The following is a 144,179-nucleotide window of genomic DNA, read 5'->3' as shown; positions in this document are numbered from 1 at the left end:
TAATATATGGGAGGAGGAAAAACTAAGAACTTCATTTACGCTAATGGATTTATCCTCATGACACATCCTGTGATACTGGAGAGTATCCGTTCATTTTACACATGGGGAACTGAGGCACAGAGAGATTAAGTAACTCACCGATGGTCACACAGGTAGTCTGTAGCAAAGTTGGGCAGTGAACCCAGACCTCTTGAGTCCCAGGCCACCACCTTAATTACAAGATCTTGTGTCACCGTGCCTTAGTGAGTCACAACTGAGAATACCAAATTCAGGAGAAACTGCTGAGAAATAGGGCAGACATACCCCAAAACTGGTGGTTATTCTCCCACAAGATATACCAGACCAGCAACAAAAGTAAACTTCTGTTATACCACATTGGCTAACAAGAAATCAGAAAAGCAGTCTCGTTAGGTATTCCAGTCCTTGTATCATCACCAAAAACACTAGACTTAATTACAAGTGGTTATTTAAAACCAATTTCATCAACCAAAGGGTTATTCTGATCCCCAAAAGACCAGCCACATACCCAGGTCAATATACAACTAAAATCTTACACAATCACTCTGTTGCCAATCCTTTAGTATCTAATATCTAAAGGTTTATTTATAAATAGAAAGAAAGAAAGAAAGAAAGAAAGAAAGAAAGAAAGAAAGAAAGAAAGAAAGAAAGGTGAGAGTTAAAATTGGTTAAAGGAAACAAATTTATATAATAATTGAAAGGTTCTTGGATCAGGCTTCTGGCAGTGATGGAATAAACTGCTGGCTTGTTACGTCTCTGCTTGCTCCCAAATCATTGGGAGTTCCTCAGTCCCTTGGTTAGAATGCTTCCATTAGCATAAATTCATAATCCAGAGCAGGAAAGAGGCAACATGGAGATACTTCCAGGGCCTTTTATAGCTTCTGCTATATGGAAGGGAAACTCATTGTTTCAAACAAAGCCCTCCACACAGCTTGTGGAAAAATACAGGTAACAAGATGGATTTGAGAGTTATGTGGGCAAGTCACATGTCCATGCCTGCTTCATTTAATCATAGCAGAGACCATTACTCATATTCTAGTTAGAACGTTCACATGAAAGTCCATCAGGTGTGAATGGGCATCTTCCATAGTCCATTGTGAGTTAAGTGTTCCTTGATGGGCCATTCAACTTGAATAGTCCCTCCAGGATCTGCTGGCTAAACACCTTGTGGATGTTATCACAGGAGCAAACATTTGAAATACAGTTAGATAGTTAATATTTATAACTTCAAATACAAAAATGATACAGGCATACAAATAGGATAATCATATTCAGCAAATCCGAACCTTTTCATAAACACCTCTCTTGACATACTTTGTACAAGATTTGTTGCAATTATATAACGGTGGTAGCAATGAAGTTCTACATGGTCATATTTTAATCTGATAACGTCACACCTTGTCAACCCACTTCAGTTTCTGGACAGCCGCTCAGTCTAACTATGGAGGAGGGTTAACATGGCACAAAAGGGTTCTATGCAAAAGATAAGAAAGCTTGGGGCATCTTCTTTGGCCCTAACCCCAGCCCACCACTTCTTGCTCCCTCACAAAGCACAAAACACTAGCTCCAATGATATGGGTCAGTGAATAGTTCAGGGAAGTGTCACCTCACAGAGCAGTGTGGAGGACAACCTCCTTTCCCTGCTCCATAGTTATCTCTGCTCAAATATTAGCCCTGGAAAATGGGGATTCCCATCAGATTCTTAAATCCTAACACCATGATAGTCAGAACACTGGAAGGGAAGAACTACAGTATAGGTAATCCAGGTGTATCAATGTATTATATGCTTGTATTCTGTAGAAAAGCCAATGTTCCAATGGAAAAAAAAAAGAGCACAAAACTCCACCAACACCATTTCCCCTCCCCATTGCTGTAGGAGTTATTAGTAACAATAGAATTGGGGAGTACAGCCCTGATCTATGCATTTTGTCTCAGATTCTCTGCAATGCCAGAGTTCTCATATAGTGAAGCAGAGAGGGACAATCAGGTAGCTGGTTATGGCAATCTGTCTGGTTCCATGCTGCTTTTGGCTTCCATACTCGGATAGGATAGATTAGCCTAGATACTGCTCTAAAGTTGGCAAAGGTCCCCAAGTGCCTGGAGACTGGATAGCATAGGAGTTAGCTATCCTGGCTTTATGCCTGCTGAAGACTCTCCCACAGCAAAGGAATCCCCAGCAATGAGATGATCAAGGACAGAAAAAACTCTCGTATGATGAAAGATGGAAAAGACAATGATTGTTTAGCTTAGAAAAGAGACAAATAAAAGGAGACATGATACAAGATGTAAAATAGTGAATGGTTTAGAGAAGGTAGATCAGGAACTTTTGCTTCCCCCATGCTTTAACAAAAGAAGAAATGATATTCAGTTAAATGCAATGGTAGAAAATTCCAAACTGATCAAAGGATATCTCTTTTTATGCAATGAACTCACTTCCACAGCACATATTTGAGGGAAAGAATTTAGCAAGATTCAAAACAATAGCAGATATTTATATGGAAATCAAGAGTATCCAGAGTTGGCATAATTAATAACAGCAATTTTGACAGGGATATTAAACAGTAAGCTTCTGGTCTTAAACTAATATCTTTCATTTAGAAATAAGGATGAGACCTAATGTGGGTGTCAGCTTATCCTACATCTATCTACTGCAGATTTCTTACTCCTTCCACTGAAGCATCTAGTACTGGCCTTGTCAGAGCAGGCAACTGGATTAGATGGACCTTATGTCTGATCCAGTACGACTATTCATACATTACTAGCAAAGGAGATATGGCCAGTTTCTAAATTCATTTTTGTCACCAGAGTGGCACATAAGGAACAGACAGGGGAAGAGCCTTTCCCAATATATACTACAGTCTGCTATGAATTTGTGTAGACAACTCCTCACTGAAGTCAATGAGAAGAACTACATCAGCAACCAACCAACCAACCAAATAAATAAATAAAAATCAGGAGATAGTCCTTTATATGTGATGGAGACTGTTGTTGTCAAGTGAAATAATTGTGCAAGTGTAAGCAGCCCTCAGATTTTGCTGTTCTGGAGCTATACAAAAATGTACACTAACTCAACCATTTTCGGGTTTTACGGTACCAAGTTATTACATTTCTCACTATTCACAATGGATTAGCAGGACGGACATCTCTGATCCATGTTTAGCTGTGGTGGCATTTCCCTGAAAACCCCCAAATATGGCTTGGATAAAAAAGAAATATATAACTTTTTTCATATGTGGTCCAAACTTTACTCAGGCCAGCATTCCCACTGAAATCAGCCCACTCATGTGACCGGACTTTATTCAAGCAAGTATTCTCAGGAACAGCACTATAATTAGATGTGTTTTTAGTGGTTATTTTACTTTGCTGCTTATTCTAGTCATAAAATTATTTAGTGGGCTTCCCACAGAGGCGGCTCTAGGCACCAGCAAAGCAAGCACGTGCTTGGGGCAGCCCATTTGCAGGGGCGGCAGTCTCCAGCATGGGAGCTGAGAACCAACAGGAGGCCCTGGGAGCTGTAGTTCCTTGGTTAGCTCCCTGCCTATAGAGCCAGCCCTGGAGCAGGGAAAGAACTACATTTCCCAGCATTCCCTTGGCAGCTACCAACAGGAAAGAGGGGGAGGGAGTGAGGAAGCTGAGACCTCATGCTGCAGCCTGCTGTGAATGGAGAGCTGCACTGTGAAGGGTAGGGATACCATATTTTAACATTCAAAAAATAGGACACTCCACAGGGAGGGAGGGTAGCCCCACCCTGCCACCATTCACGCCCTCCGACTGCCCCCCACAGAAACCCCAATCCATCCAACCCCCCCCTGCACCCTGTTCCCTGATCACCCCCTCCCGGGACCCCTGCCCCAACTGCCTCCCAGGACCCCACCCCCTATCTAAGCCTCCCTTCTCCTTGTCCCCTGATTGCCCCCTCCTGGGACCCCACCCCCCTATCTAAGCCTCCCTTCTGCTTGTCCCCAACTGCCCCCTCCTGAGACCCCCCCCCCCGGACTCCACCCCCTACCTGTCCCCTGACAAACCCCTGGGACTCCCATGCCTATCCAACTGCTGCCTGTCCCCGACTGCCCCCCAGAACCCCTGACACATCCAACCCCCCCTTCTCCCTGTTCCTGACTGCCCCCACAGAACTCTCTACCCCTTCTCCAACCCCCCACTTACCCTTACCGTGCCACTCAGACCAGCGTGTCTGGCTTCGCGCAGTGCCCCAGGGCTGGGGCAGTAGGAGGTGTGTGTGTGGGGCAATGGGGGGATAGGGGAGAGCCCAGAGCTGGGGCGGCAGGGGGGTGCAGGTGGGGGGTGAGAACCCAAGGCTGGGGCAGCAGGGGGTGCGGGTCAGGGGGGAGAACCCAGGGCTGGGAAGCAGGGGGGTGCGGCAAGGAGTCCAGGGCTGGGACGGGGGGCAGCCAAAATTTTTTTTGCTTGGGGCGGCAAAAAACCTAGAGCCGGCCCTGGCTTCCTATTGTTTATAAAAGAATCCTGAAATTGTTCATTTATCATGAAAGTGTTTAAATAAAGAGCGGATAAAGTTATAAGATTTTCCTACAGAAAATTCTAGATCCAGCCATTTTACTGTTTCTTTTATAATAGCATCTGCTTACTGTAAGAGGTGACTGTGAGACACTTCTGGGTATTCTGCTTCTTTTTTCCTCCTTGTATTACAGAAAGTCCACTTGACTCATTCAAATAATTTTGTTAGATAATTTTCTTTGCATAGCTGAAAGGTTTGTTGTACAAGAGGATGTAGAGCCAACCACAAATGAGAAAGCTGATTCTAATGCATGAAAGAGATGAATCCAAACCCAAAACACTTGGAACATTATTTTTTTCGGGATGAAGGATTATGCAAGATGCTGCAATCTTGGGACTGAAGCTATGTGTAGAATGCTGTCTGTGTCAGAAAGATATATGGATCTCACTCATCTATTTACACCATGATTCAATACAATTGCATGTGTACCATGACAACCTTAGCACTGATAAACTGCTCCTTCTGAGATGGAATTCAGGTTTTGAAAGGATATATCGATTTCTGGTGCTTAAAATATAAATATGTATTTGCATAAATTTGTTCCTTTTTGTGGTTATTTCTCTTTTTCACATATTTTATTTTCTTTATTCTTTTGTGAGTGTGTGTGTTTCATATTTCTTGTAAAGAGAAACACAGGCGTGAAACATCAACCTTCCTGTTGGTGAATTTGATGTGAAGCATTAGTTTGTGGAAATACAGGGAAATATGTCAAGAGAGGAAGATTTTTTTATTTTAATTGACTATGGGGAAATCTTGTAGTTCTTACTATGGAAAAGATCCCAATGTATTGTTAAATAGAAGTTTTTCCTGAGTGAGGGCTGCAGAGTTTGGCCTCCGGCAATCAAAATTTACATAGTTCTTTTACGTATAATGGTCACCCTTAATGGGCTAGATTCACACAGGAACTTAGGTGCGATGACATTAAACATCTCTGCGCCTGACTTATAGGAGCCGAGAAAATCACTTGGATTCATAAAGCCGGAGTTCAGTGCCTAGGTGTCCGTTCAATGAATGGGGAGACATAGGTGCCATAGAATGGATTTCACAAAACCCAGCATGTTAGGCTGCTCCTCAGCTAAGCTAGCCAATGGGAGATGTCAAATCTAGGGATGTGTGCTAAGACCCGCCAATACTCAAAAATAGGAGCCTAAGTCTGGGAGGAAAGGAAGTGCCTCTCTCTGATTGGGATTCTTATCTGCAAACCCTCTCTTGCCTCTGTTTGTCAGAGGATGGAGATGGATGGCAGAAGAGAGATCACTTGATCATTGCCTTTTAGGTTCACTCCCTCTGGGGCACCTGGCATTGGCCACTGTCATTAGACAGGATACTGGGCTAGATGGACCTTTGGTCTGACCTGGTCTGACCTGACGGCCGTTCTTATGTTCTCATGTATTAGGTGCCTATGCTATTTTAACAAGAAGTTTTGGGGGAAAGAGAAAAGAGGTTATCAGAATATCCTATAGCTGAGGGGTTAAAATACTCCTTGGGGATTGGGAGCCTGCTGGTTTAAAGCCCACCTCCACCAGAAGGGAAGAAAGGATTTGAACAAGGACCTGCTACCTCCCCACTGAGTGCCCTTGCCACTCAGCTATGGGATATTCTGCTATGGGGTACTCTCTTTGGATAATCAATTTTTAAAAGTCACTGGAGAAGGTGTCTCCTACCTCACAGTTGAGTGCTCTAACCACCAGGATACAGAATCATTTTCATGTTTGCCTGGCCCAATAATTCTTTCATTATTTATACACAGTAGATCAAAGTAGGTCTCAATGCACTTTACAAAGAAGGAAAGCATCATTATTCCCATTTTACAGATGGGGAAACTGAAGCACAGAGATGCAGTGACTTCCCAAGGTCACTCAATAAACAGTGGCTGAGCTAGGAATAGTCCCAGGTCTCCTGAGTCCCAGTCCAAGTTCTCTATTCACTATTTTTTACAATAAATTACTGATCTCAACTTTTGCCCCCAAACTGAACCAACCATTTTTGAAGTTCAAAAAACCTTTTGAAGTTATATTAAAAATATTTACAACCCTCCCTCCACAAGGGGAAGGGAAAAGAGTTTGAAGCATACAATTCATCCATAACTGCTGACTGTAAATTCTGCCAAACAAATCCCCTGGCTTGAGGAAACCTGGGGTTCAGAGGGCATGGTATACACAGAAAAAAAACCACATGGCAATAAATGTCAGAGTCTGGTTCAACTGACTCAGGCTGGTGATTCAGGGCTAAGAATAGCTATGTAGGCATTTCTGCTAGGGCTGCAGCCCAGGCTCTAAGACCCTCACCCATTACTGGGTTTCAGACCCCAAGTTCCAACCTGAGTGGGAATGCCTACACTGCTGTTTTTAGCCCCATAAAAACAGCTGTTCCTTGCCCCTGTGAGCCCAAGCCAGTTGACCTGGGCGCTGAGACTTGCTGCTACAGACTTTTTTTTTTTTTTTGCTGTGTAGACATACTCAGAGAGTCCTTTACCTTCAGTCTGAGCTACCTCTCTCCTGCTGTGGGAGAACTCTTAATCCACTGAAGTCAATCATTTAAAAATAATACAGAATCACTTACTTGAATATTTAATTTGACTAAAATATTCCCTTTTCTGTATCTTTTCCTGGATAATGGTATGATTTTGCCAGTCTCATTTTTCTCCAATGATTTTTAGCTTCTTTATCCTCTACTTGCCTAACATGGATAAATCAGGAAACAACTGGCATAAATAAAAGCTCCTATTTCCACATGTTTTCTTTCATGTCCTGGAAATCCCACTGATGCCAATGAAACATGTCCCTTTAGTACTTGCAGAACACAACATCTTGTTTCCCCCTCCTAACAGACATCAGTGAATTAGTATTCCTAGCACTTGGGGAATGTTTCTGCTTGGAATCGTACCTCAGAATACCTGTCTTGTTGTTTAGAGATCACCATACCCACTTATCAGCAATGTGAGTTCCAAATTCAGTGCTAGTGTTCTTTTAAAGAATTTATTTTTAAATAGAAAGAATAATGGATTTCAGTTTCTTCCCATGATTCAAAATTGACTTCCAATGAAATTGGCCAGCTTGTTAAAAAATCATCTATTACTTTTATTTTTCTATTATAGGAGATATAGAAATCCCAAAGAGAATCAGGGGTCCATCATACTAGGTGGGGAACAAACTCTTAAAAAGACACATTCCCTATTCCAGAGGGCTCACAGATAACATTAATGGCCTGGAATACCCCATTTTGAGTGAGGATATATACGGTATTCTAAGACCAACAGTGTTAGATGTTCAGAAATATCTAACATCTAATATCTGGGTCTGGCTGCTGAATGAATTTTGGAGTGGATTACTTGTTTGAACAAGTAGCCCTAATCACCAACAAGTAGGGATGGACTAATACTGCAGTATTTTAAAACATTTGGTTTTTTTAGTTAAAATTATGAAATATGCCTTGAAGGGATTCCTAACTCTTTACAATAATTTGTGTGAGCATTTGAGATAATTTACTTTAGTAATTGTTATTGCTACTTTTTAATTACTTGGGATGTGAGAAAATACAGTAATGATGAAGGCCATACTGAGAGAGAGATTTGCATAAGTGGTTTTTTTTTTCATGTTTAAAACTTTCAGCCATCTAATCAGGAAGCAGAAATTATATCATGTAGCTTAGGTGATCTATCACACAACACGAACAACAAATAATGAAAATAAATTGTTGAAGACTTAGTCCAAATGAATAGGTCAGAAACAATCCAGAGGCTTATAAATATTTGCATAGACCCCTCAAACAACTTTTAATAATGAATAAATCTGAAAAATTCTATGTCTGTTCATGAATAATTCTCAAACAGAGAAAAAAAGAGACTAAATCTGAATAAATTATTCATTAAAAATATGCCTAGTTAACATCCCCGCTGTTCTCTTGCTACAGTAGTGAGATGCACCTTGGAGGTCTTCCATTCAAGTACTTTATTGTGATAATGAGTTTGGAAATTGGTTATTGACAGCAATTATACTGTATGTTATGATTTGGAGAATACTATTCACACATATCATTATTAAATTCAGATTTTTAAATAAAAATGGTCAGCTTTCCTTTTTCTTAAAGCATAGCACTGTCCACAGAACCAGAAATAAGCAGGGCAGTGTAGGACCCTTAAACGTACTCAAAATATAATTCCCCATGGAATCAAGTGAAACATTGGTTGCTTTATTTTATCACTCTTGTGGAGGACCAAAGTTAATAGAAGAAGAATATTACTCCTAAGGAATTCTGCACTACTGTGTGGATGCAGAATTCATGTCCCCTGCAAATTTATCTGCTTCCCTGCAGAAAAATGTCTTCCGATGGGGAAGCAAAGGGAAGCTGGAAGGGTAGTCATGCACCTCTCCCCAGCAGTTTCAGATGCCTGGAGCAGCCGTCCGAGAGGTAAATCAGCATGGAGGGAGCTGATAATGTCCCAGACTCAGCTGCTAGTTTCTGCTGGACTGGGGGTGGGGGAGGACAGGACTTCCTCTTTCCCTGCAATGAGGAGATAGGGCCGTGTCAGACCCCTGAACAAACCACCCAGATTGACCACCACACAGAACCCACACCTGGAACCCCACACACTAAGCCCCTCCACATGTATATCCTGCCAGGCTGAGCCTGCCTGCTCCACACCTGGATCAGGAGATAGGGTTGGACATGTGAGACTCTGTCCCTCTTTTTTGCTAACTTGGTGCACTTGGCACAGAGGGGCAGGGCCCCAGAGTGTTTCTGGAGCAAGCACAGCCCTTGCACTATGTCAGAATCGGGTGCAGTCTCACTACCAAGTCCATGTCCTGGGGAGAGGGGACTGCAAGGTGATCTCCCACCTCTATGCAGCCAGTGGCCTGTACTCCCCACTGCTATGCTGGAGCCTCCACATTTATTTATTGACAAATAAAATATACAGAATACTGCAAAATTTTAAACTATTGTGTGCAGAATTTTTTTTTGGCATAGAATTTTTAATTTTTGGCACAGAATTCCCTCAGGAGTAGAGTACAGTTCATGTATGTATATTGGGCCAGATGTATTGCATGGATAGTAAAAATTGTAAGATACATGGAACAGGGTCTGTCTTGTCTATATTAAGTAGTACAGGAGGCACTGATAGTTGAGTGGGGTTCCAAGGCAATAAAAATAAGACAATTTTTCATCTGGGTCAATTCTCCCAATTCCTAATGTTTAATATTTATTTTTTTCTTTAATGGAAATTTGCTAGAATCATTGGCTTCTTTTGAGAGAATCTGGTGAGTAACCCTGTTGCCAGTGACTGAGTACACACTGGCAGAGATTGATAAGTAAGAGAAAGAAAAAAAGATTGAGGGGGAAAAAGAGAAACATCAATAAAAGGGAGACATGAATAAATAAGTGTTTGCGGGACACACAAGAGCAATCATAGAATCATATAACTGGAAGGGACCCAAAAGGTCATCTAGTCCAGTCCCTTGCACTTATGGCAGGATTAAATATTATCTAGACCAATGGCTCTCAACCTTTCCTGGCTATTGTACCACTTTCAGGAGTCTGATTTGTCTTGTGTACCCCTAAGTTTCACCTCACTTAAAAACTACTTGATTACAAAATCAGACTTACTGAAAAATGCCTTACTTTCTCTTTTTACCATATAACTATAAAATAAATGAATTGGAATATAAATTTATACTTACATTTCAGTGTATAGTATATAGAACAGTATAAACAAGTAATTTTATGAAATTGTAGTTTGTACTGACTTCGCTAGTGCATTTTATGTAGCCTGTTGTAAAACTAGGCAAATATCTAGATGAGTTGATGTATCCCCTGGAAGAGCTCTCTGTACCCCCATGGGTACGTGTACCCCTGATTGAGAACCACTGATCTAGACCATCGCTGACAGGTGTTCATCTAATCTGCTCTTAAAAATCTCCAGTGATGGAGATTCCACAACTTCCCTAGGCAATTTATTTCCATACTTAACTACCCTGACAGTTAAGAAGTATTTCCTAATGTCCAACATAAACCGTCCTTGTTGCAATTTAAACCCATTGCTTCTTGTCTGATCCTCAGAGGTTAACAAGAACAATTTTTTCCCCTCCTTGTAACAACCTTCTATGTACTTAAAAGCTCTTATCATGTTTCCTCTGAGTCTTATCTTCTCCAGACTAAGCAAACCTAATTTTTTCAATCTTCCCTTATAGGCCCTTGTTTCTAGACCTTTCATCATTTTTTGTTGCTCTTTTTTGGATTTTTTCCAGTTTGCCCACATCTTTCCTGAAATGTGGCGCCCAGAATTGGACACAATACTTCAGTTGAGACCTATTCATCATGGAGTAGAGCAGAAAAATTGCTTCTTATGTCTTGCTTACAACACTCCAGCTAATAAATTCCAGAATGATGGGGTTTTTTGTAACAGTGTTTCACTGTTGACTCATATTTAGCTTGTGGTCCATTATGATCCCCAGATTCCTTTCTGCAGTACTCCTTCCTAGGCAGTCACTTCCCGTTTTGTATGCATGCAACTGATTATTCCTTCCTAAGTGGAGTACTTTGCATTTGTCCTTATTAAATTTCATTCTATTTACTTCAGACCATTTCTCTAGTTTGTCCAGATTGTTTTCAATTTTAATCCTATCTTCCAAAGCACTTGCAACCCCTCCCAGCTTGGTATTGCCCACAAACGTTTTAAGTGTACTCTCTATGCCATTATCTAAATCATTGATGAAGATATTGAACAGAACTGGACCCAGAACTGATCGACTTGATATGCCCTTCCAGCTTGATTGTGAACCACTGATTATTACTCTCTGGGAATGGTTTTCCAACCATTATGCACCCACCTTATAGTAGCACCATTTAGTTTGTATTTCCTTAGTTTGTTTATGAGAAGGTCATGTGAGACAGTATCAAAAGCCTTGCTAAAGTCAAGATATATCATATCTATAGCTTCCCCCCAATCCACAAGGCTTGTTACTCTGTCAAAGATTGGTTTCACACAATTTGTTCTTGACAATTCCATGCTGACTATTACTTATCACCTTATTATCTTCTATGTGTTTGCAATTGATTGCTTAATTATTTGCTCCATTATCTTTCCGAGTACTGAAGTTAAGCTGACAGGCCTGTAATTTCCCAGGTTGTTCTTATTCCCCTTTTTAGACATTGGCACTATGTTTGCTCTTTTCCAGTCCTCTGGAATCTCTCCTGTCTTCCACGACTTTTCAAAAATAGTCGCTAATGGCTCAGATATCTCCTCAGTCAGCTCCTTGAATTCATCAGGCCTTGGTGATTTAAACATCTAACTTGTCTAAGTAATTTTTAACTTGTTCTTTCCCTATTTTAGCCTCTGATCCTATCTCATTTTCACCGGCATTCACTATGTTAAGCATCCAGTCACTATTAAGCTTTGTGGTGAAAACCGAAACAAAAAAGTCATTTAGCACTTCTGCCATTTCTACATTTTCTGTTATTGTCTGCCCCCCCTCAGTCCCCTCACTTGAATAGATCAATGAGAAGGTCAGGTAGAGAAGTACTTGCTGAAGAAAGGAACGAGAAATATCACATGAATCAAAGTATGTGGGGAAAAAAGAAGCAAGTTGACTATTTTGCTAACAAGAATCACCTCCTCTTCCTCCTTCTCCAGTGCCTGAAAAGAAGACAATCCATAGAACACACTGGGTCATATCATGGTCACCTGATTCATCTGAATAGTGAATCCTCACTATTACATGAGTGAAGTGAATAAAATGTGGTCTTTTATATCCCTTTCCAAATGAACCATAAGGCTGGTTTTCCTGCTGCCTTCTTAAAGAGAATCTGCAACATATACTTTTTCCTTCCAAGCTGGCTTAATTTGACAGCATTTATTTTGGAGTGTCTGTTAACCTGATGCTTTTGTCAATGAGAGTTTTTACGATGTAACACAATTCACCGCTGTCTGTCATGCAACTTAAATAAAATAGAAAATACTTACTGAGCTGGTAAAGATCAAAGTTTATATTTCTGAGTAATACTGAAAAAAGAATAAAGGGCATGGTGTGAAGGAGGCTTGAAACACCACTGCCAGGGGAGTTGTACCACTCCTGAATGCAAGGTCTGTATTTCCAAATTCTATACCAGTGTCTTCCACCTCACTTATCAGAATCATTCAAGCACTGTCGTCTTTTTCTACATGCTTGTTCTGATTCTTGCAGACAGTAGCAATTTGTAACAGATGTCAAGGCTAGCTTTTTCCTATAAAACTATAAAGTATTAGTGTTTTGACGCTATATACGAAAAAGAAAAAAAACCTTTTGGCTTAATTAACATCATCAACCCACACAATTCAAGGTTAATGTAGATATTGCATAAAACACATTAGCTTGAATTAATTAGGCTGGAAAGGGGCTGTCACAAACTTAACATTATTTCAATGTTTTTGGGGATTAAAAAAGAAACATAAGAACATAAGAATGGCCATACTGGGTCAGACCAAAGGTCCATCTAGCCCAGTATCCTGTCTTCCGACAATGGCCAATGCCAGGTGCCCCAGAGGGAATGAACAGAACAGGTAATCATCAAGAGATCCATCCCCTGTCACCCATTCCCAGCTTCAGGCAAACAGAGACTAGGGACACCATCCCTACCCATCCTGGATTATACCCGTTGATGGACCTATCCTCCATGGATTTATCTAGTTCTTTTTTGAACCCTGTTATAGTCTTGGCCTTCACAACATCCTCTGACAAAGAATTCCACAGACTGACTGTGCATTGTGTGAAAAAATACTTCCTTTTTGTTTGTTTTAAACCTGCTGCCTATTAATTTCATTTGGTGATCCCTAGTTCCTGTGTTATGAGAAGCAGTAAATAAGACTTCCTTATTTACTTTCTCCACACCAATCATGATTTTATAGACCTCTGTCATATCCCCCCTTAGTCATCTCTTTTCCAAGCTGAAAAGTCTTATTAATCTCTCCTTGTACAGAAGCCATTCCATACCCCTAATCATTTTTGTTGCCCTTTAGTACTGGGCAAACTGGTTGGGGTGACCACATCTGTATACATTATTCAAGTTGAGGGCGTACCGTGGATTTATATAGAGGCAATATGATATGTTCTGCCTTATTATCCATCCATTTCTTAATGATTCCCAACATTCTGTTCGCTTTTTTGACTGCCGTTGCACATTGAGTGGATGTTTTCAGAGAACTATCCACAATGACTCCAAGATCTCTTTCTTGAGTGGTAACAGCTAATTTAGACCCCATCATTTTCTATGTATAGTTGGGATGATGTTTTCCAATGTGCATTACTTTGCATTTATCAACACTGAATTCCATCTGCCATTTTGTTGCCCAGTCACCCAATTTTGAGAGATCCTTTTGTAGCTCTTCGCAGTCTGCCTGGAACTTAACTGTCTTGAGTAGTTTTGTATCATCTTCAATTTTTGCCACCTCACTGTTTACCTCTTTTTCCACATCATTATCAATATGTTGAATAGGACTGTTCCCAGTACAGACCCATAGGGGACACCACTATTTACCTCACTCTATTCTGAAAACTGACCATTTATTCCTACCCTTTGTTTCCTATCTTTTAACAAGTTACCAATCCATGAGAGGACCTAACCTCTTATCTCATGACACCTTACTTTACTTAAGAGCCTTTGGTAAGGGACCTTGTCCAAGGCTTTCTGAAAATCTAAGTACACTATATCCACTGGATTCCCCCTTGTCCACATGCTTGTAGACCCCTCAAAGAATTCGTGAGGCATGATTTCTCTTTACAAAAACCATGTTGACTCTTCCCCTACAAATTATGTTCATCTATGTGTCTGACAATTTTGTTCTTGACTATAGTTTCAACCAGTTTGCCCGGTACTGAAGTCAGGCTTACTGACCTGTAATTGCCAATGTCACCTCTGGAGCCTTTTTTAAAAATTGGTGTCACATTAGCTATCTTCCAGTGATCTGATACAGAAGCTGATTTAAATGATAGGTTACAGATGACAGTTAGTAGTTGTGCAATTTCACATTTGAGTTCCTTCAGAACTCTTGGGTGAATACCATCTGGTCCTGGTGACTTATCAATTTGTTCCAAAACATCCTCTAATGACACTTCAATCTGGGACAGTTCCTCAGATGTGTCACCTAAAAAGAACGGCTCAGGTTTTGGAATCTCCCTCATCCTCAACCATGAAGACCGATGCAAAGAATTCATTTAGTTTCTCTGCAATGGCCTTATCATCCTTGCATGCTCCTTTAGCATCTCGATCGTCCAGTGGCTCCACGGACCATTTAGCAGGCTTCCTCCTTCTGATGTACTTAATTTTTTTTTGCTATTACTTTTTGAGTCTCTGGCTAGCTGTTCTTCAAATTCTTTTTTGGCCTTCCTAATTATATTTTTACACTTCATTTGCCCCAGTTTATGCTCCTTTCTATTTTCTTCATTAGGATTTAACTTTCACTTTTTAAAGGATGCCTGTTTGCCTCTCACTGCTTTTTATACTTTGTTGTTTAGCCATGGTGGCACTTTTTTGGTTCTCTTACTATGCTTTATAATTTGGGGTATACATTTAAGTTGAGCCTCTACTATGGTGTCTTTAAAAGGTTTCCAGGCAGCTTGCAGGGATTTCACTTTTTGTGCTGTACCTTTTAATTTCTTTTTCACTAACCTCCTCATTTTTGTATATTTCCTGTTCCTGAAATCAAATGCTACAGTGTTGAGCTGCTGTGGGGTTTTCCCTGCCACAGGGATGTTAAATTTAATTATATTATGGTCACTATTACTAAGGAGGCCACCTATATTCACCTCTTGGACCAGATCCTGTGCTCCACTTAGGCCTAAATCAAGAATTGCCTCTCCTTTTGTGGGTTCCAGGACTAGCTGCTCCAAGAAGCAGTCATTTAAGGTGTCAAAAAACTTTATCTCCGCATCCCATCACAAGGTGATCTGTATCCATCAATATGAGATAGTTAAAATCTCCCATTATTATTATTATTGAGTGTTTTTTGTTTCAACAGCCTCTCTAATATCCCTGAGTATTTCACAGTCACTATTACCATCCTGGTCAGGTGGTGAGTAATATATCCCTACTGCTATATTCTTATTATTAGAGTATGGAATTACTATCCATAGAGATTCTATGGTACGGTTTGGTTTATTTAAGATTTTTGCTTCATTTGATTCTATGCTTTCTTTCACATATAGTGCCACTCTCCCACCAGCACGACCTATTCTGTCTCTCCGATATATTTTTTATCCTGGTATTACTGTGTCCCATTGATTAGCCTCATTCCACCAAGTTTCTGTTATGCCTATTTTACCAATATCCTCATCTAATACAGGGCACTCTAGTTCACCAATCTTATTATTTAGATTTCTAGCATTGGTATATAAGCACTTTAAAAACTTGTCACTTTTTAGCTGTCTGCCATTTCATGAAAAGGTCAGGGAAAGTGTGGGACCCTTAATGAATGGGGGAGGCAACCTAGTGACAGATGATGTGGAAAAAGCCGAAGTACTCAATGATTTTTTTGCCTCGGTTTTCATAGACAAGGTCAGCTCCTACGCTGTTGTCCTTGGCAACACGGTATGGGGAGGAGGTGAGCAGCCCTCAGTGGTGAAAGAAGAGGTTAAGAACTGTTTAGTAAATCTGGACATGCACAAGTCCATGGGTCCAGATCCAATGCATCCGAGGGTGCTGAGGGAATTGGCTGATGTGAGTGCAGAGCCATTGACCATTATCTTTGAAAACTCATGGCGATTGGAGGAGGTCCCAGACGGTTGAAAAAAGGCAAATAGAGTGCCTATCTTTAAAAAAGGGAAGAAGAACCTGGGGAACTACAGACCGGTCAGCCTCACCTCAATCCCTGGAATAATCATGGAGCAGGTCCTCAAGGAAACCATTTTAAAGCACTTGGAGGAGAGGAAGGTGATCAGGAACAGTCAACATGGATTCACCAAGTGCAAGTCATGCCTGACCCACCTTATTTCCTTCTATGATGAGACAACTGGCTCTGTGGATATGAGGAAAGGGGTGGACATGATATACCTTGACTTTAGCAAAGCTTTTGATATGGTCTCCCGCAGTATTCTTGCCAGCAAGTTAAAAAAGTATGGATTGGATGAATGGACTATAAAGTGCATAGAAAGCAGGCTAGATTGTCGGGCTTAACGGGTATTGATCAATGGCTCGATGTTTAGTTGACAGCCGGTATCAAGTAGAGTACCCCTGCGGTTGGTCCTGGGGCTGGTTTTGTTCAATGATCTGGATGCTGGGATGGATTGTACCCTCAGCAAGTTCGCAGATGACACTAACCTGGGGGAAGAGGTTTCAAGTTGCAGTCGGGGAGGTCTAGGTTGGATATTAGGAAACACTATTTCACTAGGAGGGTGGTGAAGCACTGGAATGGGTTACCTAGGGAGGTGGTGGAATCTCCAGCCTTAGAGGTTTTTAAGGCCCAGCTTGACAAAGCCCTGGTTGGGATGATTTAGTTGGTGTTGGTCCTGCTTTGAGCAGGGAGTTGGACTAGATGACCTCCTGAGGTCTCTTCCAACCCTAATCTTCTATGATTTTATGAAGAAGTTGAATGGAACATTTTTTTATTTGACTATTTCTCATCAGCTCCTACTTGTATTTTATCATCTTCCATCCTCTTCTCTTTACTAGGACATAGAGAATCTCCATTAAAAGATCTTCCTCTAAGGGATGTCTCTGTTCGAATCACATGCTCCTCCGCATCTGTCAGCTTTCCCCCAGAGTTAAAACTTAAAGTAGATTCTTCACCCAGCAAATCATTTGTTCTCAGTGTATTTTAGATTAATGTGATATGTGTGAAAATATAGACCAATTTTGAAAAATATTTAGGGTTTGATTGAAAGCCCATAGAACGTGCTGAAAAGATTCCTATCAACGTCAATCAGTTTTGCATCAGGCCCTTAAGATTAGTCCAGTGTGTGCACATGTGGGTCCCTAATCAGTCGTGCTTTATACATCTCTGCCCTAGGGATGAGTGAACCAGTTCAGTAAAAACAAAAACCATCCAGTGCCTAAAGCCAGTCACTAAATCTTTTTGATGTTTTATAATAGTGCCCCTTCCTACTTCTCTCACAATGAATCACAGGACTCAAAATATCATACCAACAAAACCTATTGAATCACAGAAGCGAAACCTATGACAAATATATATAATGAACATCAGTCACCTGGATATATCTGAAAATTCAGGTTAAATGACCAATTTAAAGTAGCCATTGCCTAGCATGATGACCAATATTGTCTCTTTGTTTCCTTGCACTTCCTCTTTGGTCTAGTACCCATCTGTTGCCTCTTGACATATACTTAGATTGTAACCTCCGTGGGGCATGGACCGTCTTTTTGCTCTGTGCCAACATAGTGAGTCACACAATATGTTCCTGGGCCAGGCCTGAGGCTCCTATGTGCTACAGTAATACAAATTAACAACAAAAACAAAGTAACATTCTTTTGACCATTTTCAAAACAATTTTGGAAAGTTATTCCAGTAATAATATTGGTAACAATTTCTGTAATATATTAGAGAATATGTTGCAAAAATGGAAAAGTTGGTAGTACTGACAGTTTTTTGTTAAAAGTTATGGTTTTGAGGGGGGAGGAATTCTTGACTTTTTTGAACAACTCTAGCTATAATTTTCTTGTCACTGCACTAACTCAGCCACTAGAGAAACTTAAATGGAGTACAATAGTAAATCTACTTTTCTGCAATGGCATTTTGACATCACCATCAGTTTCAACAACAGCATTTTACAGAGGCATTGGTAAAGGTTATTCACTACTAGTCATAGCCATTAACAAGAGAACAGCTGGTAGTCTTCTGTTGGGTCAATTGTACAGTCATGGGGCCTGATTCTGATTTGAAACAAGTTTCACAGCAGTATAATTAAATGTTGAGTCAAGCTGAAGATATTGAAAAACATGCATATCTCCATGCAGGTGTGTTTGCATATGTCACACTCAGTCAAGCCCAAAAGCTGGGACTCAAGAAGGTAGAGAGATTAGTATATACCAGTGGAAAACTGAATTCCTAGCCCTGATGGTTCATAGGATAGCCACATTGAATGAGGTCAGTGATTCCTCTGGACTAACAAAAATAGCCCATTTACCAGACAGGCCTGGATATTTTCAGTGTTCCAATCACCCTAGGTCAGTTTGCCCATGGCACCACCATTATAGCTGTTCAGTGTATAAAGGACTTCAACTTCCACTGCTATCTATCCAATACTTTCCAAAGGAACTTAAAAAAAAGATACACAATAAAAGAAGAAATAGAGTTGCAGCTCTCTCTTCCCTCCCTGCAGAAGCTATTCCTGCCTTTTACAGGATGAAGTAGTGCCCACAGCCCCTCCTCATGACTTGCACCAATGTATTGGGGCCATTGGATCTGCATTCATATAGTTCCCATGGACCCACCCTAATCTGCCACTAGCTTTTGTGGGGACATCAGAGATCTTTGATTGCAGCCCCTTTGACACAGACCTGATGAGAGGGTTTAGTGGTGCAGATGGCTTTGTGCTGGCCTTGTGCACCACAGGTGGATTTCACCCTAAAGTAAACTGGAGATAAATTAAAAATTAGAGCAAGAATAGATTAAGTGTTCTTTAGCTTAGCTGGGCAAAACCATCAGCAGCACAATGCATTTTTCAGTAAATTAATCAGAGGATCTGAAATTGTTAGAATCTCTCAAGAGTTTTATTATGGAAGAGAGTTTCAAATAATTCAACCATTATTTTTTTTCACATGGACTGTACTCATTTTGCTAAATCCTGGACGATCACTTTCACTTTGACAAAGGCGTTACTAATTGTAATATCAAGAACCTGGTCTTCTTTGATGATCACTCAGCTCGGTATACTCTTCTCTCACTCTTTTCAACTTTTCATTTTTTAACATTTCTCCCAGGTATTATTAACTTGTTTACCCTGGACTTATTTCCTTTTCAGAGCTCAAACATTACTGGAAAAATTGCTTGGTTTGAAAAAATAAAAAACAAAACAAAACACAGCTTCAGACCTTTTTAGCAGATTTATAGTACAGTCCTCAGGAATAGAAATTAGGAATAAAATTGGTATAGTCATTTATTTTACACACATTAAGAGCCTTTTGTCATGTATGTGTTATTTTACACATCTTTCACTAATGGCTGAAACTTCAGCTCTTGCAATGCAGTAGGTTTATGTATCAACTCCAACAGATTTTTTCCTGAGGTTTCAAATTTATTCAGATTTCAAGGAGCTGACGACTGTTGGCATTTATCTTTGACCCATCATTGGACATGACCTTTTTATTTGGTATCTCTTTTTTCATTTGCTGCTAAGATACTGTTCTCCTCTTACAGTCATTTCTGAAATGAAACTGAACATTCCAATTTCTATTATTAATAAAAGAGAAACCAGACACTGTTCATCTCCTACAAATGAGAGAAATTCACCCTTCTGGAGAGAGACAGCAGAAGGGCTACACACCATTTAAATTCCACTTCACTGCCTCCCCTGCCCCCAGGAGTTAATTTTGCTCCATGTGTCGTAAGGCAAAACAGTTATCATAAATATTCTGTGTTGAAAAATAACATTATCTTATTTAACAAGAAAGACTTAAAGAGGTTAATAAACACAAAGATGTTATCATATTTTAATCATGTAAATATTTAATACAGAGAGAATAAAAAAGGCAACTGCCTGGTCTTAGAAAGGGGCTACAGCCTGATCTTACAAGGATGCATGTGCTTACCTGTACACATTTGAGTAATCTCATTGATTTCAATAGAACTATTCACATGAAATGAATTTAAGCACATGCATAAATCTTTGCAGGATCAGAGCATAGGATTCCAATGAGGTGTTCTGTTATTATCAGAGCTGACTTGTAGTCCAAAGAAATTGTGGAATCTAGAGATGGTTAGAAAAACTTCAACTGAACAATTTTCTGCTGAAGAACGTTGTTCCACTGAAATCAAACCACTTTGCAAAATCATGTTGATTTCATCAAAAGTTTGTTTTGGAGACAAAAAATGGAGAAAATGTTCTGAAAATGTTGACATGTCCCATCATGAGATTTTTGGAACAAAATGGCTATTTTTTTCTTTAGAACCAACTTTGTGTTCTTAATTATATTAAATTTTATATTGAATGATATACTATAAAATAAAAAGTCAAAATCAAAATGAACATGTTGATCAATCTGAAACAAAACATTTTTTTGGAATATTCTTTAGTGGAGAATTTTGAAAATGATAGGTTCCATTGCTATTTGGAATTAAAAGGAATCCTCAATGAAACAGAATTTTCTTTTTTTGCAATGCTCTATTGGAACCATAAAGTTCTAATTATCTCTCATACAAGTGTATAATTTATAAAACATGCAGATTTAAAGTTGCAGGGCTCTGCCTTTGTTTAATAATACATTGATTGTTACACGTTACAAACTTGTCATCAACAGCAACTAGAATATAATTGTTTCTAGATCATATGCTATATCAGAGTACATGCATGCTGCTCTATAAAAATCTAATCTCACATGTAAACAAGTGGCACACTTTAGTGAACTGATAGTCAGCTGTTAGCTTTTTGCTTAGGATCAAGATATATTGGACAACATTTTCATACATGGAGGTTTAAAGTGGGGCACCTAAATTTAAATGTACCTACCTCAATTAGAGCTGGCCAAAAGTTTTTGAATGGAGATTTTTTTTAATATGGTCCTTATTTATTTATTCATTTTTGAAACAGTGTTTTTCTGCTTTTTTGCCATTGTTTAAAATTTTCCAACATTCATTTCTTTCGGTGATTTTTGGCTGAGATGTTGAATTTCATATCTGCTGTGTCCCACTCCAATATCCTACCCACAAAACCATCCTTCCTCTCAGCTGGTCTACTCACAAGTCTCATTTGGATTTTTCACAAGTGTGTCTGCATGCTCTTTGGATGGTGGATCAAATGCATGCAGTTCCTTAATTCACATTACCCAGATATTATAAACAACCATATTTAGTGTTAAATAAAAACAAAGTGCACATTTCTCAGAGTGGCTTATAAAACGTACCCTAAAATATTGAAAAAAAACACCCTATGGATGCATATGGAGCGCAGTTCTTTGACATCTCTAAGGGTATGTCTACACTATAATCAGAGGTGTGCAGCACATATAGACGTACCCGAGCTAACTATGATCTAGCTAGCTCAGGTACTAATAGCATTTAAGCCATGGCAACACATGTATATAGTAGGTACCCAGGTTCCCTGGCAGGCTTGTATGCAGGTGGATAGTCTGTGCTGCTGCTGCAGATTAAAGCTGTCTTGGATATGTCTATGGGTGCTGGAATCACACCTCCATTTGCAGTGTAGACATACCCTAAGTCTACACTAAGCTTACAGGCTTACAGGAGCAATAGCAACTATTACAGAAAGCTGGCTACATGTCTCTGCCAAATGAAGCCTTGCTTCCACGTACATAGATTGATCAATACAGCCTGTAAAGTTATTTCTACTTACTTATTGGAAATGCTACTTGCCAATACCACTTGCGATCTCAGGGCTGAACTATTTTCACTGCACACTGTCCACACTGCACTGTCCATTGCGGCCTCTTCAAGCATGGAATCGATGCAAATGTAAACCTGTTTGTTTTCAGGTAAGCTTCTTTAGCAATGTTTTAGTGCTGGCATCGCTCCCTACACAGCTATACCTTTCCTTTAAACCTGACACTCTTTATTCATTTTGTAGATTTTATTGTAAGGCTCAGGGGATCCCTCAATTTTTGATAGCTGGGGGATGAAAATATCTTCTTCAGCTTCTCTGTATTTTCCACTCTTAATGTGTGGGGTATGCTCTGTATCCAAGCAAACTGATAGGGGCAGAACTAGATCGATCCCTTTTCAGCTTGGGGATAAGACCTATCTATTTGTCTCTGCTTCTAGTTAGTTTGTTTTGCTTTTCTTCAAAGCAACAGAGCAGCTCCAAACCTCCCATAATGCAGAGCATGCAGTAGCTACACCAAACTGTCTCAGTAACACTGGCAATTCATTTAGATACATTTCTAAATTGGCTTTGTTTCAGGATTTTACTGGTAATTAGATGGTATTTTCTATCTTCTCTGAGGCACTTCAACAGAACTTCCTGTCTAGTCACACAGAATCTCCAAGTGGTTGACAGGAGAGTGAATAAAAAGATAACAGGCCTACATAACATCTCTGGGAGTATCCACCTTGCACAACCTTCTACAGCCACATTTTGATAGGACATCTATTTTTTCAAGAAGTCAGACAGCTTTTCTTCAGTTCTAGATGCTCCCTCCAATATTGAACCAGGGAGATCTCTGGTCCAACTGGCATTTAGGTCAAGTGCCCATTAAGTCAGAAGGTTTCTGTACTCTGGTCTTCCTCATAGTCAGCAGTTACACTGTGTCCCTGATGAATTTCAAGCCTGAACACTTCACAAGGCCTGTGAACACTAGATATCTTAGCATTCCACTCCCAGTTCCTTTAGCCCGAGGAAGAGCAACCAAAATAATATAAAGAGGATATGAAAAACTTTGGATGCGTAGACAACAATTAAAAACATTTCCCTTTGAGAACAAGCCCTATTTTATTATCTTCAATATTTGGAACAATCAGAGAAGTTACATGCAGATGAGGCAGAGAGACAAAAGAGGCTACAGAAGACCAGAACTGGTAGGAGTTCCTTCAGACATTGATTCAGCTGCTTTTCATGTCCAGATGCTTACATGAAGCTTAGTAACACTTTTCTTTTCTGGCTGCTTTTTATCAGGCTTATGGGAGATGGAGAGCATAGAATACCCAGAGCGGATTCAATACACTTTCTCTCCAAAATGTGCCTCTGGCTCTGTTCTATTAGAGCAGATACTTCAGTTTACCAGCCTACCTCAGATTCCCCATGCTGCTGTTCTGTACTCTAGCTTTGAAACTAGTGGGGACACTGGCAATTCATCTTTGACTTTTCCTAAAAAAGTATTAGGTATTTCTTTATTTTCACTGTAGAGAAGGAGAAGGTTTCCTCCCCCGCACAATATCTGCAAGGTCAAAAGATAGAGATTCTCATGTCTACCAACCTGGATAATTTGCATATTTTATTCAGAAATATTGAGGGTCATATTAAGATTCTTGAAGAGACTGACATAGTGATAAGTGTAGTGTAAATGCCTATACAGATAGATGGATGGAACCATGGACATTTTTTTTTTAGTATTTGATATTCAGCATCACAAATTAATTTTACTTCAGGCACTTGCTCATACCTGAGTTAAATGCAATTGACACTATGGTGAAGGAACAAATCTTAAAAAAATTAATAAAAAATCACCGCGTACAATATATAAGAATCCTGCAATTTTCTACTTAGCCTAGTTTTCGGTCCTTGGGTGACATTTAATAGGTTTCTGGCTAATATACAAGGTTCTATAGGTGAACACTTCTTAAGGATTTATTTGCTCCAGGGAAGCAAGGGTGAAGACACTAGAATATGTAATTCCCCTTAAAACTCCTAATGTCAGCATTGTGATGGGCTTTTCCCTTTCGCACTGGATTCTTCCAACTAGAGAATATTTCCATCATTTAGAGTACTGCACTTTATTAGTAATTTCAGTGTTCCCAAATGACTAGAACTGATTTTGAAACTATTTTTGAGAATCAGACCAACGTTTTAGAGGCTCAAAGAATTTTATTTTTGTTGATGTGCCTCATCAAATACACCAGACAACATTTTCACTTTACAAACATGTAATCTTACATCTATAGTGAGAATTTAGTAAAAGTTTGATCCCAAACCCATTGAAGTCACTAGAAAGACTCCCACTGAATTCAGTGGGTTTTTGATCAAGCCCTAACTATAGAACATATTTCAGAGTATCTTCTGCATGGCTTTATAGCTCAGATCAACTTTCTGCTTTTACCAGATGGAAAGCTGATTGGACATGACTGTAATTGTAATTTACTTCCACTAAAGCTGATTTGGTTTCAGAACAACATAAATCAAACCATGGACACTATTTGACTTCAAAATACATGCATTTTCTTCTTGGAATAACTACCAAGAGAATGTTAGTATTGTTGTTACTGCCATTTTTCAGATATCTATTTCATGTTCCTGGGTAATTTTTTCATTCACAGACGGATTGAGACCACTCAGGACAGGTGGGTATTGGAAAATGCCCAGAAAGGCTACAAAGTTATAACTCAATTCCTTAATACAGTCCCCAAAATTAAAATTAATGCAGACGGCTCAGGCCTATGATGGCAGCCATCTGCTAACTGTTGAACATGAGATTCAAAGAAGAAATACCTTAGAAAGACAGATTCTATTAAGTTTTACTTAAAATTCCCTTTGGTTCCGAAAGAGCTGTTGGTTCTGGATCTCAAACTCTACAAAACTATAACTAAAAATCTCCCAGTGGCACTTCCTATCTTCCAGAAATCCCAAGGAAGTCTTGAGCGGTCTGCCCCTTTAAGGGTTGGGAGGCTAGAGAGCAGCCATACCTGTTCTGGAAAGGAGCCCAGCAGGTAGTGCTGGGAATCATCTCACCCAGCTGGACAGAGTCAAGTGACTGGGTCTGATGATTCCCAGTTAGAGGAAATAAACCAGGGTCACAGCTTCATGAGGGAGCCTGGGACCAGGATAAGGATGGGAGTACACTTTCCTGTGGCTGCAGCAGAACACTGCAAGAGGGCAAGCAGGTTCTGCAGGCCCTGTTAGACTGGAGAAGGTTTGGACCATTAAATTGCTGGAGGATAGAAGGCCCCACAGTCTCAGTTGGGAACAGGACTATTCCTTTATGTTGATGTTCCATGTGTGTGTGTGCACGTGCAGTAGTACACTGAAGAATAAATACGTCCCTGAGGTAAGAGCTAAAAACTGAACTGGGTGTGGCTAATCGTATTTCCCAGTGTGGTGATAGAGTCCACCAGCTTACAAAGTCTGATTTCACATTCTCAGAAGTAAGTCCTGTCTTTCAAGACATGCAACATTTTCTCTTTTAATATCTCCAACAGTCTACACCAAATTTCTGTAATCCTAATCGAAGCTCTGAGGAAGAGAGACATATATGTCTACTACTCCTTTGATATGATCGAGTCTTAACCCACCAGGTCAGTCAGACCAGAGTACTGTACAGTTTCTTCACGATGACTGATTTGTAATTCCAAAAACCTTCCAAGATAGTAGTACAGTTAGGAATCATCAACATTTTAGGAATCATAATCCACACCTAAGGTTATGGCTTGTTTATTAAGCAAGACAGGTGAGAGAACATTTTAGCAACTATGTAGAAGATGTCAGGAAAACACAAAATATCTGTAAAACTCTTACCTCAGTTATAAGTAGGTTTGGCAGAATTCGATTTTTATTTTGTTATAATATTGGTGGATATTATCAATGTTTTTGAGCATTTTTTAATTTTTATCAGTTTACATTTTCACAGTAGTGGAAATCTTGGGCGGGGGGGGGGGGTCAGACAATTATATAATGACAATATATATTGAGATTCAAACAGTTAAAGCTTTATAACCATTAAAACACAAATTGTAATCATCACATGTTAAAATATAAAATGTAAATATATTTAAATCAAATATTTAATACATTCTCAAACAGCGTTTTTCTTACTCTCCCTATCTGTACATTTAAATTACTACCAATGAAAATATTTTTGTTGGTTTGTGTGTGTATGGCAAAATCAATTTTTACTGATAAAAACCGAATCCTTCTGAGGCTAATTATAGGGCCTGCTAATCTTCTGCTTAAAGCTACTCTCTTGGACAAAACTTCAATGGAAGCCACCATAAATATTCATCTTTCACCTGTTCTCTCTTAGTTTCAAAGAAATAGTCCTACACTCAATAATAGTATCAATTTATTGGTGGAACTGCAAATTCAGATATATTATGGACTAACTAATATCAGAAATTCAAAGGACAGTGAGGCCAGATTTTAAAGGTAGTTTAGTTCCTAAACATGCAGATAGGTTCCCAGTGGGATTTTCAAAAACATCTAAGCACCTAACACCCAGTGGGCATTAGGGCACTAGGGTGTTAGGCACGTAGGCACTTTGGAAATTCCTGTAAGGTTCCTAGCTGTAGGCACTTAAACACCTTTAAAAAATTGGGTCTTAGTGCTGAATGAAGCAATGCCTAAACACCAGAAAAAATATAGGCCAGTGATATCTAGGGATGTTTGCAAGCCTCTTTGACTGGTGAGCCCACACGTCATCTCTAATTATACAAGGACAATTTATTTGTTTATACAGTACACCTATCAAAATTCTCTAGGTGCAAATATGAGAAAATAGCTTATTTGAAAACATACATCACAGAAAGTGACACTAAAAGCACTCCCAACCCATTAAAGGTCAACAGATTCAGTTGATGGTTCAAGGGGGAAGTGAATTCCAGAGTCAAAAACCAGATAGTCAACCCATCTCCCTCTTGGCTGTTTTGAGCTGCTCCAGCATTGCAAATCAACTGGAAGGCTATCATAACCTACTACCTATGGGTTCCCTTAATGTAAGTTTTCAAGGAAGTGGTGCTGAGCCCTGAGTGAAGGAATGATTAGGCAGGTTCTGACCCCTCTAACATGCCCATTGTGACAAGGCAGCTCTTTCTTGTTTTGCTCTCTACTATTTTTTCTACAATTTAGACTTTCTAGCAATAAGTAGTCTTTAAGGAAACCACTGCAGAGTCTGGGATAAATGATTGACTTGGCATGAAGGGGACTGATGGATTTTTTTGTAGTTTATCTCTGCAGTGCCATCTCTATCTCCCTCACATCCATCTGTGATCTAAGGACATGTACAATGAGATTTTGCTTCTGGATCTTCTTGGACTTCTTTTGTTTCATCGGTGACATAATCACTACCAGCAAAATATCCAGTGCCAAAAGAAAACAACAACAACAACAGTAAATACTGTTGGGATGGTGCTGCATTATTATCAATTACTGTGGCTGCTATGAATGAATATGGTGAACATGAGTTTGGTATGGCTTGATATGTCTGAATTTGGTAGAGGATTCTGGGAGTAGGGTTCTCTTAGCATTAGACAATTGGTATAGAAATTTACTGAGAGCGATTAGCGGCTCTAACTGAGTCTATATTTCAATATAGAACTTTGGAATATACCAGCCGATGGCCAGCTCACCAAGTAAAGAAAATGCAAAAACACGATCAGTGAGCTTGGCACAAGCTGACCCAGGTCAAAATGAGCCTTTTGGATGGCATCATGCTAAGAGCTCAAGTGGATGATTGACGAGAGGGTGTGACAAGTCCTCTGCCCGTCCCTCTTCCTGGGGCCCACTAGCTGCTCCAATAAAGCTCAGAGAGGCTTCTAGTTATGCAGCACCCGTGGCTTTATTTACACAATGTTCACCCACCACCAGTGTTATGCTATATATAGAGCTTGCAGGCCTGATAATCTCCTCTCCTAAACAGAGTCTGTCCTCAGCCTGGAGACGGACCTTCCCCTGGCCATTCCCCCTTCTTCTTGCTGCCAGCCAGCCTTTATAGCCCTTGAATCCTCAGGCCCGCAGGGCAGCCAATCCTAAAGGCCAAGCATCAGGCTTCTCCCCATCCCCAATCTATTTCCCCTGATTGGGGCTGGCTGAGCAGGGGCTAATTAGGTGCCTTTGCACCAGCACTCTGATGCAGAGGGTAAAATTTGACTGATTTTTGGTCTGTTTTGCAGTTCCTTCTGAAATATTAATTAGAAAAAACAGTAATGAAACGCCCACAGGGACATGTGACACCTTATTTCTGGGACATATGACTCCTTTGAGAACAAGAGGCCCGCCACTTCCCATTGGTTGGGAATGGCGAAATGTGGCCACTGGGAGCTGCGGGGGGCCATGCCTGTGGACGGTCAATGTCAGCACAATGTCTTGCAGCCCGCAATCAAATTACCCTGATGGGCTGCAGTTTGCCCACCACTGGTGTAAGGCCAACATAGTTACTGAGGGTTTATGCTTGGGGAATTGAGGCTTATTAGGGAGATGTATTATATAACTTTTTACTGCTTGTGTGATTCTTTCTCAAATAAAATGCAGTGCATTGAGCAAATTGAATCAGAATTTTCACTGGTACCAGTAACAATCTGCCCAGCCGTGGGCCATTAAAGATCTGTTTCAACATTGGTAGCAAAGGATGGTTGCCATGCTAGTGAAAAGAGTTGGTTGTTTCTGAACTGGTATCCAAGCTGACATATTGTTTTGAGACATTGTACGGTGCCGGGGAACTGGGAATTTAATGATCTTTGGAACCAGAATATTGAGAGAAAGGGGTTATATCAGTGTTATCTTCAAAGATGTTCCACAAGCGCAAGCAAGGTGAGTTTACCTTGGAGGATAAAGGGGACTCCCCGAAGCATCCAGGTATAGTTGATAAGTGTTTATTAAGATAGGCATGTGAAAGTTTGGGGTCTGATCCATGGCTGGGAGATGCTGTCCCTACACCGTACAAGGAGGGATGTTTGAATGAGATGTTGCTAAAATACCAGACATGTTATACTCCGACTCCCAAGAAGGAGAAAATGATGAATGCTGCTGTTTGGATTATTTATCAAGATGTGAATAAATTTGAAGAAGAGTGCAAGACTTGGGAACATGAAAGGGAGAATTTAAATTGAGGCTTGGAAAAAGTAAAATTTCAGAATGAAGGTTTGAGATGGGATTTGCAAACAGCTTTGACACAGAATCTGACTAATGCCCTGCAAATAACAGCACTGCAGGAATTTGGAAAGTGACATCAATACACAGATGCAAGAAGGGCAGAAATACAAGCAAGAAGCCGAATGGTATAGAGGTGCTGTGTCAGTCTTAACTGAATAGGTAATGAAACTGACTGGGAAAGAGAACCATAAGAAATGTGCTCAAGAGGTTAATAAGCTGGAATCTACTTTAATGACTAGAAAAAACTATTTGCAGTATGGCTTTTGATCATAGCCCCTGGGATGATAAGGATTGGGAGGACACTGTGAAAATCTGGCAAAAGGAAAGAGTGCAAGAGAATGGGGAAGGACAAATAAAGCCAAGTAACCCCCCCGCTCCCGCCACCTCCATATGAGGATGGAGAAAAAGAAAAAGGATGGCAAGAGGGTGTGTGTCTGTCATTGCATTCTGATAAAATATATGGGGGTGAAGAAGGCGGCAAGCCTACATATCATAATATTGATATACATATGAAGTGTTCACAAATAATCAAAAGACAGAAGTTCAAAACTAAATTTAATGAGGATGGTACAGTGACAAAGGATGAAAGTGGGGACCTTATGTTTGAACTCCTGGATGAGGAGGATGAGCTTGTAGGATATGAGAAGGAAATAGAGAGTCAGCCAGCAGTGGTAGTTCAAATGCATAAGCCTCTGGGATATGTACTGGAGTAGACATCTCACCTCTAAGTGAGAATGATAAACAGGCACTGGCTAAGTAATTGGGTCCTCTTACTCAGAAAACATGTTTGTCTTGGTTGTTGAGATACACAGTTAGGAAACATCTAGATCTTGGAGATTTAAGAGCATTGCTAGTAACGTGTGCTGGCCCCACAGAAGGAATGGCGTTGTTGGCAAAAATTGAAGCAGAATCAAGCAAAGATGACAACGATGGTGCTATATGGAAGACAGACCAATATTTTCTGGTTCCCCTGAATTAAGAAGGGCAGTCTTGTTAATGCATCATGACAAAGGGGAATTGGTTATGGCTTTTTGTACTAGATTGTTGTTGGCATGCTCTCTAGCTGAAATCGAGGAAAATCTGGTGTCACAGATTTGATTTATGATGATTTAAGGGAACCTATCAAGGTGTTTATAGGATCTCTAATGGATTTGGATCAGGCTTGATTGATCAAAACAGCCCGGGAGGCAGAAAGAATAATGAATGGAAAAAGTAGTTCCTCTTGGAAAGCAGTTGGTGAGGTTTCCTACAGTAATCAAGCAGGCTACAATGGTCCCAAACATGCTGGAATGGGGCACGGTAGTTTCAATGAAATAGGTCAAGGCCAAGGATGGTATGGTAGGAGATGTGGAGTGTCTAGTATGGGATCATTGTGAGCACAGGTATGGGCATAACTTTAGGAAAGGGAGGCAGATATGGCCCGTTAGGATAAGAAACCTCTGGAGACTTTGTTAGTTGCTTTAGGTGTTAAATAAATAAGAGATATTCACTCAGGATTGTTCTGGGGGGAAGTGTGTATAGAAGCCCAGGGAATCTTGGGAGAACAATGGAAAGATATTTTGGAACAAAGTCAGGGAGGTAGTTGCCCAGAAACACTTAATTGGGCATTGAGTTATTCCTATATTAATTAATCATTCCAAGATACCCGGAAGGAGCAAGTGCATACATGTACCCTTGTCCTTTCTGGTATAGCTAGTGGAGAGGTACAAGAAGTGTATACGGTAATATATGCAAGCGCCTGGGGAAATAAAACAGGGTAGTATGAAATAGTGCCAGAAGGAAATGGATTGTGGTGGATACCCGGAGAAGGATGGAAACAGATAATAGGAGCCCAATGGGTATGAAGTACCTTAATTAAAAAAGGAAATTGAAATTTGAAATGAAAAGACGGTAACCTTACTATGAGTTTAAAATGAAAAAAGGGTTAGTGGGGATCGTATAAGATAAATCAAAATATATGTTGGCATCTGAAAAAGAAGGGTAATGTAACAATAAATAAGCAAACCTGGCTCATGAACCAAGGAATGTGGAGTACCCATAAAAAGATAATTAATTTCTAGTATAAGCAATACCAATGGCACCTCTAAATAACTAAAACTTTTATAACTCATCCTATCACATATCTCCAAATTTGGGAAAAAAAATAGAATGTAATAATACAGAGTGGGATATGGAAATACAAACAAACCAAGGAACATTGAATCAAATAAAACTATCAACCAGTCTTGTAATAAAGGTAAAGGCAAAACTATAAAATTGTTAAAAAAGCTGTAGAGAATATAAAATCTCAAATGTATTATATTGTGTGTCAAGTAACAGAATGGAATAAAATTGAATGGGCAATGTTATTTTGAATTTGTAGAACAGCAGTGGTACTTCTTCTGTGCTTCTGTTTTGGATATCAAATATGTAAGATATATAAAAAAGGAAAGGTTTGCAAAAAATTAAGATTAAATTGTCAAATTATGCTTTTTAAAAATCGTAAAATGATGCTCGAGTTTCAAAAAAGGAGATATATAATCCAATAATTGGCATATTAAGTAATTGGTGTAATTGGCATGACTGGTGCAATATCACAATTATCTTTAGGAATTAGATATCGAATGGGGAACTGTTGGGATGGTGCTGAATTATTATCAATTATTGTGACTGTTATGAATGAATGTGGTGAACATGAGTTTGGTATGGCTTGATATGTCTGAATTTGCTAGAGGATTCTGGGAGCAGGGTTTTCTTAGCATCAGACAGCTGGTATAGAAATTTACTGAGAGTGATTAGCGGCTCTATCTGTGTCTGTTTAAATACAGAACTTTGAAATATACCAGTCGATGGCCAGCTCACTAATTAAAGAAAATGCAAAAACACGATCAGTGAGCTTGGCACAAGCTGACCTGGGTCAAAATGAGCCTTTTGGATGGCATCATGCTATGAGCTCAAGTGAATGATTGATGAGAGGGTAAATGTTGATTGATCTTTGGTCTTTGTTTTGCAGTCCCTTCTGAAATATTAATTAGAAAAACCAGTAATGAAACGCCCACAGGACATATTTCTGGGACATGTGACTCCTTTGAGAATAAGAGGTACAAATGCTAAGCAGAGTAAAATAGTTAGTTAGTTTCCCAATTAACAGCTGAAGAGGTCTGTGACACTGTCAGACAGAGGGTCTCAGGGTAGCCAAGACCCTGCTACGAGGGACTTTTGTAGGACCTTTGAAGCAGAGGGCCTCGGGGTAACCAAGACCCTGCTTCAGGGGACATTTGACAAGACCAAGTACTTAAGAGGGAAAGAGAAGAAAAGAAGTCTCCATCTAGGACTCATAGCTGCTTTGTTTGCAAATCAGGATACTGTGTAAGGCCAACATAGTTACCAAGGGTTTCTGCTTGGGGAAAGGAGGCTTATTAGGGAAATGTATATAACCTTTTGCTGCTTCTGTGATTCTTTCTCATTTAAACTGCTGTGCATTGAATACATTGAATCCGAATTTTCACTGGTACTGATAACACTCTGCCCAGCTGTGGGCCATTAAAGATCCATTTCAACAAACACGGCTTTAGACCAGCAGGTAAGGAACATGTCCCAAAATGTTTGGATGAAACCATTAGACTGCCTACACCCCCATATTCATCCTTATAATATGATTGTGTGGTATCTAATGAAAAGTTTGTCATGTTGGGTGTATTCGGAAGGCTCATGATGTACTGAGCATTGTTGTTATGGTAATGTTATAGTAAAGTTATAGGTTGTAATTTCATGTATATAGTTATGAGGCTGAAAATGTATCCTCATGGCTTAAAGCAAGCCCAGACAAAAACTCTCCAGAAGAAGAGGGGAAGTTCACACCTCATCAGGACATGTATGGGACAAACCCAGCTGAGCCTCACAGGAACAAAGGACACTGGCTTAGGCAACAACAAAGGATCTGTTGGACTCTCGAGTGAGTCACTCCCCTTCTTTTGGTCAGTTTGGGACTGCGATGAGGTAATGCTCAACTGACTCTGAAGGGGGGGACAAAGCCAAGAGGGAAGAAAGGACATGATAAAAGGGAGAGACATTTGTCATGCTCTTCCTCTCTCTTCCACATCCATCTACAGACATCACCACCAAGTGACTGAAAGCGCTGATCAAAGGAGAGATCCTGACTGAAGGGCAACCAGCCAGCCTGTGGTGAGAAGCATCTAAATTTGTAAGGGCACTGAAAGTGTTAAGATCAGCTTAGAATGTGTTTTTTTTTTATTTCAAATTTGACCAAATCTGACTTGTTATACTTTGACTTATAATCGCTTACAATCTATCTTTGTAGTTATTAAATCTGTTTGTTTATTCTACCTGAAGCAGTGCATTTGGTCTGAAGCGTGTCAGAGACTCCCCTTGGAATAACAAGCCTGGTACATATCAATTTCTTTGTTAAATTAATGAACTCATATAAGCTTGCAGCGTCCATCGGGCATAACTGGACACTGCAAGATGGAGGTTCCTAGGTTGTGTCTGGGACCAGAAATATTAGCTAGTGTCATTCGGTTGCACAATCCAAGGAGCAGATTACATGCCAGAGGCTGTACATGAACCGCCCAGTAGTGGGGGTTCTCACAGCAGAGCAGGGTAAGGCTGGCTCCCAGAGTCAAGGATTGGAATGACCTAGCAGATCACCAGTCCGGATAACACCAGAGGGGAACATCACACATATGTGCTACATAGGTTTTGAATCCTCCTCCTTGTAGCTTTTATGGTTTCCCAGTGTGCCTACTTCAGTGCAATGTATTTTGCTAACAATCACAGAAAAAATATAATCCACAATAGTTCAAGATAGGAGAAAAATCTTATTTGATAGTTGATAATTCACTACTAAGATGATGGGTACTCTGTAAACACAAGAGAGAAACCAAGTGGTCAGTCAATATCCTGCCATGCAGGACAGTTTCCCTCAGTACATGCCACTCCTGGGCTAGCAGGGAATCTGCAAAAGAATAAGCAGGCATCAGTGTAAGCCTCAAGGACATGCAAATTGGAGGTTTAAGTATTTTATTCCAAATTTGTACCAACCCTGCAAAAATGGTCCCCCTTTCTGAGTGGAAACTTAATTCTGAAATTCTAAATTATGTTTTCACAGAGGCAAATTTCCTCCAAAATGTAAAAATATCAACACATTATGAGGCAAAAACTGTGATATTGTGACAATTCAGTAAAAAAGGAATAATTTTATACAGTAAACATGCCTTATGATATTTCCAAAAATATATCAATTTTTTTGTACATTTTTAGGGCCAGATCCTTAGTTCCTTTAGTGGAGTTACACTGATTTACATCAGCGAAGCATCAGGCCTAGAAAACAGACAAGATAACTAAACTTATGGACCTAATCCTTCACCCTTTAAAATAAATGGAGTTTTGCCATTGACTTTAAACAGAGACTGAAATGAATCCCATACTTGTTCATCGTGCACTAGTGTGGAAGTTAATATAAGAATCTTGGGTCTAATTCTCCAGTACCCTACTTCAGCAGTCCTGGCTTAGATGGTTCCAAGAGGATACTCCTGTATCTCAATTCCTTCTGAGGTCCCAGTGAAAAGAGAAAACAAAGTACCAGTGATCCCTGGTTTCTGGAATGGTCCTTTTGGACTATTGACCATCAGTGGAAATACACAAAGAGTGAGTCTGACCCATGGTTTTACTGGAGAGGGTCCCATACATTTTGCCATTCACCATTTAAATGTATTTGGATCAACACACTTTAAACACATGCTAAGGTTGATGTAAGGCTCCACCTTGAACCCTGATCTGCATCTTTAGAAAAATCTATCAAGAGATTGGGAATTTAAAGAACTTATGATGAACCCTGAGACAAGTGGCACAGGATATATGGTGAATAATTACAATGACTAAGCAAGAGAAAATGGTACAAAGACAGCAAGGAAGAGGAACAAAGGAGATATGGTAGGGAAGGGGAAGGAAATGAGAGAGAATCAGAATGAAGGAGGAAAGAAGAAAATACATACAGAGGGAGAGGGAATTATAGAAACATATGACAGAATGAGAAGACATGAGTGAAAGAAAGAAGAGAATGGTAAAAAGAAAATGAGTCAGATGGAGAAAAACTGAAGGAAAAAAAGGAAATAAGGCAAGTGGGAAGAGATTACAAAGAATGAGGAATAAACCACTGGCTAGAGGAAGTAGAGAGAATAAAAACAGAGGTGAGATGAGAAGTCACTAGGGTGAATGCAGGTAGGTGTGGGGGAAATAAACAAGAGAGGATGATTGTGTTTTCTGGCACCAAGACAGTGTGCTGGTTACAGATGTTGGAGGTATTCACTTTTGAAACTTATGCACCAAGATGGAGGACAATGGGAATAATATATAGGATTAGCCTGTTTCTTGCATGTAACCTGCCCTTGCTGGATTTGTTGAAACTCCAGGATAGTGGTTAATTACAACTGCAGATTTTTTTAGGATGGCTCCTGAAGACAGCTTTCTCCGGTGGGGTCCTAAGCATTCCAGCCTTGCCAGGAATAGCTAGTGGTTCAATGGGACTACTTACCTGCACTTGTTTGGTTTCTGTGAATAAAGTTGTGGCCCTTATTTGTGTTTGTGGTGTGTTCAGCAACTGGTGTGTTTATATTTTTCGAAGTGCTCTGATACTATAATATAATTCAGACATAGAAAATCAGTACAAACTTCTTGCTAGAACTGTTTTAAATCTCTCTCCCCCTCCCACCCCCTTTTGTTCAGACCTTCTGGGCAAGGAAGGCAGGTACTTCTTGTAGATATTATTTGAAGCTTCATGTGGCCCAGTAATGAAAAAGGATACAGTTTAATACCCTTCTTCATTACTCCCCTCTACCTCAAAAATTAGATCAGTCTTCCTGAATATATTTTCAGAAATCTATTTCAAATGATTTATAAATGNAATTAGATCAGTCTTCCTGAATATATTTTCAGAAATCTATTTCAAATGATTTATAAATGTCACTGTAATAGAAAAAAAATCTTCCCTGGATTTTAAAGTGTAACCATATTTTATAATGTGAAGCATTCCTTTCCTTGGAAGGCAAAGCAAACACTAATTTATTGCCTATTCGTAAAGTATTTTGTTGTTTTACTTTCTGAGTTTTCCTTGAATTTTGCTCAAGATGCTGAGGAATTAAAATAGCACAAATCTTTGAAACTTACATGGAATGGCTGGGAATGATATCTGGATTTATATGTTTTTGGACAGTGGTTGTTTTCACAAATCATCTTCAGGTTTCTTCAGAAAGAGACAAACATTCCTCTCTCTTGGACAACAGGAATGGCCCAGCACCAGCATGATATTACCGCTCTTAAATTAAGCCTTGTAGTTTGTGAGGCTGCTTGGAACCACTTGCTCAGAGAAGGGAGGTCCATAACCACTATGGGGATGCTATGTGAAACAGCCATTTGATGAAAAAAAAATTGAAGATGTTTTGAATGCAGATAAAAGGAGTTGCATTCTTTAATGAGCTTTCTTAATAAGTAAATACTGAACAGCTTGAATGCACTAAGAAAGATTTCACATATATTAGCACAATCTTCTTTATTTTCTGCAATAGAGCTACAAAAAAGGGTGAAAAGAAAACAAAAACACTCCTCCTTTTTTAACATTTTTAAATGTGGTTTTAATGAAACATTAGGAAATGGAATCTTTCAGAAATCAAATACATCAAAGAATTCTAATAATTTGCAGTATATAATCCTGTGGTCCATTCTGAGCTTCTGAGGAGTTATTAGCAAGATAGAAAATGAATTTACTATAAAAATCCATGTGCTCAAAGGAATAATTTCTGTTGGCTGGAAGGTAAGTGGGGTTTTATGTTGATAGCCATAAAGCCACACTTTTCATTTATTTTTTAAATGTAAGTGATTATTGCTGTGATTCTGCAAAAATCCCATTGAAGTCAGTGGGACTCTACTCATGGATTTCAAATTAAACACATACTAAAGTACATTGGTGAATAGGGGCCTGTGAGGCTAATTAAAAGTGCTGGGAGATCGAGGGGCAGATCATCAGCTAGTGCAGTGGTTCTCAAACTTTTGTACTGGTGAACCCTTTCAAACAGCAAGCCTCTGAATGCAACCCCCCATATAAATTAAAAATACTTTTTTATATATTTAACACCATTATAAATGCTGGAGGCAAAGCAGGGTTTGGGGTGGAGGCTGACAGCTCGCAACTCCCCCATGTAATAACCTTGTGACCCCCTGAGGGGTCCCGACCCCTAGTTTGAGAACCCCTGAGCTAATGTAAATTGTCATAGCTCCATAGTGGATGGATTTTTACAGAAAATTCATTTCCAATCTAGCTAAAAACTCTCTGAAACCCTCCATGGATCATAGGACTATACAATTAAAATTGTTAGAAGCCTTTGATATATTTTATTTCTGACTGATTCCATTTCCTAATGTTTCATTGAAACCACATTTACAAATGCAAAAAAAAAAAGTTGGATTCATTGTTTTCTTTCTTGTGGATGTCTCACAAAAAATAAAGATTGCACACATATTAGCAGACAATGCACTCAAGCTGTTCTATATTTGCCCCATCTGTCTTCAGAACAGGTACTGTCTGGGAATGCCAACGCGGGCTTCACTAAACTGCACCTAATTAAAGGTACTAAATATCATCTCTATACACAGATCTCTAAATATACATCTCTGCCCATGCAGTTTTCACTATGCTACTCTGCTGTCATGGTTCAGCTTTGAGCTGGAAGCACCATAGCTAATGGTGAGCGGATGGGTCAAGATTTCATGCTTTTTTGCTCTGGGTCTCTGGCCATGTCTTCACTAGGAATATTTTGCTACAAATTGCATTGTTTTGCTATTTAAACAGCCATGGCTCCTTCATAGATTCATAGATCCAAAGCCAGAAGGGACCATCATGATCATACAGGAGGTCAGACTAGATAAAACAGACCACAGAACTTCCCTAAAATAATTCCTTGAGCATCTTTTTTAGAAAAACATCCAATCTCAATTTAAAAATTGTCCTCCAGGGAGAATCCACCAGTGGTTATTCCAGTGGTTAATTACTCTCACCATTACAAATTTACACCAGTCTGAATTTGTCTAGCTTCAACTTCTAGACATTGGATAGTGTTATGCCTTTTTTGCTAGATTGAAGAGCCCATTATTAAATATTTGTTCCTTATGTAGATGCTTACAGATAGAAATCAAGTCACTCCTTAACCTTACAAAGAGAACTTTGTAAAGCTAAATAGATTGAGCTCCTTGGGTCTATCACTATAAGGCAGGTTTTCTAATCCCTTATTCATTCTCTTGGCTCTTCTCTGAACCCTTTGCAATGTATCAACATCCCTCTTGAATTGTGGGCACCACAACTAGACACAATATTCCTGCAGCGGTCACACCAGTGCCAAATACAGAGGTAAAATAACCTCTCTACTCCTACTCGAGATTCCCCTGTTTATGCATCTCAGGATCACATTAGCTCACATTTTGGACATGGCATCACACTGGGAGCTCATGTTCAGCTGATTATCCACCACAACCCCCAACTCTTTTTCAGAGTCACCTCTTCCTAGGATAGCGTTACCCAGCCTGTAAGTATGGCTAACATTCTTTATTCATTCCACACAGATTAAGTTAGATAGCTCGAGCATGCACATGACCTGATTCTGCAAGTGCTACACAAGCCAAAATCCTATGGAAACCAAGGAGAGTTTTAATTGATTAAAGACTGCAGGGTTAGACCAATCATTATGTAATGTTTCGCCCTCTGTCCCTATCTTCTGCTAGTCAATAGTAAGATACTAACTCACAGTGACTGCAGAGTAGCTCCTATGCATACATTATGAAATAATCAAGTCTTTAGTTACTGAACTAAACTGTAATACTGTACAAAGCTGATATCTATCTTAACAAGAACCTTCATCTTCCAGATAGCTAAGATATCTTCCAGAAATCATCCAGTGGATGATATCCATGTGGCAGTGATGGCTCTTATTCATATTTTCACTTATATTTTTCAGTCTTTTCTTGTGCTGTGTTCTGTCATATGTAGCAATTTACTTAGCAGTGCTTGAAAAGAAAAGATTTACTATTTTCAAAAAGTGTAAATAAAGAAAAATATTCAAATCAGTTATATTCAACGTGAAACTCTCAAGGCACTCTTCTTACTGCTATCTTCTGACAGTAATTGTTGCAGGTAAAAATGGTAATTTAAATAAACTCACAAAGGTATGGACATGTTTACACACACAGAGACACACACACACAAACTTGTATACACACTGAGGGCAAGTATCAGAGGGGTAGCTGTGTTAGTCTGGTTCTGTAAAAGCAGCAAAGAGTCCTGTGGCACCTTATAGACTAACAGACGTATTGGAGCATGAGCTTTCGTGTGTGAATACTCACTTTGTCGGATGCACGTTACTGAGGGCAATGACCATGATAAAACAAGATTTCTAAGCAGGGGTGAAAGTAACTTAAAGGACTTACTGGTACGCCAGTGTCCTGAGTGGGGTGTGGCCTCAACTAGAAGAGATGTGGCCTCAACCAGAAGAAGAGGGGCCTTTCCAGATTGAAAGGCCCTGGGGCTCCGGCTGTGGCTGGGAGCCCCAGGGCCTTTAAATCGCCCCAGAGCTACCACCTGCAGAGGCGGCTGGGAGCCCCGGGGCTTAGGGACGAATTAAAGGGCCCAGAGCTCCAGCTGCAGCGGAGCTCTGGGCCCTTTAAATCACCGTGGGAGCCCTGCTGCCACTACCCCGGGCGGCAGGGCTCAGGCTAGGGCTGGGGTCGCAGTGGCAGGGCGCCGGAGGTGATTTAAAGGGCCCGGGGATCTGGCCGCTGCGGGAAGCCCTGGGCCCTTTAAATTGCCTCCAGAGCCCTGTCGCCACTGGGGTAGCGACGGTAGGGCTCCGGCAGCGATTTAAAGGGCCAGAGGCTCCGGCTGCTCCTTTAAAGGGCCCAGGGTTCCCTGCAGGGGCCGGAGCTCCAGCAGTGATTTAAAGGGCCCAGAGGTCCCTGCAGCAGCTGGAGCCCTGGGCCCTTTAAATCACCGGAGAAGCCGGTCCAGTCTGGCACGGCGTACCGGCTCTTGCCGACTTACTTTCACCTCTGTTTCTAAGTAATATAGTTCAGATTGTGTGACCTTTATGTACCTCCTTTGATATGCATACTAGCTGTTATTTTACAATAAAGATGCCACACAATTTATATCGTAAATAGTTTTTTTGTGGTACTTCTCAGTTAAATGATAAATTGTTCTTTAGCTGTTCAAGGCTGAGAACCAAAGCCCCAGATAAAGGTGAATATGAGGACAATATAGGAAAAATACTTTTGCAATCTTCAGACAGCCAGTATCAACAGATCATCAGCACCCTTTGGATCACTCAGGTGAGAGAGAGATTCAGAGGACTTTCAGATATAAATATATATAACATACAGGGCCGGCTCCAGGCACCAGCCCACCAAGCTTGTGCTTGGGGCGGCACCTGGAGGGGGGTGGTGCGGTGCAGCGGCGGGGAGAGCGGAGCCACAGTGGGCTCGCCGCCCTCCCCCGGTGCTCCGGCCGCCGGGGAGAGCGGAGCCGCGGCGGGCTCGCCGCCCTCCCCCCAGCGCTCTGGCCGCTGGGGAGAGCGGAGCCCCGGCCGGGCTCTCCGCCCTCCTCCCGGGGCTCCAGCCGCCAGCAGAGCCTCGGCGGGCTCACCGCCCTCCACCCTGCTCTCCGGCCGGTTGGGGAGAGAGGCCGCGGCCGGGCTCAGTGCCCTCCCCTGCTGCGCTGGGGGGGAGGGGGGTGGCGGGAGGCTTTTTTGCCTGGGGCGGCAAAAAAGCCAGAGCTGGCCCTGATAACATATATAGTTTTCCCATTTAGAAAATAGCAACAGAGAAGAACAGAGAAAAAACTGCACAAAATAAAAGAGATTTTGGCTGATTTACAGTGAAATCTCACCTCAGAGTGTCATATGACAGGGTGGCTGCAAATTAGGCTGCAATATTTATGCACATTGATTCCAGAACTCAAAAGGCTTTTTTTTTTTTAAACCTTGTCACCATCTCTATTTGTCATTCTGTATTTCTTCATGTCTGCCATGTTTTTATTCTTATTGCCAATCTGTTCTAAGGGAAAGTCTATTGTTAATGTATGCTGGTAACTTTAAATCTACAAAGCTCTAAATATAAAAGGCCAGGCACTCAACTTCCTTCACGGTTAGCATGGTGCAGGATGCGACTGCAATCTGGAGGTGGAAAAGGCAAGGATCACTGTGATCCAAAGTCCACAGCTGAGAGAATCGGTCACAATCGGTCACAATCGGTCACACAGGGATGCAGACGCTTCTTTGGCTAGGTCTATACTACCCGCCTGAATCGGCGGGTAGAAATCGACCTCTCGGGGATCGATTTATTGCGTCCCGTCGGGACGCAACAATCGATCCCCAAATCGGTGCTCTTACTCCACCAGCGGAGGTGGTAGTAAGCGCCGCCGACAGAAAGCCGCAGAAGTCGATTTTGCTGCCGTCCTCACAATGGGGTAAGTCGGCTGCGATACGTCGAATTCAGCTACGCTATTCACGTAGCTGAATTTGCGTATCTTAAATCGACTCCTCCCTGTAGTGTAGATGTACCCTGAGAGAAGTCAGGCATCAAGTAGCATACTGTCCATGAAGGGTGAAATCTAGGCCCCATTGAAATCTACAGTAAAGCTCCCATTGACTTCAATGGTGACTGGATTTCACCCACAGGCTGCAAACATCATTGAAAAGAGTGGGTGACCATATGCCCTCGCATAGGGCAGGGTACTTCTCCATCAAATTCCAAGTTAGCATCATCTGTTCATTTCATGAATATGGCTAATGTCAGCACTTTGGTGCACACTGTGATTCATGCTCCCATAGTCCAAACTGTGGGACACTGTAGAGAAACGCTGTGTTATTTAGATCACTAGTGAACATATGAAATAAGGAGGGACCTAATACCAATTATTCTATTAGAAACTTCTCTGCAACTTAAAACTCAGAGCTTATCATTATTTTTTATGACCTTTCAACCATTTTTCAGTCTACGTGGCAGTATTTTTATCCAAATCAGTTTGAATTAATTTTTGGGAGTAGGATTTCACAACTAAAATCTAAATAGATTAGTTCTGCTGAGTTATCTGCATCCACCAATCTTGTAATTCATTCAAAAGAAGCAATCAAATTTGTCTCAGAATATTTATTTTGTTTAGACCTATGCTGTTCTTCATTTTTTTGCCATTGCTGTAATCAGTTGATATTGTTCAGATACATTTTATATACAGCCACTTACAAATATTTTCATGGGTTTGAATTATACGTAACAACAGAAAGGTCATAGCTCATCATCTTGGGTAATTGAGAGACAAACTACTAAATGACTATAACTTATGTTTAATAATAATTACATTACTTTGTTCTGGCAATTTGTTTTTTTTAAATGTATTTTATGTAGTCTATTTCTTGCCATTTTATTACAATACTTTTAATTTTCAGCACTAACAGTTATGTTGATTCATCAAGGAAAAATATTTATCAATGAAGTAATTACAGTAGATACTGTGAGTATTATTATTTTCATGGGACCTAGGACTGAAGTTCTCATGCACATCTCCCACTGTAGTCACTGATTTCAATGAAACTTTACATGGGTGTACTAGTGAATCCTGATGCAAAATTAAGACACTTACCTATAATATATTGGAGGTAAGCTGAACCAAGTACTCTGTAACTTGCTTTTAACCAAGACATGAAATAACACAGGAATAAGATTTAATTTACGTCATTTTTCTGTTCCCAGTATTATGGTAAAAAATATTACTAGATTTTTGCATTGAGTCAAACAGACAATTTAAAAATTGCAAAGGTTGTTCTTCCACTCAGAACTTGGGAAATGCAAATCCAAGAATGATCCTTGGAACTCTGTGTAGTTGAGACATGGCCTCACAAGCATGATTAACACATGGGGAGGCCCCAGTTCTTGAAAGGTAGAATTTGGGAGGGAAACGCTAAAAAGACAGAATGTCTGGACCAGCTAAGATAACAGGGAGGACACGCAGGGTCCTACTACAAAAAAAGATAACTATGAATAAGATAATGTAGGAATGTAGAGAAGTGGTAAAGAGGAGAAGGTTGAACATGGACAATGCATAGACAGAGCATTCTGCACAGTGATTAGTTCTTGCAAAATAACCAAGATAAGTCAAAAATCTGTGATGCAATGTATAGCAAATGAGATATGTAAAGTATATAAAGGGAGAATGTAACTTCTGTGTAACTTTGGAGCTGTGATGTACCCTGCATCCACTGATTCCCCACCCCGGCATTTGAGCCTGATCAACTCAGCGTAGCGTTGCTGTATGCCAAATAAAGATACCTGAGTGACAAAGGCTGGAGTCAAACTGAGTTTTTAGGAAGTAGAGTGGAAAAAGTTCTCGGAGGGAATCCCAACATTTGGCTCTTTTTTATTTCTGGTAGAATCCAGTTGTGAATTGCAACACACTGACAAACAAGACCAGGGACCTTATATAACATGCACTATAAATACAACAAATATCAATGTGGAGATTGTTTGCAAAACTTCACTAGTCACATGAGCATGAACTTCAATTTAATATTTCATAATACAAATGGACAAGATGAAGACCACTGCAGACGGGCAGGTTTTCACTTATGAAGACACAGTGCAATGCATTAAGTGGGCCTTGTTTTCTCCATATTTAAAGTTCTATGTAATTTTTGCAGGATTATTACCGTTAGTTATGGACAAATTTCAAAAGATTTGGAGACTTGTGACCCAATTCAGTGAAACACTTAACTTAAAGCATGTGATTAAATCTAATTGAAAATATCAAACTCATGCTTAAGTACTTTGCTGAACTGGGGCTTTAGTTTGCTCTGGATCAGTCTCCAAAAATTTCCAAGGTTACCTGAAACTCATCCAAAGCTTGAAACATTTTGATATCTTTTGGCCATATCATGTGAATCTCTCTCATAACAACTCTTCTGCTCACCATCTCCATCTTCTTTGAAGGTGAGCTTGTTTTGGACCTCTCCATCCTGCAGTGATAGGAGATATCTTAATGGTGTGGGAGGCTGTGAGGTTTGTGGCCTTATCTGATCATATTTACAAGACAGAATGTTGAGTGGATTTAGCTATTTTACTCAGTACAGTTTGTCAGGATGTAATCCATTCACTATTTAATAGTATTACAACTGTTCAGAGATTCATAGATTTTAAGGCCAGAAGGGATCATTCTGATTTAGTCTGACCTCCTGCAAAATGCAGGCCAGAAAACCTCATCCCCTAATTTCTGCAAGTCCATAACATCTGCTTCAGTGATAACGTATCCTTTCCACAGGCATCCAGTCTTGATTGAAAAAATTCATATTCTGACAAATTTAAAATAATTAAAAAGAAACAGAAATAAAAACAGCAGGAACAATAAGATCAACTCATTTTTTCCTGTCGATTTCTTTCTTATTTTTATTGTACCTCCCATCTCTCTCCTCCTCCTAGGCAACAAGATGACACAAATGTTGACAGGACTGGTATCTCTTCTGGTCCATTGATATCTGCCCTTTCTTCAGTAACAATGCCTGGCAGTTCTCCATGACTGTAAAGCTCTTTCATACATAAGAGTATTTGCTTATATACAGCTTGTGGGCACAAGGATGTAAACTGATCCTGCCCTGAGTGTTCTACTGGGAAAGGGTTGCTGAAAATTCCAGCCAGGGCTGCTTGGAACTTTGTAAACTCAGCAAAATTAATTTTAATTAAGCAACAGAGATGCCTTTTCCCTAATGTTGCATAGCAGTCATGTTCCTTTCATCACAATAGGACTCTAAGTCATCTCCCAATAAGTAACAGATGGCAATGATGATATCCAGGAACCTCTGCTTACATTTCCAGTGCTATAGAAGTTTCCCAGACCCCATCCAGTATGCAAGAATTAAACTCTGTAGCAATGGGCCCCAACAGAGAGAATGACAAAAAGACTTGACAGGAAGAAGAAGAGAAGAACTAATTCAAACCTCATTTTTGAGATGGAGGTTGCTATTTTCTCTATATATATAGTACCATCACCCTAGTGTCTGAGCATTTAAGATCTCTGTAGCCTTCTCTCCCCTAATCCCAAATTGCACGTATTTCTTTTTGTTATGAGTTCTTCTGGTACAGTAGTAGGAAAGCTAGGCCAGAGAAGTGGGGTTTGCATTTTGCTTTTAGGGTAAAATTCACCCCTGTGTAGAGTAATAAAGATGTATGCATTGCTAAAGTTCCACATAAGACATCAGAATAGGGCTTAAAAAGTGAATTGGAATTGTGCTAGTCCTCTGCGCTAGGGTGAATTTCACCCTGAGGGCAATGAGGTTTCTGGTCTTTCTGATACACTTCCAGAAGTGAGTTCCACATTGCCTTCAGGGTGCAATTCACTCCAGTGGGCCAGTTGCCAATAAAGTTCTATCTCCTACACTCTCTCCTTAGGTTATTTTGAGCTGAACTGATTTCCTCATTTGAATGACAAATTTCAAATTTTTCTGTGACAGAAAAATCTAATCAGAGATTACTTAGGATCTGACTTGGATTAAAAATTTTGCTAATGAATTGCTGCTAGTGAATTAATAGCTAATGTAGATTGGACCATATTCACTACTCTAGTTTTATGATAACATAACAATAGAGTGAAACTGGAATAATGCTGTGATGAATCAAGCCCTATGTTCATTAACACATTTTACCTTTTTCACACAGATGATGCAGGATTTCCATGTTCTTGCCAAAGAAACAGAAATGTAATGAAACTAGGAACCTGAGATAGAAGAAAAGTTTGATAAAGAGAACCATGCATGATAATAGACTTCAAGTATGTATAAGGTTATTAAAAAGAGGAAGGGTGATATATTGTTTTCCTAACCATTGAAGACAGGACAAGAAGTAACTGGCTTAAATTGCAGCAAGGGAGATTTAGGTTAGACATTAGGGAAAATTTCCTGACTGTAAGGGTAGCTAAACACTGGAACAAATTATGTAGGGAGGTTGGGGAATCTCTGTCATTGGAGCTTTTTAAGAACAGGTTAGACAAACACCTATCAGCGATGGTCCACAGAACAATTAGTCATGCCTCGGTGCAGAGGACTGGACTAGGTGACTTATCAAGGTCTCTTTCCAGTCCTATATTTCTGTCATTTTTATGAGAGACTATGAAATACAATGAACTACACAAGACAATGAAGAGAAAAATCAAAGAAGACATCAGAAAAAATAACGTCATGAGTAAAGATAGTTTTAAGGTAACAAGGTATTGGAAAATTCAGCTAGTGATGGGGCAATAGGAAATATTCTCTCTCAAAGCCAATGGTGGAAAATTATAGAAAAAGGTAGAAACCTGGAGCAATCAGAAGAATTTTATCAGCAGCTTGGTGAAGGGAACACTAGCATGACAAGTATCATATCCTCCTTCATTTCATATGGTGACGTTTCTGCTAAGATAGTGAAAGATACACTCACTATAACAGTATTTCAGCAGTGATAACAAGCAGACTTTCATTTATTTCTCTCTACAATAGACTACCTCGGTGTGATAATAAATGAACTTTTGGAGCAGATGAACAAATATACACTATTGTAGCCTAGACTATATATGTCTATGAAAAAAAGTCTGTGGGAAAGGATTCAGCAGACAGCAAACTCCTCATCTGCAGAGAATCTTTGGTGTATAAGGCCCTGTACACTGACATGAAAAATATGCGGTTGTCCTTGTACATATGCATGGAGCTTGCATGGCAGAAAGGCAGTCCAAAGTCACCAGTAAAAGTCCTCTTCAGATATCGCTCTGAACAGTCAGTTAAAATCAGCATGAGGGAATATCAGTGTATCTGAAGGGAACACTCGGAAAGATTGGAATTTCTTATGAGACAATCCTGTACATTGGGGAGGATGGGAATCTTAGCTTGAATGATGAGCAGAGGGAGAACATTTTTAATTTTAAATAAAATGGAGGTTGGGGAGGTGGGACTCTTGGAACATATAAAAAGAGGGTTTTTTTGTTTGTTTGTTTGTTTGTTTGTTTGTTTGTTTGTTTGTTTTTACACTACTAAATGTATTATGTAGATATGCTCAATAACATATAATGTGCCCTTAGCTGTTGCAGAAAGTACATGAAGAAAGAAAAAGGGAGCTAGTAAAAGTACATGAGGAGTAGGTCATAGTGGGACCTGGTCATAGTGCTAGGACAGGAAGGCTGTTGAATGTTCACTGGATTGAAGAAGCAAGAGTCAAGAAGACTGAAAAGGAGACAGTCCAGTGGAGAAAGAACCATGGTTCAACTAGTGTCATGGAAATGGAGACATGGTGAAAGGGGTGTATTTTAGAAATGGTTTAGAGGGAAATATGACAAGATTTGACAAGAGCCTGGGTATTTTGAGATACACAAAGGATGAAGTCAGACGATATCCCGAGATTGCAAGCTCCCTGCCTGGTGGAATTGTCAATGGCACTGAAGAAGTTTGGGAAAAGGGAGGGCTTGAGAGAGAGTGAAGTATAACTTCTTATTCTATGTTTAGTTTATGAATGTGATAGGACATCCCTATCCAAAACAGGAAATGATGAGAACTTGCGCAGAGGGGAAAAGGTTATAGAATCATTAAACAATGACTGCACTGAGGAAGAATACCCAAGCTATGCTTGAGTTCATTCAGGAATATGAAAGACTTCTCTACAAGAGTCTGGAATCACTCAATCACTCAAGCTTGGAGGAGGTGCAAGTACTTTGGAGGACAGGATTAGAATTCAAAATGATCTTGATGAATTTGAGAATTTGTCTAAATTCACCAAGATGAAATTCATTAAAGATAAGTAGAAAGTATTTGGCTTAGGAAGGAAAAATTAAATGTGCAAATACAAAATGGGGAATAACTGGCAAGGTGGTAGTACTGCTGAAAAGGAACTGGGGTGTATTGTGAATCACAAATTAAATATGAGTCTACAATGTGATGGTGATTATGAAAAAGGCTAATATTCTGGGTTGTATTAACTGGTCTAATGTATGTGAGACATAGGAGGTAATTGTCCCACTCTACTCAGCACTGGTGAGCCCTCAGCTGGAGTACTGTGTACAATTCTGGGTGCCACATTTTAGGAAAGATGTGGACAAATGGGAGAGAGTCCAGAGGAGAGCTACAAAAATGATAAAATGTTTAGAAAACATGACCTATCAGGAAAGGTTAAAAAAGCTGGGCAAGTTGAGTCTGGAGAAAATAAGACTGGGGGTGGAGGGGTTGATAATCTTCAAATATGTTAAGGGGGTGGTGATCAATTGTTCTTCATGACCACTGAAGATAGGACAAGAAGTAACAGGCTTAATCTGCAGTAAGGGAGATACAGGTATTAGGAAAAACTTTGTAACTATAAGAATAGGTAAACTCTGGAATTAGCTTCCAAGAGAGCTTATAGAATTCCCACCATTGGAGGTTCTTAAGAAGAGGTTGGACAAATACCAGTCAGGGATGGTCTAGGTTTACTTGGTCCTGCCTCAGCACAGGGTCTTGGACTTGATTACTTCTTGAGGTCCCTTCCATCCCCACATATCAATGATTCTATGAATCCCTTAATGGCATATGATTAGAAATTTGTCCTAGCACCTTTTCACTGAGAAGTTTTAGCAATTCTACCATTGCTAGTCTAGCCGCAGTGCTAACAATAATAGAAGTGTTAAGTTAATGGAGGTTCATTAATGAGTTTGTCTTCTAGACTTGCTCTAAGTAGGTTTCGGATACTGCAAAAACAAAACAAAAACAAAAACACCCATCACAATGAGTCTCAGAGCCTCGGTCAACTGACTTGGGCTTGTGGGGCTCGACCTATGGGACTAAAATTAGAAATATAGACATTCCCACTCAGGCTGGAGCCCAGGTTCTGAGACCCATCCCGTCACCAAGTTTCAGAGTACCTTTGTTAGTACTGGTGCTAGAGCACCAGTGAGATGATTTCTGAGAATCCTGAGTGTAGACACAATCAAACAGAATTTGGCAACTCCGGTTTGTAACTAACCTGAGAAGTGAGAGCACAAAATGCCATTTTTTTCTTGATGACAAACAAAATAAATTGGATAAATCAATAAAATATGTAATAAACACCAGTGAGATATCAAGAGACACAAATGATGGTGAGTATGTGGTTACTAGGAGGAATAGTGAAAGTGAAATAGATGTATATAAAATGCCCAGGTGGGGAAATTACATAATCAATTACAAACCAAGCAGCATGAATGGAGAGCCCTGCAGAGAAGTGGAATCTGGATAATAAGAATTCCAATTTTTTCCTCAGCAGTGATCTGACAGAATCTGACAATGATAAAGATGATAATGGAACAAATTTAGATAAATTGATACATTTGATAATGGTGGTTGATCTTCTAAATTTACTGTGAGACAAGACCTATGAATTTTTAGAAGCTTTTTATTGTTGCTACCATCCTGCATGCGTTTCTGATTTGTTGCACCCCTGTGGAACACATGAATATTTTCTGGTTAATTTAAAAATCTGTCAATACAGAACAGTTTTCATTTGTTCTAAAAATATGACTTAGCTCTAACAATAATTAGAGCACATTAAATTGTATCACACCCAAATCAAAGTAATATTTTATTGCAAAACTCCCTAAGTAATAAATGAAACAAAATTGCATCTTTTGTAAGATATTTCAATGTAGGTTTGTGTAGGAAATGATTACGGATCCTTAGGTATTTTACTGCATCTGAAGACTGATTACTTTGGCAAAAGTTTAAAATCTTTAAAACACTTTCCTAAAGTCTGCAGTAGTAATATAAATAGACTTGGGAATCTCTGATCCTTTTAGAAAACTCAATTCAGGATACACCACAAGTGGGTCTGTATTTGGTCATGCCCTCTAGCTTTTAGTTTGAGGCCCATGAAATTATGCAAAAAAATTTATTGCTGCCTACAGAAATTACATACAGATCTAATAAATGTCTTAAATTTAAAATTTAGCAGTTCAAAAAGAAAAAAGGTCTAGTGTCTGAGATTAATTTTCCCATTTGATCTGTGGAAAGTATTTCACATAAAAAGCAGAACTGATGGAATTTCACTTCTTGGGTTTGAACCAATTTGAAGAAAAAAAACACAAGGAAAAACATCACTTTTACCCACAATAAGCAAGTTGTTTATTTCTTCAGCAAAATTACTTTGTGCTTTGTGCCATTTAAACAAGCAAAATGTGAAGATGAAGGTTAAAGAACACATTGTACTTGTTGAGACACATTTTCATGAGCGTCCCTTTACTCACGTAACCAGCACAATATTTGGAGTTGCCAGGATGTTCCCTGTGAAAGAAGGGAACTTGTATAGATCCCTTGGAATTTGAGAAAAGAAAAGCTATAGAAATATAGACACAATCTATTTAGTCATAGAATCACAAAGTTTAAGGCCATTTGGGACCACTAGGTCAACTAGTCTGACATCACAGGCCTCCAACACCCAGATGCTAATCCCAACAGCTGAAATGAGACCGAAGTATTATAACCCACACAAAAATCCACAATTAGGAGGCTTCCACCACTGCAACAATCACAATGCAAAAAAGGAAAGCATACACTCATGTACACCAGCATGACCAAAACTTTCAGTTTGTTCTCAGTACACAGGCATCAGCACTGCTGTTAAATATCTGCTAGCTGAAATAAACATTCTGGGTATTCTACTGAAGCACATAAAGAAACATACATCATGTTGGATTCTTCATCACTGGCAATTTTAAAATCAAGATTGGATTTAAAAAAAAAAGATATATTGTAGTTCAGATGAATTAATTCAGGGAAGTTCTATGACGTGTTATGCAGGAGGTCAGACTAGATGACCGCAGTGGTCCCTTCTGGCTTTATATCTATTAATCTAGCAATCTCATTATGGTACTCATACTAGATGCTGGAATTCTGAAGATTTAAGAGGTTTGTGTATGCATTTCATATGCTGAGCTCTCCTCTAGTTTTCCTTTTGTGTGTGGGGGGGTTGTTTTTTTTTTCCTGATTTTATGTATTTGGGAAGTTGAATGAAGAAAGAATAGGGATTGAGGAGGATATACTGGCAAAGCAGTCGTGGGGGAGAGAGATGGAAGGAATTAACCTGGAGTTTCCACTATCTGTTGGAAGAAAGCCCAACAGAGGTGTTCAGGTCACTTATATAGCAAAGCATTTAAGCAGATATTTAAAGTTAAATATCTGCTTAAGTGCTTTGCTGAAATAGGGCTTGGAAGCTGAAAGTTTACCAGAGTGGGGAGGTAGTAGCTGTGAAAAGCTGCTGAATCTTTAGCCAGGATTGCTCTGGAAGGGAATATTGCCACAGAAGCTGGGGACCACTTATCGGAAAATCCTATAGCATGTAATAGGATGAAACAATAAGGGTCTACCAAAATATAATAGGCTTCTATGAAAATCTCTCTAGAAACTAAAGAGGTTTTAATACAGTTGCATAATTGTATCTCAACCAAAAATATTGGCCCAGTGAGCTAGCTATAGTTTTTCTCACTATATTGCATTTATGTATTTGGCAAGAAAATACTTTTTATGTTTTATTGAACGAAGGAATGTTTGTGAATTGATAGTAAAAATAGTAAAACACTTTTTAGTGCAGGGCTCTTGCCTGATTAGAGGTGATAGAATATAACTATATGGATGCTCTGAAACCCCTGTGAAACCATGTGTGTGTGTGTGTGTGTGTGTGTGTGTGTGTAGTAGTCAGTGGATCTACACAATCTTAGATCCAATGGCCACACTCTGCCACAGTCACATCCCAAATCCTCCTCTGTGCACCTCTGAATCACTAAGTGGGATGGGATCCCTTATACGGGGTATTTGCAAGGCCTCCCCTCCACACACAAAAATATACAGTGGAATTTCACCATGACCAAGACTTTCTGTTAGAGGTGACTACCGAATCTTCGCTCTTCCACATGTCATGTACTCATTCGAGCAAAAGTACGATTTAACAACACTACATCAAATGGGAACAACTAATACAGAGGAAGTGCACCATCAGGTCACTGTTCAGATAGAACTAGGAGTTATTGTAGCTCTTGATAATCACATTTGTCATGACATGCTAGCCTACTGGTTCACCTTCACCATGTTACCATTAAGTATTTGAAAACTGCTGTGCATGCTTAGAGCTGTCCTCTGGAAGAGCTGTAGAATCAGCACAGATTGTTTAGGACCTTGGTAGAGTGCCTGTGGGACCTGCCTGGGCTGAGTAATGAATCTAAAGTTGCTTTTAGAGTTTCATCTGACTTAGTCAGTGTGACAATGATTAAAAGAAATTGGGCCAGAATATTTCCTTGCAACACCCCACTAGTCACTTTGAATTATCCAGATTGAAATCCATCAAAGAGCACAGTGCTTTTAGAGGTATTATAGAGGACTTTGATAACCTTATCTACCTTTGGAGAAATTCCATCTTAGTGGAGGAGGAAAACATAATTTCCCTGTTAAATATGTCAGATGCTTTCTTGGAGTCAACTAAAGTCACAAAGGCACAGGCATTGTTCATATAAAACATCCATAAATTAACAAAGGACATAGGTTTGACTAATGTTTTAAGATGCATGAATAATGCTTTGCAATTATTAAGCAAATGCTAATGTATGACCTTATGAGCTCCCTTTGTAAAATTGAGCAGCGCTGTAGACAAATAATGCCTACAGGTATTTATACGAGGCTGTTATTACTCTCTTTTGGCAGATGGTTATTTAATTAAACACAGATTAGAAGAATAAGAATTACATGGATGATGGTCTGGCACTTTTGAATAATGAAATAATGAATACATTTCCATATGCCTTCCCAAAGACCTAATGCTATGCCAATAATTTATTATTACTACGATATCACTAGTATTAGGGCCAGATTTTCAGAACTAATATATTTTGGACTTCGTATTTTAAGGGGGTGGGGAGAATGAGTACTGATACAATATGAAGCTTGGCTCTTGAAATGAGATCCATGCAGGCACATCCTTACGGCTGTGCCCGGGTGCAGTCACGTGGACCTTATTGCAGGAGCACAGCTGAAATCAGTGATGCCCAACCTAAGGCCAGCAGGCCATACACGGGCCACCAGAGCATTTCCTAAGGCTGACAGCTGATTCTTTAGCATTTTGACATCATGTTTACATCATTTTAGTTTACACAGTATGTAAATAGACAATACTGTACATAGAATCAAACTATCTAAGTACATATGAAACAACCTGAACTTAAAATATAAATCAATACAGGTGACTTTAAATATTATTAAACTATGTAGAATCTGTTTGGACCACACAAGGTTGTGCTTAGGTTTATGTGGCCCTCCTGTGTAATAAGGTTGGACACCGTGGCACTCTGTACCTCAGAGTCGCACCCGGGAACCCCCATATTTACCACTGTTATATAATTATGATATAGTTTGTACAAAATATGCCTAAAACTGTAGATGGAGTGGAGATTAAGGATAATCTAGGCATAGCACAATATCTAAATGAATATTTTGCATTGGTATTTAATGAGGCTAATGAAGGGCTGAGGAATAGTGGAAGCAAGACGGATGGGAATAAAGGAGTGGGGGATGACATTACCGTATCCGAAGTAGAAGCCAAACTCGAACAGCTTAACGGGACTAAATCAGGCGGACCGAATGATCTTCATCCAAGAATATTAAAGGAACTGGCGTGAGAAATTGCAAGCCTGTTAGCGATAATTTTTAATGAATCTGTAAACTTGGGGGTGGTACCGTTTGACTGGAGAATAGCTAATGTGGTTCCTATTTTCAAGAAGGGGAAAAAAAGTGACCCGGGTAACTACAGGCCTGTTAGTTTAACATCTGTAATATGCAAGGTCTTGGAAAAAAAATTGAAGGAGAAAGTAGTTAAGGACCTTGAGGACAATGCCAATTGGGACAGATTACAACACGGTTTTATGAAAGGTAGATCGTGCCAAACCAATCTGATCTCCTTCTTTGAGAAAGTAACAGATTTTTTAGATAAAGGAAATGCGGTGGATCTAATATACCTCGATTTCAGTAAAGCGTTTGATACGGTACCATTTACAAGACAAACTTTGCCTCTCTACAAAGGAAAAAGGACACTAAACTATCTAAACTGCTACATGCCACAAGCAGCCACAACAGTAGTTCCCTTAACCCACCCAGCAATATTGTTAATCTTTCCAGCTATACTCTTAGCCCAGCAGAAGAGTCTGTCCTATCTCGGGGCCTCTCCTTTTGTCCCTCCAGACCCATGAATATGATACAGTTCTGCGGTGACCTAGAATCCTACTTTCGACGTCTCAGACTCAAAGAATATTTCCAACATACCTCTGAACAGCATACTAACCCACAGAATCCTCCCTACCAGCACTACAAAAAAAAGGATTCTGCATGGACTCCTCCGGACGGTCGAAACAACAGACTGGATTTCTACATAGATTCCTTCCGTCGACGTGCAAAGGCTGAAATTGTGGAAAAGCAACATCACTTGCCACATAACCTCAGCCATGCAGAACACAACGCCATCTACAGCCTCAGAAACAACCCTGACATCATAATCAAAAAGGCTGACAAAGGAGGTGATGTCGTCATCATGAATAAATTGGAATATGACCAGGAGGCTGCTAGACAGCTCTCTAACACCACATTCTACAGGCCATTATCCTCTGATCCCACTGAGGATTACCTAAAGAAACTACACCATCTGCTAAAAAAACTCCCTGACAAAGCACAGGAACAAATCCGTACAGACACATGCCTAGAACCCCGACCAGGGGTATTCTATTTGCTACCCAAGATCCATAAACCTGGATATCCTGGACGCCCCATCATCTCAGGCATTGGCACCCTAACATCAGGCTTGTCTGGTTATGTAGACTCTCTCCTCAGACCCTATGCTACCAGCACTCCCAGCTATCTTCGAGACACCACTGACTTCCTGAGGAAACTACAATCCATCGGTGATCTTCCAGAAAACACCATCCTGGCCACTATGGACGTAGAAGCCCTCTACACCAATATTTCACACAAAGATGGACTACAAGCTATCAGGAACAGTATCCCTGATAATGTCACAGCTAACCTGGTGGCTGAACTTTGTGATTTTGTCCTCACGCACAACTATTTCACATTTGGGGACAATATATACCTTCAAGTCAGCGGCACTGCTATGGGTACCCGCATGGCCCCACAATATGCCAACATTTTTATGGCTGACTTAGAACAACGCATCCTTAGCTCTCGTCCCCTAATGCCCCTACTCTATTTGCGCTACATTGATGACATCTTCATCATCTGGACCCATGGAAAAGAAGCCCTTGAGGAATTTCACCATGATTTCAATAATTTCCATCCCACCATCAACCTCAGCCTAGATCAATCCACACAAGCGGTCCATTTCCTAGACACTACTGTGCTAATAAGCGATGGTCACATCAATACCACCCTATACCGGAAACCTACTGACCGCTACACTTACCTACATGCCTCCAGCTTCCATCCAGGACACACCACACGATCCATTGTCTACAGCCAAGCTCTAAGATATAACCGCATTTGCTCCAATCCCTCGGATAGAGACAAGCACCTACAAGATCTCTATCAAGCATTCTTAAAACTACAATACCCACCTGCTGAAGTGAAAAAACAGATTGACAGAGCCAGACGAGTACCCAGAAGTCACCTCCTACAAGACAGGCCCAACAAAGAAAATAACAGAACACCACTAGCTGTCACCTTCAGCCCCCAACTAAAACCTCTCCAGCGCATCATCAGAGATCTACAACCTATCCTGAAAGATGATCCTTTACTCTCACAGATCTTGGGAGACAGACCTGTCCTCGCTTACAGACAACCCCCCAACCTAAAGCAAATACTCACCAGCAACCACACATCACTGAACAAAACCACTAACCCAGGAACCTATCCTTGTAACAAACCCCGATGCCAACTCTGTCCACATATCTATTCAAGTGACATCATCATAGGACCTAATCACATCAGCCATACCATCAGGGGCTCGTTCACCTGCACATCTACCAATGTGATATATGCCATCATGTGCCAGCAATGCCCCTCTGCCATGTACATTGGCCAAACCGGACAGTCTCTACGCAAAAGAATTAATGGACACAAATCTGACATCAGGAATCAAAATACTCAAAAACCAGTGGGAGAACACTTTAACCTGTCTGGTCATTCAGTGACAGACCTGCGGGTGGCTATATTACAACAGAAAAACTTCAAAAACAGACTCCAAAGAGAGACTGCTGAGCTAGAATTGATATGCAAACTAGACACAATCAACTCCGGTTTGAATAAGGACTGGGAATGGCTGAGCCATTACAAACATTGACTCTATCTCCCCTTGTAAGTACTCTCACACTTATTATCAAACTGTCTGTACTGGGCTAGCTTGATTATCACTTCAAAAGTTTTTTTTTTCTCTTAATTAATTGGCCTCTCAGAGTTGGTAAGACAACTCCCACCTGTTTATGCTCTCTGTATGTGTGTATATATATCTCCTCAATATATGTTCCATTCTATATGCATCCGAAGAAGTGGGCTGTAGTCCACGAAAGCTTATGCTCTAATAAATTTGTTAGTCTCTAAGGTGCCACAAGTACTCCTGTTCTTCTTTTTGCGGATACAGACTAACACGGTTGTTACTCTGGTACCACATGAGGAATTATTGGTTAAATTGGAAAAGATGGGGATCGATATGAAAATCCAGAGGTGGATAAAGAACTGGTTAAAGGGGAGACTGCAGCTGGTAGTACTGAAAGGTGAACTGTCAGGTTGGAGGGAGGTTACCAGTGGAGTTCCTCAAGGTTCGGTTTTGGGTCCGATTTTAATTAGTCTATTCATTACTGACCTCGGAACCAAATGTAGGAGTGGGCTGATAACGTTTGCGGATGACACAAAGTTGGGAGGTATTGCCAATTCGGAGAAGGAACGGGATATCCTGCAGGGAGATTTGGATGACCATGTAAACTGGAGTAATAGTAATAGGATGAAATTTAATAGTGAGAAGTGTAAGGTTATGCATTTAGGGATGACTAAAAAGAATTTTAGTTATAAGCTGGGGACGCATCAGTTGGAAGTAACGGAAGAGAAGAAGGACCTCGGAGTCCCGGTTGATCGCAGGATGACCATGAGTCAGCAATGTGACGTGGCCGTGAAAAAAGCTAATGCGGTCTTGGGATGCATTAGGCGAGGTATTTCTAGTAGGGATAAGGAGGTGCTGGTTCCGTTATACAAGGCACTGGTGAGACCTCATTTGGAGTACTGTGTGCAGTTCTGGTCTCCCATGTTCAAAAAGGATGAAATCAAACTGGAACAGGTACAAAGAAGGGCCACTACGATGGTCCGAGGAATGGAAAATCTGTCGTATGAAAGGAGACTCGAGGAGCTCGGTTTGTTTACCTTAACCAAAAGAAGGCTGAGGGGGATATGATTGCTCTCTTTTAATATATCAGAGGGATAAATACCAGGGAGGGAGAGGAATTATTTCAGCTCAGTACTAATGTGGACACGAGAACAAATGGATATAAACTGGCGGTCGGGAAGTTTAGGCTTGAAATTAGACGAAGGTTTCTAACCATCAGAGGGGTGAAGTTTTGGAACAACCTTCCGAGGGAAACAGTGGGGGCAAAAGACCTCTCTGGCTTTAAGATTAAGCTTGATAAGTTTATGGAGGGGATGGTTTGATGGGATAAAGTGATTTTAGTCAATAGGTCAATAACGTGCCATCGCTGGTAATTAGTAACAATGGTCAATGATGGGATATTAAAAGTACTACAGAGAACTTTTTCCAGAGGGTCTGGCTAGAGAATCTTGCCCGCATGCTCGGGGTTCAGCTGATTGCCATATTTGGGGTCGGGAAGGAATTTTCCTCCAGGGTAGATTGGCAGAGGCCCTGGAGGTTTTTCGCCTTCCTCCGCAGCATGGGGCAGGGGTCGCTTGCTGGAGGATTCTCAGCGATTTGAGGTCTTTAAATCATGATTTGGGGACTTCAACAGCTGAGTCAAGGGAGAGAATTCTTTCAGGAGTGGGTGGGTCAGCTTTTGTGGCCCGCATCATGCGGGAGGTCAGACTAGATGGTAATAATGGTCTCTTCTGACCTTAGAGTCTATGAGTCTATGAGTCTATATCTCCTTTGAGAATTTTCGGTTTCTAAAACAAAGCACTCATTAACTGATATTAGATGGATGAGTTACCGAGCATTTATCAAAAGAAGGAAGCAACTCAAAACTTCCCACAGGCATACACAACTATTAATATAAATAAAAATATCAAGTGTGAATTTAACAGGATTACAGTACGTTATGGTTCTAATGAATGCCTGTGACTGATATAAAATGATCAGAAAGGTCTGGCCATTAATTGTATTATAATATTTTATAATACTGCCAGAAGAAAAAACATTTTCTGAAACCTTTTATTATTGTAATAGTGTTAGTATAAATCAGGAGCACATGCAAACATCATATGGTAATAAAATACATTACTATTATTTAAGAGCCCAACTTTTAAAGGAGCTCTTAATAAAAGTTGAATGTATTGTTTTATCGCTCTCTCCATAAATGCAAGGTCTAACACTGCTGTGTTCTCACTTAATTTCATCTGCTTGTCATTGCTTTGCTTATATTATCTGTTATTTTAGTCAGCTCCACACAGAAAACATCTTCAAAAAAGCACAAAATGAAAAAAGGAACATGCATAAAAAGAAACAACACCCAATGTGACTGTTCCATATGTTCTGGTATTGTTGAATTTAATGCTGAACTACAACCTTTACCATGGGGATAACACTTTTTTATGGTGCATATGCTGGTACAGTTAAACTAGGGTGACCAGACAGCAAGTTTGAATAATCGGAACAGGGGGTGGGGGGTGATAGGTGCCTATATAAGACAAAGCCCCACATATTAGGACTGTCCCAATAAAATCGGGACATCTGGTCACCATAAATTAAACACTTAGGGAGACTTCTCTTAAGATACATACACCCATAACTCTCTGTGACTTGAAAGGGGATTATATTTATATCTAGTGAAGAGAACTTGCACTACGGATTCACACCATGGTTCTGGTTTTGTGAATGATTACAGGGAACTTCTCACAACTCATTCTCCTTCAAATTCATCCTTAAAACTCTCCTTTGCTGTGAGGTCTATAAAAAACTTGATCATTGCCTATCATTCTGGCCAATATTGTCTAATTGTTTCTTTGTACTCCCCTATCAATCTGTCTGTATCCATCTGTTGTCTATTGTCTTATACTTAGATTATAAACTCTTTGGGCAGGGACTGTCTTTTTGTTCTCTATTTGTACAGCGCCTAGCACAATGGGGTCCTGGTCTCTGGCTGGGGCTCCTAAGCACTATGATAATGTAAATAAATAATAACAATAATGTATGGACCCAACCCTGCTCCTGTTGGAGAGCTTAGTCATTCAGTGGGAACAAGATCAGGACTTAATATCCAAAAGAGATTAGTCATTTTCGGCACCAAATTTGAGACATCTTATTGAAGACCTAAAGTTCTGAGGGTGGGTCCTCAGCACTTTCTGAAAAATCAGGACCCATTAAGGCATCTCAAGCTGGGAAATGTAAAACGGAGACATCCAAAGTCACAAGCCCCTTTTAAAAATTTTGGTCCAAGTTCTACTTGATGTACACACTATGCGACCACACAGGGTAAAATTGTGCTTCGATGTACATCAATTATTGAGTTACTCTAGATTTACACCATTGTGAGCCCATAATCTGTCCCTATGTGTTTATACTGAATAACATATTTAGTCTTGTAGATGACTGACCTACAACCCAAACAAAGAAGACGTAAAACACTCACCTGCTTACATTTCTGCTCCTTTTCATCTTTCATACAATCAAGAAATAAATAGATATACTGATCATAAAATAGTGCTGACATTTTAAAAGTTTTGGAGGACATATTCACCTTTGGTGTATCACTGAAATTCCTAAGGCCACATTCTTTGCTGGTGTAACATCATGGAAGTTAATGTTCCTACACCCATAAGGAATTTGGCCCAGTGTGACCACATTCACCAGTTAATTTGCCTAAGGTGATCTGAGACAAGCCAATTAAGTTCACAACTATTCATTTGGTCACGGTAGCAATCCAAACCCACAATCACAGAAAAGAAGGATGGGCTTATGGTTAAAGCACTAGACTGAGACTCTGGAGTTTTATTGTTGGTTTTGTTACAGACTAACAGTGTGACCTAACATAGAGAAGCCTCAATCTCTCTTAGGGCTTCTAGACATTCCTGGAATATAAATAAATAAATAAATAGATAGATAGATAGTCTTCCTTTTCCTCTCTGACATACACCTCTACCCAGATATAACACTGTCCTCAGGAGCCCAAAAATCTTACCACGTTATAGGTGAAATCGTGTTATATCAAACTTGCTTTGATCCACCGGAGTGTGCAGCCCTGCCCCCCCCAGAGCACTGCTTTACTGCATTATATCTGAATTTGTGTTATATCGGGTCGCGTTATATCGCGGTAGAGGTGTATTTCCATCTCTTTCTTTATGTTGCAGCAGTGATGTATGTTGGAACAGTAGTTCAAATGGCCAGTGATGTAACAATTCCATTTTAGTTTCTGTGACATCCTAAGTAATAAACCTTGTTGCCAGATAATAAACAATGAACCAAACAACTAATACACATTTTTGTGCATAATTCATGGACAGGTTTTGCTCACAGAGTGCAAGTATTTTGGAAATGAGTAGGAAGCAGTTTCAGTCTCTATTTTAAAACACATTAAGCATTCCTTTGAATAATTTTACAGGCTATGTATTGAAGTTCAAAAGCTGAAACTAAAAATAATGAGATTCTGGGTCTGGGTTCTCAAACTCCAAGAGATTTTACATTAAATAATTCCCAGGAACAGATTTTTAGCAACTCTGTAAGTAGGTGTTGTACATTATTCATAAGAAGTCTTTAATGCTGTTTAAGAACCTCAATTCAATTTATAAACGCAGTTTATAAACCTATATTGTTTTATCCTCAGCAGGCAGAGAAAAAAAATGATGTGAAGGAGCTGATCTAACACCACTGAAGTGAAAGACACCCATGGACTTGAGGGCATTGGATTAGCCATACTGTTTTTTCCTACAATGAGGCTTATTTTCCACGGACTTGGACCTGGTGTAGCAACCAAAGCTCTCACTAACTTTAGTGTCTAAAGTTTTAGTGACCCAGAAATTGATGCAATGAAAATCAGTGGCTACTTTCGAAAATGTTGGCTTTAGCACTTAGCCACAGTACTCCTCAACTTGTTGATAAACAATGTGAATTTTAGTCATCTGCAGATCAAACCTGACAGATCTTCACACACACATCCATTGAGCCACAAAAATCAGTTCAGGGTCCTATAAAAACTTGCAGCCAATATATTCCTGAATAACAAATAAAACTGAGTCCTAAGTTTCCTAAACACTGAACACCTTCACATCCAAAATAATTTAACTGGCAGCAGTACTTCAGAGTGGCCCATCCAACAAGAACCAGTGCCGACATTTTCAAACTTTCAACCCTACACAGCTAATAGGAGCTGCAGGTTCTCAGCACCACTGAAAATTAAACCATATGGTTAGGTATTTAGGTGGACACCATAGGACAGGGATCGGCAACCTTCAGCATGCAGCCCATCAGGGTCATCCGCTGGTGGGCTGTGAGACATTTTGTTTACATTGACCATCCACAGGCATGGCTGCCCACAGCTCCCAGTGGCCGCGGTTCACTGATCCCGGCCAATGGCAACTGTGGGAAGCGGCGGCCGGCACGTCCCTGCAGCCTGCACCACTTCCCGCAAGCTTCCATTGGCCAGGAATGGCGAACTGCTGCCACTGGGAGCTGTGGGGGGCCATGCCTGAGGACGGTCAACATAAACAAAATGTCTCGCGGCCCATCAGCAGATTACCTTGATGGGCCACATGCCGAAGGTTGCCGACCCCTGCCATAGACACTCAACTTTGAAAATTTTGATTTTGATATATTTCCTGTTGATACTATTAGATCCCTACAAAACCTAGATGTATCAGTATTTGTATTTTTGTAATGCTCAAAGATCCAATCCAAATTAGAGCCAAATTTGTGCTAAGCGCTACACAAACACTCATATACACATGCTGCCTTGGCCAGAGAGCCTGCAATCTAATTTAGCAGTGGGTGGGAGCTAGTCAAAAGGTGAGGGAGAAAGATAGAGCTTGAGGTCAGATGTGGTTTCCCAAAAGCTGTGTCGGAAGGAAGCTCTGAGATTTAAATTTCATAGGATAAAATCCTAACTGCTGAAGTCAATGGAGTTTTGTCACTGAGTTCAATGGGACCAGGACTTCATCTACAGATGTTAAGGAGAGAAAGGACAATAACAGTCATCTAGTCTGAACACGTGTACAATACAGGCCACGGAATTTCACTCTGTAATCGATGCACTGTGCTCTATAACTTGTGGTTTGAAACATGCTAAAAGCATTTTCTTGTTCCTGCAATGGAGTAAATTGCACTTTTTCTCACAGGAAATTAAAGGCCATCTCAATAGTAAAAGTACATGGTAAGAGAGGAAGGAACAGGATAGAATAGAATAGTGATTTTGAAAATGTTCCTGTAGACCTAGTGCTAAATTCTGCCATTAGCCAATGAAGATAAAAAGGCATAATGGAGGACAGAATTTGGTCCCCTATTTTTCACTCTGCTGGTATACTATTTTTCCTCCCATACAACTGCTTCTGGAGCTCATTGGACTTCAGGCTGTAGTTTCAGAAACAAACATCGGAAATTCTCCTTCTGCCAGTATTTAAAGGTTTTCTTGGCATTTCCTGGGCATGAATCCCATTCCTTCTGTACCACATGTTCTTTCATTCACTAACTCAATTCTCCTTAACAGCAAGCACTGGGATGGAAAGCATAAACAAATTGTATCTATACAGGCTCCTGCTCCTGCTAAACGTAAGTAGTCTAAAAACCAAACAAAAAAAAATCACAGTGCATTTGATTTATGCTGCAGACTATTTTAGTATTCTTCAGGTCTCCAAAGAAGTGTACTTTCTGACAAATATATTTGTTTTGCCACAATTAAAACTAGACTATGCAAATAATTTAAAATAATAATATGAACTCTTTTTACTTGCTGTATATTTCTGAGGGCAATATCTGTTTTACAAATTTGTACCTTAAAATTTTAAATATTGTAATTTTTGCCTTTTCTCTTTTTTCCAAATTATCTATTATTTATTTGCACTTTAGTAGCATCCAGAGGCCCTACTCATGGATCAAGGTTCCATTGTTCTAGACACTATATAGACATTGAGTAAATAAACAGTCTTATTCATCATTATACATAGTAGCTTTCCCTATGTTAAAAAACAGCATTTATTTGGGATTAAACTAATATTGATATGCACTTATAATTAGGTGTTATCCTGCAGCCTTTGTATCCCAAACTTCCATTAACTCCACTGGGAGCTTTGAATGTGCAAAGAATGTAAGATCAAGCACTCTGTTCTATGTAGCAGCAACTCAAATCTGCATTGGGAGAAAAACTCACAGTGGGTCACATAGGCCCTCTGAGATCCATTTGAGGGTCCCCTCCTACATAGATTTCACCTTGCCCATGCAGTAGTGAGTCTCTGCCTGAGACTCTCATTACACCCTAGTTATATGCATGGGAGGAGCCAGAAGTCGTGCCATGGAGAAGCATATGCTCCCACCATCCCTGTCACTGTGGTGAATCCGCAGAAAAGTAAATGCAGCTTGAGCCATGTGGCCCTGCAGCCAACATGGAGGCACAGGCCCTCCAATGGGACTCACATATACACAGACCTTAGACCCCGGTTGCTTCTGAAGGCCTGTGAGTTTTCTGTGGGGGGACAATCTGTCCTTACAATTCCTTGCTGGAAAATAATGTAGCTATTTCCTTTTCTTTTGGAGCATTTTCAATAAAGTGCAGCAAACAATTTTTCAAAGAAAGAAACATGCATTAGTGCTACTCTATAAAATAATTGTACATTTACTAATTTGGCAGAATTCTTTGAAATGAGTCTTTTCACAGATTAGCCTTTCCCTGTAGTTTCACAGTACAGAGACACTGAAATGCCTCTGATCATATAAACCCATTTAGTTTCAGATACTTTTTTCTTAAAACACAATGGAAAGTGTTAGAATAAGTGTCTCTCTTATTAAATATGTTGCAGAGGCTGAATATCTTGATTTGATCTTGAAAGGTTAAATCATTCCCCTTAGAGTATTCTAATTTTCCTATAAATTACATTACTGTGGGCATTAACCCTATCTTCATAGATCTTGGAGACCCCATTACCTGAATTAGTTGATAATCTAGTAGTGTCTCAAAGTAGCCTAAGGAACAAATGTCAGTGTTACTTGAGGTAAGTGTTGGCTGAATTTCAATGTTAACAGAGAATCACAAATGACAGCGTCATTAGGGATAAGGTATATCAACGTATCTTTGCTAAGGTTAATGAGTACAAAAGTCTGTGTCATATAATGCTGAGCTGCTGCTTTTAAGATTTGTTATAAATGAATGAATATCCTTTACTGCGGTGGATGCTTCATCAGGGTGGCATGGCTGAAGCAAATGAATTCCAGATTTTCTGGCATTATGATTAGTAAAAACCTCAACAAATATTTGCTGATGAATAATAATAAAAAAAATTGTAGGATATATTGCTGCATGATAAGGCACATGCATTCTTGAACTTTAAATATAACTATTATTTGTTTTGAGGTATTGCTTACAAGTCATAAACAGTGCTTTAAGCCTCATTATACTAGCCACTGAACAGTCACTGTCTCAAAGAGTTTACAGTTTTAACCCATATTCAAGATTCAACAGAATAGAGGTGGAAGAAATCTGCATTTGGAAAGAAAATTGCAAAAGTATTATTTATATAAACAGTTCTGTGAGGCTGAAAGAGAAACCGAACACCCTGTACTCTGACATGTTTACTAATCCCAATTGCTAAACCAAAGGAAATGTATCACAGCCATTCAGTCAGACTGTGATGGGTTATTAACCCCTTTCTCTACAAAACCGTGTGCAGTGCACAGTGGGAAGCCCAAGGTCATTGCAATCTTTTGGAGATCTGAAAGGAGGCAACTGGTGAGTAGAGCTAAGGTTAAGCACTAGCTATAGTCCTCCACATAGTGTAAAGTAATTCTAGTTCTTTCAGGCACCCAAATCTTTACTCTCAAGGGTCTGAGATATAAAAAAGTCAAATAGTAGTTGGCTTGTCTGAAGAGTCAAGGTCTTAAGTGTGATTCCCCAGCCTGCAAAGCTATCTATTTTGAACAGTGTATCATTCTAGTATCTAAATATAATGGGTTAGGAGGATGCTGAGGCAACATTATGTACCATTCTGTGAACTCCCCTCCTTCCTGCACCTCAGCATAATGCTTTGCTGAAGCACAGACTACAGTTCTGTCTTTGCAGGACTTTTTGGAAAGCATTACATTTACAGAGTGTGAATGTCAGGGCTATTGTATGTAAACACCCTGATAAGTAGGTGTCAATAGTTCCAAGTCAACTTTAAAGACAGGGTAACATTTAGTAAGCAACAATTGATGCAAAGACAATATTCAGAGTGGTAGCCGTGTTAGTCTGTATCGGCAAAAACAACGAGGAGTACTTGTGGCACCTTAGAGACTAACAAATATATTTGGGATAAGCTTTCGTGGGCTAAAACCCACTTCATCAGATGCATGGAGTGGAAAATACAGTAGATGGATATAAATACACAGCACATGAAAAGATGGAAGTTGCCTTACTAAATGAGGGGTCAGTGCTAACAAGCCAATTCAATTAAGGTGGAAGTGGCCTATTCTCAACAGTTGACAAGAAGGAGTGAATTCCAAGGGAGGGAAAAATCACTTTTGTAGTGCTAATGAGACCAATGCAATCAAAGTGGCCCATTTTAAACAGTTGACAAGAAGGTATGAATATCAGCAGAGGGAAATTACTTTTTGTAGTGACCCATCCACTCCCAGTCTTTATTCAGGCCTAATTTGATGGTGTCCAGTTTGCAAATTAATTCCAGTTCTGCTGTTTCTCGTTGGGGTCTGTTCTTGAAGTTACCATCTCTGTCCACATATTTATTCAAGGGACACCATCATAGGACCTAACCACATCAGCCACGCTATCAGAGGCTTGTTCACCTGCATATCTACCAATGTGCTATATACCAGCATGTGCCAGCAATGCCCCTCTGCCATGTACATTGGCCAAACTGGACAGTCTCTATGAAAAGAATAAATGGACACAAATCAGACATTAAGAATTATAACATTCAAAAACCAGTAGGAGAAAACTTCAATCTCCCTGGACACTCAATAACCAACTTAAAAGTGGCAATTCTTCAACAAATTCTTCATTTCACTTAGGGCCACATTTTGCTCTTGGATTTGCATAAACAGAACGTGTTCTCTTAGGGCCTAATCCAAATCCCATTAAAATCAGTGATGTCTTTATATGGACTTTCAAGATAGTTGAATTGTGCCCATAAGAAGTGATGCAGAATTAAGACATACTTGAGTTTTTGTTGGAGAATCCCATTAACTTCCCTGCCCCTACCAAGAAAATTTAAAATCTTGTCTATACCAGAAAGTTTTACTGCTTTAATTATACCAGTAAATTAAAGTGGCAACCCTTCTGCTCCCAAATAGTGTGGACGCAATTATATCAGTATCAAACTGCTTATAGCTATATGGCTTATTTTGGTTTGGGAAGCAAAATAGACTATAGCTGTTCTAACAACCCCTCCTAGTGTAGATGCAGCTTCAACCAGCATGCTCATGCTTCTTCTAGCATAGCTTACATCAATTACCTAAGAGATATAAGCTATATTTGCAAAAGCACTTTTATTTTAGTAGGAGTACATCTATACTAGGGCTTATACTAACATTGCTATGTCACAGGGGGGAAATGACACCCCTAACCACTATAGCTATGGCACTATAAGTTTCAGGTGTAGACAAGGCCAGAGCCATAGGGTATATGGTATCTTTATAGGAGTATAGCTTCATTCACAGTAGAGCTTATAGCAGTATAACTCCACTGGTTTAAAAATAAAAAAGACAATCCCCTACCTGACAGTTGTACTGGTCTAACTTTTCTAGCAAACATATTTTGGGAAGTTAGTTCTAAACAGCTACTCAGAATATTTTATCGGTTGAAAAATTAGGGACAGACTAGTAGCTGACCTCTTTTATCTGTATTATTTAAATTTGCTAGAACAGCTAGTTAAATTAATACAGCTAGATTCACACAGCTGAGTGAAGCCATCTTCTCACTACAAAGCAAAGGATTTGCTGAAGTGTTTAAGTCAATGGAAAGCAAAAGCTGCCTCCTCATACTCACATCACCTATCTGATTGTTGTGGAAGATTATATACATTTTTCTTTTTGATTTAGAAGTCAGAGGGTGGTTGAATGATCACTGCAAGAATTCTGTAAAGCATTTCAAATATTCTGCAGCACCAATATTTAACCCATGGTTCTTGAGCCATATACAGGTCTTCATAGCCCTGCATTTGAGGCAGGTATAACGTGAAGATTTGATATCACTGCAGTGATTGCCACAGGAACACCTGGCAATTAAAATAAACAGACACACCTCACAGACACACCTGGGCAGTAATAACACTGATAGAACCAGACCTTTTGGAACTGGTGCCACAGCTCTGTTTCACTTCTCCAATTGCAAGCATGTTGTAAAAAACTGCTTTTCTGGATGTATTAGGTAATGCTTTATTTTAAAAAAGTTAAATTTTGTTTTTTTACTCCACAGCTTTGCTGAATGGGCCTGCAAAACATTTTCACCTTCCCTTCCCTAAAGCATATGACCCCTCTGTCCTAACTGTGATAATAGAAATATACAGTAACAACGTTTACTGAAAAAAGCAACAGAGAGTCCTGTGGCACCTTTAAGACTTACAGATGTAGTGGAGCACAAGCTTTCGTGGGTGAATACCCACTTTGTCAGACACATGCATCTGACGAAGTGGGTATTCACCCACGAAAGCTTATGCTCCAATACATCTGTTAGTCTTAAAGGTGCCACAGGATTCTCTGTTGCTTTTTATAGATCCAGACTAACACGGCTACCCCTCTGAACCTTTACTGACTATTTTATAATGGCATAATGGCAGACCCCTCATGACATAATCATCCAGCACCGCAGGAATAGAAGTCTTCACTTGCTTATCCCATGCTCAGTGAAGAGTTGCTAACATTTAGAGGGGGAAAATAAAAGGTAATTTCTATAAATTAGTTGTGGCCAGGAAGGAAGATTGATAGTTCCCAATCCATTTGGGGATAATGGGATTCTGCCTCCTGCTGCAGCAGTTCATAGTGGCTATAAATACCTGCATTGTAGGAATTTTCCTGCAGCTGTAGAGCAGCTGAAGTTGTCCTCTGAAGCCAACAAACTACAGAATATGGGTTATGTCATGAGTGGCAGTAGTTCTGGACAAGCCATTATCAACAGGTGGTAAGTAAGGAGTCACTGTAAGTTACGCTACCCAAGTTACACTGGGTGATTGTTTTTTTCTTGCAGAGCAACCTAGAATCATAATGGTTCAAAAGTAGCTGAAAGCCATTTTTGCCCTTTTTGAGCTATGCCTTCCACCTTTTTGAGTCTCCTGATGAATTTTAGCACCTTTAGTATTTTATAAACATTAACTATGTGATCATCACAATCCACTTGTAAGGCATTGAGTACTGGTCACATTTTACAGATGGGCACACAGAAGCAAAGATATTTAAAGGTGATGTACAAAGGATTTTACAACAATAGTTTGTGCCTTCTTTGTTCCTGGTATCGAAAGAATGCCTAACCCTTCTGTTTATTTTTAATAGAAATATGGATTTGTGTGTCTTTTTTTTATTTTTACCTTTGGAATATAAGGAGTGATAAGTGGTCTCCTCTGGCTTTCCTGGAGGTCTCAGAGCAATGTATTCAGACAGGGTAAGGAGAGCCTGACTCTTTAATAAGGGCAACCATTCTCATAAATGGTAATTAATGTGGTTGTGACCAGGGTCCTAGTGGGGAGCTAGCTATCGCCACTCAATCAGGGTGAACTGCAAAGAATGGGGCAGACAATCCCCGTAAAGCTGGTGTATAGTCCAATAATTAGATTTACCAAGTCATCATAAAACAGCTTCTTTATTACCTTACTGGTTACTCAGGAGTCCAAACAACACAGTTCCCTTAAAGTGATTCAGCCTCAGGCATCCAGGCAGGTACCCACGTCAAATATGATGAAAAATTCTGTAAATCTTATCTCATCATATAAAAGAAAAGGCTCTACCAATCCCAAAGGACCGGACACATTACCTCCCAGGTTAATGAATGTTTTAGATCTTACCCAATACAAACTACAGCCAATTCTTTTTAACTAAACTAAAACCTATTAAAAAACAAAAGAAAGAGTATGGTTAAAAGATCAATATACACATGGACATGTGTTCAATTCATTGAGGTGCAGATTCATAGCAGAGATGATGAGCTTTGAAGTTGCAAAGAGTTCTTTCAGAAATAGTTCACAGTTTATAGTCCGATGTCCAAATATATTCAGATCATACAGCATAACTGGGACCTCAGTCTTGCGACTCAAACTTCCCCTGATGAAGCCTAAGCAGATCTGAGATCACAGAATCAGGACCCAAAGATCTTTTATACAATTTCATGTCTTTTGACAAGTTGGAGTTCTTCAGGGAACAAAAGGCAATTAGGATGACTTTGAAGGAGGTCCATTACCAGTACTTAGCTATATGAATTAACATAAGGCCGTTTTCTTGTTCCTCCGCCATTCACAGTACATTTCAAAGAAAGATGAATATCAATATATCCCATGATTACAATTCATTTAAATTCTAGGATGTTCTTTTGATCTCTGAACTATCAGAATATAGCATAGAAAGGGACTGTTGATTACATCTCCCCACATGTCTTTTGAGGGTTATTTATTTTGCAGAATGTTTAACCCTTTCTAGCTATGCGTCACAGTGGTTAGAACAAATTTTTATGCTGTTTGACCAAAAATACCTTCTCTCACAATTGCTCAAATTTTGCTCAAACTCCAGTGATGTTATTGCTCAAACTCCAGTGATGTTACAATTTCACTAGTTTTAAAGTCACCGAGTCTTCCAGGCTAGGTAAGACCTGGATTTCTAGTGTAAATATCAAGCAGAAATAATACCCAACATACACTTCGGTGCTGCTACTTAAGCAGCAAAATGGCAAAATATCCTTTTTGATATTTAAGTGATTTTATGAAAGCCACAGAAGTAGTGTTAGGCTTGGAATCATTATTTATGTTGTGCCTAGGAGCCTAGACATGGGCCAGGACTCTATTGATCTAGGTGCTGTATGCATACAGAACCAGAAGCCAATCCCTGCCCCAAAGAGTTAGAAGTATTTATTCTCCCTGGTAGCATTCAAGATATGCTATGTGCTTTACAAAGAGAAATAAAAGTCAAAGAGTTAGGCAAAAGAGTTTGCAATATAAAGCAATGGCTCTTGAGCTGTTAAACGTTGAATTACATCTCTATTCTATATTCACTTGAATACAGAAGTTATTTCAGTGGTGTTGCTTATAAGCCATTTGATAACCATATTTCTTCTAGAAACAACAAAGGTGAATTGTTTTGTTTCACAGATGCTTCTTTGCTTCCCATTTAGGATTGTTTTGTTTATCTCTATTCTACCATACGCTTTGACAATATGAGCCTCTGAAGCTTTTATCATAATGCTAGTTAGTAATTGAAAGACTGGCAATTCTTAATTTTATTACTGTGCTTTTCTTGGTTACTTCTTAAATAGGCTATGATACTTGGCTTATGATCTCCTCCTGGGCACCATTTTTTAGTTCTGAGGACACAGTGCAGTACTTGGAAACATGCAGAGCCTCACAGTTCGTCATGTAGTCATTTTTATTTATTGTAACTTGGGTTGGACCAGCATCTGCCATCTCTTATGCAATTTTACAGTGTAATGAATAGACTTTATCTAATGAATTTTCTCACCACAGTGTTGAAGAATCACAGACGAATTAGCCACACATTAAACCTATTTTTCTTACCTTATATCTACTCACAGCTATGTGTCTCTCCATAGACTGCATGAGAAATAATTTCACAATTTTTACCTTTAAAAATACCTTTACCATTGTCAAGCACTCTGCAGCTCCTGACCATCTCTTCTCTTACTGCAATTGATGTTTTACCTGGTCAATCAGAGTAATGTTGAAATAGTAGTAGTAGGTGAGAAAGAGGAAAGGAACAACAGAATATTCATGGAGAGCCTCATCCAAAGGTCACTGAAGTTACAGAGGGTATGTCTACACTGCAATTAAACCCCTCTGGCTGTCCCATGTCAACTGACATGGCATTTGGGCTAAGGGGCTGTAAAGTTACTGTGTAGATGTTCAGGCTCAGGTTGGAGCCCAAGGTGGGAAGGGTTCCAGAGCCTGAACTCCAGCCTGAGCTATACACTGCTATTTTATAGTCCTGTGGCCTGAGCTCCACAAACCTGAGTCAGTGTTTAATTGCAGTGTAGACATACCCTCAGAGCCTTTACATTTAATTCAGAGAGCTTTGGATCAGGTCACGAACCAGATATTATTGTAGACAGCACACAGGCCATCAACTAGTGATAGTTGCATTACAGGACATGTCTAGACCATGATTGTAATTTGAGCTGACGACCTCAAAGCTTGCTTTAATCTAGCTAACTCAGGTCTTGGAACAGGGAAGTTGCAGCAGAACCTGCCTGAAACCCTGGGTAATTGTGCATGGGCAAGTCCACACTGAAGCGTGCACTGTTGTTGCTTCAATACTCTGGACCCAAACTATCTAGATTAAAGCTACCTCAGGTATGTTAGCAATGACACCCCCTGAGTGAGTGGCAGAGTTAAAGGCCAGAAGGGACCACTATATCCTCTAGTCTGACCTCCAGTATGTCACAGGCCACCAACAGCACCTGCACACAACACAAACAAGCCAGCAATACAACTGAATTCAAACTTGTCCAGCTCTCCTAGAACTAATTCAGTTATTTGCCCCTACAACTCCTTTTGGGAGACTCTTCCAGAACCTCAGCCCACTGAACATTAGAAACCGTCTTCTAATTTCCAGCCTGAATGTATTCATGACCAGTTTATGCCCATTTGTTCTTGCATCAACATTATTCTTACTTAAATAGGTCTACACCCTCAGTATTTACCCCCAATGTATAAATAGAGAGTGATCATGTCCCCTCTCAGCCTTCTTATTAGATGGAAGAAGCAGAACTCTTTAAGTATCCTCTCCTAAGATAGGCCATCTATCCCCCGATCATCCTAGTAGCTCTTCTCTGCACCTGTTCCAGTGTAAATTTACCTTTCTTGAATATGGGTGACTAGAATTGCAAAGAGTATTCCATGGGAGGTCTTACCAGTGCAATGTACAATGGCATGAATACTTCTCTAGCTCTACAGGAAATGCTTAACTAATACATCCTAGGATCACCTGTGCCTTTTTCACAGGCATATTCCATTAGTGGCTCAGTCATCTTGTGATTAACCCACACCTCCTCTCCTCCTCCTCTGTCACTTCCAACTGATGAGCCCCCAGCTTGTAGAAGAAGTTATGGGACCCTAAGTGCATGACATGGCACTGTGTACTAATGGATTTCATCCTATTTCGCTCACCTTGGGTGGATCCACGTGAGTGGCAACCTGTCCCTGCTGCTCCTACATGGAGGTGCGGTTAGGAGGCTCTGTGCGCAACCCCTGCCCACAGGTGCCACCCCTGCGGCTCCCATTGGCCATGGTTCATGGCTAATGGGAACTGTGGAGCCAGCGCTCAGGGCGGGAGCAGCGTGCAGAGCCACCTAGCCACACCTCTGCATAGCAGCAGCAGGTACATGTCTCCGAGGTGAGCGCCGCCCAGATCTGGCACCCCGCACTCCCTCCCATGCCCCAACCTCCTGCCCCGAGTCCTCTTCTGCACCCAAACTCCCTCCCAAAGCACACACCCTGCACCCACTCCCACATCCTAACCCCCAGCATCCTCCCACATCCAAACTCCCTTCCTCTTAGTTAACCAGAACTTTTTACTTATTGCCCGCCTCCCCATTTCCCCCAACATGCCAGATACCAAAGGTTTTACTCTATTTGCTATCTAAAATGAAATGCAGGTTCATAAGTATGTCAAAAAGAAAAACTTCCTTTTGGATAAAGTTATAGCTTCTTCAGAAGTGCGGCCTCTCTCTTGAAGATTCAAACATCCTTATTGGCACTTGATTGACATTTTGGACATCTTCATAAAACAACAATATACTATTGAAAATTCATGTTTAAACTTTTAAACTGAGCTCGCTTTATATCTTCTCTTGAATTTATTTTTGATACACCAAGTACAAAAATATGAAAATCAAGAATTATGAAGGAGTGTGGTTTTGTGGCTACAGTGGATGGGGAACCAGTACAGCTCTGCCACTGACTTATTGTGCAGACTGGGCTAAATTATTTAGGCACAGGTTTTCAAGTTAGCCTCTAGTTTTGGTTGCCCAACTTTACACAGCTTGACACTGCTTTTCAGAGGTACTGAGTACCTCCATCTTCTCCCATTCTCTTACTTGTCTGGACCATTTCTGAGAATACTTAAAACCATACTATCACTACTCAGGGAAGTTTTTAACTGCAGATATTTCTTAGCTAGCAAATAGAATCACAAATCTTCATGAAGTTATATAGGAGACAAACATATGAGCCAAACCTTAAAAAAAACGGGATAAATCATACAGGACTGGACACCAAAAAGATACTAATTCAGAATACTAAAAAAAACAGAGGCTTGTAAATAGGTGTGACAATGCGGTTCTGGCGGAACCCAACTGAGAGTGCCAACTCAGGACAAATTGCTCAAATAGGGCAGTTACAGCCCAAGGCTGGGGTTTTATTCCACCTCTAAGGCAAACCAAACCAGCCAGACTAAAAGGACTTCGGTCTCACCCCACTGGCTAACCGCAAGTCTCACAAGCAATCTCCTTAGACACTCCAGTTTCCCAGTATTACCACCAGTGCCACTCGTTATGGGGACAAATAGTTATGAAAACCAATACCCCAGTAAAAGAAAAAGGTTCTCCCAATCCCAAAGGACCAAGCCCCAGACCCAGGTCAATATACAAATCAGATCTTATCCACAAATCACGCTGTTGCCAATCCTTCAGAATCGAAAATCTAAAGGTTTATTCATAAAAGGAAAAAGATAGAGATGAGAGTTAGAATTGGTTAAATGGAATCAATTACATACAGTAATGGCAAAGTTCTTGGTTCAGGCTTGCAGCAGCGATGGAATAAACTGCAGGTTCAAATCAAGTCTCTGGAATACATCCTCTGCTGGGATGGGTCCTCAGTCCTTTGTTCAAAGCTTCAGCTTGTAGCAAAGTTCCTCCAGAGGTATGAAGCAGGATTGAAGACAAGATGGAGATGAGGCATTAGCCTTATATAGTCTTTTCCAGGTGTAAGAACACCTCTTTGTTCTTACTGTGGAAAATTACAGCAAAATGGAGTCTGGAGTCACATGGGCAAGTTCCTGCATACTTTGCTGAGTCTCAAGGCATATTTGCCTTCTCTCAATGGGTCCATTGTATAGCTGATGGTCCTTAATGGGCCATCAAGCAGGCTAGGCAGAGCTAACACCAGTTTGTCTGGGATGTCACCCAGCAGCATAGCATAAGTTTGAAATACAGACAGTATAGAGCCAATATTTATAACTTCAACTACAAAATTGATACACACATATAGACAGCATAATCATAACCAGTAAACCATAACCTTGTCTTAGACACCCCATTTGACCCCCTTTATACAAGATTTGCATGCCACTACAGGACCTTGGTTGCAACAATGATCTATATGGTCCCAGATTATATCAATAACGTCACAATAGGGACCTATGAGCTTCTTGAATATAGCATAGGAAGGAACATGTATTACAAGCAGATATTTCTGCTTCAAGAAAGAAAATTTTGAATAAGTGAAGAAATCTAGGAGTATCTCCTTTGTCTTAGCCCCAATTTTACACAACTTGTCTTCAGGAACTTTCCTAAATAAAGACTGAGTAAAAGCCGATGAAGGAAATTAGGAGCTGGTACCAAGTGAGCACATCCCAGGGGGAGAAACTATGGAAATCAACCAGTATTGGTAGTGACAGGAGGTTCGTGAAAGAGAAGGTAAAGGGGTAACTTGATCACAGTCTAGAAATAGCTAAACAGGGAACTGAAGTTTGATAGAGGCTTCTTCAATCTAGCAGACAATTGTATTACAAATTCCAATGACAAGAGATTAAAGCTCAACAAATTCATACTAAAAATAAGGTGCAAAATTTTTTTAGTAGTGAGTGTAATTAGCCATTAGAAGAATTAGCCAATGGTTGTGGTGGATTATCCATCACAGGCAATTTTAAAATCAAGAAATTAAAAAAAAAATCTGCTCTAGTTCAAAGAGGAGATAGTTCAGGGAAGTCCTGTGGCCTGTGTTAGAGGTCAGACTAGATGAGCGCTGTACTACTTTCTGGCTTTATGATCTATTTCATAATTATACTCTGACATTTAAAGATACCTGAATTGCTAGTCGGAAAAACAGTAGTAACTGAAGCTTTGCAAATATAGCAGGAAAGTGTTCACACAAGTATCCCTGTGAATAAAAACCACAGATTCACCTTGCTGGTATTTGGTTACCTTTTTATTCATTTCTTGTCAAGTATTCAGGTAAGCATAAGAATGTTTAGAGAAAGGAAAAGTATCTTTCTTTCTAGCACCAATATTACAAGAAGTGATCCTCTGGCCATGTTTAAACCCTCTCTTAATTATTCTTGCACATATTAAGTATCACTAAACTTCCAGTGGTTAAAACAATCATGAACAATAAAACAGCATTTTTTTAAGAAACAGATCTTCCCAGATAAGTTTGATTGCTTTTTATTTTTCAGACTTACACAATGAGTGGGTAAAGAGAGAGAGATTTGCTGCTTTCTGAAATCATACAAAAAATAATTCAGGTTGCCCTAGACAGAAGAATTGTCACAGATTGAAAACAGAAAAAGGTAGTAAGTAGTAAAATGTAGTGTGGCAGGGATAGATGGCCAGTGGGGTACCACAGCAGTGTCCTGTTTTGGGGTATCTTCATTAGTGACTTAGAGGAAGCAGCACATCACTGAAATCACTAGCTATACAAAATTGAAAGAAGTTGCAAAACAAAACAATGAAACAAAGGGACCTAGATGGATTAGAAACATTAGCAGTAAATAGTAACTAAATGAGATACAGCTTTATTAGATAGTTAACTCTTCAGGACAGGACTGTGTTTTTCTGTGTCTTTGTGCAATGTCCAACACAATGAGTCCACAATCATGACTGAGTCTATAAGTTACAACTATAATGGAAATAAAAAAATAAGAATGGTCCACTTAGAAAAATGCAGGGTAGTAAATCAGAAATAACACAAAGAGAGTTACTCTGGGCTAGGTTGCGAGTTGACCTGTTTGTCTGTGTAGGAGAGTAGGAAGGAGTAAGAGTGCCCCTCTACTCGGGCAACATGGATCTTTAGTACATAATACATGCTGGTCAGGATCCCCAACAAGTGCAGTGAGGGCCAAGGGTCAGTGGAAGAACAAACCTGAGTCTGGGAGTAGCAGCGGAACTGACAGTCAGATTCCAGGCCATGGCCAATACCATGGTCAGAGAGTCTGAGTCAGGCAGCAAAGTCCAAATCAAGCCATGGTCAAAGCCAGGAATTCAGGAACGATCATAGCGGCTACAGGAAATCCACACTGTTGCCTACTCACTTCCTGGAACACCACTTGGGTATATATAGGGCAGAGAGCCAATCAGGAGTCATGAGACTGCTATCTGTCAAACCCTTGAGGCAGAGCATCCCATGGTCTGTGTCCATAGCCAGTCATGGAAGTGGAGCCCAAGCTAGTTATAGCTGCTGCTGGGTGGCGTCCTGGAGCTGCCAGCTGCCTAGGAGCTCTCCAAGCCTCAGTTCTAGACCAATGGGGCCTTACAATGTCTGCCTGCTGCATTCCCAAAGGGAAGGGGTGGCACTTTGGCTCCCTATCCCCAACTTGCTGTGTAGCACAGTAATTAGTAACTTACTATACTTGGGGAGCAAAGGGGAAATTAGGGGAGGAACTGTAACTGAGAGTGTCACAATACTGCCTGGGTTGATGCAGCTTTCCTGATGCCTTGCTTAGCACTGTGCCTATAATCATAGTTTAGCCACTGTGACCAAATGCACCCCTTCATTCAGACCCTACAAACTATTGTAATAACCCTTGTCAAAAATATGTCTTGGAAGGTATTGTGAAAACTAAAAACTCATTGGTCAATATTATCATGATGAAATGTAGCAACAGTATGTGTAAAATTATGAAATCGTGCCTGTCTGATGTTAAAGGGACTTATTCAAACTCACATAGCTCCAATTAGGGAGAACTGGTCAAGCAGGCCTGTCTTAAACAAAGGGATGTGCATTTACCTCAAACTGCATATAAGCTGTAAATTGAGTTCTCAGTCAGCGAGATGGTGAAGAAAAATGACAAAGAAAATCTGCATTTAAGCTGCCTTCTTCCACCAGACTCCATGTTTCCTTGCTCTCAGCCAGAAATACCTTTAACTAGGGGGTCACACTCAGGAAAATCCTTTTCAAAGGGTGACTGAACTACAAAACTGAGGGGCAAAAATGCTGCCAGTTCTCTCTCCCTACCCATCTCTCTCTTTGCACCTAAGAAGAAAAGAGAAACAACTGTTGGACTCTGGGAGCAGATCCTGGCCTTACAGTTTGGTCAGTAATGTACTGAAAACATGTAGTCAGAATTTCATCTTGAGCCGAGTCTAGTTTTTTAAGTTTAGTACTAGGAAATATTTTATCTTTATTTTTCTTGTAACCATTTCTGACTTTAATGAAATAATACCCGTACTCACTTAAAACCTATTTCCTTGTATTTAATTGAACTTGTTTTATTCTTTAATCAAAACTAACCCAGTGTTGTGAACTGTGTGTGTAACCCCATTTAAGGTGGCAATCTGCTGTATCTTGATCCCCACAGACAATGGACCTAACATATCTGGACTATCCAGGTGATAGCCAGACAGTGCAGAACACACATTTTTGGGAAAAAATATGGGACAGGGAGTATGATGGGGTAACCCTGTATGTAGTAATCAAGGCTGATGGAAGCCAGAGCATGGCTGGAGTTTGCTGACTTCTAGGTTAAGAGTTGCTGTGGCTGTCCAAAGACATTCTGGGTGTGACCTGCATACTGGCAGGCTGATTAGGAGCAGACCAAATTGGAAGCTATAACAGCAAAGCATTGTAAGGTGTGCAAGGTTGTAAGGCAGGAGTGACATCAACCCTCACTTGTCTGGATTGCACCCGCTTCTTTTGTAAATAGTGTCCCGAAAGTTGCCTGTCCCTGACCACCTGTGTTACAGTAAAATTTGTTCACATGATTTTACCTCCTTCTTTTTAAACCACTAGTATATTTCTATATACCATATCTCTATATCTTTATCTATGCAATGCCTTTCTCAAGAACCAGTGCAGCAGAAAGTTATTTGCAGCCTTCAAGTGAAGGAGATCAAAGGCAGCCTTAGCTCTTGGACTTTGCTTTTAGTGGTAACAAAGAAGCTTAGTCTGCAGTTACAAGATTAATTGAAATAATGTCTGATACAACAATAAGAATGTGCGTGGGTTCAGTTGTCACTGACCTATGTTAAAATGACCCTTTTCCCCCTTAAAGTTTGTGAGCAGTTAATATACAGTGACTTAATTAAAATAAAAGAGGAAAAAGTAGATTAATTTGGTGGGGCCATTAAGTGAATGACATTAGACTCTTGTCTCATTTGATTAGCCCATAACAATATTACTAAGGAGACATCGTACACATGGCCCAGTTAGCAGGACTCTCATGCTGTTGGTATTCTTATTAATGATAATCACACTAATATTATCCAGAGTATCTTATTTACACCAAAATTTACGATCAAATCTATGTAGGCTTGGTTCTAAATGAGCATCTCCCAGCACTGGTTGGTAGAGGTAAAATAGGGTTCTGTTAGTCTTGTTAAAATTACACACAACAAACTTCTTAAAAGATTAGGAAATGCCAGAATTAAGGCTCCCTGTGCAACTTTAATTTGCCCCCTTCTGTGACTTCATTGTGAGAGAGTCTTGTCCAGCATCACATAGAAAGTCAGTGACAGAGCCAAGAATAAAACGCAGCTCACCTGGTTTCCAGTTCAGTGTCTTAACCATAAGAGATCAACCTTGACTGTAGAAGCTTCTGCCTCATTCACTGTCTATCCTGTGCACTGAATGAAGCAGAAGATAAGTAGAAAAAATAGTGATTATATAATATATTTTATCATAATACAGACACATAAGTATCAGATTAAAGTTGCACATGCTTGTGCAGAGCAGATGGAAGGTCAGTGGATCTGGGAGCATGCTCAGCATAATGATATATTCAGAAATGTTAGGATCAAGTCTTTTTACATGGAACATGTGCACATGGTGATATTCAGAAGCTTCTTATTTGGTCATATCTAAGTAGATTTTCATGGCAACACAACCCCAGCTTATTCTCTCCCAAAATTTCCAATACCTTGTCCAAATCATTGCTGTGCTCCAGCACCATTTAAAACCCCCACAACAATTAGACATTTGTTAAAAAGTCAACAAAACTACTTACATTATTTTCCCCTAACCTCATTCTTGAAAATGGCTGATCCATTTATGCTGAAACTTAAACATAAAAGTCAACCTGGGACAAAGACAAAGCATGGAAAAATTCAACCCAAAAACTTATAAAGCAACTGTAAACAATGGCTTAATATGGAAAATGTTAAGCAAACTTAATTATAACTGCAGCTGGTAGTGATATGTATAATGTAACATTTGGTCACATTTTCAAAGTTATTTACTATATAGACCAGTGGTTCTCAAACTTTTTTTTTCATGGACCACTTGAAAATTGCTGAGGCTCTTGGCAGACCACTTAATGATCTTTCCAAATGTTGTTTGTACCATTAGCTAACTATTGTTAAGCGCTTTGGATAAAAGGGCTATATAAAAAAACTTTAATAATTAAGGTTTTTTGTTCTACAAATAAAAGCACACAACTCATATTTTAATATCAGTATTCTTACCTTTCTAATGTGATGGATGTGCCCTCTCTTCCCCACCGCAGCAGCCCCCGAGCTGGGGCTGGGAAGGAGGGCCATCTCTCCCCGGCAGCCACAGCCCTGGAGCTGAGGAGAGCCACCTCTTTCTCTGGCCGCTACAGCCCTGCACATCCCAAATTCCTCTCACCCCCTCTTCTCACCCCACTTCCCCCTACCTCCTATTCCTCCCAAGGCCACCACTTCACCTTACATGTGCATCTTCTCCAGGGTCTAGGCACCTAATTAGTGAAGCCACGCCTGTGCGACTCCACTAATTAGGGGGTGGCCCTTCATTCTCTTGTGTGTGGCCACCCAGGCGTGCACCTTAGAGGGAACTATCTGAGGACCACCTGAATGGAGCTCGCAGACCACTGGTAATCCACGGATCACAGTTTGAGAACCTCTGCTATAGACTAATGTATTGTTTAAACTATAGTTTAACAATGATTTGGGTTTAGTTATCTCAGTCTGCTTAAGAGTTTCAGTAACTTAAATGTAAATGAACTGGAGAGCATTTTCTGTACACTTGGATGGTGGAAGCAACATTGGAAAACTAGGGAGAGAGCTAGAAAAAAAACCCAGAGCTGTTTGGCAGACATTCAGAACCATAATACGAATGTTCCCTCATTTGCAGGATTCTCAGAAATGAATGTTCGGGAATTATGGAATTAAAGGATTCTAGACAGAGACAGATGGCTTCAGCTGTAAAGATATTTGCTGAAATTCTTAAGCAGAGCACTGGAACAACGGGAATTGCATTGTGTCCTGAGTTTAATTCAGACTATTTAGAACAGGTCCTTTTCTAAGTCTCAGTGAAATGAAATTATAAGCATGATAGGAAGAAGCCTGCTATCACTATATTCTAAACTTGAAGAATTTGTTAAATCTATACAAAAATTGGTGTACAACAAGTATAGCCCACTCTCCTGAAATATGTTAGTCTTTATGAAGATGGCATCTGAATTACTTAAGATATAAATGTTTCCAGTGTTTTCATCTTCAGAAACATTTGCCAGTCTGAAGCACAGCTCTGGTCTAGGTCTTTAACAAAACTGAATAACAATGGCACCAGAATCAATCCTTAAGGAATCAAAGTATTGAATTCTCCATACTGTGACCCATGCCACTTACAATGACCTTTTACTTATGCTTATTTACACAATTTTCTATTCAGTTTATATACCTGCATTCGACAGATCATTTTGAATGTTCTTAGCCATCTGCTCTCAATACACAAAGACAACTTCATGAAAACAAACCCCTATAAACCTCTTGTGTCTTAATGGATTTCTTGAATCTTCCAGCCTTTCAGCTGAAATCATCTTAATTGCTTCCTCTGGAAAGCCCTCCTTTGTTACTGAAATAGCAACATTGATTCTAAAAGAATATGTTCCATGTTTCATGCTCCTTTACTTGATCAGATTAGAAGAGTGACAGTATAATCTAATCTGCATGCCTCTGGTCAGATCCACTTTTAATTTCATGATGGCTATAATATGTGGTAGGAACATGACTGGTTTAATCCTGCCATCTTTGACTTCAGTGGGAGTAGGATTGTCCCCACTGTGTACAGTGTATATTAACAGTATGAGGTGTCTATTGGTAGCATTTCTTGTGGGAGTGCAGTCACATGTGCAGTTTGCTGCATCCTGCTTTCTTGATAGTCATCTGAGGATAATGTATCCTTATCCCTTTGATGGCTGCTAGTTTGAAGTAGCTGATAGAGAACATTGTCAGTGGTTGGGAATCTTGAAGAATATCCTAGATGGGGAGGAAAGCCGTAGAGGCCAATGTGAAATCTTTGTCAGATGGCCATATAGTTAGAACCTTGCTTATGCTGAAGTTAGTGGCTTGAGTGAAAATTGAGTAAGGACCTCCGGATATGACCCACATAAAAGAAGGGTTGATACAGCAGTAAGAGCAGCCATGACTTGGATTGTAAAGATTATTGGCAGTTGGAAAGCTCAACTGCCTCCACAGATGGAAACTGTGGTTTTCTTTGGTTATAGGTTGCTTAATGCTAGAACAATAGTGGACTATTGTGTTCAAGTCAACCATTCACGAAGAAGCTTTTTTTGAATTTATTATTGAAACCTGGCTAAATGCTGCAACATGGCCAATACCCACATTCCTCTCAGATGGAGGCTTCACAGTCCAGGCCATTGTAACAGGCAGTCTGGACTACTATAATATGCACCTCATCAGGCTTTCCTTTAAATGTATGCAAAAGCCACACTAACTACAGAGTAAATCTGCTCACTTCCTTCTTAGGATAGGAACAAGGAGCTGGGTATTGTCCCACCTCCAAGTCTGTAGTATACTGTATGCTATGTCTTTAAAATGACATATATAAGAACATTGGGGTGTTGCCCAGTGGCAGAAGCCCTGGCGTAGGGAGACACAAAGGAAGCACTTGAATGCAACTGGACAACAGTGCACATGTTTGTTTCTGACCATAAAGATTTGTAATTTAAAATTATTTAGTGTTTAAATATGTTAGCCACTTTAACTTCTTTAGTATTCTCTGAGCTCTGGTGACTGCAGTACATGCACAGATAGCAGCCCACAACTATCTTGTAACATGACTAACCCGATGATAAGCACACTGTAACGGTGGTAGCTTTAATTCTGTTAGCTCTGTGTTACATCTTTACATTTAAGAAGTGTGCCTGCCCATCTGCTACAGGGCAGAGCTGTAAGGGGATCCAAGGAGGGGGATCTTACAGACTGAGCAATATGCTCAGTTTTCTATAGTCATCACCTCCCATCCCTTCTTGTTTTCCTTTAATCTAACAAAATATTTCAGCGTAAAATCATGTTTCAGAAAATACAATATACACCAAATTCTAGGTGACAAAAAATGTTCACCTGTCCTATTTTAATGTAAAGCTAGCAAAAGCAGAACCAATTTTTCAATTCTTATGGTCCATGTTTTCTGATTATTCAGTATTTCTGAATGTGTGAGGCACTTCACAGGAGATAAGAAAACTCCTTCCCTGCCAGGAACACTTTACTGTCTAAATATAAGGCAAGATGCAGCAACCTGATAGGGAAAAAGGAGAACAAGCAAGACTGATATAGGCTTATCCAGTTATGGACTATTCAATGTCCATTGCTGTCAATGGAAGGCCTCTTGTTGGTTTCACTAGATATTGGATTGGGTCTTTACTTAGGTATGCTGCGTGGGTATCTTGAAATTACAGTGCAATGATCTATATGTTTCCATATACTCTTTTAGAATGGATGGAAATGGGATGCGAGAAGGAAGGAAGAAGGGGGTATGAGAAGGGAAAGAAGCAAGAGTTTTACACACACACACACACCACCCTAGAGAGAGAGAGAGAGAGAAAAAAAAAAGACTATAATAATTTTCATTCCTCCAGTGTCAGTAACCTGAAATGAGATAACTGGATATGTGACAGAAATCAGCAATTTTAATAGAGAACTTCTGAAAAAGGTCTGCCCTTACGGAATATATTAAATATCTAACATTTTAACACCAGCACCATTGAATCATCTCAGAAATGGCTTCAGATTCACTATCTCCTTAGTAACAGCCTGAACCATTCCCGAATTGTGAGACCAAAAATATAACCTTTAGCAGAGCACCTCTGTTGACCTAAATTAACAATCCCATTCCTATTTACAAAAGCTGAAGGTCAAAAAAAGTCTTGAGTAGTTTATTTTTTTGGTCATACTTCTTCCTCTCTCCTGCACTTTAATAATGTCTTGTCACTGGAGCTGCGTGAAACTTTCAAAACAAAATCCAAGCCACAGGAATTGGGTAAGTTTAGACTGTGCAGCATGTGTTTATTCTGTTCAGAACAGGTTGAGATATCCATCTGCTTAAAGAGACTTTGAGCTCAAGCAGTAATATGCCATTTTACTTTGTACATGAAATCAAATTCACGTTTGCCTTAAAAACAGATCTATATACATTTCAGCATTTGAGGTGGCTCATTTAATAAGGAATCATTTAAATGAGGTTGTAATTTTATACCCAATTTTCCAAGATCACCCACTATAAAAATATCACAAAAATCAAGCAAGAACACAGTGTGAGGACACATATATAACTAAATCAATTCCATTTGCTTATTCAATATTAAGTAGGTGAAAACAAACACAGGTAAACAGGCAATATATTATAAACACTCAATATCTACTTTTGCTATTAAAAAGCCTAATTCACAGTTTGTATGGCCATCTATCTGATTTATAAACCATGGCACTGTGACAATTTGGAGAAATCTGTCTATATGATTCTATTTGAGATTGAGTTCTCTGTATACATCTTTACCAGGCTGCAAACTCCATTTTGAATGTGCTGCACTTTTGTCTCTATTGTCTACTTGGCTCCATGTTAGGCCTTGTCTCCACTGCAGGGAAATTCGATCTAAACTACACAATTTGAGTTACGTGAATAGCATAACTCAAATCGACATAGCTTAGATCTACTTACCGTGGGGGTCCACACTATGCGATGTCGACAGGAGACGCTCTCCCATCGACTCCCCTACGCTTCTTGATCCGGTGGAGTACAGGACTCAACGGGAGAGCAATCTGCGGTCGATCCACTAGACCACTAAATTGATCGCCGCTCATTGATCCCCCGGTAAGTGTAGACAAACCCTTAGACTGGAATTCCAAAGGTGGCAGCAAAGGACTAACAAAAGTGCTTGAACATGGATTTGTCATCACTCTACACGAAAGGCTATCCCCTGTCTAGAGGAACTAGTTTAGCCAGAGAAAGGTAACCTATCAAGGAAGTCGCCAGGTAGGACTCTTTGGTCCCCTGTTGAGGCTGGAAGGTAATAAAAGGGAAGAAGCTGCTTTACTTTCTCTTTCTTTGTCCATTTTTCACCAGTTTAAGATGATGGAAGCTGCTGAAGGAGCTAAACAGTGGGAGACTGTGGCTACATGAACAAAGATTGTCCTCCAGGGACTCCCAAAGGAAGGATGAGCTGGAAAGGGGGTAATGCATGTAGGGTGTGTTATTTTGTATGGATCTGTGCATTTCTTGCACGATTAAGTAAAGAGCAACAGTGGAAAGTATCTGTAACCCTCATTTGGAGTTTGCCAGTTCCTGGAACTCTGGACTGAGCCGATGGAGTGGAGGGGTCCTACCCTATGGATTACAACAGTAATGGCTACCAATACCTAGCAGAGTGCTCAGCTTTCTTGAAGTCAGGGGTGGAACAGAATGGACTAGAAAACCCTGGTAAGGCCAGTAGCAAGACTTTTGCAAGGGATAACATGGACAGGCAGTTTGCTGGGCCAGTGATGAACCAGGGCTGCTCGGCCCCTCAGTGGGAGGGAACAGCCTGACTGAGACACAAAGAGATTAGTTTTCATTTCAGTTTTGAGCTTTGAATTTGGGAGCAGACAGAGAATCAGAACAGCTCAGGGACTTTCCTCTGATTAACTCCCTCTCCCCACAAAGAGAGTCTTTGAACTGCTGTGGGATCTAGTGCATGGTTCCAGCCTAGCAGAGACTGGCCCCTGGAGATCCAACCTGATGCCAGCTGATACCTTCACAGGAGATGCTGTAAGAGGGCCCCTTTTTCTTTAAGCTGGCTGATGTTCACGGCACTGCAACACTCATCTCCGAACTCATCCTCAGTGTAGCACCTGCCTGGGAAGCTGCCAGAGACAGAGTTGGGGCCTGCGAAGAGTTGAGTTTTAGGAGGTGGGGGATTAGTTCATGTATTGATATTTTAGTACTTATTAGTTAACCTTAACCCTATCCTTCCCTGGATCCTATTTTACTGCTCCCCTTTTGTTATATTGTTATTTTGGGGTGTGTCATTTCTTTGCTGGGGTTTGTGTTGATGTACTTCATTGTTTCTTGTGTATTGGATTTGATGCTTCCTGCCAGCAGTGGTAGCCTTATTCATTTTCCGAACGGACAGCACCCCTGGTGTCTCAGGCACAGTGACAAATCATCTTGGGTGAAGATACCAGGCATCACAAAAAGGAACCCAGGAACCAACCCAGGTGAGGAGAGGGAGGAAGCTACTCCAAGTAGTAAACACCAGGAAGGAGGTTTGAGCCACACTTTGGGGGAGGGACTACATGTCTATCTGTGTTATATTCTACATCTACCATGTGTCCCCTGAACAAGTTAACCTGTAACCCAGAAGGCCCACAGTGGGATTCTGGGAGCAGGAGTGTTTAAATTACTGGGGTATCTTGGGGCTCAGCGCTGGGGATTAAAGCAGAATGGTTGAAGCACACTGAAAGGGATAGCACACTGAAAGTCAGAGCCAAAGAAAGTTTCCAGAGACCAAAGGAGGACACAGTTTTGTCACATGCTGAGGCCCAGGGAGGCTTAAAACACCCAATTCTCCAAAGTCTGTATCTTCTTCACAGTAATTTGGTGTGTCGCCAACAGGAGCAGACCAAATTAGATCTATGAGACACAGTAGGCATTATTGTTCCTTTAAATTACAGCCCAGAATTTGTTACAATGCATAGGCAGTTTTGCTCTCTCTTGCTATATTTTGTGTTTTACTTAAAGCCCCAGATCCCAGAGTATTGTGAATACATAAAGATATCAACTTTCATTTAAAAAGAGTTTTAAGTCTTTTTGGTTTTGGGGAAAAAACTTGAAAATATGATTAGAGTGTACTCTTAAGGCTCAGAAACCAGAAGACAAAGAACCCTTACATTGTGGGGCTGTTTTAATCTCATGATTTATAACCCAATCTCATGATTACTTTAGAATGCTTGAGGTGGGAATCCCAACATAGGAAGAACATGGCCATTGCACCACTCTTATAGGTTTCAGTAAAAGTTCTTCCCTACATCTAACCATCCCTGCATGGCACAACCTCCTCCCCCCCATCATCCCCTTTTGCAGAGTCTGGTGTTGCTATGGTTGCTAACATAAAGCCATACTTGCTATTGAGGAAGGACAAGGACTGCAATTGCTTCTGCCTTAGAATCCTTGCTCCCTTCCTCAACTCTTGAACACAAATCTGGCATTAAGCATTTATTCTAGTATACTCGCCTCATTAATGAGACACAAGCTGTATCAATCTGACCTTCTTAACTTGTTGATGTGCTACACACATCTTCTGAATGATCTGTATCCAAATAATCGTGGTTTAATGACAGTACTTTTGCCATCTTTATTTTTGTATTTTTATAGGGTAAAATTCACCCTCGTGCAGAGAGCTATACAAGGTCTATCCTCCCACGTAAGTCCTTCTTAAACCCTATCTAGAGACCTTAAATGGTATTTGAGGGGCATGTGGATGACTTTCAACCACACTGGCATGCATGTTATATGGGTGATCTGGTGATACTCCTGGGGCAGATCTTAAGAGGGTGTGAATTCTCATCAGTAGGTGTATGACTGTTACACCAACTGAGGATCTCATCTGACTTTTTGTCTCTTGGTTATGTTTCAAGTCTCATTCATGCAAACTGTGTGTCAAAGGTTATGTCCCAAAGTCATCCCCTTGTTGTGACGGCAGGTGCCTCCATGACATCATGCACAGAATCATAAAATTGTAGGACTGGAAGAGACCTCGACAAGTCATCTAGTCCAGTCCCCTTTACTCAAGGCAGGAGAAAGTATTATCTAGAGCATCTCTGATGGGTGTTTGTCTAACCTGCTCTTAAAAATCTTCATGGAGATTCCACAATGTCCCTAGGCAATTTATTCCAGTTCTTAACCTCCCTGATGGTTAGGAAGTTTTTCCTAATGTCCAACCTAAACCACCCTTGCTGCAATTTAAGCCCATTGCTTCTTATCCTATCTTCAGAAGTTAAGGAGAACAATTTTTCTCCCTATTCTTTGTAACAAACTTTTATGTACTTGAAAATGGTTATCATGCCCTCTCTCAGTCTTCTCTTTTCCAGACTAAAAAACCCAATTTTTCCAATCTTCCCTCATAGGTCCTGTTTTCTAGACCTTTAATCATTTTTGTTGCTCTCCTCTGGAGTCTCTCCAGTTTGTCCACATCTTTCCTGAAAAGTGGCGCCCAGAACTGGACACAATGCTCCAGTTGAGGAGTAACAAGTGCAGAGTAGAGCGAAGAAATTACTTCTTGTGTCTTGCTTACAACGCTCCTGCTTATACATCCCAGAATGATATTTGCTTTTTTTGCAACAGTGTTACACTGTTGACTCATATTTAGATTGTGATCCATTATGATGCCCAAAATCCCTTTCCATGGTACTTCTTCCTAGGCAGTCATTTCCCATTTTGTATGTGAGCAACTGATTGTCCCTTCCTAGGTGCATTTTTCCTCATTGAATTTCATCCTATTTATTTCAGACCATTTCTCCAGTTTGTCCAGATCATTTTGAATTTTTATCCTGTCCTCCAAAGCACTTGCAACCCCTCTCAGCTTGGTATTGTCTGCAAACTTTATAAATGTACCCTCTATGCTATTATCTAAATCACTGATGAAGATATTGAACAGAACTGGACCCGGAACTGATCCCAGTGGGACCCCACTTGATATGCCCATCCAGCTTGACTGTGAACCACTGATAACTAATCTCTGAGAATGGTTTTCCAACCAATTATGCACCCATCTTATAGTGGTTCCTTCTAGGGTTGTATTTCCCTAGTTTGTTTATGAGAAGGTCATGTGAGACAGTATCAAAAGCCTTACTAAAGTCAAGATACACCACATCTACCACTTCCCCCATCCACAAGGATTGTTACCCTTTCAAATAAAGCTATTAGGTTGGTTTGACACGATTTGTTATTGCCAAATCCCTGTTGACTGTTACTTAACACTTTATTATCTTCTAGATGTCTGCAAATTGATTTCTTACTTATTTGCTCCATTATCTTTCTGGGCACTGAAGTTAAGATGACTGTAATGTGGTCTCTAATTCCCTGGGTTGTCCTTATTTCTCTTTTTATAGAGTGGCACTATATTTGCTCTTTTCCAGTCCTCTAGAATCTCACCAAACTTCCACGACTTTTTGAAGATAATCACTAACGGCTGAGATATCTCCTCAGTCAGCATCATTCCCTGAGCAATAGCAGTTCTGCAGTGTGCAATATAGCCCTTCAGCTGTACCTCTTAGCAAGTCTTCCCTCTTCTGTGGGGATGGGTGGTGGGGGGTTTAAAAACGGTCCAAACAAAAAAGGAAAATAGTTCCACAGTCCACAAGGGCCCAGGCCCCCTACTTTTCAGGCTCTACAGGAGCCTTAGCTTGCACCTTCTTCTGTGGTTAAAGGCCAAGAGTTAGTCCTAGAGATTTCAACAAAAGAAACAAACCAACTCAACTTCTTCTTTCAGAGGGCTTGGTCTGCCAATACTCTTACTCCTTCTCAGCAAGTAACACTTGTTTCAACTGGATACATCAAATAGGCTGGGTTCCTTTCTTTTAAGGGGCTGCCACCCTCCAGCTCCAACAAGCCACATAGGTGTATTGGATTGAGGCTGACTTTGACCACCCTTTCTTGACAGGGGTCATCTGACCCACCATACTGTATTTATGACAGAAAATACTTCATCATTAGTGGAATATTTTTACAGTTCATTTTGTTATGGTGTAAGTACATATTTTCTTTTTAGTTGTCTTCTTTTGATGACTGAAACTGTTTTGGATTGCACAGCATCGTCTAGAGGACTATTTATGACAAAGGAAGAGTGATTTAATAAATGAAAGGACCCTGAATTTGCTCATTTTTTGTGAACTCTGCAGCTAGATTTTTTTTTAATTACGTCCTTTTTAAGTAATCCCCCTTAACATTTTACTGAAGCAGGTCCTGATCTAGGACATTTTGTTTTTTGTTTACATTTTGTGTGCATTCAATGATCAACCAAAACATATTTAGATAGATGAGATTTGATAAACCCAATAATCTTGTTTCTCTGCACTTCACAGCTGCTGGTGCCAATATTCTTAAATAATTCATACTGTCACAAACAAACTCAGCATGGTAAAAACAAACAACCAGAACAAAAAAGCTTATGGTCAAGTAATACCTTTGACTCAAATGATAATAAATTGTTATCTAGAGTAATGGTTACTTAAAATGTATAATTAAACCAGAAATGAATGTCAGTATTAAATTAAAATATTCATTTAAAGATATTTTGAGCGAATATAGGAAAGTTGGGGGCATGTTCTCTGCCTGGTACAGACCCTTTGCACCATAAAGCAGTCACAAAAGGTGGGATCCATGAAGGGACTTAAGCATTGCAATGTTGAGCATCACAGTGGCTAGAAAATCACAGGAACAACACTACAATCCATAAATCTGAGCCGGGCACCTAGGCTTCTCTATAATGAATGGGGAGAGATAGGTGCCTTAGAGTCTGATCCACATGCTGTACAGAGAGCCACTTAAGGTAGCCAATAGGAGATGTTGATGACTGAGGTATGTCCTAAGCCCTGCCCCTCTCTGTGTCCAGGCTGCAGGGAGATGCCTGCTTGTGATCCACAAACTGGGTGAAAATTGGCATTTGGCTGCCTAAGTCACATGTGGGGCCTGAAGAAAAAAGGCAAGGAAGAAGTGCCTCTCTTATAACCTGTAACCTAGTGGATGGGGACTCACCCTGGATGTGGAAGACCTCTAGTTCAAGTCCCGCTTCCTCCTGAGGATTTAAACAGGCATTTGCAACCTCAGAGGTGAATGCCCTAATTACTAGGCTATAGAGCAGTTACGTTGACCGTCCGCAGGCACAGCCCCCCACAGCTCCCAGTGGCTGCGGTTCACTGTTCCCAGCCTATAAAAAGCTTGACAACAGCTAGACTGCTGGTGTGCTGAGACTACAGCCTCTCATACTGACTGATATCATCTCATTGTTTCCTTATAATCCCCCATTTGGACTGTCTGTATCTGTCTGTTGTCTCTTGTCTTATACTTAGGTTGCAAGCTCGATGAGGCAGGGTTTGTCTCTTTTGCTCTGTGTTTGTACAGCACCTAGCACAACGGGGTCCTAGTCTATGACTGGGCTTCTAGGCACTATAATAAAATAATAACAGTGATCAATAACAACAACACATTAACTGTGTAGCAGATCCTGGAATTAACTACAATGCCTTAATGCTGGTTGCCTTAACTACACGATCAGTTTTCATCCTAAATCCCATTTCACAGGTTAGGAAAAGAAGCAGAGAGGTCTAGGCCATAGAAGGAATAAGTGTCAGGGTTGGGATTACACCTCCAGACTTCTGAATTCCTAGTTTTGTATTGAAAGCACTTGAATCCCACCTTTCTCCAGTCTCTTCATAACATTCAAAATGCCTTTGCTAAGAAAACATATTTATGTCATCTTATCCTAACTCAACCATCTGTAGAAAAAAAGAAACTCGAAGTAGGGCAAACACTGGCCCAGCATGGCTGTAATATGAGGAAGAGGAGGTGGGTGCCAGGATCCTTTGTGTCCGTATACAGTGGCAAGCCACACCATGACTGGGAATAGGAGCTTCTACTCCACACTGTTGGTGGGGCAAGCATGCCCTAAAGGGGAGTTGGAGGGACACTAGACATAGAGCTTGCAGGGGAAGTTAGAGTACCCACTTGGCTTCAGATTTTCTGAGGTGTGAAGTACCTTGACTTCATTTGAAGTCAATGGAGACCACACATGCTCAGCAGTTCTAACAATCAGCATCTTAGAGGGAGCAGTTAGCAGCCTCGAGAATCAAATCCACCGAGGGGTCCTGCTGCAACCCAGCACTCTGCATGCAGCTCAATGAAGGCATATTCTAGTCCTAATTAAGAAAACCTCTGAATTTAACCAGGATCACACTGATCTACTGGCAATTTGTTCTGTGACCCCAAGGTGCCAGTTTCAGGCAATACAAAGAGTAGATAGTAGCTGACCATTTAAACTCTGACCTTCATAATAGCTGTTGCCCAGTTAATATCTGTGTTGGTAGTAATCAGGGCTGGCTTCAGGGTTTTGGCCGCCCCAAGCAGCCAAAAAAAAAAAAAAAAGCTGCGATCGCAATCTGCGGTGGCAATTCGGCGGGAGGTCCTTCGCTCCAAGCGGAAGCGAGGGACTGTCTGCCGAATTGCCGCCGAATAGCTGGACGTGCCACCCCTCTCCGGAGTGGCCACCCCAAGCACCTGCTTGCCAAGCTGGTGCCTGGAGCCGGCCCTGGTAGTAATGAAGGCTTTATGCAATTATTAATTCATGACGCAAAGGCATTGACTCTTTCAAAGGACCATCTTTGTCCTATGGTAGCTACATTAGCCCAGTTATAGCATCCCATCCACCAATGTGTTATCCCAGCCCTGACTTCAATGAAAGTTCAAACAGTTTTTATTTCTGTTGAAGGAAATGTGTCTGTTCGCACATTCTGGAAGCATTATTTATCTATAAAACCACACGACAGCAAATAAGAACAATGGCAAAAAGATTCCCCTCTAAAACTCTTTCACTGCCAATATCTGTGGCTAGGTCCACTGGATATTTTGGCGCCGTTCCCAGAATCTGTTCTGAAAGCAACTTCAGCTCGGCAGGATGTTTGGCCAGTCACAAGAACAGAAAAAGAATGAATCCTGAAAATGAATGAACGAAAGGAATAGAATGGGGAAAGTCACTCTTTGTAAGGCAAATTGCAAAAACTATGGAACAAGACTGGCCCAAAGCAGAAAGGATGCTGGTTGCTCTGTGTGTATGGGTGTAGTAGCAGACAAAGTCCTCCTGTACATAAGGGAAGTCAAGGAGGAAGTCTGAGGTAGAATATCTCCCTGGTGCTTCCTTTTGGACAACGTGGCTCTGCAGTGCCCCAGTCCAGGTGCCGAAGAGATACAGTTTGGCCCCTTATAAAGCCATATGTATAGACCATCAAGCAGCAAGAATTGGCAACGCTGGCTCAGGGTTTTGGTTTTCCTTGGCAGTTCAGCTTTAGAGTGAGTTTGTGGAGAGAAAAAATACTAAATATGTAACCATCTTACTATACAGAACTGCTTCGGACAGTTTTTGTAATACCTGCTAACCTTGCAACAACAACAACAAAAAGGCTTTATTATTTTTTACTCCTGTTAGAGTCCAGAGCAGACAAAACTATGAAGTGTTGGGTTTAGATGTCAAGCAATCATACTCCACTGGAATTTATTAATCAAAGATTAATAATCAAAGCAGCACAAAACAGACAGGAAGGTTATACACACCAAACCAGTCTGGGGAGCAGTGTTGGACAGTTCCAACTAGCTCCCAGAACTACACCCTTTTGTATAATTTTGCATGTTTACAAAATACAGACAAAGAAAAGACCTACGGACCTGTTGAACTCTTTTCATGGTATCTGGTTTACATAACGGATAAGCTAAAGACAACTGTTAGATAATTCATTATTTTATCAATCACAAAAGATATCTGTAACCAAGTCCGTATGACAGAAAACATGTTAGAGTAGTTCCTGATAAGCTAAAAACATCTCTGGATAGATCAATATTTAAATCAATTACAGAACACAGCTGCCTCTCATCAATCACAAGTAGTCCCTTTATGGCCACGTAGATGCATTTCCTAAGAGTCAATGGGTCAGAATAAAAAACACACACGATCCATCATTGGTAACATAGTAAGATTCAGCTAAAATTTAGCTTATTGGTAACACATTAGGGTTAGCTAAGGTTCAACTTAAAGAATTAATAACATAATGTGACTTTGGGTCACCTATAAAGAATCAATAGGTTATTGTAGTTTGGTTCATTTATTAACAGGAGAAATGAGCTGGATGCTCATGCATCACTAACATAAATGTTAACTACAGGATCAAATAGACCTTTAAGCTCCCATGTCGAAAGTGGCAGGATCCCAGGGAAAGCATTAGTTGGTATTCTCTCCGCTTCTGGGTGGACAGGGGGGAGCATCATTTGTAGGGGGCACAGCTTCCCTGATCTCCAGTCCTGCCTGTGGTTTGGTACAGAAGGCAAATCTGCAGGGCTGATAGTAAGAAGAAACATTTAAAATAATAGTTCTGATATAGAAATCAACGAGAACCAAAAGCATGAAATCCTCTTTTGTCATTATTGCAAACTTACAAAGCCCCTTTCAAAAGACAATTCAAGGACACTTGATTGGTCACATTGGTGACTCCTAAAGGGACTGGATATAAGGTGCAGCTATATGCACACATTAAAGTGACAGAAGAGAGTAGTGTGGAAAGAACAGCAGCCTTTTAGAGTAGGATGAGAATCATATCTTTGCCCCTATGTAGTGCAAGTGTTTTGCTTTATATAAAATATTAGAAGCATCTATACTTTCAGATGAGTATCTGGATTGCTGCACCTCTGAACTTTGTGGCTTCTCCATTACTAAATTGCTTGTGCAAATACAGACACTTGATTATGAAAATATAAATGGTAAAGGCTCTGACAGATTCTTCATTACACTATGTTCAGTCACATACACCCGTGCAAAGTGGGTATAAATGGCTGCCAGATCAGAATGGGATCACTTGAAACTCAGTTTGCCCATGCAAACTGCAAAGAGCTACAAAAGGATCTCACAAAACTGGGTGACTGGGCAACAAAATGGCAGATGAAATTCAATGTTGATAAATGCGAAGTAATGCACATTAGAAAACATCATCCCAACTATACATATAAAATGATGGGATCTGAATTAGCTGTTACCACTTAAGAAAGAGATCTTGGAGTCATTGGGGATAGTTCTCTAAAAACATCCACTCAATGTGCAGCGGCAGTCAAAAAAAGCTAGCAATGTTGGGAATCATTAAGAGAGGGATGGATAATAAGACGGAAAATATTATATTGCCTCTATATAAATCCATGGTACTCCTACATCTTGAATACTGTGTGCAGATGTAGTCGCCCTGTCTCAAAAAAGATATGTTGGAATTGGAAAAGGTTCAGAAAAAGGAAACAAAAATGATTAGGGGGATGGAGTGGCTTCCGTATGAGGAGAGATTAATAAGACTCACACTTTTCATCTTGGAAAAGAGACAACTAAGGGGGGATTATGATAGAGGTCTATAAAATCATGACTGATGTGGAGAAAGTAAGTAAGGAAGTGTTATTTACTCCTTGTCATAATACAAGAACTAGGGGTCACCAAATGAAACTCACAGGCAGCAGGTTTAAAACAAACAAACTGAAGTATTTCTTCACACAATGCACAGTCAACCTCTTGAACTCTTTGCCAGAGGATGTTGTGAAGGCCAAGACTATAACAGGGTTCAAAAATGAACTAGATAAGTTCATGGAAGATAGATCCATCAATGGCTATTGGCCAGGATGGGCAGGGATGGTGTTCCTAGCCTCTGATTGCCAGAAGCTGGGAATGGGCAACAGGGGGCAGATCACTTGGTGATTACCTGTTCCTTTCATTCCCTCTGGGGCACCTGGCACTGGCCACTGTCAGAAGACAGGATACTGGGCTAGATGGACTTTTGGTCTGACCCAGTATGGCCATTCTTATGTTCTTATATAAAGAACTACGCAACAGGCACAACAGCAAAAAGGCACAATCTGTCTGTGTGTAAAACATAAATGAACTTTTATTTGAGTACATTAAAAAAAAAGCAATGTATATTTTGACCCTTGGCTGCAGTGAAGTCATTAATAATGAAAACCCTTAAAAAAGCCCACTACTTAGCTTGTGCTAACAAAATGCAAACAGTTGTTATCCGAAGTGGTAGTAAGAGGAAAATAAACTATATGTTTCTCTGATCCCTGCTGTTTTATGATTTTTATAGCTTCACTAGTGCATAAACATTTCAGTGAATTGCTTTAATTGTGTGACTAGTAATCAATGAGCAGTCCCTATTGATAAAACATCCTCATTGCATTCTAGTCAGTATTTAACAACAAAAAAGACATTGCCAGTAATGACTGCACAGTCACAAGTCTCTTTGTTTTAAAATGGTTTGCCTTGAATACAAACAACCTTTTAGTTTCACTCTCTAGTTAAAATTAAAAAAAAATCTCTGCTCCCTCCAACACATTTTTTCTGCTTTGTAGTCCTAATAATGCTCCTCATCTATATAGCACCTTTTATCTTAAGATCTCAAAGTGTTCCAAGAACTTTTCTCCAGTTTATACAAGGCCCCTAATGAAGTAGGTAAGTACAAGGGTTCTCTGCAGCTAGAGAGCTCATGGGAGTTCATTCACCTTTAGAGACTATGCAGCTACAGAAGCTGTCCTGTGATCTAAGAGTACGTCCTACTCAGAGCTACAGCGTAACAACCCCGGTGGAAGAGTCTGTGATTCCTTGCCACATGGTAACAATCGAGGCAAGCATCCTCTGTCTATCCCAAACTCCTAATGATGGACAGCTTTTTCCCAGCTATCTGGTAAGTAGTTAGGGAAGGGTTTATAGAGGGCTATGTAGACCAAATAACTAAAGATCATTGACAAAAGGACCTAAAGAGGTCCTGACAATATCTTACATACCTTTTCACTCAAGCTACCTTAGACCTATTTACACCCACTTGCCAATATGAAAGACAGCCTAAGTTGATAGAAAAAGGTGTAAAATGTTAGATGAAGGTGTGGATGGACCTCTTTAATGTACATATTCTTGCAACCTCCGCTTCACTGCTTTTTTAGCTACTCTCTTCTTGCTCTGGGGGTTACCAGTTTAGGCCTTGAACCTGCAAACACATAAGTAAAGTTAAGCATGTGCACAAGGGTTTGCAAGATTGGGCTCTTAAGCTCAGTGACATTACAGAAAGAGACTAAAAGGTGATAGTTTGGGAAAATTATAAATATGTAAACAGGGAGTTAGAATAAAATATAAAGGTTTCTGCAACTAATGTTTTAAATAGCTTTATTCTTAAAGAAACTAAGATTGCTAAAACAACAAGGAGTCTGGTGGCACCTTAAAGACTAACAGATTTATTTGGGCATAAGCTTTCATGGGTAAAAACCTCACTTCTTCAGATGCATAGAGTGAAAGTTACAGATGCAGGCATTATATACTGACACATGGAGAGCAGGGAGTTACTTTGCAAGTGGAGAACCAGTGTTGACAGGGCCAATTCAATCAGGGTGGATGTAGTCCACTCCCAATAATAGATGAGGAGGTGTCAATTCCAGGAGAGGAAAAGCTGCTTCTGTAATGAGCCAGCCACTCCCAGTCCCTATTCAATCCCAGATTAATGGTGTTAAATTTGCAAATGAATTTTAGTTCTGCTGTTTCTCTTTGAAGTCTGTTTCTGAAGTTTTTTTGTTCAATGATAGTGACTTTTAAATCTGTAATAGAATGACCAGGGAGATTGAAGTGTTCACTTACTGGCTTATGTATGTTACCATTCCTGATGTCCGATTTGTGTCCATTTATTCTTTTGCGGAGGGACTGTCCGGTTTGGCCAAAGTACATGGCAGAGGGGGCAATGCTGGCACATGATTGCATATATAACATTAGTGGATGTGCAGGTGAATGAGCCCTTGATGGTGTGGCTGATGTGGTTGGGTCCTCTCATGGCATCACCAGAGTAGATATGGGGACAGAGTACCCGCATGGCCTCACAGTATGCCAACATTTTTATGGCTGACTTAGAACAATGCTTCCTCAGCTCTCGTCCCCTAGTGCCCCTCCTCTACTTGCGCTACATTGATGACATCTTCATCATATGGACCCACGGAAAGGAGGCCCTTGAAGAATTCCACCTGGACTTCAACAATTTCCACCCCACCATCAACATCAGTCTGGACCAGTCCACACAAGAGATCCACTTCCTGGACACTACAGTACAAATAAGTGATGGTCACATAAACACCACTCTATACCGGAAACCTACTGACTGCTATACGTACCTACATGCCTCCAGCGTCCATCCAAGACACATCACACGATCCATTGTCTACAGCCAAGCCCTAAGATACAACCGAACTTGCTCCAACCCCTCAGACAGAGACAAACACCTACAAGATCTTTATCAAGCATTCTTAAAACTACAATACCCACTTGGGGAAGTGAGGAAACAGATTGACAGAGCAAGACGGATACCCAGAAATCACCTACTACAGGACAGGCCCAACAAGGACAATAACAGAACACCACTGGCCATCACATACAGCCCCCAGCTAAAACCTCTCCAGCGCATTATCCATGATCTACAACCTATCCTGGAAAATGATCCCTCACTCTCACAGACCTTAGGAGGCAGGCCAGTCCTCGTTTACAGACAACCCCCCAACCTGAAGCAAATACTCATCAGCAACTACACACCACAGAGACACTAATCCAGGAAACAATCCTTGTAACAAACCCTGTTGCCTACTCTGTCCCCATATCTACTCTAGTCACACCAGTGTTTCACAGTTTGTTCTGTTTCATTAGTTCCTATGCACTATGTTGAACTTCAGAAGGGAGCCTAAGTGAAATTCCTAGTGAGTATATAGCAGTGCAGGCAGCCCTAGAAGAAAGGTACAGAGAGTTTGATGGGTTCCCTGCATGTAATCTGACATATATGAGAGAATAGCCTGAATCCTCAACTAACATTAGCTCTTATGCTCAGCTCTTAGGAAATTGGACGAATAGGTTATATATAATTTTGAACTCCATAAGCACTTTTCCGATACTCCAGTACCATATTCAATCACAATGCAATTGGAAACGATTATTCTGGCTGTACAGACTGAAGACTCAGAGTGCCATGTGTCAAGAGCCAGTGAACAAAACTAAAAGCAGCAGCTAACAACAGCCCCTTGTGTTTCTGTTCCTGGATGCACTCCAAAGGCCATGCTGGGGAGGGCATCAGCAATGTAACATTCAATATTCTTAAAAACAGACTTGCCTCCAGACTCTGAGGAAAGTTTAACATTTAACTTCCTTGAAATTTAGAGCCATTCACTAGCTTTAAAATCTTCCATTGCTGCCTTTTAAATCAGGGGTTCTCAACCTTTTTCTTTCTGAGGCCACCCTCCCACCATGCTATAAAAACTCCATGGCCCACCTGTACCACAACTGGTTTGCTGCATATCAAAGCCAGGGGTGGCGTTAGGGCGTAGCAAACAGGGCAATTGCCTGGGGACTCATGCCACACGGGGCCCCGCAAAGCTAATTTGCTCCAGCTTCAGCTTCAGCTCCGGGTGAGAGGGCTCACAGCCCCAGGCTTCAGCACCTCATGGTGTAGCTTTGGCTTACTGTCTTGGGCCCCAGTGAGTCTAACGCTGGCCCTGCTTGAAAGACCCCCTTAAAACTGTTCATGCCCTCCCCACAGGGGGCCCCAGACCCCTGGTTGAGAACTGCTGTTTTAAATTATCAGAATTTTGTTCTTCACATAGCCACTGTACTGCAATGAAATCATCATACTGACATGTTGACAATTCACATATTTCCAAGCACTAGACTATGATGTCATAAACAGTGTTATGATGACTTCATTGAAGGAATGAAGGATAAGCTCAGTGGTGAAGGAGAGAGGCTCTTATTCAAACCAAAGTGTCAACAATACTAGTAAGAGAAAAATAGAATGTTTCTGGCAAAGTTAATTGCTTTCAGTATAAATATCTTCTCTTTTTCTCTCTTTTCGTCCTTTCATATAATAATAAACAGAAGATAGTTCAGCCTCACCTTCCTCCACATGCAGTTACTTCCTCCCCATTTGATATTATTTCATTGATACTGAGTCACCTTGATAATAAATCTGTTATATTTGTTCCAATAATTTATTTGGTCACAGAACCATCAGGATGTAACACTCCCTGCATAAAATCCAGGACCAATCAGTAAACCTATTCCTTTTCCTCTATTTTTCTGATATAAAAGGTCCACCGCTTCTGTGAAGACAGAGAATCACAAAGGCTCTTTCCCTCACAACCCTTATACCAATTTGTTAATACTCAAAAATATAGTGTAGATGTTTTAACTTCACAAAAGGTGAATTGGGGGTAATTGAATAAACAAGGCAGGGAAGCTAGATTTCTAAGTATTTCTGTCTTCTGTCTTTGTTTTCTAGTTTTTTTCTTTGACAGGTCAGTTTTTTCATAACTACTGCTTCTCAAATCTTATGATATCATGTCAGACGTATTTTCCCCACCTTCTAGTTATTTGCTATTAGTATTGTGGTTGCCACCAAATTATGGATTATCACAATATAACACTAACTATATTCAACTCTATTTAATGCCAGTCTAAGTAAATTCACTGAGGCCCTGAACCAAAAGTCAATAGTAATCTGTCAATTGACTTCAATGGACTTTGAATGAGCCCCGATAGGATCTGTGAGTAGCATGCAGTTTGTCATCTGTTTAATTGATTCTCTAATTTTAAGCCAATATCCTTGAACATCTGGGCTTTTCCACAAAATAGAGCTACCTTTCTCCCACATGCATTCCAGCAGGTATCAGTAGGGGTACTAATATTCTAAGGATTTTTAGAATAGAATAACAACGAACAGAATTCGCTGTGCCCTATAATAACTTTTTCTGTCATTTCTCAAGATCTATCTCTTTTTGTATCTTTCTCTTAATTTTTTTCCCCATAAACGTACACTTGCATGCAGCTTCTGCTGTTTCTAAAACTGTATTTATATTTGAAATCATCTTATTTGATATGTGTTCACCATAACTGCATGTTCAAGTTTTGTGGGTTTTCTTTTTAGCACTCTGAATTAGCTAGTGGCTAATGTACAAATACTAAATGCTGCTGAAATGGTAGGTGAGGATTCACAGATTTATTTTTAATCTCTATAGATTTAAAAGCTATGACTCTTTATAAAGACCTATATTCTGCCATATTTTCAACTCACCTAATTTTGATTTCAAAATCCCCAATATGTACATAATAGATGTTTATTTTAGATCAGAGTCCTTTGGCTCATTCAATTTAAATAAATCTGATCTGGGATTCTTTGTGAATAATCAATTTTAATTTTAAAATGATATAACATGTACCCCAGTCATTTTATCTCAATGGCCTTATGGCTTTTACACTCTGATGTCATATGCAGTTCATTTTTCTGTTATGTATTTCTTATAACTTTTTATCTGAGATTAATATTGGCAGTGTGAAAAAGAAATCATGATCCCAGGAGAATATTTGGTGTGATGATAGCTAATGGGCCCAAGAAGGACATCATGTATTTTTTCCCAGATTTCTAAGTCTTTCTTTAAAATCTGATTTTATTAATAGCGTCATCTTAAAGCCATATAGTAGTTCTGGATTATTTGGTATTGTACCCCATAATTGTCAATGGAAGTTGTGGTTACTTAGCACCTCTCGAGGTCAAGCCCTTAGAAGCTCATTCCTACTTTTGTATTTCAGCAGCCACATCAGACTGGTTGCGAGAACTGACTGATTCCCCTGAGAGTGTAAATGCTGCCCTTTTCCAGGTCACACAGGAGTTGCTTGTGAATGACTGAGATCCTTCATTGTGTGGGAGAAGTACCATCACAGAACAAAATCTCTTGGACAGCCTCCCTCTGTGCCAACAATTGAAATAGCAGTCTGGTCCAGGGAAAAGCACTTTTGTTTGAATTGAGGTCTTAATGAAAAATTACAATTAAGAGGATAGGTGAGGTATTAGTTTGTAGAGAGTATTTAAAATATTTCCCAGGTGTATCTCTGTCTAGCTTAACCCCATTAGCATGCCAACAACTTGGATATGTAACAATACATCCGAGCTGTTGATTTCAAAATGGGGTGAAGATGGATGAGAAATAATCCCAAGAAATGTTTAATTTTTTGTCTTTGTTATACAGAGTGTCTGAATAAGAGTCAAAATGGGATTCATTTCTATCTCCTAGCTTCAAAGCCTCTTAATGTCTTTTGGATTGAATCCCAGAATGGCTCTACCTTATAGCACTTAAAAACATGCTGTAAGACACCATCTCTCAACTGAATTTCTATCTTACTGTACAGCTCAGGTTAAAACTGTCAGCCTTTCCTGTAAAGTTTCCTTTGAGTTAGTTGAATCTACATTTAATATATACAACTGAAATCCATCTAGCTTCATGCCATACACTGAATATTCTATCAATGTTTACAACAAGGACTTTGAAAAACTGCACATATCCCTTTTATAGTGTCTAGCTGATGACTACAACTCCACTAAGTGATGTGCCAACAAACATGGGTAGCTGTTGAAGCTTTCACAAAGTGAATATAAAACCTGTCACTCAGATTGCCATACAACATCAACAGCTTTTGAATGAAAGTTGAGAACTTAGAGACCATTTCTTTTGTCTGCAAGAAACTTGAGACAAGAGCAGTCCATGTTACTCATGAAGATTTTGTAAGGGCAGCCAGCCAGTGGGTTAAGAACCCAATGGATTATATTGAGCTAAAAAAAAAATTTGATCAAGTCTTATATGTGTACTCCTCTGCTACTAGGGAATGATACATACTGATGGTCCTGTGACCAAATAAAAAACAATAAATCATTCTATGAACCAATTTGTTGCATTACTGGAATGTTAAGATCACTGTTTGTAACTTATATAAGAAGGCTTCTGTGGGTAAAAGAGGTGGGGTGGGGCAACAAGACACCATCACTTTTTTAGAGGTATGGGGCAGAAGGTGTGTTGCTTAGTGACCAGTGATTATGGCCTGATTACATTCAGCATTGTCAGAGGACAATCCTAACTAGTACTATATATATTTAATGCTTTGAAAGGGCCAATGTGTCAAAGATGAGGAAAATTATGAGCAAAATTAATTCAGAAGAAATAGACAAAGAAAAATGTGAATGAAAATTGGGAGTTCTTTAAGAAAAAGTATGTTAACTGGCCAAAAACCTGAGTCCACAATCAAGAAAGAAGAAAAGTTTGGCTAAAAGCCGATCCTGGTTCAGTGGCAAAGTGAAGACAGCAACTAAATATTTTTTTAAATCAATATATAATAAATGGAAAAAGGGGGAAATAGATAGTGCTCAATATAAATTACAGGGTATGAAGTACAGAAAATTGATAAGGGATGCTGAAGACATCTGAGAACTTCCATGGCTGGGAGGACTAAGGACAGTAAGGATGAGTTTTTTTTAAAAAGTATATTATGAACAAAAGAAATATTGGTAATGGTCTAGGCCTAGTACTAGATGGAGATGGTAAAAGTGTTAATAATGATGCAGAAAAAAACAGAATTGTTCAGTAAATATTTCTGTTCTGTTTGGAAAGAAACAGGATGATGTACTTGTATCATATGAGGATGATAAAGTACTTTCCAGTCCCTTATTAACTAAGGAGGATGCCAAAGAACTAAGGATAAAAAATTTAAAATCAGTACACCCTTATATCTTGTACCCAAGAATCCTAAAAGAGTTGTCTGAAAAGATCTCTGGCCCACTGATTTTCATTTTTAATAAATCTTGCAATACTGGGGAAATTCCAGAAGACTGAAAGAGTGCTAATGTGCCAATATTAAAAAAAGGCATGCAGAATGACCCAGGTAAGAATAGGTCCATTAGCCTGACATCAATTCAAGGCAAAATAATAAAAAAGCTAATAGAGGATAAGTAATTAAATGATAGGAATATAACCAATGCCAGTCAACATGATTTTATGGAAAATAGGTCTTGTTAAACAAACTCTCTTTTCATTATTTGATGAGATTACCAATTTGATTGATAAAAGTAATTGTATAGATGTAATATACTTAGATTTTTATAAGGCACTTGACTTAGTACCACGTGACATTTTGATTAAAAAATAACACTATGCAATATCAAAATAGCATGTGCTAAATGGATTAAAAGCCAGCTAACTGACAGATCTTTAAAAGTATTTGTCATTTGGTCATCATAGAATGTGTGGGTGTGAGGGTGGGGGGTGCCTTAAGGGGTTCCAAAGGAATCAGTACTAGGCCCAATGTTATTCAACATGTTCATCAATGATTTAGAAGTAGATATAGAATCACTGCTGATAACAGTTGTGGCTGACAATGTGATGCTGGCAGACAAGGTGCCAGCTCATGCCAAGGCCCTGAGCCTCACTGAACATAGACAAATGCATAGCTGGAAACCAGTCTAGTTCACCTGTGAGTTACCATTGTTAAAATAGATGTTAAGTTGATAAGAATGTGTTTATAGCATCTAGACCTTGTGACTAACTTGCAGGATGCTGCATGTATTAGTCTCACTTATCTGTACCCCATGTTACAGAACGACAGCAAGTGTTTGCATTGTCAACTCTGTAATTGTGTAACTCACCAAACAGGAAAGAAGCATTAATTAGTGAAAAGTACTGAGCCTGCAGATAAAAGGGTCCGTTAAAACCAAATGAGCCATTGTGTAACATCAAAAGGATAAATGCTTTGTTGATTGCCCTCCCCACTCACATAAACAGGAGACAGCACCAATACTTCTTTTATCACTTTGAACTCTGGGGAAGGGGATAAAAATCCCCGAGACAAGGAGAAACATGGTTCTTTTTGCTACTTAGACTCTTAAGGGTCAAGAATCATTAAGCATAAGCAAAGGACCCCCACTATTTTACCTAGGTTAGCTCTAAAGGACTCATAGAGATTGCTTATTATAGAAGTTTCTATTATCTTCGGAACCCAAGATGGTATCTCCTTTGTGTGTGTATGCTACCTGTTTTAACCTTATAAATAACTCTTATTTCTTTTTCCAAGTATAAATGTTTAGTTAGTTCATTACAGGATTGGCTACAGGTGTTGTCTTTGGCTTGAGATCTGAGTACAATTGACCTGGGGTAAGTGACTGGACCTTTAGGACTGGGAATAACCTGAATATTGTGATTTTTGGTGTAAAGCAATCATCAATTTTTTTTTTAAAGTAGGTTTCTAGTTCTCATGATTGCAGATAAAAGTTTAAAAACATGATCTGAATGTATCCTGAAGGCAACAAATGGAATGCACAAATATATTTTTTTAATTTCATGGTTTTTAAGCCTGTCTCATAATTTTCATAGATTTATTTATAGGCTACATCTGCATTTGGAGCTTGGATTTTAATTCCGAGCTTGCATAGTTCTGTGCTAGTTCTGCTCGAGCTAATGCACTAAAAATGTCAGTGTAGCTGGGGTTGCACAGATGGCAGTTTGGACTAGACACTCCTAATACATCCCCACCCAGACCTCCTGGATATGTATGTACTTGGGCAGCTAGCCCGAGCAGCTATCCTGGCTACAGTGCTAGCATGGGACTGTCTATGCGAGCTGGGAATCACACCCCACAGCTCGAAGTGCAGATGTAGCCACAGCTTTGATTTAGGAGGCCTCAGGAACGATTTTTGAACACTGCATCAGATAAGCAAAATGCCTCTAGTAGCTCTGTGGGACTACAACTATCAAATCATCCTTGGAGATGGTAGAGCATGGGGTCAATTCAACTGACTAGAGAAGGTAGGAAGAGCAAGACTCTGTCAGCTCTCTGCTAGGGAATCTAGCATCAGCACTGGCTGCCCTTTTCTAATAGCATTTTCACTTTCAAAGCTTTAATAGCCCATCCCACACTACCTGTCAGCACTCAGACACTGCTGAGATGTTGCTCCCACCTCCAAACAGCTCATGATGCAAGGCATCACTGCCCACTCGTAACATTTTCAAACAAGCACCTTTGTGCTTTCTCCCATGCTGCCCCATGTCCTTGGGAGGAGCTCCCCGTAAACATCTGCAGAGCCACCGCATTATACTCCTTCAAATCCCTCCTTAAAACTCTTCTTTGCCATGAAAACTCTTCTTTGCCTATAAAAAACTTGACAATTAGGCTGCTGATGCACTGAGAACTAACATATGTTGTTTCTCCTATACTATAAGCTCTTTGAGGCAGCGGCCATATTACTACATGTTTGTCTTGCACATTTCACCCTATTACATCCCAGTCTTGAGTCCAAATAATCAGTTTGCAACTAGATAATCCATTTTTTGCTCATTAGCTTAATATTAGATCTGAACAAATAGAGTAACAATATTTTATAAACATTCATTCAAATTCTAAAGCCTACTCTGAATTGACCTTGTTTTGTCGTGAGCTGTTCATGTTTCTTTTCCATGACAAGTTGAGCGTCATTAGCACAAATACCCATTTATAGCAAATATCAGGCTGCATGCTTGAATGTTTTCCAAAAGTCAAATGTTCATGCTGTTAATTGGTTGGTTACCCCGTCGTCCAATGGGGGCACAGAAACAGTACAATAATTTATACTTATTTAACTAATGAGCACAGTGTGAATTCCTGTGTTGGATTATCAAATATTCACAACAAGTCATTCTCGAGCTACGTTACAAAACTACATTTCAGGAAGAAATACACAAATACTTCTGAATAATGAATACATCTGAAAATGGTGTGTTCTGCTCACAGTTTCTGAACAGGAAAATTCAATGAATAAATTATTTGTTGAGAATTTTTTCCTCACTTCCACTAAAAACATTACATATGCCATTTATCTTAGTCCTCCATGTGGACACCTGGGCTCAACATGCCCACTGCCTTAGGAAATTCACAGATAAATCACTAGAGAGATCAGAGAAGAACATCAAAGGTAAGAAGAGCTAGAGAAAATATTTGTATTGTTTAAAACAAATTCTTTAGAAAAACAAAGCCACTGCCTTGTCTCACTCCCAAGAAACCCGAGACAGATAATTTCAACCCTTCATTTTTAATTTAAAGAATTTATATGGAAGTTTTTACAGCTCACAGGTAAGCCATTCACACCAAATGTAAAAGCTGAAAGCAGTCATAAATAAACTTTAGTGCAAACCATTACTTCATCATGAAATATGACTTTTTAAAAAATGACATGAGTTTCCTGACTGTAGTGGTCTGTGGCCATCCCTCCCCATCAGTCTAGGAAAGAGGCCATGCCCCCTCATTACATTGTGTCTAGAAGTACAATGCTCCACAAGGGAATTAGCAGTCTCAGGGCTCTGACCCTTAGGGTAGGGCAGAGCAACAAGCACTCTCAGGGCTCTGACCTGCTGGGCAGGGCAGAGCAGTAAGCAGTCTAAAGCTCTGACACTCATGGGGTGGAGAGTGGTTTCTCCCCATCAGTCTTGGAGAGAGGCCATACTGCCTCACTATGTACACACATACATATATACATACATATGTATTTCATATTTACATATGTAACTGTGCCTTTGTGGTTCACAAATGAGGATGCCAAATTCAGGCTGAACTGCTGAGAAATAAGGCAAACACAACCCAAACTGGTGGTTATTCTTTTATAAGATATACCAAACCAGTCACAAAAGTAAACTCCTGTTTCACCACACTGGCTAACAAGAAAAAAATAAAGGCAGTTTCCTCAGGCATTCCAGTTCTTATATTCACCACCAAAAAAACTGGATTCAGAGATGAGTGATTCTTTACAACCAGTCTCACAGAAAGAAAGGAAGGAAGGAAGGAAGAAATGTGAGAATTAAAATGGGTTAAAGGAATCTATTGGCATCTGACTTGTAGCAGTGATGAAATAAACTGCTGGCTTAAGTCAAGTCTCTGGAGTACATCCACAGTTTGGATGGGTCATTCAGTCCTTTGTTCAGAGCTTCAGTTTGTAGCAAGATTCTTCCAGAGGTAGGATGCAGGATTGAAGACAAAGTGGAGGTGTTTTCAGGGCTTTTTATAGCTTCTGCCATGTGAAGGGCAACCCGTTGTTCTTACTGTGGAAAATAACAGCAACAAGATGGAGTTTGGAGTCACATGAGCAAGTCACCTGTTCATGCCCAATTTCCCTCAGTCATTGCATGAAGCCATTACTTACACTCCAGACAGCATGTTTACATGACAGTCCACTCAGTGTAGATGAGTGTCTCCCGTGGTCCATTGTCAACCAAGCATTTCTTGATGAGCCACTTAATTTGAACAGTCCCTCCAAGTTGTGCTGGGTGTTACCTTGTGGGCGTTACCCCAGGAGCAAACATTTGAAATCCAAGTATAGAGCCAATACTTAAACTTCACATACAAAAATGATACATGCATACAGATAGCATAATCATAATCAGCAAATCATAACCTTTTCCTAAACACCTCACTCGACAACCTTTGTACAATATTTGCTGCAAATATATAAAAGTGGTTGCAAAATTATCAATATGGTTATATTTTAATCAGATAATGTCACAACATATATCTTTATATATATGTATATCACATAAAATTATTTTAAACAAAAGTTGTCCAACTAACAAAATCCTTGAACTAATTGAAACAGGATTTCCAGTTCGCAAGAAATTTCACAATTTTGAAATTTCTCGCAAACCAGAAATTCTAAAGAAAAAAAAAATTGCTCTCCTCAACCTGCAGCTATGATTCTCTCCAGTAGGATAACTATGATATGTATCCGAACAATTCTATCCTGAAGAGTTCAGTACATTATAACATGGCCAGGGTAGAGCTGACTGCTTGATCACCGCAATGAGAGGGCTCATTTGTTCCAAAGACTATGTACTGGTTGCTGCGGTTGTTGACTAGAAAGACTGACTAATCAAAGCAAATTATTTTTGTGCTAGGTTTGCAACTGGACACCTGGCAACACCAATGCAGTGGAAAATGTGAATACAGGGTGTAAAATGCTCAATACCTTTGCTCCATTTAATACTTTTAAAAAATACTGCCTTTGCCAGTAGCCATTTGTCCAGCAGTGGGTTGAATTGACATTTCCAGAAGCATCCTGGGTTTCTGCTGTATGACTTGAACAAGCACTTGAAAAGGCCTTTCAAAAGTATAATTTTTGTGTTTCAGGGGAGTTATTTTTGTAGGCACATACTGACAGTCCCCTAGCCAGGTAATCAGTGCTCTATTTACAACCAAAATCTGTCAGGTGAAATTGCACCATCACTACTACATTTCAATTGCATTGGATGATAAGGCGGCCAGGACCGTAGGCAGGCAGCTGAGACTGGGGCCAGCAGCAGAGCCAGGACCCTGGACGCGGGACCAGCAGATGGGACCCCGGGCCAGCAGCTGGGATCGGGGACGGATGCAAAAGCTGCACCCCTAGTTCCTGCACCTATGATTAGGTCAGTATTAGTTTAGCGTTAGTTAGTTGTTAGTAGAGAGTAATAGATAGTACATATAAGTTGTGAGAGGATTTATTTTGTTCCTTTCCCTCCCCTTCCTCCAGAGACCTTTACTTTCCTGGCAGGCACGCCTGGCTCTCCAGGTTTCAAACACAACTTCACTTTTCAGGAGGCTATTCCTATTAGTGACAGTCACTCCAAGTGTGTCCACTGCTTGGGAGAGTCCCATGTCACCCAGAGGTATAACTTCTGCATGGCCCTCAAATCCAGAACAGGAAGAACTGGCAGATTAAATGGAGGCTGCTGCTGATTGAGCATTCCCTTCAAACTGCTTCAGAATTCTGTCAAGAAACCTTGCCATACATCTGTTTCTGGGCAGATCAAGCACCCCTTTGACCTTGGTGCAGGTCTCTCCTCAGAAGGTGAAGACTATGGAGGCCTCAGAGAAGGCTTGAAAGAAGAGGAACTTGGATTCTCATAATAAGGAACCAGCTCCCAAAATACCACAGTGTCAGAAGCCTTGACCACCTGGCTCAATACTGTAGAGGCGTATGATCGGGGTCCACCCCATGCAAGGCCAGAAGGGTTTAAAGTGGCTGTCTGGGCCAAATAACCACTTAGGCTGCACCTGGATGAGGATCCAGGGAGTGATAAGGGTTAATTAAAGAGGAAACTCAGCTAGACAGGAACAGGCGGGACCTGTATAAAGCCCAGTAGCTGACAGTCGAAGGCAACTGCAGAGAGAGAAGTTGCATTCACTCTCAGGGTGAGAGAAGGCAAGGTTGGAAGTAGCTCAGGGATACAGCAATAAGGTTTAGGGTTGTGCAGACTTTGACTGTTTGTTGTAGGGTCCCTAGGTTGGAACCCAGTGCATACGGCAGACCTGGGTTCCCCTACCAACCACTGGGGAAGTGTCACCATTAAGGGACAACAAAAGGGAAGACTGCCTGGGACAGTATTTCCCAAGAGACTTTGATGCACGCGACCTCCCTAGAAGAGGAAAACCACAGTGACCTGGCCAGAGGGCCAATCTATGAAGCAGGAGCAGTTAAGTCCTAAGAAAGCAAGACTGAGAGAATGATGGAGTGCAACCACAGAAAGGGGTGTCAGACTGGCAGAGCTAATCCCAAAATGAGGGCAGAAAGTGTGCCAGGGGTGAATAGAGCACTCCATGACAAGGCAAAAGACTTGGAAAGTCTCGGATCACTAAGGGTATGTCTACACTACGAAATTAGGTCGAATTTATAGAAGCCGGTTTTATAGTCAATTGTGTGTGTCCCCACATAAAATGCTCTAAGTGCATGAAGTCGGCGGACCACGTCCACAGTACCGAGGCTAGCGTTGACTTCCGGAGCGTTGCACTGTGGGTAGCTATCCCACAGTTCCCGCAGTCTCTGCTGCCCATTGGAATTCTGGGTTGAGATCCCAATGCCTGATGATGCAAAACAGTGTCACGGGGGGTTCTGGGTACATGTCGTCAGGCCCCTCCCCCTCTGTCAGAGCAACGGCAGACAATCGATTCGCACCTTTTTACCTGGGCTACCTGTGCAGACAACATACCACGGCAAGCATGGAGCCCACTCAGCTCAGCTCACCATCACCATATATCATCTGGGTACTGGCAGACGTGGTACTGCATTGCTACACAGCAGCAGCTAATTGCCTTTTGGCAGTAGATGGTGCAGTATGACTGGTAGCCTTCATCGGCTATCTGGGTGCGGGCAGATGTGGGGCTGCATTGCTACACAGCAGCAGCCCCTTGCCTTTTGGCAGTAGATGGTGTATTACGACTGGTATCCGTCATCGTCCTATTCTAGTTCAATCAGAGGCACCTGGGCAGACATGCTTTGTCTCCTGGAGACTCAGTCCTGCTGGCAGTCCTATTGAACCGTCTTGACGATGATGGCTAGCAGTCATAGTACAGTATCTTCTGCCAAGCACCCAGAAGATGCCGAGGGCTATCAGTAATGCTGCATCGTCTGCTGCCAGCCTAAGATGTAAAAAATAGATGGACCAGATTTGTTCTGTATTCATTTGCTTCCCCCTCCCTCCGTGAAATCAACGGCCTGCTAAACCCAGGGTTTTGAGTTCAATCTTTGGGGGGGCCATTCTGTGTGACAGTTGTTTGTGTTTCTCCCTGAGGCATAGCCACCTTTGTTGATTTTAATTCCCTGTACCTGTACGCCATGTCGTCAGTAGCCCCTCCCTCCCTCCGTCAGTTTCGTGCCTTTTTTCAGTCCACACGCCATAGCACTTGGATCATGGAGCCCGCTCAGATCACCACAGCAATTATGAGCACTATGAACACCACACGCATTGTCCTGGAGTATATGCAGAGCCAGGACATGCCAAAGCAAAACCAGGACCAGCCGAGGAGGCGAATGCAGCAAGGCAACGAGAGTGATGAGGAAATTGACATGGACATAGACCTCTCACAAAGTACAGGCCCCTGCAATGTGCAAATCATGGTGTTACTGGGGCAGGTTCATGGTGTGGAACGCCAATTCTGGGCCCGAGAAACAAGAACAGACTGATGGGACCGCATCGTGTTGCAGGTGTGAGACGATTCCCAGTGGCTGCGAAACTTTCGCATGCGTAAGGGCACTTTCATGGAACTTTGTGACTTGCTTAACCCTGCCCTGAAGCGCCAGAATACCAGGATGAGAGCAGCCCTCACAATTGAGAAGCGAGTGGCAATAGCCCTGTGAAAGCTTGCAACGCCAGACAGCTACAGTCGGGAATCAATTTGGAGTGGGCAAATCTACTGTGGGGGCTGCTGTGATCCAAGTTGCCAGGGCAATCAAAGACCTGGTGATATCAAGGGTAGTGACTCTGGGAAACGTGCAGGTCATAGTGGATGGCTTTGCTGCAATGGGATTCCCAAACTGTGGTGGGGCGATAGATGGAACCCATATCCCTATCTTGGCACCGGAGCACCAAGCCATTGAGTACATAAACCGCAAGGGGTACTTTTCAATGCTGCTGCAAGCACTGGTGGATCACAAGGGACGTTTCACCAACATCAACGTGGGATGGCCGGGAAGGGTTCATGACACTCGCGTCTTCAGGAACAATACTCTGTTTAAATGGATGCAGCAAGGGATTTACTTCACAGATCAGAAAATAACCATTGGGGATGTTGAAATGCCTATCGTTATCCTTGGGGACCCAGCCTACCCCTTAATGCCATGGCTCATGAATCTGTACACAGGCAGCCTGGACTGTAGTCAGGACCTGTTTAACTATAGGCTGAACAAGTGCCGAATGGTGGTGGAATGTGCATTTGGACTTTTAAAAGCTCGCTGGCGCAGCTTACTGACTCGGATAGACCTCAGCGAAACCAATATCCGCATTGTTATTGCTGCTTGCTGTGCTCTCCACAATATCTGTGAGAGTAAGGGGGAGACATTTATGGCTGGGTGGGAGGTTGAGGCAAATCGCCTGGCCGCTGATTACGCGCAGCCAGACACCAGGGCGGTTAGAAGAGTACAGCAGGGCACGGTGCGCATCAGAGAAGCTTTGAAAATCAGTTTTGTAACTGGCCAGGCTACGGTGTGAAACTTCTGTTTGTTTCTCCTTGATGAACCCTTCGCCCCCCCCCGCCACCCCCTCCGTTCACTCTACTTCCCTGTAAACCAACCACTCCACCCTCCCCTCCCCCCTTCGAGCACCACTTGCAGAGGCAATAAAGTCATTGTTACTTCTCATTCATGCATTCTTTATTAATTCATCAAACAACTAGGGGGATAATTGCCAAGGTAGTCTGGGATGGGTGGGGGAGGAGGGAAGGAAAAGGACACACTGCAGTTTAAAACTTTAAAACTTTAACACATATTGAAGGCCAGTCTTCTGATGCTCGGGCAGTCATCTGGGGTGGAGTGACTGGGTGGCCGGAGGCCCCCCCACCGTGTTCTTGGGCTTCTCGGTGAGGAGGCAGTGGGACTTGGGGAGGAGGGCTGTTGGTTACACAGGGGCTATAGCGGCGGTCTCTGCTCCTGCTGCCTTTCCTGCAGCTCAACCATACGCTGGAGCATATGAGTTTGATGCTCCAGCAGTCGGAGCATTGACTCTTGCCTTCTGTCTGCAAGCTGACACCACCTATCATCTTCAGCCCGCCACTTGCTCTGTTCATCTCGCGATTCAGCCCGCCACCTGTCCTCTTGTTCATATTGTGTTTTTCTGTAGTCTGACATCGACTGCCTCCACGCATTCTGCTGTGCTCTGTCAGTGTGGGAGGACATCTAGAGCTCCGAGGACATATCATCCCGAGTCCGCTGTTTTCTCCCTTTAATCTTCACTAGCCTCTGTGAAGGAGAAACATTTGCAGCTGGTGGAGGAGAAGGGAGAGGTGGTTAAAAAAGACACATTTTAGAGAACAATGGGTACACTCTTTCACGTTAAATTTTGCTGTTCACATTACACAGCACATGTGCTTTCGTTACAAGTTCGCATTTTTCCTCTTATATTGAGGGCCTGCTGGTTTGGTGTGAGAGATCACTCAAGCAGTGCCAGGCAACAGATTTCAGCTTGCAGGCAGCCATGGTAAGCCACAGTCTTTTGGCTTTTTTAACCTTCTTAACAAGTGGGAATGATTTCAAGCACCCGTTGGGTTGGCCATTTAAAATGGGTTTGCAATGTAAAAGGAGGGGCTGTGGTTTCTGGATTAACATGCAGCACAACCCCAACTAACCCCCCTCCCCCACCACACCCAATTCTCGGGGATGATCACTTCACCCCTCCCCACCACCGCGTGGCTAACAGCGGAGAACATTTCTGTTCAGCAGAGCAGGAATGGGCACCTCTAAATGTCCCCTTAATAAAATCGCCCCATTTCAACCAGGTGACCGTGAATGATATCACTCTCCTGAGGATAACAAAGAGCGATAAGGAATGGATGTTGTCTGCATGCCAGCGGGACCATACGCTGCCATTCTTTGTTATGCAATGATTCCAGACTACGTGCTACTGGCCTAGCGTGGTAAAGTGTCCTACCATGGCGGATGGGATAAGGCAGCCCTCCCCAGAAACCTTTTGCAAAGTCTTTGGGAGTACATGAAGGAGAGCTTTCTGGAGATGTCCCTGGAGGATTTCCGCTCCATCCCCATACACGTTAACAGACTTTTCCAGTAGCTGTACTGGACGCGATTGCCAGGGCAAATTAATCATTAATCATTAAACACGCTTGCTTTTAAACCATGTGTAATATTTACAAAGTTACGCTCACCAGAGGTCCCCTGTGTGCCCTCAGGATCTGGGAGCACACCTTGGGTGAGTTCGGGGGTTACTTGTTCCAGGTCCAGGGTGCTAAACATATCCTGGCTGTTGGGGAAACCGGTTTCTCCGCTTCTTTGCTGCTGTGAGCTATCTACATTATCTTCATCCTCATCTTCCTCGTACCCCAAACCCTCTTCCCTGTGTGTTTCTCCATTGAAGGAGTCAAAGCACACGGTTGGGGTAGTGGTGGCTGCACCCCCTAGCATGGCATGCAGCTCCGCGTAGAAGTGGCATGTTTGCAGCTCTGCCCCGGACCTTCCGTTTGCCTCTCTGGCTTTGTGGTAGGCTTGCCTTAGCTCCTTAATTTTCACGCGGCACTGCTGTGTGTCCCTGTTATAGCCTCTGTCCTTCATGGCCTTTGAGACCTTTTCTAATATTTTGCCATTTTGTTTACTGCTACTGAGTTCAGCTAGCACTGATTCATTTCCCCATATGGCAAGCAGATCCCGTACCTCCCGTTCTGTCCATGCTGGAGCTCTTTTGAGATCCTGGGACTCCATCACGGTTACCTGTGCTGATGAGCTCTGCGTGGTCACCTGTGCTCTCCACGCTGGGCAAACAGGAAATGAAATTCAAACATTCGTGGGGCTTTTCCTGTCTACCTGGTCAGTGCATCTGAGTTGAAAGTGCTGTCCAGAGCGGTCAAAATGAAGCACTGTGGGATAGCTCCCGGAGGCCAATAACGTCAAATTCCATCCACACTACCCCAAATCCGACCTGCAAAGACCGATTTTAGCACTAATCCCCTCGTCGGAGGTGGAGTAAAGAAACCGGTTTCAAGGGCCCTTTAAGTCGAAAGAAAGGGCTTCGTCGTGTGGACGTGTCCAGGCTTAATTCGATTTAATGCTGCTAATGTCGACCTAAACTTGTAGTGTAGACCAGGCCTAAGTCTTGGAGCACTCTGACATGGCCCTGGTACTGTCTACAGGAGAGATGATGGGCAAGAATAAGCACTCCTCCAGACCGGTGCCATTGAGCAAAGCTCTGTCATCAGTACTTCCCCAGGGAGACCCTCATTACCGTGCAGACTGAAGAACCAGACACCATCTGCACTTACTTCTGTATGCTCTAAATCATCGATACCATCAACTTTGACTACCAAATGGGTACCAATCCTCCGTTCGGTAACACAGGAATTCAGGTACTCAAAGGACTTATAAGAACATAAGAACAGCCATACTGGGTCAGAGCTAAGATCCATCAAGCCCAGTATCCTGTTCTCTGACAGTGGCCAATGGCAGGTGCCCCAAAGGAAATGAACAGACAGGTTATCATCAAGTGATCCATGCCGTCACCCAATCCCAGCTCTTGGCAAACAGAGACTAGGGACACCATTCCTGCCCATCCTGGCTAATAGCCATTGATGGACCTATCTTCCATGAATCTATCTAGCTCCCTTTTGAACCCCGTTATAGTATTGGCCTTCACAACACCCTCTGGAAAGGAGTTCCAGAGGTTGACAGTGTGTTGTGTGAAAAAAACTTTCTTGTGTTTGTTTTAAACCTGCTCCCTATTAATTTAATTTAGTGGCCCCTTGTTCTTGTATTATGAGAAGGAGTAAATAAAGCTTCCTTATTTACTTTCTCTACACCACTCATGATTTTATAGACCTCTATCATATTCCCCCTTTAGTCGCCTCTTATCGTGGCAGATGAACCAGAGTATCCACTGCTCATGAGTACTGAGTGCCTCTCGGTACTGAGACCCTGATCTCTGGAGTACCAATTGTTCTACAGTATTGCAGGGCTCTCCATCCTTTTCTGCTGGTGTCTGTCTCCATTGAAGGATATTGAGGAGGATGAAGGAGACCTCCAGTCAGTCTCTTCCATCTCAGTTCAGGGTTCTCCTATCCATCCATATAGGAACCTGTTCTTTGACAGTAACAGGGAAGATTCTTGTGCACAACAAGGGTGATGGGACTGACACTGGATGACACCCCTTCCCCCATATGGGGTTCCCAATGTCCATATTGGGATCGCTGGGCTGGTTGTTGGATTCAATTTACCAGACCACCAGTGCTATCACATCAGGAGGCTAGAGTTTTCCAATTCTCTCCTCCCCAACCAGCCCCCCAACATGAAGAGACATTTAAGAAAGATAAAGAGGCATCCCTCAAACTCCTCTGTCATCCTCATCTCCAGATGAGGCAGTCATGTCTCTACCACTATTCATGGCTGATGATTTCCAGCAATTCTAGGACCTTATAAAGAGGATAGCTGACACTCTTCAAATGCCACTTGAAGAGGTCAAGGATTCACCATACAAACTGCTGTACATTTTGCAATCAGCAACATCCATTAGAGTTGCCTAGCCACTGATGAAGTGCTCCTGGATCCAGGAAAGACTGTGTGGCAAACACCTGCTACCATTCCATCAACTTGCAAATGGGTGAATAAAAAATATTATGTTAGCTCCAAGAACTCCAAGTTTTTGTTCTTCCACCCCCTACCCCTGCACCTAATTCTTTGGTGGTGCTGTAAATGAGGGGGTAAACAACACTACTCCAAGTCTACCCTATATGAGAAGGACCAAATGAGATTAGACCTCTTTGGGTGAAAGCTTTATTTGTCTGTGACCTTGCAATTTCAGATCACAAATTATCAGGTGATCATGGCCAAATATAATTTCGTGAACTATAATAAAATTGTGGCCTTTATTGAATATTGTTTGCAGGAACTAAGGGAACAATTTCAGACTATCTTCACAGGGGGTCAACTAATAGCCAGAACTTCTCTTTAAGTGTCCTTAGATACCACAGACACTGCTGCTAGATCCATCTCCATAGCAGTAGTGATGCTCAGGGCATCATGGCTCCAACTCTCATGGTCTTGAGGACCTCCCCTTCGATGGTCAAAAGCTATTCTCTGAAACCACAGATGAATCTCCACAAACACCAAAAGATTCCAGAGCCATATTACAATCTCTGGGTATATATAATCCTACTAAAAAGAGAAGATTTAGTAGGTCATAAACTTCCCACAGACTGCATCCTAGATTTCATAGATCCACTGAACCATCCAGGAAGAGACAGATTTCAGAGAAAGAAGGTTGGTCACCCTCCTTCCTCAAGTACCCAGTCATCATTGAAGCAACATTTTTGATGGGTTGATTGGAGGGTCAAATCCTCCCACACTTTTAATTCTACAGCTGCAACCATTTGCCCACCTCCCCACTTTTGGAGACCACTTGATGACAGCTCACATCAGACAACCAGGTCATAGAAGTCATAATGTCAGGCTATACCATCCACTCCACATCCCTCCTGCCCTTCCATCATCCTTCCCCTTCCCTCTTCAGGGCCCCACTCATGAGCTTTTACTAAGGCAAGAAATAAGACTCTCTCCTTTGATTAGGAGCAATAGAATCAGTCCCAGTTTCTCACAAGGAGAAAGGATTCTACTCAAGGTATTTCTTTGTGCCAGAGAAAGATGGAGGGTGAAGAACAATTTTGGATCTAAGACTACTGCACAAATTCGTAAAGTCTCAAAAGTTCAGGATAGTGACTGGCAGAATATACCTTCACTGAAGAAAGGAGATTGTTTTTTGGCCCTCAACTTACAGGATGCCTATTTCCATATAATGACACACCCATCTCACAAAAAATATCTGTGCTTTGCTATAAGCCAGGAACATTTTCAATACTGAATACTTCCCTTCAGGCTCTCATTGGCTCCAAAGGTGTTTTCAAAGGTCCTAACAGTAGTGGCTGCTTACCTTTGTCTGGAGGCAATTTTAGTCTTTCTGTGCCTCAGCAACTGGCTATTCAAATACTGATCTTATGAAGCCGTACTATCATCCACTCAGAGAGCCCTTTTTCTTTTCTGAGAATTGGGTCTTCAACTTAATATAAGGAAATCCATGTTAACCTCTGTATAGAGAATGCACTTCATAGGGCCATAAATTGATTTGTTGACAGCTAAGATCTAACTTCCCACAGACAGATTTATAACATTAGCAAATATAATCAGGACCATTCAAGGGATGGATCTGTCTAGAGCTCCTGGATCATATGGCAGCTTACATCTTTGTGACCAGTCATGGAAGACTATGCCTCCACTACTGGGGGTGGCTCAGAATGACCTATTCACTGGTCAGAGACAGTTTGGACAGCATGAAGAACTCCACATGAAGAACTCCCGAGACTGGTGGAAAAAGTCAATTCAGCATCTGTGCAGGTATTCCTTTCATTCGCCCACCTCCAACAACAACTGTGACAACCGATGCGTCCCTCTTGGGATGGGGAGATCACCTCATTACCCTCACAAATCAAGGCAGGTGATCATCTCAGGAAATCAGTGTCCACATCGATCTGATGGAACTCAGAGCAGTCAGGCATGCTTGCCTTCATTTCTTAGCTCTCATCAGAGGCAAATCAATCAGGATCATGACAGACAATGTGGCCTGAATGTTCTATATTACATTCTACGTTCAAAGGGAGGAGCTAGATCCCACACCCTCTGTGCACCAAAGCAATACAATTGTGGAATTTGTGTATAGCCAATCAATTCCACATTTCAGCCAACACCTCCCCCTGGTGTTCAGAACAACACAGCCAATATTCTCAGCAGGCGTTTCTGTAAGGACAAGGAATGGGAGCTGGACTCTCAAATTCTTCAAAGTATACTCCTAACATGGGGACTTCCAAAGGTGGATCTCTTGGCCACCTCCAGGAGCAAGATGTGCCCTCTATTCTGCTTAAGAGGAGCTCTAAGCCACTACTGTTTGAGAGATTCCTTTCTCATATTGCGGACAAAGGGACTATTCTGTGCTTTTCCTTCAACACTGCTAACACTAAGGGTGATGAACAAGATCAGACGGAACAAGACCAGGATTATCTTTTATAGTACTGACCTGGATGAGAGAGGGTTAATATCCTGACCTGCTTCATCTCTATTTCCAACCAACAATCAAGCTTCTGATCATTCCCCATCTCCTCTGCCAGGGTGCAGGTCATGTACTTGACCCCAGTACTTCCTCCACCTCAGGGATTGGTTCCTCAATAGTTTGCAGGGTTAGAATCTACCTGCCTGGCAGAAGTGCAACAAGTGTTACTGAGCAGGGGAAGGGAGTCAACCCATATAACTTACCTGTAGAAGTGAAAGAGATTCAACGATTGGTGTCAGTTCCAACGACTTCTGCCTGAATCTTCTTTGTTCTCAGAAACTACCTGTTGGGCCTAAAGAAATCAGGGCTATCAATTATCTCAATTAATATTCACTTGGCTACAGAATTAGCCTTTCATCCTCCAGTAGAGGGTTTTTGAATATTTGCTTGCTCTATGTCTTCAAGGTTTATTTAAAATTTTGGGGAACATGTACACCCAGATTAAGGACCCCACTCCAATCTGGAACCTCAGCCTGGTACTTAAATATCACATGAAACCTACATTTGAACCAACGGCAATCTGTTCCTTGCTTCACCCATCTATGAAGACAGCCTTCTTCGTAACTATCACTTTGGCTCCCAGGGTTAGGGAAATTGGGCCCTTGATGGTTGACTTCTTCCCCCCTACCCTTTATGGAGTTTTTCAAGGACAAGGTATCTTTATGCCCACACCCTAATGTCTTACCTAAGGTACTACTGGAACTTCATCTTAACCCATCCAGTTATCTACCCGTGTTTTTCCCAAAACTACATAAGTCTCAACAGGAGAGCTGTTTTCATACTCTAGATGCTAGACAGGCATTAGCCTTCTATCTAGATAGAACCAAACAATTTCAAGTCACCCAGACTGTACTCAATGAAGAAGAAGAGGGATGAGGATTTTGGGGACGAGGAAGATGAAGAGGTGGAGGAGGATGAGGATAGTGCACAGCACGCGAGCGGATAAACCATTCTCCCAGACATCCAGGAACTGTTTATCACCCTGGAGCCAATACCTTCCCAACCCTCCCAAGGTGGGCTCATGGACCGTGAAGCCGGAGAAGGCACCTCTGGTGAGTGCACCTTTTGTAAATATAATGCATGGTTTAAAAGCAAGCATGTTTAATGATTAATTTTCCCTGAAGACTTGGGATGCATTCATGGAAAGTACAGCCCCTCCTTTTAAATGGCCAACCCAACAGGTGCTTGGTATGGGAAAAGAGGGCACTGTTGTTTGAAACCATTCCCACATGTTATGAAGGTTGAAGAAGCCGAAAGACTGTGGCTTACCATGGCTGCCTGCAAGCCGAATTCTGTTGCCCGGCCCTGCATGTGTGATCTCTCTCACCAAACCGGCAGGCCCTCAATATAAGAGGCAAAATGCGACCTTGTACCGAAAGCACATGTACTATGTAATGTTAACAGCTTGGTTCACCATAAAAGAATCTACCCATTGTTCTCTAAAATGTATCTTTTTAAATACTACTCTCCCTTTTTTCCTCCCGCAACTGCAAATGTTTCAATACTCCCCCTATCATCTCCGGCCCAGAGGCTAGCACAGATAAGAAGACGAAAAAAACGCACTCGCGATGAAATGTTCTCTGAACTCATGCAGTCCTCCCGCACTGAAAGAGCTCAGCAGAATGCTTGGAAGCAAACAATGTCAGAGTCCAGGAAAGCAGAAAATGAATGCAAGGACAGGAGGGATGAGCGAGATGAGAGGTGGAGAGAGCAAGATGAGAAGTGGCAGAAGCAAGATGGCGGCAGCGCAGTGAGAGGAGGCAGGATGCAATGCTGAGGCTACTGGGGGATCAAATTGATATGCTCTGGCATCTGGTGGAGCTGCAGGAAAGGCAGCAGGAGCACAGACCACTGCTGCAGCCCCTGTGTAACCGCCAGCCTTCCTCCCCAAGTTCCAAGCCTCCTCACCCAGATGCCCAAGAACGCGGGGGGGGGGACTCTGGGCACCCAATCACTCCACCCCAGAGGACTGCCCAAGCAACAGAAGGCTGGCATTCAATAAGTTTTGAAGTGCAGTGTGGCCTTGTCCTTCCCTCCTCCCCTCATCCACCACCCCACCCGGTGCTTTCCTCCTCCCCCACCCGTCCTGGGCTACCTTGGCAGTTATCTCCCTATTTGTGTGATGAATTAATAAAGAATGCATGATTTTGAAACAATGACTTTATTGCCTCTGCCATCAGTGATCAAAGAGGGGAGGGCGATTGGCTTACAGGGAAGTAGAGTGAACCAAGGGAGCGGGTTTTCATCAAGGAGAAACAAACAGAACTGTCACATCGTAGCCTGGCCAGTCATGAAACTGGTTTTCAAAGCTTCTCTGATGTGCAGTGCGCCCTGCTGTGCTCTTCTAATCACCCTGGTGTCTGGCTGCGCGTAATCAGTGGACAGGCGATTTGCCTCAACCTCTCACTCCACCATAAAAGTCTCCCCCTTACTCTCACAGATATTGTGGAGCACACAACAAGCAGCAATAACAATTTGAATATTGGTTTTGCTGAGGTCTAACCGAGTCAATAAACTGCGCCAGTGCACTTTTAAATGTCCAAATCCACTATTCTGCATTTGCTCAGCCTACAGTGGAACAGCTCCTTACTACTGTCCAGGGTGCCTGTGTATGACTTCATGAGCCATGGCATTAAGTGGTAGGCTGGGTCCCCAAGGATAACTATAAGCATTTCAACATCCCCAACAGTTATTTTCTGGTCTGGGAAGTAAGTCCCTTCCTGCAGCTGTTCAAACAGACCAGAGTACCTGAAGATGCGAGTGTCATGTAACTTTCTCGGCCATCCCACGTTGATGTTGGTGAAACGTCCCTTGTGATCCACCAGTGCGTGCAGCAGCATTGAAAAGTACCCCGGGCAGTTTATTTACTGGCTGCCAAGGTGATCTGGTCCCAAGATGGGGATATGCGTTCCGTCTATCACCCCACCACAATTAGAGAATCCCATTGCAGCAAAGCCATCCACTATGACCTGCACATTTCCCAGCGTCACTACCCTGGATAGCAGCAGCTCAGTGATTGCATTGGCTACTTGGATCAGAGCAGCCCCCACAGTAGATTTATCCACTCCAAATTGATTCCCGGTAGCTGTCTGGCGTTGCAAGCTTCCAGAGGGCTATCGCCACTCGCTTCTCAACTGTGAGGGCTGCTCTCATCTTGGTATTCTTGTGCTTCAGGGCAGGGGAAAGCAAGTCACAAAGTTCCATGAAAGTGCCCTTACGCATGCGAAAGTTTTGCAGCCACTGGGAATCATCTCAACACTATGGGGTCCCACCAGTCTGTGCTTGTTTCCCGGGCTCAGAATCGACATTCCACGGCATGAACCTGCCCCATTACCACCATGATGTCCAAATTGCCAGGGCCCGTGCTTTGAGAGAAGTCTGTGTCCATGTCCTCATCACTATCGTGATCGCACTGTCATCACCTACTCGCCTGCTTTTGCAGGTTCTGCACACACTGCAGGATAATTCATGAGGTGTTTACAATGCTCACAACAGCAGTGGTAAGCTGAATGGGCTCCATGCTTGCCATGGTATGGCGTCTGCAGAAGAGAGCAGGGTTGCAGCGGAAGCAATGGATGGCGACGTATGCCACAAGAATAAATATTTATACCGAATGACGAGAGGACCTGCGAGGTGGATTCATGGCACCAGGAGAGCAGAGTTGCAGTGGAAGCGGTGGATGACTGAGCTCATTTACTCTATTGAGCTCAGTCATCATTTACTCAATTGAGACTGAGCTCCTTTACAACTGCAGGAGAGCAGAGTTGCAGCGGAAGCAGTGGATGACAATGGTTTGCAGACCTACTGCACTGTCCTCTGCCAGCAGCCCCCAGGACACAGCAGCAGTGGTGATGGTGAGCTAAGCTGAGCAGGCTCCATGCTTGCCGTGGTACGGCGTCTGCATGGAAAAAAGGCGCGAAATGATTGTCTGTCGTTGCTTTCACAGAGGGAGGGGCGACTGACGACATGTACCCAAAACCACCTGCAACAATGTTTTTGCTCCATCAGGCATTGGGAGCTTAACCCAGAATTCCAATGGGCGGTGGAGACTGGGGGAACTGTGGGATAGCTACCCACAGTGCACCACTCCGTGAGTCGATGCTAACCACGGTATTGAGGACGCACTCCACTGACCTACTGTGCTTAGTGAGGACATACATGACTGACTGTATAAAATCGCTTTCTAAAGATCGACTTCTATAAATTCGACCTAATTTCCTAGTGTAGACATACCCTGAGAGTGTTTTGCCAACACAGCCCTATATACTCTCTGTGCATGGCACAAGACTGCACAGGATGCATGTATGGACCAAACAGACACTGCTAATGGAAAAACTCCAATAAAGGGCTCCAGAGGTGCATGCATACTTGAAGTTGAGCACCCATAGAGACACAAATCTTGAAGAACCAGTTATTGCACAAGGTGAGTAATCTCGTCTTCCTTCCCGTGGATATTGTGGGAGAGGGTTATATTGGTATGCAGCCAGAAGAAATTCAGTGGTATCAGATTAGTTTTCTTTTATTTTTTTTGGATTGTTCACACACAAAACTTCCAAAGAGAATTCTCTCCATCTGTCTGTTCCTCCCAAAGAGGTTCACCACATTTCCTAGTAAATGTTGGACATTTCTTTTACAAATTATCTATCTAGGAGGATGCTCCCCAGGAAAGTATACTCACAGTCTGAATGTCCACCCTATGGACAATATGAACCAGCTGAACCAGCATTTGGTTGCTTCTGAACCTGAAATGGAATAATGATAATGTCAATGTAAGAAACTAAACACCAAGGGCCAAATTCTTAGCTAATGGAAAAGTGAACACTCTATTGTATACAATGGACCTTCCCCAATTTACAACAGCTGAGAATCTGGCCCCAGTTTTTTCTTTGAACAATATAAAGACAATGTGCATCTAACCAAATCCATTTCAATTAGAATAGTATGAAACTGTTCACATTTAACCATAAGGTGATATAAAGGCTATTATGAAACTCTCACAATGCTTTGTACATAAAGTTCCCAGAACCATTTTGTACAAACCAAACTGTGACTGCTCTGTGCCCATAAATCTAAAAGTGCTCTGTACTTAAGTTGAAACTTAGTGGGTGACAAAATGATGGACTGTATGTAGTCACTAATAGGATGTGTGTAATCTTTTACTCTGACCCCATTGACACATGGAGAATGTGCGCAGAGGTACAGGAAGGGGCCATTTGTGATTCATGAGGCTGTGAGAAGGCATTCCCTCACCCTAGGAGAGAGCTCACAAGCTTTTCTGGGCTCAGCCTGCATGACTTGCTCTGCCTGAAGAGAGGAAGCTTAAAAGGGGAAAGCCTACTTCAGACAGCTAGTGGTAGACTGCTGTGTCTCAGAAAGAGCTGTCTACGGGGAGAGATCAATGAAGAGGAAGCCAGCCCTGAAGTGAACTTTGAAATGCTTTGTTAGTAACTATCCAAAGCACTGGGACTAGCTACTCCCACTTCTCCTGTTTGCCATAAGGGAGGTCCTGCAGGTCTCGATGGGGTTCTCTCCCTTCCAGTTACTTTATGCCCCCAACCATGTATAATGTGGTTGTACCTCACGGCATTGCCCTTTAGTTTCAGGATGCAACACCAAGCGAGAAAGAACCAAGCTAATTCTGATTTTTTTTTCATGGGAAATGGGAGATGGGGATGACTTGCCCCAAGATCACCTTTCCAACTTGATGGGTGAGGTATGTGAGGGGGCACACCCTCACCTGTTACCCCAAAAACAGATGCAGGGATCCCACTCCTGTTGCATACTTTCAGGTTCCCAAAGTGTTGACCTATTGATCTGTTCCTATAAGGTGAAAGGAGGGGGCCCGCCCTAGTAGAATTGCCAGGATTTCCTGAGGATTTCCCTATGCCCTTCAGGAAATTCCCACAGAACAGACTAGATCTGTTCACCACTGGGAGGACACGGATAGAGTCCTCTGCTCAAACGATTGACACCCAGGCAGTACTTTTGAAAACAAAGTATTTTCTTTATTTAGTGTAACCAATCTTTCCTAATACAATTAATCTAAACCTAAATTAAAAACATAAACATAAATCCCTTAGCACAGGTATACAAGCTAAAGTACCCAGTAGTGTAATGTTACACAGTTGGAATGACTTAAGTGTTTATGTTCTGCACATGGTGATCAGTCATATGCAATCTGATATCAATCTTAATAAACTCTAAACTTTATACATAATAACATAGAGATGCACCCCAAAGACACTCATCTTTATTAACCCAGGCATACACATTCATTAACCCTATTTCTATCCTATATTCTCTACTATAGCTAGCACGCTTACTCCCCATAGCCTTCTTTCCCTCTGCTCTGTCTAAGGATCCTTCTGCTCTGTCCCAGCAGCACTGCTGCTGCTGTCACCCTGCAGTTGCGTCTGCTGTATCTTTTGGTTCCTTCTTCTGAGTGCTCCTACTTCTCCTGCTCCTAACTTGACTGACTTTTGCCTGCTTGCTCTCTGTCTTTTATACCATTTTTACCCTGTTCTGATTGGCTTGTTTCCCATTCCTAGCATTAACATATCTATTATCCAATCACCTTTATATCCTCTCTGATTAGTCCATATTTATACACCAAACACAACTGCTGAATCTGGCTGTCAATTAAAGCTGTTACACAACAAGTTTTAGTATTATGGGATGTTTACTATCATGGTCTGGGGACTCTCACCTAGTTTTGGACCGAGCATGCCTGACCGACTCCTCGCTTCAGTTTTGGAGTGACCTTTACCTGACCTCAGTCTACATCTACCTACTAATACACCAGCCATAGGCTAAATTGCTTACAACTGCCAATTCACTGTCCTTGGCTGTGTGCCAACATTGCAGGCACACTTAAATTACCAAACTTTTAAACTATAAATAATTACCTTATTTCTTTAATATATACTTATTTGTTAACTTATGCATCTTAATGTGAAGGTTCATTGTTGCCATCCCATTTCTTACCAATTTAGTTAATTTTATTGCAGTTCTTCCCCTATTTTCAATAATGGCGGCAAAGCAATCTTTTCAGCACTGTGCGTAAGAAACAAAAAAAGAGCAGCTCAAAATCCTTTCGTACCACACTGTGTTAGATAGGAAGATAACGAGCTCATCTGGGCCCAGCCAATACTGACCACACACACCTGCAAGACTTGCTGTGCCTGGGAGGAGCAAGTTTAAAAGGGGAAAGCCTACCACAGGTAGGGGTGGTAACAAGGGGAAGACAGTTGTGCTTCTGAGATGTCTGGCTACAGAAATAGATCAGTGAAAAGGTAGTCATTTGTGGAGCTGTACGGGGAGACTTTGGCAAACCAGTAAAGTACCTAAAACCACTATGGCTTATTGTTAAAAAACAACCTAGTCAGCAGGCTGTAAAGTGGCCATGTAGCTTGACCAAGGCAGGAGGGGAGGGGGGTTTAGGGTGTCACAGGAAGGGCGGCTTGACCTCTCGTCCTTCCTGATAAGAATTGTGTTGAAGTTGCTGATATGTCCCAGGAATGTCTATTGGGGTCTCAAGGCTGAAGACTCTGGAAAAACCCACACCTGCTTAATCAGTAATCAGAAGGAACCTCTTGCTTGCCCATTGGAACTGTTTGCTTGACAAGTTTTCTTTAAGGGACATGTCATTCTATTACTAAAGTATAAATAAGGGGCAAAAGCTTGAGATAGGAGGGACTCTTCGGGACTGGTCTCTCCCTCTGGATGCATCTTGTGTTCCCCACTGGCAGATGGGCTGCCACTGTGCCATTCAAGAGCCACACTCAGCTTTGGTAATTACCAAGGGTTGGGGGTTTTTTACTAATCTTTTTGTGGACGTGTAAGTGCTTGAGACTAAGTAAAGTTTAGCTTTAAGTGAAACCACTCTTGTGTTGTCCTGTTTGTGCCAGCCATCTATCGGTCGGACGGCCGTGTCTCCCCTGATTTATTTCTTGACACGTCCTCACGCAGAGCAAAAGTTACCAAGAGCTTTGGGTTGAAAGAATCCGTGTAACAGAATTTGGAGGCCCCAGCAAGGAGTGATGGAGAGGAAGGAGACGGATGGTACAAACAGTGTGTAGTTTGTCCATTGCAATAGGAGGTAAAAGATGGTGGGGTGGGGTCGCTCCCTACAAGTTCCTGTGTCACAGTTCGCGAGTTAATTTACAGATACATTCCATTACTGGGACTCAGAACTCAGGCTGATTTCTCCACTTAAGCAGGCAATTATGTCCAGAGACAGGGAACCAACTCCAGGTCACAGCCCCAAAGATCAGAGCTGCCAGACCTTAATACTTTGCCAATGACACTGTGCAGAAACTGGAGTCCCCCAGATGGACCTGATTCTGACTCGCCATCAGAAAAAGTTCATCTGTCTTATTGGGAGTGGTGAGCACTGTATGTCTAGCTTGTGCAGTATGTTTTTGGTTGTTGTTAAGAAATCAAGGTTATGTAGGGCTCTGTCATTGGTAAAAGACCCCATAAACCTGAAGAAAAAAAAAAGCCCTGAGTCCAAAGGGAAAGGAGTGTTTGCTCTGAGTCCACAGGGAATGGGTAGAGCCCAGAGCCCATGGAGGAGTAGAGCCTGGAGCCTACGGAGGGGTAAACTTAGGTGCTTTTTGCCTGGAGCCCTAGGAACTGGGGAAAGGTGGGTGCCCTAGTGTGTGCAGGTAGCAGATCTGAACTGATCGAGTCTAACACAGTAAACAATAGCAAAGAACCTGTGCCTTCTGTCAGAAAGGGTTGCTACCTATTTGGCAGAATGAACACCCCAGAGGAACAAGAGAGAAAGGGAACAAAGAAAAGGGACCAGAACGGGTGGGGGCTAGTTGAGGAGCCCCCCTCCCCCCTTGCTAAATAATTAGTGGGACAAAGCCTGTGCCCATGGGAAGGGGCAGTTCAGTGAGGAAAGCAAGATCAGGCCCAGACAAGCAGACAGGCAACAGATAAAGAGATTGGAAAACAGGTTGGGAGCCCTGAGGGGCATAGTGGCAGGAGTAAGGAAAAGAGTAAGTAAGTACAGGCATGGGGAATTCAGATGCTGGGACAATACTTGGAATGGTGAATTCTGAGTTGATGAAGGTGTCATTGTGGGAGATAAGAAAGTGAGTTAAGGAAAGAGAGTGAGAAGTTAACTCTTCAGAGGCTGGAGGGAATTAAGCAGTTGAACCTTGTAAAAATGTTAACAAAGAAAAGTGTTACAGAAAAAGAATTCTTAGTTTCTTTGCAGCCATTCTGAAGGAAAATTGGGCCCTTTTCCAAAGGAATGTTTGTAGATAAGCCAGGCAAAAAGACAATCTGCTTTGAATCATTTGACTGAACAATTTAGTCAAATTCGCTAAAAGAACATGAGGGGTTTCTATTGGAACTTATCTGATACCAATGTAATCTATGTACAGCTGTGTAAAAATTAAAGCAGTGTAAGAGATGTTAAGCAGAAGAGTATGCTTGTATCTCTCTCTGTGTGTATAGATATATTGTGTAAGTGTGTGGAGTGTTTGGGATCTAGGGCTGACACTCCTGACTTGTAAAACTCTGTTTTGTAGATTTAAGATAAATTGGTTTTTGTTTTGTTTTGGTTTTAAATAACACCACTAAAAAGCCATCTGAATCTTTCATTCCAAGGAGCAAAACTGAGAAACGCTTTTTGCCAGACATAGGTAACAAATGTTGTTTGGCTGTGGTATTTAGCATTTAACCCTTAAGGTACCCCTGCTTTATAAAGTTCAATATCTTTTTAAAGACCAAAGTCCTGGCTGCAGCTGGGCAGTCAAACCCAGGAGAATGGGGAGAAATTCTGGATCCCTTTTTTTTTTTTTGTGGTAACAAAATAGCAGATAAGAGCTGTAGTAAAAGAATAAAAGATTTAAAAAAGACAGTGCCGCTCTGGTGCAACAGCAGGGGTGAGGTGCACAAAAGAGAAGCAACATTAGAAACACTGAGCCTTAAGGTGGTTCTGAGTAATCAGATTGTCACTTTGATGAACACTCTATGTGAGCACAAAAGAAACAGTTACACCTTATGAAAAAATTGATATGGCTAATATAGTGTTATAGAAATTAAACTATGAAAGGAATGTGCATGTTTCCCAGGACATGTGCAGTGTATATTGTAGAAAGGGTAAGAGAAATGCAAACAAAGCATGTACTTAACTAAAATCCTATTAGGGCTCTAAAGGGAGCCATGGTAGGTTTTGTTTTCTTTTTCAGATCACTGTGTGTTTTGGAAGCAGGAGAAATCAAAACTCGGGTGGAAGTTGATTGTGTCCTTTTTAAGACAAGGTCTCTGAGCTGCTGATGGCTTTGGATCCAAAAGCAAGCCAGAAAGCGTCTGTGAAAATGCAAATTACCTTATTGATAGAGAAAGATGGAAAAAGGAGTCAAACCTAAAAACAAGAGAGGGACAGGTTAACCCTAAGTGGGAAAAATATTATTTTTGTGTGTGTGTGCAGTGCTAAAATCTGAAGCTTTTAATAGATTTGATGTTAATATTAAATACTGGGATAAATTCAATGTTAATAAGTACCCCTGTAACAATGTATAGTGTGTATGATTTTTGGAAAAACCTTTAAGGTCATATGGTAATGATGCTTCTCAGCTATTATTTGTGAATAAACTTAAAGCTTAGCACAGCAGGAAAAACATTACAAACGTGGTCTGCTGTATAAGAAGGAAAACTGAGGTACACCACCTCATAAGTTTCAGTGGAATAATTTCCCCATAACCCTAAAAGGTAGAAGCCATTGAAACCTGGTCTGCCTATAGAACAAAAACACAGGAAAGTATGGGGGTAATTCCTCTGTTTTGCCTGTAATCAGCAGGGATATTTGTTTAAAAAAAAGGATATTTTAAGCAATAATCTGCCATCCCAAAAGGGGTAGAAACATGTTCTTTTTGTCTTTCAGAAAATCAGGAAAAGCTGGTACCAGCTGAAGAGCAACCCAGAATACCATGGATTTACTGTCGCAACGAAGATTGTGTTTTGTTTTATGTTTTATGTTTTGTCTTGTGGTGTTTGTCTCATTGCTAGCATTGTTGTGTATTGTGTTACAAAACAAGGAAATACTGCATTAGGCAGAACAGGATGAGCAAGCATTTTAAGAAAAGTTACATTTGCTGTTCAGGCATTTGAAAGTCAAGTGCATGTACCATGACAGGAGTAGAACTGGAAGAAGGCAGAATTGAGACCTTTCAAAGTTTTAGCCCAAGTGTGGGGGCATGGGGGTGTCACCTGAGCTCCCCGCCTCAGGTGCCAAAATGTTGTGGGCCAGCCCTGGCTATTGACAGTGTGTACTTTGTTTCTATAGTTGTACAGCTTTTGGGCACTAAGTACTTTTGATGAAGCTTTCACACAGTCTGTATTCTCTAATTGCAAACAGGCTCTAGACAAATTTGAGAGGCATCAAACTACATTGTATTACCATGAAGCAGTTGATATGTCAAGAGACTGCAAAGAATGTGGGTGACATGCTAAGTTTTCCGTATTCTCAGTACAGTATTCAATTGTTTCATTTTCAGGCAGAATATTATCCTAATATTTCAAATTAACTGAAAAAGAGTGAAAAGAAACATACAAGTCCAGTTATTCAAAATTAATTAATGGAAATTGTGGTTCTTAAAATCATGAGAGAGATTTCTGAGAATTTCTGGAGAGTGGTATATATAACAAATGAAACAAAAGACTTCTCCAACAAAAAGCGACTGGTTTTATATCTGTGATATGTGGTTGACATAAATAATCATGATGATTTCACTGGATTATGCAATATAGCCTATACATCAGGAGAGATATCTTTATCTGTAAATTAAAGATATATTATGTCTAAATCGGAGATTCAGTAACTGTGGTGAACAATTCTATGATGGTGCCATTAATATAGTAGGTTTAATATCAGGTGTAGAAACAAGCTTATCCTAGGAGGAACCACTAACTATATATACTCATTGCTTTGGTATGCTTTGAATTTGGCATGCCAGGACACTATTCAAAATAATACTATCCTAAGAGATACTCTTGAAACTGCAACAGAGGGTCCTGTGGCACCTTTGAGAGTAACAGAAGTACTGGGAGCATAAGCTTTCGTGGGTAAGAACCTCACTTCTTCAGATGCAAGAAGTGAGGTTCTTACCCACGAAAGCTTATGCTCCCAGTACTTCTGTTACTCTCAAAGGTGCCACAGGACCCTCTGTTGCTTTTTACAGATTCAGACTAACACGGCTACCCCTCTGATACTTGACACTCTTGAAACTGTTTACAATATTACAAAATTCATTTAAAAATCTCCCTGAGATGTTGTATCTCAGGATATAAAATATGAAGGTGTCAGGTACATCACCAAGCATCTGTGTCCTCTGTTCGACAAGGACACTCTGAGCAGAAGCATTTACTTCAGTTTCAAGAACTGTCTTGCACTGTGTATAGCTTAGGAAGTTGTGTAGATTGCATCAAAATACCCTGTAATGAGAGCTGAACTGGTGGTACAGCAGCTCAAATGGAAAAAAAAATGACTTCCTCTTTGGTATTGAACTAGATCAAAAAGTCTTAAACATGATAGAAAATCTGTCTAATACTCTGCAAGGGTCAGATGTTTTAGCAATAGAAGACTATTCTCTGATGAAAATGAAACTTAATTCACTTCAGTCCATTCTATCAGAATAAAGCTACAATTTATACTAGAAACAAATAAATCAGAAAAGTTAAAGGTTGGAGATAGTCAGGATGCCTGAGGTTCCAAGGAAGAGAAAAATTCTCAAGAAAATGCAGATAGGGACAGGTGAACCAAGCTATCCAAATTCAGTGAATATATTTTAAAAGTGTATCCACTTTGAAGTAACTGATTTTACAATGTCCAATACTAAACACAGAAGCTACAAAATTATTCAAAATCATGAAAATCTCAAAATAACCCCAAACATAACAAACACAAGTTCAAGACATGCTTCAGATGTATGGTTCCGATTTCAGCCACAATCGACTGATTTACTCAGCTTCACGCCAACTGTCAGCTTAGAGAAACATCAATGAAGTCAGTTTAAAAATCTCAGTTCACTCAGCCAAATGGAAGTCAGATCTTTTCCAAAGAAGTGAAGTTGAGAACAATGCTGTAAGCGAGCAGAGCTTCAGTGTTCTACATTGTATTAAAACATGGCTTCGATCAACAAAGGAACAATCACAGCTCAACTGGTATATGATTTTACATATACACAGGGACAAAATTGATGACTCACCCTTAGAGGTGGTTCTGCAGAACTGATTTCAATAAATCCAGGATGAAGATAATTGTTGGTAACTTTTTCAGATTTCTAGGGTTTTTTTTTTTTTTTCTACAGTCAGGGAAACTTTGTGAGTGGTTGTTTTAAGTGGCCTGTTTTTTTTTTTTAAAGAGGTTTATGGCATCCTCTATGGATAGTTCTCTGTGTGTACATATATAATCTAGCCATATTTAAATGTTTATTTAGTAAAATTTGCGCTTGACATTTTTGTGTTTATAATTTCTATTTATGACCGCATGTATTCCTGTATTCACACCCTACATGCTATTGCGATAATCTTTGTACAAAGTATGCCCTGTAAAGTGTCATTTCAAAACTCTTAATTTGCTGGTCAGTTATCATCTTGATGAAATATGTGTGGCAACATTGTACGTGAAGTTATGATTCCACTGCATGATGTTATTAGCACATGTTTCAAACCCCACAGCCCTGTCCAAACTGAGATTGAGAAACAGGTCTGTCCTAAACAAAGGAATGTGTGTACTGCTTAATTTGCGTGTAAGCAGTAAACAGAGTCATCAAGAAGGAAGGGAAACAAAGAAAGCTCAAATAGGTGAGAAAAAAGCACCAGGAAACATCCTTCCATATAGACTGTCTATCTCCTAATGACCAGCTGGAAATGTTTTTCAAGAGAGGAGCTGAAACTATAAAAAGGAGGAAAAAACACCCCATCCCTTTTTCTCTCCTGGCCCATTGCATTCACAGCACCTGAAGTAACAAAGGAAGTGGTCACTGGACTCTGGGGAGAAGGGGTCCTGACCATCAGGGTTTGGTAAGTAAGGCTGCTGAAAGCATGTGATAAGAAACTTAGTTTGAATCTGATATAGTTTGTTAAGTTAGAATTAGTAAAGTTTTATCTTTATTTTTCTTGTGACTATTTCTGACTTTTATACCTGATTACTTGTACTCACTTAAAATCTCTCTCTCTTTGTAGTTAATAAATGTGTTTTATCTAATCCAGTGTGTTTAAATTGAAGTGTCTGGGAAACTTCATATTGGGCGACAAGTTGTGTGCATATTATTCTCTTAAAGGAATAATTGTCTTAATATAATTTGTATCATCCAGGAGAGGTCTGGGGGGAATCTAAGACTGGGGGAGTGTGGGATTACCCTGCAGTAAAATCAAGGCTGATGAAAGCCAGAGTGTAACCCAAGTGCAGCTGGCAGGCTGCAGTTACACACAAACACTCAGGGTCTGGCTTGTGTGCTGGAAGGCTGTTTGAGAGTGGCCCAGTTGGGAGCTACTTCAGCAAGGCATTGTAAGGCACCAAGGTTTCAGGGCTGAGGTGACAGAGCTGCTCATTTGTCTGGATTGTACCCTGGCATGTCAGACTATTGTTTGTATAAAGCTTATTGTAGTTGTTTGGTAATTTGAGAATTGTGTACTTATTTATGAAGGTAATATAGTATCCACTGTTAGGGTCGACTATGCTTTATTTCCCAGGAGGCACTGCCATTAGAGTAGCAGTTTGAGTAATCCAGACTACCAGTGTGGGGAATCAAGAGTTCAGCAGGGAGACCCACATTGGTAGAATGACCTGGGACTTCGGGAGGTAAAGCACATCTCACACCTACTCAATTTGTACTCTCAGAGGTGCCTGGGGGAGGGGGGAGGTGACACTTGCATTATGTATTTTGTAACACTGCCAAAAAGCAAAACATTGAGGTTGATTGTTACATACCGGTCACACAATGTAATGGAGCAATTTAAAAAAGATTATCTAATTAGAAACTGGAGAACAAGATGAGTAGTATTTAGAACCTTCTAGAATATTTTGTGATTGAGGCCCATATCTATTCAAAGAGACAAAGAAAGAGAACAATTGTTATGATAGAAAAATGTAATTATCAAGCTCATTGTGAGATAGTTTTGCAGCTTTCAGTTTTTCTGCTTGGATTTACTGCATTTTCACATCATCTAGAGGGGAAAAAATGTCATCTCACCCTTAACACTTAGGGTTTTAATATTATGGTGTACAATATGATAGCTGAGAAGATGCATGAAACTGGCTTGTTTATATCACCAGGGCCAGCAGCAATTCCCAATCAATTTTACCAATTTTCTGCAAAACTGGCTGTTCATGATCTGCTCATTGAAATTCAATAAGTAGTTTACAAACTGATCAGCACAATATCAAAGTAGCCAATTACAGCACAGAAAACAGGTCTTGAGAGGGGACTAATTTCTTGGGTAATTTTACTGTCAGAATGCTCAAAAATAAAGTGAAAATGAAGAAAATAATCTCACCAGAAAGAAAGGACTAGTCACAAACACAGACTGACCGGCTTGGTTTCAGCATGTTGCCATCACTGTCTAGAACATTTTAACTAGACCCCCTGCCAGCTGCCAGTCTCTCTTTTTCACTAAGCTTCTTCTTCTTTTTGTTGTTGTTGTAGAAATGACTTGTTCTTGAACAGTCTGCAGTATCTAATTTGAACATCTGCGTGGGCTCTTTTTCTTCATCCTGGAGTCTTAATTAGGGTTACAAGTATTACAATGTACTCAAGACCCTGATTCAGCAAGGAACTAAGCAAGTACCCAATTTTAAACACGTGAGTGGTTCAATTGATCTCAGTTGAGGCCCAAGCCTAGGGAACAAGATGGATTGATTCACATGGAATTAACACCCTGTATCCTGCTTTTCATGCAGGCCTATTAACCCTGGAAAAACAGAGTTAAGTCAGGTGAGTATGAACAAGTTACTATACTTATTGCAGTTTTCACACTTAATGGAAGGGACTGGACCGTAAGCAGTCTTGCCTAGCAGTCATAGCCAGGCTGAGGTCTGCCCACAAGGGACAGGAGTCACCAGGCCAGAACTGAAAAACACAAAGCCAGGTCCTGTAAACAACAGTCAGCGTCAGAGTCAGGTCAGAGTTGAAGACTGGAGATCAGAGGTAGTACCAGGTTAGAATCAAGAGGCTGGAATCAGGGTTAAAGTTAGGCTGGAGTCAGAGACTAGCAAACAGGAGATGAGGCAGTCTGGCATTGCAGCAAGCCAAGGTCTGTGTGGTTGCCCAGACAACTTCCTTGGGCAACCCCTAAGTTTAAGTAGGAGCACTTGGCCAGTCATAGGGCAGCAGGGTACTGTCACTCCCTGTCACTGTCTGGCTCTTGTGGGCCATAATTCCTGCACCACCTACTCTCCACCGTGCACTCTGACTGTGCTTCTACATGGCCTCCTGGTGGCACTGTGGGAATATCAGGCTCCCCAGACCTGAAGAAGAGCTCTGTGTGGCTAAAAAGCTTGTCTCTCTTGGAAGTTGGTCCAATCAAAGAGATTACCTCACCAACCTTGTTTCTCCAATCATATTCTAATTGCTGATTTAATTAAACTTTTATACTTGTTCATATATTTTATTGAACTTCAATTAATTCCTACATATACACATTGCTAGTAACAGGTGGCAATAAGAAATGAAAATACAGGTCTGTTATTATCACGGACATTAATATGACATTTTAGATAGAAGTGTGTTCTACACTGCAGTATTTAAACTTGGCTTTAAGAATTATTCTCTCCATAGCCTCTTAGCTCTGAGAAATTGTCCCTTATTGCCTCAGTTTCTCAGTGCGTGTAATTAGAATAATCATCCAGGTGTGCTCAGAAGATTGATTGATTAATGTTTGTAAAGCACCTTGAAGGTAAGAATGCTCTATACAAACTTAATATAATCACATAATATATAACTATTCAAATATTAATTGCATTCAGTCTGCATCATAACAATTTACAAAGTATTTTTAAATGTGGGTCATAGATATTAACTTCATTTAAAGTTCATTCTAAATTTGTTTACTAAGGATTTGCCTATTCACTAATAAGTTACATCTGAATCCATTGTTGATTATTAGGAAGCATATTTTCTTAAAATATATGTTTGCTTTGAGGAACCAACCTGGTTCACTGTGATCTAGTGCTGAATGTAAAGATGCACTACCTTGCAGAAAAGCTCCTGCTCTGAGCTGTCAATTGTCATTGAGGACTACATATATTCTCTTGCCAACAGAGCTGAACTTTGGAACAGTCCCACTTTCTGGAGTTCTTTTAGCAGTGTTACATTTTCAGCATGCATCTGGGATTTAATAATTCCATACAATTCTTATAGGTTAGCGTCTGATATATTGTATGTGATACTTTGATTTGAATTGCTCTAACTCTAATGTGTAGCCCTGTTCTGAACAGGCTTAGAAATGGTGCTTAAAACTCTGTCACTGAGTCTTGACTACCCTAGGTTTCCATCATCACTATCATTATTGGAACTGGAATGGTAGTGGAGCAGTAAAAAAAAAAAGAAGAAAAAGGACATCATATAAAAGGTGAAGTCACTCACAAAATGGGAATAGTGAATGCCCAAAGTAATAGTCGAAGTAAATAGTTGGCAAACAATCCATGTTTACATAAACCGTTCATTGAATAATTTAAAGTAATGAATATGTTTGTAAAATAGAAATCTCTTTAGGGATGATTTGCAAACAGCAGAAATAGTTACATTGATTGAATTAATTGGTTGGTATGAATCGTTTTCCCACTTTTATTCATTATCAAAACTCAGAGATGAGTAGGGAGTTCAGAACCCCAATTGTTTGGGTTTTCTTATATCTAAAAAACTAGGCAGTATTGTCTAATGGACAGAGTACTGGATTTAGACTCAGTAACCCTGAGTTCTATTCCCAGTTCTATCGCTGACCTGCTGAGTACCTTGGCTAAGTTACTTCACTTCCCAGTGCCTCAGTTTCATCATCTGTGAAATGGGGATAATGATGCTAACTTCCTTGGTAAAGTGTTTTGAGATCTACTGATGAAAAATGCTAGGTATGAGCTAGGCATTATTATATTATTATCTTAACACATTCTAATAGGATGAAATTCACCCCTGTGAAGTGGTTGAATTACAACCATATTGAACAGCAGAACTGTATATTGAGAGCAAAAAAAAAAAAAAGAACTTTTCTATAATGGAAACTTGCTGTGCCGTGACTCACTGAATCCATTGTGCAGGGGGATTATATTATTACTGATAGTGAATGATTCTTTCTGTACAAGTAGGAGTAATCTTCCAAAACACACTCCCCAGCCTACTTATCAAATATAATAGAGGGTAACTTTCTGCCAGATACTCACAGCTGTATGTCTGCCACTTGATGCATTTGTGGAACATCACATGTTTTTTCTCTTATGCTGATTGAAGGGGGGAGGGCTGAAATTAATCCACTCAATATAGAGTTCATATTATAATTAATAAATAACATTGTATTTCTCTCATGATTCCTTCTCTTCCTTCAGCTTCTATTTATTAATTTATTTTTCTTTGGGTAGTCTTCTTGCCCTTTTTGCAGCTTCTGCATTGATGTTCATTAGGCGCTCACTTGGCAGAGTTTCCCCCAAGCGACAATTTAATGTTAGTAAATTATTTTCTTGACGGTATAGATCTGTTCAAAAGCTATGCTATTTGGATCTCATTCCATACTATGCTTTATTGTGAAGTATGAAAAATATGTATAAATCTTCCTTGGGGAACAAATACACATTTCTGTATGTGATGTATACACAAATCCTATTTTTTAAAAAAAGACAAACTTTATGGGTTAAATCAAGCATAAATTGATTTGCTTTAAAAATGCCCTCTAGGTAAAAAACAGACAATAAAACAGAGCATTTTTGCATATCAGGTGTATTGCCATTCCATTGTAATTGAAATAAAAATGCACTTTTCATTGCCCAGACAGTCGAAAAATCTATTGCGAACCCCAGGTAACTAGAGTTATGAAAGCTGACATTTACATTTGCCATATCTTGGTTAATAAATTTCACTTTCCAACTTTCCTGATATTTTCAACATATAAAGCTACTTTCATTACTCTGGAGCTTAGAATATGTGCAATCAAGTCAAAGAAATTGTAGGTGTCTAGCTTGGAAAAAAAATCAGAGACTTATTTCACAAACCTAAAATAATAAGGCATAAAAGTCCAATATGTATTGTCAGGGTGTTTGCCTTTGAGTAAATCTATTTATCTTTGAGCTTATTATGAAGTAAAAATACTAATAACGTTACCAAGTTAGAAAGCTATGCAGTGATTTCATTTACTTTACTAACAGTTATAAATATTCTTGCTGTAACTATTGCATTTTGCTTAGACAGATGCAAATTGAAAGCAGCCTAAGTCAAATGACATGCAATGCAACTGAACAATAAATGTTCAAAGACATTTTTTGAAGTTACTGTTATTACAGTGTCTAACTTGGGCTGTCATATTGATTACGGATGTACTATGAAATATACCCACAAGCAATCATATGTGTTTTAGCTGATGATTCATTTTAAAGCATGTGTTTTATTGCATAAATATTCACTTTTTCCTACTTTGATCTCACTTGATTAATTTTTTGTCTTGTTGAAACAGGCAGGCATTTCAAGCTACAGAAAGCCTCCATTTTCAGGCATCTACAGCAACAAGAAATGTGTGATCACATTTAGTTTGCCAATTTGCATTGTAAGCATTATAAACTGAACAAACTACAGGCAGAAAATTTTCAAGTTTATTTAAATTCCTGGTTTAAATTAGTATTTACTAGAGTTTTAATTTTCAGTCAAGAGTGCTATTTTTCATTTACATTCAGAAACTTATTCTATTCAAGTTATATTTTCATAATTATTTTGCATGTGTACTTTAAAAAAATATTGGATATGATTCTGATCATATTTCCAACTATGTTACTCCACTGATTCACACAGAGTTAACTCATGCTCTACACTGGTATTAATGAGATCAGAATTAAGCTTAATGTATATAGAATTATTTTCTGCCTTTCATTCATGAAAAAGTTATTGAGAATTTAACTCAGTTTCTGTTTTAGCAGATTAGTCACTGTGCCTAAAACTATTTCTCAGGGCACAATTCTGCAACTCTCACTCACGTTGAGTAGCACCTAAAATCCCGCTGGCTTCAATTTGACTATTCATGTGTGTGTTACACAACATGAGGTTTGCATAATTGGACAATCCTAAATGGTCTATAAAAGATTTTAGAAGTCAAAAATATGTGAGGGAGACGTGAAACCTTTCAATACTACAGCCAGATTCCCACACCCCAAGTTACTTTCTTCTATCTGAACAGTTTGACATTTCTATTGCAGCTTAAGATCAATATTCAAGGCCATGTGGCATTCTAATGGAATATTAATAATGTGAGAGTAGGCTTGCCAGCAGGAGGTGTGTCAGGGCAATTTGACAAACACTGCTTTGAAGGACCATGACCTTGAAGGCCTCTTGCAGGGCCATGTATGAATTTGGAGAAGCTGTCAGATTGAATTTTAAAGAAGTATATATTAATATGCATGATTATGATTGAAGATTCTCTCCTAAACACAGTTTTCCTGCCAAAGAACTGGATCACAAGTAGGTAGTAGCATCCCTCTCCTGTTACTTAGGAACGTACAGAAAATGGGAGTGATATAGTTGTTGTAGTCTTCTCAACACCCAACAGGTGTACCCTGAAATCCAGGTAGTTTGCTGTTTGGAATGAAATTAATGCCTTAGCTCAAGTGCCAGATTCTGTTCCCACTGAAAATAATGGTAAAGCTCCCACTGAGTTCAACAGAAACAGGACCTGCCCCTAGAGGGCAAAGTTAGGGCACATGAAGAGTTAAAACTAGGAACCTTGTCCCTATCTTTCAGGTCAGCATTTCCAAACCTGGAAACCTAAAGTCAGTGTCCCAAATCCACACCTAAATAGTGTTGGTCTGGTTTTCAGAAATACTGAGCACCCACAAATTCCAGTCAAGTCAATGGAAGCTACAGGTGCTCATCATCTTTGAAAATCAGGTTACTTTTTTGTCTAGCTGACTCAGTATGGGTTTTGAACACCTAATCCCTAATTGTAGCCCCCAAGTTAGAAAATGTTGGTTGTAGGCTGCAAGCCAAATACTCCTGGTGGTTTCTGGGAATGATCAAACAATTATGTAGTAAAGACAATATGTTGACTATGGCATAATTAAAGAGAGGCAATAAAGCACTGAGGGCTCAGCTTAAAAAATATTGTAAAATTACTTGTAACCACTGAGCAAAATGATGATTATTTAAAAAACCCTTCTATAAGAATTGAAAGTACAGAAATAAAATATAAATGATAATTACACACCCTAAGTATACATTTGTGAGAAACTATTGTCAGTAATTTTGCATTTATGATCATAATTTAAAAGGCAGATTCACACAGCAGTATATTCTCAATTACAAAAAGAACTTGCCTTTTACATAAATGTGCTACTGCTGGTATAATACATACTTATGTTCTCCATGCCCAATATGAAAGTTTGTTTGTTTATTAAAAGTACAGATTAATATTTGTGAATCGTAATATCACTGGCTGGCTATGTTACTCAGCAGAGCACAAAATGAATTTGCCTAAGCATTCTTTAAAAAAAAAAATCATTAACAATCCAGAGCAATATTAAATATTCTCTTATTGAATTTCTCAAATCAGAACAAAATAGGCCTCCTGGGCTTTACAGCTATGGAACCTATATAAGATACTGAAGCTCGATTGACATCCACAGAACATAGCAGTAAGGCATTTGGGGCCTGACTTCAATGGGCTTTGAACATGCCCTTCATGATACATTCACCACCTCAGCTCCAACATAATCTGTGTAGCATGCATGGCAGTTAGCCAGGGAAAGGTACTAAATGGTCAATAAAACATATTTTTGTTTCAATAAAAGAAGAAAAAGATGATGAATTATATGCTTAGATATTAGAAGAAGACTTTGCCATACCTACTCCCCCTAGTAACTTGTCAGGTGTTTGCTTTTAAAAACAAAAAGAAATTCATTCTTTTGGTAGCTGAGTCCTTGAGCCCATTCATACTTGCAAGGAGGTTTGTAATCCACTGTTTCCCCAGAGCTAATTTCCTGGTCTCTTAAATTAACCATCTAGCTATAAAGAGGTAAATGGGGGGCAGAGTCTTTAGAAAGGCCCCGGAACAAAACCCAGTGGGCTGCAAAATCATTCCACATCCACAGCTTTGTTCTAGCAACATAAAATAACCTGTTTCCTTTTACTAGGCTTTTGCAACTCAATCTCTCTCTATATATCTTAAAATTCATAGGGTATAAAACTGAACAGTTATAATTTATGATGAACTTGTCTGTGAAATCACTGTTCTACTTACCAGCAGGAAAGCTCTGCAATTACCCTTGGCTTCTCAGTGCAATAATGATGAGATATGTAGACACTTTTCAGCTAGCTTTAGCGTATTCTTGCACATAACTTAAAAGAAAAAAGCCAAGGCACTCTTTCCTGTAGCCCTACCAATTTGTATTCTTATCAACTAAGTATGGTTGGGGTATTCATTATTTTGATGTGATGTGGTAGGTGGTATTCTATCCTCTGAGTCAATGATGAACCTCAGTTTAACATTATACTGCCACAAATGTCATTTTTCAGATTAAATATAAAATTAGCCTGCTTAATTGTAGGTGAATTTTGGGAGCAGGAGAGTACACTTGTCTACCCTCTCCCCTAAAATCCAAATTTAAAATTAGATTTAAATCTGAACAAACATTATTATTATTATTATTATTCATTTTACTAATTTCCTCTTCTGGATGACTACAGTCTTGCCTGGACTGTTTTCTTATAATGTTGCAACACTGACTAAATGTAGCTCAGACTTGCACTGCTAGCTTTCAGCCAGCAGATTTAAAAATGAGCTCCATAAAGGCATGATTTTCAGAAGCCTAATTCCTCTGTAACATCAGTTGCATTAAGTACTCCGTATATCCCCTTAGAAGCATGGCTGTATAGTGTGGCCCATTTGGAGAGGTCACCATATTGCTACCATTCTTGGTGATTTTTACATACAATTGGTAAGAACACATGGCTCCTCATGGTCATATAGCTTAACTTTCTAATGGACACAAACCCTTGGAGCCTATGTTGTAGTAATGCTGTGGGGGCACATACAGGGGAAAAAAACATGAAAGTAGGGTCATGCAACCCCCCTATACACCACTTAAGTTTCACTTAAACACTTATCACAGAGCTTTACTGGTTTGTAGTCTCTTTCATGGTTTCTTTGCACAGGGTAGAACTACAGCAAGGGGACCCAATTTTGCACAGATATCTGCCTATGCAAAGTTCTCATTGGAAGCAATCTATAGATGGCAGAGTTACACAAAGCAGAGCCACATTGTGAAGGATTCTACTGATTGCCCACTTTGGGGATCCTAGTGATGATTACATCCCAATTTCCAGTTAGTTTTTCAACCCAAGGAGCATAGTTTCCTCTACTGCACTCAGTATATATTACCATGTCAGAAAGAGATAAAATATTAAAAGATAGCATTTTCAAAGGAGTTTTAAGGAGCAAGGTGCTCAATTCCCCTTGACATTTAATGGCAGTTGGGAACCTAATTTTATTAGGCTCCTCTAAAAATTCTAGTCTAATATATCATTATTTCTTCAAACTATCTGAACATCTAAATTATAGACCAGATTATGAATCCCTTATTCCCACTGATGAGCAATAATATACACAAGAAGTCTCACTGAAGTCAACAAGCTTTTTGCCAGTGAAAATAAGGGGTTTACAATCTGGCTCTATGTGAATAACAAAATAGTCACCTGTATAATAATAACTTGCATAGCATGCAGTGCAAACCACACCCAAATCATTTTTATTCTTCCAAGAAATAACTAAGATATGGCTCATGTACACAAGTACATTCAATCACTTAGGATGAGCATGCACCAATTACTTTGCTGATTGTGTGTTAGTCACTTAGATCTGGATGAGAAAAGGGAGTTAGGCATTGTGATGCTGAGAATCAGAATGCCTAACATTCAGGTGCCTAGAAAATCACTGTGATGCACAAAGCATGAGTTAGTCACCTAAGCTCTTCTATAATGAATGGTGAGAGATAGGTACCTTAATCTATGATTCACAAAATCCAGCAGGGAGCTGCCTAAGGTAGACAATGAGAGGGGTGTGTGCTAAGCCCCACCCCTTCTGGGTGATAGGTACTCATTTCTACTAGTGATTCATAGCTGGGAACTCTCTTCGGAGTTAGGCACCTTTGCTCTTTTTTGAAAGAAGCCCAGGGAAAGGAGAAGGATAATCTGTTGTATAATATTTATCCCCAGGTTTAAGGTACTCACATAGGATAAAGGAGAACCCCAGTTTAATTCCCCCATGTGTCCAAGGCGAAGGGGGGATTTGAAGAGAGATCTACTATCCCTTAGTTGAGTGGTCTAACCACTGGGTTATGGATATTCTAATGTGTGTGGAAGAAAGGCAGGGGCTCCCTCAATCTCTCCTGCTGAAGCTGTTGCACTCTGAATAAATAATTAAAGGGTCCTGGGTCTCGCATATCCTAGTTTTGTGTGCTAGCCATCAGACTATAATATCATTCTTAGC

Source organism: Trachemys scripta, chromosome 2 (genome assembly GCF_013100865.1).
Source record: "Trachemys scripta elegans isolate TJP31775 chromosome 2, CAS_Tse_1.0, whole genome shotgun sequence".
NCBI classification, from domain to species: domain Eukaryota; kingdom Metazoa; phylum Chordata; order Testudines; family Emydidae; genus Trachemys; species Trachemys scripta.
This window is presented reverse-complemented; position numbering follows the sequence as displayed.